The 144179-nt window shown below is 35.9% G+C and overlaps 1 long non-coding RNA gene across 1 annotated transcript; it reads left to right on the top strand.

Moving 5' to 3' along the window:
- The first annotated feature begins 23014 nt into the window (after positions 1-23014).
- Positions 23015-122100, top strand: LOC124251770 (uncharacterized). Its single transcript, XR_006891852.1, has 3 exons — positions 23015-23079; positions 73118-73190; positions 122029-122100. It is a non-coding gene; the product is annotated as an uncharacterized LOC124251770 (long non-coding RNA).
- Positions 122101-144179: the final 22079 nt, after the last annotated feature.

Genomic DNA, 144179 nt, shown 5'->3' with positions numbered 1-144179 from the left:
TGAGCATCCAGTCATGTGAGGCAAAGTTCACCTCACACAAGTGATTGAAAGTCTTAGTGTCAGCCCATACCTTTATAAATAAATGCTGAACTTCTTACTTTGATATGGCCTGTCACCTTTATAAGGCTCGTACAACCAGGTAAAGTTGACAACCACTTTAATAACTGTTTCAATGCCGCCCTACAGACAGTATTGTTAAACTTGCAGTGATGGGCCAGGCAAAAGGTAACAAACAGCACCTGCCATAGAGAAACCACGCTTTCCAGTAAGAATTCCTCAACTCCCCTGCATCTGCTTCCCTCATGTGTTTGCCAATTTCACACTGGTCCCAAAAGATGAAGTGCAGACACTCTATGCCATCCATATTCTGTAAGGATAACAGGGCCACAGGATGCTGAGTAGATGTTTTCTTCAGAAAATATTTTGCCATAATAACTTTGTTTGGTCTTACAAAAAAGAAAGCCAAATTATTGGCTCACTAATTGGAAGAAACATATTTTTATGATAAACATAATATCTTCAACAGTTTCTTGAACATTGAAAGCCCCCAACAATTACTAGTTGAAAATGGATGAACAAATGCATCTTTCCTTCTTTCCACCTTAGAGTCACATCTGCCGGAAGAAAGATTCTCATTTCCATTGATTTAAAATTAAGGAGCCAAGGGGCCGGCCCCATGGCCAAGTGGTTAAGTTCATGCGCTCTGCTTTGGCGGCCCAGGGTTTCACCAGTTTGGATCCTGGGCGTGGAAATGGCACCACTCACCAAGCCATGCTGAGGCGGCGTCCCACATGGCACAATCAAAAGCACCTACAACTAGGATATACAACTACGTACTGGGGGGCTTTGGGGAGAAGGAGAAGAAGAAAAAAAGAAGATTGGCAACAGATGTTAGCTCTGGTGCCAATCTTTAAAAAAGTAAAAGTAAAATAAAATTAAGGAATTAAGCTTAAAAGTTCCAGAAATATAAGATAAACCAATGGAAGATTTATCAGGTCACTCCTTTGTATCTTAAGTAATTACATAACCGTCTGTGAAAAATTTGTCAGCATTTTTACTCAAGTATCAGCATGAAGATTGGTATGCATGTACTTTCACTCCTAATAGAGAAGCTTTGGCAAGATAAAAGTTTCAAAGTAGACTTACATTTTCTGGATGGTGGATAACTTCAGTGACATGAAAATATTTTAAATTATTCATTCAGAAAATGAATCGCACTAGTCATGTCATCACATAAATGCGTACATAGTTGTTGCATTATAAGCAATATAGTCAGGATGTCCACCCACTGGTTATATGGGTGAATAAGCAGACCTACTCTAGCAGCGAACTTGTGTGTGTGTGTGTGTACACTAAAATGTTCTGGTTAATTAGATTTTATATAGTAAGTGATAATCTGGAAGATAGCCAGATATTGAAGAATATGTTGACTAGTAAATTGAAAACCTATACTTTATCCACTATTCTGACATTGACCTTACATTTGGTCTTAGACAAGACACCTAGACTTTCAGGACTTGACTTTCTTAATTTCCTCATCCATAAAATATAGGTAATAATATTTGCCTTCTCAACCTTTCAGGGGTGTTGTTAGGTCAGATGAGGTAATACATGTAAAAGTGTTTTTAATCACATACTAATGTTACTATATAGATTTTAAAAGATTTAACTGAAAATCTTTTTTCTTTTAAGCCATTTTGAAGAAAGTTTTTCTACAGTATGTTTACTGGCAGTGGATTAGCAAATAGAGTCCTGTCAATATAAATTTCAGTTGATGATTGGCAATTGTTATTTACCTTGTAAGCACTAGCCCCACGTGACTATCTTAGGTCTGGTTCCCTGGAGCCCTGTGATAGGGAATCACACAAGTGATTTATTGAAGGAGTGTGGAACGTGGGATCAACCATGGGGTGGCTTCAGTTGAGGTTTAGACTTAGATTGGAACATAAAGGACACCACAGAATCATGTCACTTTGAGGCAAGGGGACTGATCTTTTGTACCTCCATATCATTCAGTCATCGGCTATGGGCCATCCCCAGGGTTGAGCATAACCTCAGAGGCAATTCTCAACTGCCTCAGTGCTAGACCATGCTAAGGAGACTTTCAACTCATGAGGGAAATTCTCAAGAGTAAGATACATCTAGGAGCTATTAGCCGCCAAGCCTGGAAGCAGCTGGAGATGAGGGCACCTGACTGCTAACGGGGTTCTAGATGGACCACTAACAGCCTCCACTCCAGACCATTGTACTCCTAGATAGCACACTCAGACCACTCCTTATATTCGTAATAGCTTGTTCTTACTCTCCAGGTATACATGTTTAACTCAAACATTTAGCGTTATACTTTCTCCATTCCAGAATGCATGCTAAATCAATGTCATTCTAGAAAATGATGCTCCCTGAATGGTAAAGTGGTCAAGGTCTCTGTAGATAAAATTGTGGCAAAGAATCAAAGAAGGACTGTGTATTCTTTCAAGTTAATCTGCTTAGATCTTCTTTACTATCATGGAGAAAAACAAAATGCCCCCAAAAAGAGTGGAATAGCATGTGTCAGAGAAAATACCCATTTTCTCAGAAAAGAGGCACTGTGTGGAATAGCAGCCGTAACTGTGAATACCACTTGATTGGGCTTAAATCCCTGCCTACCATCCTCCATGCCCTGTCTATCTTCTGCTCTGCTCGTCATCAACTATTTGTATGATTTCTATTCCTGAATCTTTCAGATACTTTCGATGACAATAATTTTTGTGATGCTCTCAAAAATATGGCATAGCTTTTGCTTTACTATTTCAATAGGGAGAAGCAGCTTTAGGGACTTCCACATGACCCTTTCTTAGGTGGAATGGGATAAAGTTAATCCTTCCACCAGAACTCCCTAAACCCCTTTCCAGTTTCTACAGCACTTATCATTACTCAATATGTTTTTCTTTTGAGTCTGTTTATTGTTTGTCTCTACTCCCAAAATTCTAACTCCATGAGGGCAGAGATCATTGTTTTGCTCACTGCAGTTTTGCCAGCACGTTGAAGAGTGCTAGCCACAGAGTAGGCATTTGATAAACAGAAGTTGAATAAATTCCATACTATAAATTTTATGGAGAGACTTTTACATTCAAATATATTTAGCATGGATTAACTCTGAGGTGGGCTTCAGGCAACCAAAGAAGGAATAAATATTTTAAAGTCATCCAGCCTCTCAAGCTCTGAAACCAATACCTGAAATTTTTTAGGTACATATTTATCAATAATTTCAGCACAATCTAAATTTATATTCTTTCTTTGTTGTTCTAAAACAATGACAGTCATTTTCCATATAGGCTCTCTAGATTTTAGTAGATACAAATAAATAAAGTCTTAATTTTTGTAGCGTTGTGTAAGTCTTCTTTCCCAGGTTTTATTTTATAGTTGGTCTCTAGGACTTACTAGATCTATTCTAGGTACATGTCTGTGGTCAGTGAAGGACGATATGAATGGGCTTACAGAAGATGGGTCTCCCTTTACATAGCAAATCTCTCAGAAAGAGGATCACAGAGTCTTCAAAATGGCCCAAACAGCCTTATCAGGCAAAAGGAAGAATGCTTCATCTGACATTGAAGGTTCAAGTGTGAATGGGGCACTAAAAGCTCTGGAAATATTTAGGATATTCCAAATTCCTGTAATGTTTTCATTCCAATTCTTGAGAAGGGCATGTCATTTTACCTTCATAAATGCCTTGCGAATTTAACGGAAACTTTAGTTCTTCACATGCAAGGTCAAACTCTGCATTTGGCTTTCAGTTCTCTTAACCACATCATAGGCTTTAAGCGGTGTGTGAGTACAACGACCAAAAGCTGTCTAAATATCACTACAAGTAAATCCACTCACCCACCTTAATTTTCTTCATGCCCTTTGAGCACTATTCTCTAAAGCTTTGATTTCATTAGATACTTCATTCTTCCATAACCCTTCCGCAATGCAATGATCAGTGTCCATTCTAAAAGGTGCATGCCCATTGGACTGATTATTAAATGTTTTTAATAATACCCCATTCATTCTCATTTCATATATATATGCATAATAATGTATATCGTAATATATACACACACATTTATATATATATAAAATATGCTACACACACTTATATATGTATATATATATAACCAATTATATATATAACCAATTACTACTCCTCATTAACTCATAATGTAGATAATGGAGAATGAAAATAACAATGCATTTGAGGAGCAGTTTGTTTACAAATTCTATTTTTCTTTTTTCCTTTGGATGAATTTTACAGTGTTGACTATTTACATTGATCCAATTAGTTTTCTAATTGCTCCTCTTGACTCCACTCAGCCAAGATAAAAATCACCATTGATCTGTGAGCCTTGTGAAGGAATATGGAGATTACAACTCTTGCAAGTAGTAGTGGTCCCTGAACAACATCCTTTCAATATAGAGTTATATCCTCCTATTTTCAAATGGAGTTTCTCAAGTTAATGGACATCTGCCATCAGTGGCCACAGCTTTCTGTTGTGGGCACTAAAGGGCATCACTGATTATACACATGGCATCATGCTCTCTGATTCTGGGAGGGCCGGGACAGAAGAAACTGTACTTACCTGTCTTTTTATTTGCATTTATAATCCAAATGAATCTCTGCATCTAGCTCTCTCCAGTTTCCGTGAACAGACTGTTCCATAAGTGAAATAGGCAGCTGCCTACGTTAGTATTGCGAAGGGTGAGGGAGTGGATTTAAAACACCTTCACACCTCTCCATTTAGCCCTGAAACCTGAATTTCCTGTTAGATGACCAAGAATGTATTTGTTAAAACATTCAAAAGAAAATAAATCTCTTCCCTGATTACTCCAGCCCTTGGAAATTTTATGGAAGATGTCGTCAATAGCAATCATTTGTCACCATTTGAGTTGTATTCTTTGTAAAAATCATGATAACTGAGGGGCTGGCCTGATGGCATAATGGTTAAGTTTGCAAGCTCTGCTTTGGTGGCCCAGGGTTTGCCAGTTTGGATTCCGGGTATGGACCTATGCTTCGCTCATCAAGCCATGCTGTGGTGTCATCCCACATGCAAAGTAGAGGAAGACTGACAGAATCTTAGTTCACCCACAACCTTCCTTGAGCAAAAAGAGGAAGATTGGCAACAGATGTTGGCTCAGGGCTAATCTTCCTCACACATACACACACAAAATCATGATAACTGATATTAAGCACTACTTCATTATGGAATGTGGGCAATATGGCAATCTACTGGGAAGCAAATATCCAATGAATCAGTTACTCGAGTCCTGATACTACACTTTCCTAACTTCCTGACCCTTTCTTTATCTGACAATTATTTGCTATTTGTTCTCTACGGTCCTGCACTCTGTGGATGCAAATATTAAAAACAATGATGGGAGAACCTGGAGCAAGATGGCAGACTAGGAAGCCCCAGGCTATCCTTCCACCATGGAAGCATCAAATAAACCATGAGAGTGGCTAATGTAACTATGTAGAAGCTCTGGAAATCAGTCTGGGATCTGCTGCAGCCAAGTGAGCACTCAATCAAGAAAGGGTCACATTCAGAGTGGTGAGGAACTTTGGGCATTTTTGTTCACCCTTGCCCCACCCCTCCCCTGCAGGGCATGGGATGGGTTGAGGAAAGCAGCAGCCTAATGCAGTTCCCTTATACTTGCCTGAGAGAGCACAGGGGCCCTCATTTGCAGTGTTCTAACTTGTTTGAGGCTGCCTGATTGGTCTTTGTGTCATGTGGCTCGGAGCCAAATGGTACTTTCAGGCTGGGAGAAGACTCTTGAAGCTAAGGGCATAGTTTGTGAAAACCTCAAGGGGGCTAAAGACCTGCAGATGCCTGGGGCAAGAGATTGTTGATTGAGAAATGGAATAGAACATCTAAAATCCCAAGAAGAAGCAGAGGTGAGAATCCTAGGGAAAATAAGACATTTAAAAGCAGCAGTGTATACCTGAGAACTGGCAAAAAGCACACACACGTAGGCCCAGGGAGGACACAGGCTCAGAGAAGGCCTGAGAAAATCTTAAGCCTTCACCACCGGCTGGTGTCAAGGCTCAGAACATGCCCTGCTAATTAGGGAAAGTCTTCCCCTCTTCCCCTGCAAGGCTTTCTTGGATATGACAACAAAAGCACAGGTACAATGAGAAAAAAAACTAGATAAATTGTACTACATCAATATTAAAAACTTTTGTATATCAAAGAATACTATCAACAGAGTGAAAATCATCCCATAGAATGAGAGAAAATATTTATAAAACATATATATGATGAAGAGGTTAATATCCAGAATCTATAAATAACTCCTACTGCTCAACTACAAACAAACCCACCAGATTCAAAAATGGACAAAATACTTGAATAGACATTTCTCCAAAGAAGATATACAAATGGCCAGTAAGTACAAGAAAAGATGCACAACATCCTTAGGTAAATACAAATCAAAACCACAGTGAAATACCACTTCACACCCTTTAGGATGGCTATTATAAAAAAAATAACAGGTGTTGGCAAGGATGGGAAAAATTGGAAGTCTTTTTTTTTTTTTAAAAGATTGGCACCTGAGCTAACAAATGTGGCCAATCTTTTTTTTTCTTTTTCTCCCCAAATCCCCCCAGTACACAGCTTTATATTTTAGTTGTGGGTCTTTCCAGTTGTTGCACGTGGGTCCCTGTCAGCGTAGCCTAATCAGCGGTGCCACATCCGCGCCCAGGATCCGAACCAGCGAAACCCTGGGCCGCCAAAGCGGAGCGTGTAAACTTAACCACTCCACCTTGGGGCCGGCCTCAGAAATTGGAAGTCTTGTGTATTGATGGTGGGAATTTATTTTAGCACAGCTACTATGGAAAACAGTATAGAGGTTCCTCAAAAAATTAAAAATAGAACTGCCATATGAACCAGAAACTCCGCTTCTAGGTACATACACAAAAAGTTAAAGCAGGGATTCGAACAGATACTTGTAGACCAATGTTTATAGCAGCATTATTTGTAATAGCCCACAGTTGGAAACACTGCAGGTGTCTATCTACAGATGAATGTATAAACAATTTATGGTATATACTTACAATGGAATATTATTCAGTCTTATAAATGGAATTCTGACACATGCTACAACTTGGATGAACCTTAAGGACATTATGTTAATGAAGTAAGCCAGTCACAACAGGAAAAATAATATGCGATTCCACTTAGATGAGGTACCTAGAATGTTCAAATTCATAGAGACAGGAAGTAGAGACAAAATTTGCTGGGGGGCTGGGTTGGAGGGAGAATGAGGAGTTAATGTTTAATGGGTACAGAGCTTCAGTTTGGGAAGATGAAAAAAGTACTGGAGATGGATGATGTTGACGGTTGTACAACAATGTAAATGTACTTAATGCCATTGAACTATACACTTAAAAATGGTTAAACAGCAAATGTTATTTGTGTATTTTATCACAAAAAATGTAAAAAATATGCTGATGGTGTGAACTCTACTTGATCTTAAAGACAGGTTTACATTAACCTGTGTGGGGTTTGGGTTACAAAAGTAATGCCATAAGCAAAGGAAAAAAACACATGGAAGAAGAAAACCAACTCAGGAGGATTACAGACATGTGGGGTAAATAATGACTAATTAGATTGGATATATACGCAAGAGCCAGAAAAATGAGACTATAAATTACGCCAAGGAGATAGGATCTTAACCTGAAAACAGTAGTAGGTTACTGATGGATTTGAAGCAAAACAAGCATGATCAGATTTCCAGGTTACAGTGATCAGTTTGGAAGATTTGTAGAATAATTATTTTCCATAGGTAACACTGGAGGTATGGAGACCCTGTGGAAAGCTATTGCAGTAATCTTGACAGAGCGTGATAAGCAGGGTGTAAGGTAATGAGGGGACTAGATATTTAAGAGATAGATCCACATGATATGGAACATGATTAGATCAGATCTGGTGATAAAGGAGGAGGAGGGGAGTAGTATGATTTCTAGTGTTTACTTTGATCCAATAGAGAGAATTTTATCTTTCACTAAGATAATGAATCAAGAAGAAAAATATGTGTAAAGTACAAACTGGTTTAGATAAAGTGGATGCTTTATTTAGGTTTAACTTTGAAATTCTAAAGATTGAGGGACTTTGTGAGATATCCAGAGTGAAATGCTTAGTGGAAAGTTTAACATGTGAAATTTTGGAGGAATGCCTGTTTTAGTGATTTTTTTTTTTTTTGCCAGTTATCAGTTCACAAGGAGTGGCGGAAATAATGAGTATGTGTTTAATCACCAAAGGAGAGTGAAAAATAGGAGCACTTTCATAAAAACAGAAACCTTGAGAATACCTGCATTAAAAAAAGTCTTTCACAAATCTTCGATAATTAAAGTAGTGTAGTACTGATACATTAAAAAATTAGACCTGTGGAATAGTAGAAAAAGTCCAGAAAAAGAACCAAATAATCAATGAAAATTTAGTGTATGATAAATGTGAATCTCCCAAAAGTATAGAGGGAGATGGACTTCTGAATAAATTGTATTTGACCATCGTGTAGGTTTCTGGACAAAATAGAGCAGGATCTTATGCTCCAATTTTCTCTCAGCTTCACATCTATTCTTATATATTTTTCTCTTCAGTTCTGGGCCTCGGATTTATAAATGAGATTATCCTTTACCAGGTGCTTCCTATTAGATCATCAATGGGAGGCACTAGACAGAGACTAGTAGTCAGGAGGAGGAGAGAAGGGATTCCATTGTTTTTTTCATTACTGTTTCTGTCACTATCACCCCATCAATGGCTGTTTCTCTGGCACTTGGGGTCAGTCTCTGCTTCTTTACGCAATTTCAGAGTCAGATTCATTGAATTTTCTCTTGAGTACCAGCCACTGCTGGGCAGTGATCCTGCCATACAAGCCTGAATCCAGATGTACAGAACCTGTCCTATGAATTCTGAGGTTCTGATAACTCCACTGAGACACTGTTCTTTGTATCTTCAGGCCTAGGATTAGCAGCTAACTCTTGCAATAATTATTTGTTACCTGTGTTTCTTTTATTATTTCAGTCTTCAATGTTTATGTAACCAACTTTCTCTATTATTAGTGTTTAATTAAAAGATGCTTTATGTTTCTGGTACAGCATACAAGAAGCCTGGAAGTTACCACTCTGTCCCACCAACAAAGAAAAAGCTTAACGAACTGAAAAATCAACAACTCTTCTTAGATCCATGAGAGGAGGTCTTACAGTCATGAGGCAAACTACTGCCCTCAAAATTGTAGAGACCAGCAAGCAAATATGGAGAATCACAACTTACCTGGGCATTGCATAATGATAAAGGGATCAATTCTCCAAGAAGACATAATGATCCTTAATGTGTATTTGCCTAACAACAGAATGTCATAATACATGAGGCAAAAACTAATAGAACTGCAAGGAGGAATAGAAAAATCCATTATTATAATTGAAGACATCAACATTCCTCTATCAGAAATGGATGGATCCAGCAGGCAGAAAGTCAGTAGGACATAGTTGACCTTAGCAACACTGTCAGTCAACTGGCTGTAATGAACACCTATAGATTACTTTACCCAACAGCAGAATACACATATCTCAATCACATATGGAACACACTCAAAGATAGATCACTTTCTGGGCCATAAAACACACCTAAATAAGTTTAAAAGAATAGAAATAAAAAAAGTCTGCTCTCAGACCACGATGGAATTAAACTAAAAACCAATAATAGAAAAATAGCAGGAAAATCCCAAAATACATGATGATTAAACAGCATACTTTTAAATAACACAGGAGTCAAAGAAGAAATCTCAAGAGAAATTTAAAAATATTTGAATTGAATAAAACTGAAAACACGACTTATCAAAATTTGTGGGATGCAGCAGAAGCAGTGCTTGGAGGCAAATTTATTGAATACTTCAAATACATATATTAGACAGAAGAAACCTCTAAAATCAATAGTCTAAGTTTCCATCTTAGGAAACTTTCCACCTTTCTAGGAAACTACAAAAAGAAGAGTAAATTAAATCCAAAGTAAACAAAAGAAAAGAAATAATATGAATTAAAGCGGAAATCAATGAAATTAAAGAGAGGAATCAATAGAGAAAAATCAATGACATCAAAAGCTGGTTCTTAGAAAAAAATCAATAGAATTTATAAGCCTCTAATCAGGCTAACTAAGAAATAAAGAAAAAAGATAAAAGTACTAATATCAGAAATGAAAGAAAGAACATGACTGTAGATCCCATGGACATTAAAAGGATAATAAAGAGATACTGTGAACAATTACATGACCACAAACTTGATAACCTAGATGAAAAGGGCCAATTCCTTGAAAGACAAAGTCTGGCAAAACTTACACAAGAAGAACGAGAAAATCTTAATAAGCTTATATCTAGTAAAGAAATTACATGTATAATTATTAACTTTCAAAACCAGAAATCACCAGGCCAGATGAGTTCACTGATAAATTCTACCAAACATTCAGAAGATAGAAACAAGGAGCACTTCCTAACACATTCTATGAGACCAGCATTACCCACTACCAAAACCAGACAAAAAAATTATAAGAAAGGAAAACAACAGACCAATATCTCTAACGAACATAGATGCAAAAATCCTCAACAGAATATTAGCAAATTCAATCCAACAACGTATAAAAACAATAATACACCACAAGCAAGTGGGATTTATCCCAGCTATGCAAGGTTGGCTCAAGGTTTGCCAATCAGCACTGGAACACAACCAGTGAAGGACAGAAATGAAAGTAAGTATTTAGAAACGATTACAGCAATTTGAATACGATACCCAATCATTTGGTCATTTTCCTGGTAGTTCATTTCAGTTGCATTTCAGAAAGTTAATCATCAGCTACAAATTGGGATTAAAAAATCCCTCATCCAGGGCCCGCCCAGTAGTGCAGTGATTAAGTTTGCACATTCTGCTTCCACAGCCCGGGGTTCGCCAGTTTGGATCCCAGGTGCAGACATGGCACCACTTGGCAAGCCATGCTGTGGCAGGTGTCCCACATATAAAGTAGAGGAAGACGGTCACAGATGTTAGCTCAGGGCCAGTCTTCTCAGCAAAAAAGAGGAGGATTGGCAGCAGATGTTAGCTTAGAGCTAATATTCCTCAAAGAAAAAACAAGAAAGAAAAAAAATCCCTCATCCTTCCTCATACATAGTTTGATAAGTACTAGGTTAGACAGAATCTGTAGCCCTGGGGAAATCCAGGTGACTTAAGGTGAATGGAGTCAGATACAGAGGTGAGCAGGAGATGCCAGCATGGGATACATGATCAGGTCGAATGAAGGATAGATCTGCAGAGACTGGGGAAGTCTGAGAGGGCAACTCAGGAACCAGATGCCAGGCCGCTTCCCCCAGTGATCATGAAGTGATATTAATAGCAGACTATTGTTTTCAGTATCTTTGTATATGGACATATAAAGTAAGGATTAGTGTAGAATACCTGTCCGCCACTTCTCTGGATACGACGTAGAAAGAGCTTCCTTAGAGCATCACTGCTGACCTCTCTGTGCCTCTCCCCAGGAGAGGAGGAGTGGTTTATTTTTGAGTTTAAGGGAAGAAACAGTGCATGCCTTCTCATCTCTGTTTAGGGAACCGCTTACCCTCAAGAAACCCACCCACAGATCCTGTGGACATTAAAAGGATAAAATTGTACACAATTCCTTTTGCTGTGATTTTGCAGGTACAGTTTCTCAAAGGGGAAAGCCTGTGATTTACACTGCCCCTAGAGGAACAGATAAGTCTATCTAATTGGTGAATAAAATGCTATTAAGCCAACTCAGCCAACAAACATAAAGTCATATTCTCCAGTATCATCAGTTTAATAAATAATAAAGTTGATAATTTGTGTTTTAATTTATCAGACTCTCGTATCTATCTTTCAGTTGAGCCTATAGAAAGGTCTTTAAGCAGTTCATGGATAACAAAAGTCTGGAAGCTACTGCCTTAAACTGAGTCATAAATGTTAATGGCTCTTTTTAGGAGTTCACCTAGCTTTCTACTGATCAGAAAGATGCATCCAATTTCCATAACTTTGTGCTTTCACAAATGGTTAGCCTTATACACTATAGTTTCCCCCCAATGAATTATCTGTCAAATAGAACTAATCAAATTCTGGATTTGCAAAATTGTAACTTTGTGGGTAATAAATGGTTCTGTGTCAGCAGAAAGAAAATAGTGCTCAGAAGTAAGAAAGTTACACATGGAGAGTAATAAATTCTTGAATTCACATGCCCATTTCTTAGCAGGATGGGAACTAAAGCCACGCATTCATGGCATCGCCAAGGTATTTGCTTACTATTCGATGATAAATCTCCATTTTCTTTTCATTATTCATAGACTCAATGAGTTGTTATGCCTTTACGAATTGACAAACTTATCAAAATTTCTTAATGGAAAATTTATTTTATATCCCATCCAATTATTCACAATTCAGTTGCAGACTGTATTTCTTTTTGAAAATATAAGTAGGTTTTAAAAATATAGTTTAATCTTTTGATGCTATCCAATAGACAAAGATTTTTTTGACCTTTATATGTCATGTAATGTAACTATCTATAGAAACAATTGATTTATCAGGAAAAATAATTTGTTGGACTCAAGAAGCTGTTTCCTAAAAATCTTCCACTGTTAATGCTTTTTCCACTAAATCAACCAAAGAGGGATGTAAACTGTTTTTCTGATAGGTTGTTTTATGTTTTTATTTTATTACTGGTCAAGAGAAGATACTTTAAGATCTATAGATAATTGAGAGGCAGCCTTAAGTGGAAAGGCAAGTACCCTTAAGACCCAATTACATAGTAGAGAGAAGTTTGGTTATACTTTGCATTAGTTTCACCATGTTATTCATTCATTCAACACTCACAGAGTACTTGCTATATGAACAGCACTGAAAATACAGCATGGCCTTTGCCTTGGAAAAACATATGATAAATTATAGAAATGAGATATATAAACATACGGTTGAGATACGATGCAATAAATAGTATAGAAGAAGAGAACACTGTGAAAGCACAGAGGAGGCAGGACTTAATTTTCCATGAGTTTACATAGTAAGATGATATTTGAGTGGGATCTTGAAGTATGGATATGAATTTCCCAGAAGAATAATTGCTGTAAGTGGGTTTTCTCAGTAAGTGCATCACTTCAAAAGTCATGTTGTGTTATGGAAGCCAGAAATGTTTCCCATGCGACTTGAGATAAGGAAAGAGGGATGTTTGAAGGCGGACGTGGAAAGAAAATTCGGTGCTAGATGGCAAGATCTTATACTGGAATTCATTCAAGTGTGGAGCCAAATAAATTTTAATGCAGGAACGTAAAATGGTCATATCTTTCTTTTAAAGATAATTTTTTTTCAGCATTCAAGATGACGGAGGAAAATAGGAATGATTAAAGTGTTGGCAATTTCGATAGGAAGTTCTTACAAGTGTTCAAATGAGAGATGGCAAGATACTGACATAAATCAGGTCAGTGGACATGAAAGCAAGAAAGTAGTATTCAAAAATATGTTGATAATTGTATAAATATGAGATATTAAGGAGAAAAGTAAAGATATCAAGAGGTCTGAAAATAATCTCATGCAGAGCCTAAGAAAGCACGTAGTTTTGAGAAGACTAAAGATGTAATTTTCAGATCACATGGAGGTATGCAATTTTTGTATTCCTCATCATAAAAGAAATAAAATAACTCAAAGCCGCAATCAAGAAAGATACTTTATAGTCTTACACAAAACGTGTAAGAGGAGGCATGTGCCTATACCATGGGTATCTATTTAGCATGGAAGCAATCTGAATAATCTGTATCCCATAAACAGGAAGGGTGATAAACCTGAAGCACAGACACAACACGCAGGTAGCTGAGTGAACACAAATATAAAGAGTAGAGCTGAGATGTAATGTAAGTGGCATGAGCAGCCCTTTCTAAGCAGTAAACAAATAGAAACCAGTATCTTGCAGGATATTGTAAAGCATGCAGAAATTCCTCAGTGATATAGGTGATATGCGTTGAACCTAAAATGAATCTTGAACAATTACTAATAGACATACTTTACAGGAAACAGTGGTAAGGTCCTAAAACAAAGTCAAAATATCCTACTTCAGACTATAACTGGATTCAGGAAACATTATAGAAAAAATGTGGAAAAGAAAAGAAAAAAAAAAATTAATGGAGACACAGGCCATTCCCTGAGCTGTTCCTAGCAAAGGATTTCGACAACCCACATGAGACAGGGTCAGAAAATTGAATGACTGACAATATGCAGCATTGGTAAAAATGTGAGGAAATGGCAACTTTACACTGTCAGTGAAAGTATAAGTTGGCTCCAACTTGTTGACCATGCAGTTTGAAATTGTGTTGTAAAATTTTCAAAAGTAGCAGACATCATGGGCTGACTTGTGTTTTCTCAAAATTCGTATGTTGGAGCCCTAACTCCCAGTACCTCAGAATGTGACTCTACTTGGGGATAGGATGTTTAAAGAGGTGATTAATGTTAAATCAGATCACGTAGGTAGGCCCTAATACAATCTAACTGTGGTCTTTGTACAAAGAGGAAATTTAGACACACACAGGGACCCCAGAGATGGATGCATAGAGAGGAGAGGCCGTGTGAGGACACAGCAAGAAGGCCGGCACCTGCAAGCCATGGAGAGAGGCCTCAGGAGAAAGCAAATCTGTTGACACCTTGATCTCAGACATCTAGCCTCCAGAAGTGTGAGAAAATAAATTCCTGTTGTTTAAGACACTCAGTTGTCTGTGGTATTTTGTTTTGGCAGCCCTAGCAAACTAAAATAGCGTGCTTTTTAATACGATATTTCTAATTTTAGATATCTACCCTGTAGACATAATTAAGCATGGTCCCAAAGAGTCATGAACAAGGATAGTCACTTACAAAGTTTATCAATTAAAATTTGGAAAAAAATCTAAATATCCATTAATGAATAAAGAAGTAATTAAGCTATGTTACGTACATTGTTTCTTTGACTCTTTTAACAGTGGTAATATATTCACTTCTCATGAAATTTAAAATAGGCTTTAAAAAGAATCCCAAAGATGTTACCTACAATTATATCTAAATAACTATATTAAATGTGTATGGTTCTCATTCTATAATATAGTTTTAATAATTTTCAGCTAAAATATCAAATGAAAACACATAGCCAGATAATGTTTTATATACGTATTTTGAACACAGAAGAACTTAACTGAATAGTATACTCAAGATTCAAATTTATTCACTTAATAGTGAACAATTATTACCTAAAGATTGGGATATGGCAGTAGAAGGGTATATTTTCCTTGTAGTCCCCTCTATCCTTGTGCTTTGCTGTATTTTTCTTTCTTTTCTTTTCTTTTCAAAATGACCATATGTTCATATTTCTCACTGCTCCTGGCCCTTCTTCCATTCTTAGAATCTCCCTAACTAAATCTTACACCATCTAGCTGGACTTTTAAGGGCCCATGATATTACATTGGGCCTATGTGGATAATCCATGATAATTTTCACTTTTTAAGGGCAGCTGATTAGCAACCTTAAAGACATTTGCAACATTAATTCCTTTTTTTCATGTAATATTACATATTAACAGGCATAAAACCAGGAAGTGAAGATAAAGGGACCAAAATCCTGCATACCACAGGATCCAAGTTCTTTTTTTAGCATATTCATGTCCAGTTTTCTAGTACAGTTTTTCGAAAAGACTGTTCATCGTTGAATTGCCTTTGCATCCTGTTGAAAATTGATTATATACGTTTGGTGTATTTTTGGACTCTGTTGTGTTCCATTTGTGTATATGTACTTTTTCACTCATATCCTACTGTCGTGCTTACGGTAGCTTTATAGAAAGTCTTGAAGTAAAGTAGTGTGTGTTCTCCAACCTTGCTCTTCTAGTTTCCTTTGCTTTTCATAAATTTTAGAATCAGCTTGTCAACTTCTACCCAATAAATCCTGGTGCGATTTTTATTAGGATTGCGTTGTGTCTGCTAATCAGCTTGGGGCCAGGGGATTGATATCTTAGTAATTTGAACCTTCTAATTTACAAATATGGTATGTATCTCCATTTATTTAGGTCCTCTTTGATTTCTTTGTCAGTGTTTTATGATTTTTAGAATGTAGACTTTTTGTGCTACTAGATCCATATCTAATTATTGTGTAATTTGGGTGCTAGTGTAAATAACACTCAGTTATAGTAGTGGTCAGGGCAGGTATCTTTGCTTTGTCTCCAATATTTGGGGGATGTATTCTTTCTCCATTAACTATGATACTCTGTAAGTCTTTTTTGTACATACTCTTTATTAGATTGAGGAAATTTCCTTAAAGCCTAATCTGTTTAGAGATTTTATCAAGCATGGAAGTTGAATTTTGTCAAATGTGTTTACTGTATCTATTGAAATAATCATATTGTTTTTGTTCTTTAGTCTCTCAATATGAATTACATTAGTTCAAATATAATTCATTTTAAATGTCAAGCCAACTTTGCACTCACAAGATAAAATCCACTTTGTCATGATATATTGATTTTATGTATCACTGAATTAGGTTACGTAGTATTTAGTTGAGAATTTTCACATCTATGTTTATAGGCATATTGGCTTCTAGTTTTCTTAACTAGTCATATATTTGTCTGTTGTTGGTAACAGGGCAATGAGGACTTCAAGAAATTAGTTGAGAAGTGGATTTTCCTTTTCCAAATTTTGGAAGAGTTTGTATAGCATTGGTATTATTTCTTCCTTAAATGTTTAGTAAAATGGTGATGCTATAAGAACCTGTAGATTTCTTTGATAGAAGGTTTTTATAAATTTATTTGCTTAAATAGATATAGAACTCATGGTTATCTATTTTTATTTGTATTATTAAAAGACTGTTCGTTTCATCAAAGTTTTCAAATATATAGACACAGAATTGTTTGAAATAATCCTTCTCTTAAAAATTTCACCTTCATCTAGGTATAATTGACATATAAAAGTGTAAGATATTTAAAGTGTGCATTGTGGTGATTTGATATACGTATAAATTGTGAAAGGAATCCCCCTGTCTAGTTAATTAATGCATCCATCATCTCATGTGTTTATCTCTTTTTTTTTGATGAAAAAGTTCTACTATCCTAGCAAATTTCGACCATATAATACAGTGTTATCAACTATGTCACCATGTTTCACATTAGCTTTTCAGATCTTATTCATCTTATAGATGAAAGTTTGTACCCTTTTACTAACCTCTCCCTACCTATCCGTCCCTGCCCGCAGCACCTGGCAACCATTTTTCTGCTCTCTGTTTCTATAAGTTTGACTTTTTTTTTAGATTCCACATTGAAGCGATACCATGCAGTATTTGCCCTCTACCTGGCTTATTTTACTTAGCATAATCCCCTCATGGCCCATCCGTGTTGTCAAAAAAGGCAGGATTTTCTTCTTTCTCATGACTAAATAATATTCCATTTATATATATACCACATCTTCTTTATCCATTCATCCATTGATGGATACTTGGGTTGTCTGCATATCTTCGCTGTTGTAATACTGCCGTGAACATGAGATGCAGATAACTCTTCAGTATGCAGTTTTCATTTCCTCTGGAAATACACCCCGAAGTGGAATTGCTGAATCATTCCACTTTTTCCATAGTGGCTGAACCAATTTACATTCCCACCAACAGTGAAAAAGGATTCGCTTTTCTCTACAACCTCACCAAGACTTGTTGGTTCTGCTCTTTTTGATGATAGCCATTCTAACAGGTGTGAGATAATATCTTATTGTGGTTTTGATTTGTATTCCCGTGATGATCAGTCGTGTTGAGCCCTTTTTCATGTACCTGCTGACCATTTGTATGTATTCTTCGTAATATGTCTATTTAGTTCTGCTGCCCGTTTTTTAATAGGATTGGGGCTTTTTGCTATTGAATTGTGAGTTACTTATATATTTTGTATATTAACCTCTAATAAGATATATGATTTGTGAGTATTTTCTGCCATTCTCTAGGTTGTGTTTTCATTTTGTTGATGGTTTACTTTACTGTGCAGAAGCTTTTTAGTTTGATGTAGTTCCACTTGTTTATTTTTGCTTTTGTTGCCTTTGCTTTTGGTGTCAAATCCAAAAAATTATTGCTAAGACCAATGTCAAGGAGCTTACCTCCCATGTTTTCTTCTAGGAATTTTATGGTTTCAGATCTTACATTCAAGTCTTTAATCTATTTTGTGTTAAGTTTTTGAATGGCATAAGATAGGGGTCCAGTTTCATTTTTTGCATGTGACTGTCCAGTTTTCCCAACACCATTTGTTGAAGAGATCATCCCTTTCCGGATTGTATGTTCTTGGCTCTTTTGTCATAAGTTGATTGACAGTATGTGCATGGGTTTATTTCTGGACTCTATTCTTTTTCATTGATCTATGGGTTCGTTTTTATGTCAATACCATACTCTTTTGATTACCATAGCTTTGTAATATAGTTCAAAATCAGAAAGTGTAATGCCTCCAACTTTATTCTTTCTCAGATTTGCTTTGGCTGTTTGGGGTCTTTTGTGATTCCATACGAATGGTAGGATTATTTGTCATGTTTCTTTAAAAAATGCCCTTGGAATTTTGATAGGGATGACATTGAATCTGTAGATTGCTTTGGATAATATAGACATTTTAACAATATTAATTCTTCTAATTCGTGAGCATAGAATACATTTCCAGGGGCCAGCCTAGTGGTGCAGTGGTTAAGTTCGCAGGTTTTGCTTCTCAGTGGCCTGGGGTTCGCCGGTTTGGATCCCGGTTGCAGACATGGCACTGCTTGGCAAAAGTCATGCTGTGGTAGGCGTCCCACCTATAAAGTAGAGGAAGATGGGCATGGATGTTAGCTCAAGGCCAGTCTTCCTCAGCCAAAAAAGAGGAAGATTGGCAGTAGTTAGCTCAGGGCTAATCTTCCTGAAAAAAAAAAAAAAAAAGAATATATTTCCATTTATTTGCATCTTCTTCAATTTCTTTCATCATTCTCTTATATTTTTTGGTATACAAATATTTCACCTATGTGGTTAAATGTATTCCTAGTTATTTTATTTCTTTTGATGCAACTGTAAGTGGCACTGATTTTTTTAAATTTCTCTTTCTGATAATTCATTTTTATGTTTGTTTGTTTTGTGAGGAAGATTGTCCCTGAGTAACATCTGTAGCCAATCTTCATCTTTTTGCTTGAGGAAGAGTGGCCCTGAGCTAACATCTGTGCCAATTTTCCTCTATTTTGTATGTGGGATGCTGCTGCAGCATGACCTGATGAGTGGTGTGTGGGTCCTTGCCCGGGATCTGAACCTGTAAACCCCAGGCCGCTGAAGTGGAGCACATGAACTTAACCACTATACCACAGGGCCAGCCCCTGATAGTTCATTTTTAACTTATAAAAGTACAACTATTTTCTGTATGTTGATTTTGTATCTTGTAACTTTACTGAATTCATTCATTAGTTCTAGCAGTTTTTTTGGTGGAGTCTTTAGTGTTTTCTATATATAACATCATGTCATCTACAAACAGAAACAGTGTTACTTCTTCCTTTATGATTTGGTTGCCTTTTGTTTCTTTTTCTTGCCTAATTTCTCTCACTAGGACTTCCAGTATTATGTTGAATAAAAGTTGCAAGAGTGAGCGTCTCTGTCTTCTTCCCAATCTTGAGGAAAATCTTTGAGCTTTTCACCAGTGAGCATGATTTTAGCTGTGGGCTTGCCATATAGAACTTTTGTTTTGTTGAGGTATGTTCTCTCTATACCCAGTGCACTGAGAGTTTTTTCCATGAATCTTTATTGAATATTATCAAATGCTCTTTCTGCATCTACTAAGATGATCATATGATTCCTATCTTTCATTGTGTTAACTTGGTGTATCACATTGATTGACTTGTGGATGTTGAACCATCCTTGTACCCCTGAAATAAATCCCACTTGATTATAGTGTATGATAATCTTTTTAATGTGTTGTTAAATTTGGTTTGCTAATATTTGTTTGAAAAATGTTGTATCTATATTTATCAGGGAAATGGCCTGTAATTTTCTTTTCTTGTAGTGTCCTTCTCTGGTTTTGGTATCAGGGTAATGTTGGCCTAATAAAATGAGTTTGGAAGTGTTCCGTCCCCTCAGTAGTGGAAAGGAAACTCTGAGCTGGACTCACAACAGTATCTCTCTCAATATCAGTGATTGGTTTATGCTGTAATGCACTAACCAAATAGAGCGAATGCAACTCATTTATGGGGAATTTTTTGAATCTGTCGAGAAAAGAGATTCAATCTACGTATTTTGGGGGATAGTTTATAGACTTGATGCTGAGAGCAGTGATCTTACCTAAGCATGAATCCATCACAAAGGAAGGGAAAATAAAACATAAAGAGAGTAAAACTGAGTCTTAATGACATTTATTCATGTAAATCCAGCCGTGGATCTATCATCAGATTTGTAAGTTAAGAGAAACAAGAAATTCTCTTCATTGTTTAAGCCACTTGGAGTTGAACTTCTGTCTCTCCCTAAAGAAGAAATCCTTAATAATACATTTATTCTTTGTTGTAGCAAAATTATGGTATTGTAATTTTTTATTTGGGTATTTTTCTAAACTAGAAAAAGATTCTTTAAATCTAGGGACTGTATCTTTCTCAGATTATGTAGATATAGATATGGATATCTCTATCTATCCATCTATCTGTCTATCTATGTTAGAACCTAGCAAATATCAAATATTTGCCACACATTTCATCAATAAATGAATGAATGAAATGAATATATGATAGTTAAATAGCTAAAGTCACATAGCTTATAGCTGTGTGGGGAGCCTAACCTGGGTTATCTGATTCTCTCTCTAGTATTCTTTCCATTATGACTGATCCTAAAGATGAGAAAAGAAGTAATATTTCCAGAAATGTGTCTTGTTCCATATAACCAGAAAGTGGTCGTTTTTATCACATGTTCTTTCTCCCTATTCTCTCTACCAATGCTATGTACCTTCTTTGCAAAGCTTCACTCCATAAAAAAAAAAAAAAGAATGAAAATTCATTAGGACTTTTCAAAGTCCTAGATATATATCCACAGAAAATACAAAATTACAGAAGTTAAAGGAGACTTCTGTCCCATATATATATGTATATTTTTATATATGCTATATACACAGTATGTATGCCTATATGCTATATATGTATACACATATACACACTGTTATATACAGCATATATACACTGTTATACATACATAAATACACTGTTATCTACATATATATATATACACACTGTTCAATATTTGTATTTGGATATATATATGGATATATCCAAATATATGTACTATATATATGGTGTAAATATATATGATGTGTATATATGGTATACGGATATATATATATTGAACAGAATTTTTCTTCTTTAACTCATATAATCTTGTGTCTTTTTGTATGGACTCAGACTCTGTAGAGTAAGAAATATACTCTTAGGAAGACCTGAAAAATTTCTTCTTTTTCTCCTAGCAAACAAGTGTCCTTTGATATTACACAATGACCTATTTGCCTCATTTGAGAAATTCCCTAGATCAGTTTATTGTTGATTTTTGTATAATTAGGGTTCAAAACACAGTTTCCCCCAAGGGTCACTACCGGGCATATTGGGCGTTGCTTTTATTTGTATTACTATTTTTTTAATGTGACAAGAAGGAGACTCAAAAGGAGTAAAGACGTTTTTTGCTTCTGTAAGGGCTTTAATTCGCTCCCAATCGCAGATGGTTCTCTAATCCATTGCCCTTTGTTTTAGTGTGGGTAATTACACTGGAAACATCAAGAGAAGACAAATTTATCTTTATTATATATTTTTTCTTATCCAGACCAGCAAGAGGCAACTATATTCACCCTTAATGTGGCAATTACTAGTGATAAAACATGTACCAACCATGTGATTCGTATGTAATATATAAAATGTGTACTTGACTTTTTTCTTTCATTTGTATTTGGCAGGGAGATACTGGAAATTCTGGTCACCATAATCCATAAGTCCCGGGAGCCGCCCACCAGTCAGCTAAGCCTCTACCCAGGGGCAACGGTCCGGTCCGGGAGAGAGATGAGGGAACGCAGGGCGGACCCTCAGAAGATGGCGGTCGGCCACTCCTGATCCTACTCATGCTACTAATCTTAGCAGTATTGCTCTCACTGTTCTTTTCCTGTACATGGGGATATCTTGGGGAAAATCTCTCCACGCAGGGGAAAGAAGCTGATGTAACCTGGCCTTCTAGAGAGGGTTCAGGGGAACAGCAGCCTGAAGGGAAAAAACGTTCTGACCCCCTCCTGGAGAGGCGGGAAGGGAATTTGGACAGCCCTCAAGGAGGAAACCTTCTAATAATCAGCCTCTAAGGAGAACATTCCCTCCTTAGGTCCTTCTAGGAGGTAGATATTATCCTAGGCCTGTTAGGACAGAAGGAAAATGGTGGCCCCCACCCAGGGGCAGAGGCATGCAAAAACTACCCCTTCCTAAGGCAACTCACGATCCTGATAAAGTTGCAGAAAAATATCATAATATATTAACACAGGGAAATTGGGATTATGGTGAAGATTGGGAACCCTACAATATAGTTAATAGTAAAAGAGAAACCCCAAGCACTGTGCCTGTGTGGCTTGCGATCAGACGGAGCTGGGGGCCTGTATGTATTTTGGCCCCCTTACACTTTGCAATACTTCTGCTTTCATTATTATAGGAGTAAGATAGAGGCTTAGGGCCATTTGACTCATGGGGAACTGAGTCTAGACATTACACCCCGTTTTGTAATCAGTCTTAAACATCTAGACGCCTAGTAGACATATAAAAAAGATCAATATCTATAATTAACAAAGGTTGCTTGCTTCTCACACATACTGTACTAATATTGTAACAAGATATGCTTATGTACCCATTTTGTTTGCCAAAATTACGTACTGAGACAATTCCATGAAATCATAAGCGCGTGACCTGGACCCTATATAAGTGCTTGAATGCTTTGAATAAATCAGACTTGGAAACCTCACTTCCAGTCTCACCGTACCTTCTTTTTTCGCCGACGCCGTTCATCCCTCAGGAACCCTACCGGCTGGAGCTGGACTCTGGCACGTAAGTTTGAAGAAAAATACAGCCCTGGACTCTTCAAGAAATTTCTAGTAGTGTTCCTTTTTCTATATTTATATGAGTGATTAATGCCTTAAATTATATGCACATTAACAGTTTTTCTTCATACATATATTTGTTAGTTCTTCTTTCTCTTCCCTATGCTAAAGTAAAACTGACTGCAACTCGATAGAAAGATAATAAATATTTCATATTATGAAAAAACTATTTCCATGGATGTTTCAAGTATATTTTTTAAAGTGATGTTTTTGATGCTTGTTTAAATACAATTGGAAATAGTTAAGGCATTTATATTTCTTTGTGGAAGTATCACATTGTGTAAATACTTGATTACTTAAGGTTGCATCCTCTAGGTAAGCAGGTGGTTCCCAAACTTGGTTGTGCATCAGGATCATTAAAAGAATATTTAAAAATATATTTATGGGCCCTACTCCAGATCAACTAAATCTATATTCAGGGAGACCGAAGTCAAGAAATCAGAAACTTGCAAGCTTCAAGGTGATTCTAATGTGCAACTAAGTTTGGAAATCATTACAGTAAGTCATTTATGTTTTGTAAAATAAATTTCTCTTTTTTCTTCACCTACTGATTCTACAAACTCTCCACATTTTTCAAAATTTAACATATGCCAGCACCGCTAACAGTTGAGACAATTAGGGATGTCTTTAGTATGAGCAGACTCTTTGTAAATTAGGTGACTGTGAAATCATGCCCTGACTGTGCTCAAAGTACAGTGAAGGGATATTTTATAATAGAGGTCCACTGAGCCAACAAATATTCATGAAGTCTCTACTATGAGACAGGCTCTGTTGCAGTTTTGGAGATAGATTAGTAAAGTAAAACAGACAAAATAAAGCTTCTCCTTTAATGTAGCAGGGACAATTGGGATATGTCCTGTGCTGGATTTCCCTGGAAGCAGACCCTAAGTGAAGGTGTGAGTAAAATCATTTATTTGGGAGATAATCTCAGGAGGTGCCTGCAGGAGAATGGGGGAGTAAGTCAGGGAAGGCATGGAAGCCTAGTGTTCACGCAGGTTATCAGTGAGGGCAGCTGAGGCTCAATCCCATGGGGGAGCTCGGGAAGATAGTGTAGAATATGAATCAGTGTTATCCCACCTAAAGGTGCTGGGGTATTTATTCTCCAACTCTACCAACTCCCAGCACTGCTCGTCATGTAGGATTGAAATGAGACTGTCAGGTAAGGAGCCGCAGGTGCTGGCAGTAGGATGCTGTAGGCAGGGACAGGAATGGGGAGAGCTGAGGAAGTACGGGCAAGGCTCTGACATCATCTATTATGGTGAGATACAGACAAAAACAAAAGCCGAATATTTGGTAGTTGTATTGTGATAAGGACTATGGAGAAATAGAAAGCATGAAATGGCAATGGGGACTGTATTTGTGTGCTGAACGGTCAATTTAATAAAGGGTAGTAAGTGATACTGGAGCAAAGGTGAAGGAGGTAAGGGAATAAGTCATGCGGCTACCTGCGGTAGAGGACCCTAAGGGGCAAGGCCTTGAGGTTGGCTTGGACATTGCATTTTGATCAACATCAACACATTTTAAATGCTCTCTAGATGATTCTGACATATAGCCAAGTTTGGGAATCAGCTACTTCCTTAGAAGATGTGACTCTAGGTAATCAAATATTTATGTTGTGTGGCTGTTGCTGAGGGATTAGGAGCTGACATGAGAAAGACTAAAGGGGTTGTATCAGGGAGACCCTTAGCAATTTAACGCTTTTAAATGAGTGGAACAAAAGCCCTTGAAGGGCTCTGAACAGAGATGCTCTGATTTATGCTGAAACAGGATCACTCTGGCTGCTGTGTAGAGAAAAAGTAAAAGGAGAAATGGTCAAAAAAGGGAGCTCAATCCAGATGACTGTATAATCCAGGACGGAGAGAATAGTGACTAGGACCAGAGAAGAGGCAGGAAAGATCATAAAAAATAATCATATGCTGGGTATATTCTGAAGCTAGAGTCAATGGTATTTGCTCAGGAGTATAAAGTGTGAGAGAAAGAGAGGAGCGATGGAGGTGGGGGATGACCCTGAGGATTTGACCTGAGAAACTGGAAAGGTGGAATTGCTATTAACTGAAGTGGAAAAATCTGGTAGAAGAAAGAGCAGGTTTAGCGGCTTGAGTCGGGGGGGTTCAGATCAGAAGAATAGTTTCGGATGTGTTGATTTGACAGTCCTGTTCAAGTCCAAATAGATTCCTCAGTTGTAGATGCAAACATTAACTTTGGGGAGAGAGCTGGGCTGGGAATCATCAGCTCTGAGATGATATTTAAAGTCACAAGACCAGATGAGATCACCAAGGGTCTGTACAAACAGAGAAGAGAATACATCCAAGGTTTAAGTCTTGGGATACAGGGATGGCAGGTTGGAGAGACTGGGTGGAGCTGGCAAAGAAGACTGAGAAGGATTGCAGGAGAATGCAGTGGTTTGGAAGTCAAGAAAAAGTTTCAAGGAAGTCACAAGTGCAACTAAATCAAACGCTCCTGATAGGTTAAATGAGATTAAACTACAGAAAATTGCTATTATTGTAGTTCTAAGATGGTCAAATATTATCAGTTTCTTGTGGTTCCTTAGAAAGAAGATGAGGACAGGGGCTGGCCCGGTGGCGCAGCAGTTAAGTTCCCACGTTCTGCTTCTCCGCGGTCCTGGGGTTCGCTAGTTCAGATCCTGGGTGTGAACATGACACTACTTGGCAAAGGCCATGCTGTGGTAGGCGTCCCACCTATAAAGTAGAGGAAGATGGGCATGGGTGTTAGCTCAGGACCAGTCTTCCTCAGCAAAAAGAGGAGGATGGGCAGTAGTTAGCTCAGGGCTAATCTTCCTCAAAAAAAAAAAAAAAAGAAGAAGAAAATGGGGACAGAGAACTAACCATTATATTCAAAAATAGGGAGATTGATAAGAGCAGTTTTGCTGGAGGATTGAGAACTAAAGCCTTATTTGGATGGATTTAAGAGACAACAAGAGGAAAGGAATTGGAAAGAGTGAATAACGACAATTTTTTTTTGACCTTTGTTTAAGGGGATGCAAAAAAGCAGGCTGGGTCCTGGACTGGAAGGTGCGAGTCATAAATTTCCGAACACCAACAGTTTTCTTGAGTTTCCCTGTGTTTTCCCCTGGTAAAAGTTGATGAATGGATTTATTTATTTATTTATTTTTCCAAACACGAGATAAATTGCTTTCATAGGCTACTACAGGGGGAGCAACACCAATCAGGTGACTTGCAAGCAATGTCAGAATCTCAGTCACACAAAGATAGGCCCATTTCCCCAAAGAGTCCTGTCAACAACATTTTGAAGTATATTAACATCGAGTCCTAATGCGTTTCTGGTTTTAAATACTGTGATATAGTGCAATTCACTGGCCCTCGCAAAAATGAACGGAGAAGATTTGAAGTCATGTTGTATTTTAAAGTAGCAGGTGATTTTCCTGTTTTCAGAATTTTTACTTTCTAAAACCCAAGAGACTGATGATCAATATAATTAACCTGGATCTCAAAGTGGGGCAATAAGTGCAGTTTATGGGTGGCTGGCATTAGACCTAGCAGAGTCCTTCCTGTTGTCTTCTGCCAACTCCCCCGCATTAGTGTTCCTGCTCCTGTTCCAGTTTTTTATACCAGTTTTCTATTTCTCCATACTATTTTTTAAAAATAGAAACATATTTAGAAAAAGAAGAAAGGAAAGAGCGGGGTTTCATACTGTCTTTAAAGTTTTTATTTCAAATGAGGAAAGATTTGCTTTGAATCATTACAAGTCACAACCCAAATGAAAACAAGTCAGCCTGGTGAAAGAGGTTCTTAATGCCTCTCTTCCTCCATATTTGTAGTGTCAACAGATCAAAAGACAATTGACTTCCAAGATCAAATCTAAATATCATAAAATAATTCTTTTACTGCTTATGATTTCATCATAAATAATAACTAATAGGTGTGTGATACTTTGATTTTGCTCAGAGAGAAAAGCTTACTTATGTCAACCGATATATTTTTGCAATACAAACTAAAGTAAAAGATCTAATATTCCCTGGTCTATTTTATTGGTAAGCAAATGAATCGAATAAATTTAAATTAGAATCAAAGATTTTAGGGCTGTCGGGAACTTTAGAGATGCTTTCGTTAAATGTTCTCTCTTCGCAGATTAGAAAAACTGAGACTTGAAAATAGCAGGAGACTTGTCAAGGTCACACTATTGCCAAGAATTATGGACAAAAGTGGCTGGAGAACCCTGATTACCTGTTCATTAGCCCAGTGTCCCTTTCTTTATGAAGTGCTGCCTTTTCTCGGTGTTATGAAGGTACAAGACCAGCACACCAGCTTCTCTGGCTGGTAGCACTTACAATATATGAGGGATACAAAGTAGTCTAAGCCATTGTGAATTGAAAGTACATAGAAACCTCTCGTGAACACCCGGGAAGTAGAACGAGCGAAAAATCAATTATCCTAGTTGCTGCAGCAGAGGGAAGATAGAATGAAATTAACCTTATTTATCTATTTAAAAAGTGAAGAAAAAAACTGCAATGAGAAGCAGCATCACTGTTCAGCTAAGAGCTAGCGTTTGTTATCATTTTACAAAAACGTAATTGTTATTCGCTGCGGATGACTTTTTGCCTCATGTGACATTTCTGACATTGTAGTCAATAAATAAAAATTGTGCTGACAGAAAGCTCATATGGTAAATCATATAATTTACAAGATAGTAAAATATGTCACGATACTGCATCCCATACTTAACCAAGAGCCTCAACAACACGTGACTCTAACCACATTTTGATGCAATCATAGTCTTGTTTCATGGTAGGCTTTTCAACTGTAGCTGAGCATTCATGATTGCTCTTGTAATAAGTACCATTCTTCTCCTTCATTTCTCTCTTTGTCAAGAGAAATGGTATCTGGAAAGTGCTAAAAATATGAAGCCTCCAGGATATTGTTCTGAAACAAGAAACCAGCAGGAAATTGACCTGAAAATGCTACAGGCGACTTCCAAAGTATTCTTAAAAACATATTCCTTTATAATAACCATTACACTTTTTTTCTAAGTGCATATTCAACCTACTGAATTCTGTACACAGCAGTTGTCCTTTAGTGTAATATCATCATAAGTTACAGCACAAGTAGGCTTGCACTTTTTACGAGATGGGAAGTTTATCTTCACAGTGTGTTTAGGATCTTTGTTGAATATCACAGCTGCCATTAAAAGCCTGCCCAATGTCCATGCTGAGACATTTCTACTGAAATTCTGATTCCTCCAAAAAATCATCTAAAGATATTTTTGAGGAGAATACTTTTTGGTGTCTTTATTTCCTACTCTATGGAGCTTTTTGAAGTGATTATAACTTGTCTTTCCAACAGGCATCTTTAGCACCGCACCTAAATACAGTGGTCTCCTGTAGAGATGTTGAAACTGCTGTTTGGAGTTTGAAATTTTCTCTCACATAACTAAAGAGAAAAGTAGTATTCATCAAGCCCTTTAAAAAATGTAACACACTACCCTCATTTTATGTGATTGTGAAGTTAAATCGGTTAAGCTGTTGTGTAACCTTCCCTTTTCAAGTCTTAAATTTTATAGTCAGCTGAACTCATGAGATTGCCCTTTCTATAACATCTTCAGGTTGCCATTCTCCAGATGGAATCTTCTCTTCAGTCTTTTACACAGCACACCATAATCACGTGCTCTGCTCTTTTATATAGCTTTGCTTGGCATCTGCAATCTGGTGCCTGCTTCGCCTCTTTACAACACATAAGGGTGCATATGACTTTGAGCAATAACTCCCAAGATACTTCCACCCTAAGATACTACATAAATGAAAGGAAATATAAATGTTTCAAGAACAGGAAGGTAAATCATATATCTCCTCAGATATAAAAAAGAGGAATGTTTGATATATCCATTTTCATAGTCTTGTAAATATTTCCCCATTACAGAAATGTATATGTTCACTATGCATGGGACATATATAAAATATGAAAATTAGTGTGTTTTTTTCTAGCCCATTGTGCTTTTGAATGAAATAGTAAATAAAAAAGTGACTCTAAATAGCCTTTCTTTTCTCACTCTCCCCAAGGTATCAATCATTTTTAGAAGTACATATAATGACAGTATTTTAAAAATGAGTCTCTAGTAATTTCACGGTTTTTTAGTTAATATTATTTTTCACATTTTTAAGAGTAATATGTGCATATTATAAAACTTTTCAAAAATAAAGTGTAGACTAAAATAAACATCGTCTGTAATCTCAGATCATTTTCACTGTTAACATTTTTATGTATTACTGGAGATGTGCGTACATTTAATAAAATTGTGAGAGTATTGTACACATGGGTTTGTTTTCCATTACAATGTATCATGAGCTCTTTCGTATTTCATGAAGGAGTCTTCTATAATTTTCAGGTTATTTTCAATTTTTCACTACTATAGGTAATGTTGTGTTAAAAGTCCTCTGCTTAAAAAAAAAAAGGCCTATGCTTAAACATCTGTGTAGATCTGTTTCCTTAAGTCTACTGACAAATTATAAAGTTAAAAAACATTTGTTATCAAATCTACCAATTTTTTCATTTGAATTATACCTTCGTTTTTACCACATTGTGATAAAAATACAAAGATATGGAGAAAATATAAAATGCTTACTATCTAGAATAATATTTCCTCTTGTGGTGAGTAATGTATCTACTTCAACATCTTGTTAACTGGTTGGAACTAGGGGTATTGGGTATTCAACTCAGTATGCTGAAATAATACCAGATGGTCACCAAACCACCTTGTAATGTGAAAGGGTTCTGCTAGTGACAAAATTTGAGGTTTCTTTAACACCTAGAGGAATAGGGAGCTAATTTGGAACACAGAGTAATTGCTCTGAAGAATCAATGAGCCAATGAATCTCGTTGCCAAAAGGAGAAATAAAAGAGACCTGGAGTGCAACGAGAGAGAAGAAACTGCTATGAATAGGACTATGGACAAACCAGGTGCAACTGTGGGAGGTGGGAGAGCAGGTAAAGAAAAAAAAAAATGTGAAAATTTCAAATGTGCCCAGAAACACCCCTTTAGAAAGTGGTAGGAGCATCTCGGGAAATAGGAAATGTCTACTCCGGTGGTGGTGATCAGTAGAAGAACTTGGGCTACACGTAGAAGTCTTCCTAAGCCAGGGAAGTTTCTGAGAGGGGGAGGGGTCCTAGCTAACAGAAGAACCATACTTAAATAATTAGTTTGTGACTACAGCATCAAAGGAGAAATCCTGAGAAGAGAAAAAATATGTGAAATGATGTCATTCCCCCATACGTATGGATATATGTTGTATTTTTCCTTTGCTTTATAGAGTAGTCACTAAAAAATGTTACTATAAAGAGGTGGAAGTTATAAATCAGTGTTAATAAGTGTAAATAATCAATTGTAGCTATAAAAGGAGCAAAATAAAAATAATAACTTAAATGAAGTGATACCAAGACATCCTGAATATAATGACCTGACTGTAAGAGAAAGTGAAAAACTTATGTAGGAAATAAAAGAAAACCTCTTTGAAATTAAAATTAAATATAAAGAAGTCAAAGAAAAATAGACACTACAGAAAGTATGGTAAGGGAGATAGAGATTGCATATTAAATAAACAAAGAGAAATCGAATTATAAAAAGCAAGATAAAAAAAGACTAGAGAGAAAGTGATAGAAAGAAATAGCATTGGAGAGCCAATGTACTCAAGACTGGAGTACCCTGAGAGGACAAAAAAAGAAAGAGAGCAAGTTTTGAAAATATAGTTATTTTTAAAATCATGAGATTAAAGAAAACAAATCAAATAACTGAAAGCGAATGCTATTTTACAAGGAGAATTGATCCATGAATGACAACCTTGAGATATTTCCTGATAAAATTAACTTTAAAATTAATAATGATTCTTTTGGGTACACGCACACACTCACAAACGGATACATAATTAATACAAGAATGAAAAGTAGGCTGGCTTCAGATACCTCCACAGGAATATTCAACTAAAATTAAAAGAAGAAAACAGAATAGAGAGTAAAACACATTAAAAATACTCATATAGAAAGTGATATTAGGGAAGATAGTGGAGTAGGAAGCACCAATAACTCATCTCTCCATCTGGACACTACTGTATTGGCAGAAATTGTCTGAAGTGATGGTTTGGGAACTATGGAGTTTATGTGAATAATTGCGCCTTTCATCGGAAAGCTTAGCTGGTAAATTGCTGTTAATTTCAGTCCATTTCATCTGTTAGTGTGATGGTGGCTACTCATTCTCCACCCTTCAGCCCCAAGGCAGGCACCTGAGTGAGGTGATGGCAACCACACTCTTGGCATGACATGCTGGAGCCAGGGTGAGCAATAAGGACTTTGGGTCCTGTGTTCTGATTGTAGATTGCTGCTTCTGATTGCCAAGATGATAGCGAGCAGCCTGAGTACCATGGTTTCAAACCCCACTGGCTGAAGCAGCTTCCACAAGACTTAAAGTAACCCTAATTTTCTGGGGGGAGTGCATTAAAAATAGTCTTGTATAAAAGGGAAATTAGAAAGCCACCACACATGTCCAGGGAAAGACATAGGCTCAGGAATGACCTGCCATCTTAAACTTTAACCTGAGATTTATTTCTAGCACAAAGATATCCTATAAAAACAACAACAGCAACAACAAACAGCAAACCTTGGGGAAGGGCAAGAACACAATTTCCAGAGTTACTACATTATAAGATTCAAATGTCCAGTTTTAACAACAACAAAAAAGTCATAAGCCATTTAAAGAAACAAGAACATATGACCCATTCAAAGGAACAAAATAAAGTAATATCATAATACACACTTAAGGAAGCAGAGACATAAGACTTACTATACAAAGACTTTAAGACAACTGTCTTAAAGGTACTCAAAGAGCTAAAGAAAGAACTGAACAGAGACAGAAAAACAATGTATAAACAAAATAATAATATATAAAAATAGTAATAATGGCATAGAAATTTTACAAAGAAATCAAAAAGAAATTCTGGAGCTGAAAGTACAGTAACTGAAATTAAAAATATACTACAGAGGTTCCAGAGCAGGTTTGAGAAAGCAGACTAAAGAATCAGTGAACCCGGTGATAGGACAATTGATACTATTAAGTCTGAAGAATAGGAAGAAAAGTGAACAGAACTTAAGGTATCTGTGGGAAACCATCAATCAGACCAACATACGCACTGTGGAAATCCCAGAGACAGGAGCAGGAAGAATATTTGAAGAAATAATGGCTAAAAATTTCCCAAATTTGATGAAAGTCATAAATCTGAATCCAAGAAGCCCAAAAATCTTCAAATATGATAAACCCAAAGAGATCACACCGAGACATGCCACTATTAAACTGTAGAAAACCAAAGACAGAAAGAGAATTTTGAAAGCAGCAAGAGAAAAGAGACTCATTGAATTTAAGTGATCTTCAGGAAGATTATAAGCCAATTTCTCATCAGAAACCCTGGAGGCCAGAATGAAGTGGGATGATATATTTGAAGTGCTGAAGGAAAAAACTGTCAAAGGAGAATTCTATATTTGGCATAGCTGTCTTTTAAAAATGACACAGAAACTAAGACATTCCAAAATAAATGAAAGTTGAGAGAGTTCTTTATCACTGACCTTCCCTATAAGAAATTCTACGGGGAGTTCCTCAGATTGAAATGAAAGGAAACTAGAGAGTTACTCAAAGCCATATGAAGAAATAAATATCAAGTAAAGGTTAACACATGGGCAATTATAAAAGCTAGTACTATCATAGTTTTATTTTGTAACTCAATTTTCTACATTATTTAAAAAACAACACATAAAAATTAATATTAATCTATGTTATTGAGTACACAAGGTATAAAGCTGTAATCTTTGATATCAATAACAGACAGGAGGTGGAGCTCTATAAAGTAGAGAATATATATATATATATATATATATACACATACATATATATATATTTATTTATTATAAGGAATCAGCTCACACAACTATGGAGGCTGGGAAGCCCACAATCTGCCATGTGGGCTGGCAGACTGGAGACGGAAGAGCCAATGGTGCAGATGACATTCCAAGGCAGAGTGCTGTAGGATTCCCTCTAGCATGAGTAAGAGGATCTTTTTGTTTTATTTAAGCCTTCATTTGATTGCATGAGGTCCACCCACATTATGGAGAGTAATCTGTTCTACTGAAAATTCACTGATGTAAACGTTAATCCTATCTAAAGACAACCTCTAAGTTGACACAAAATGAACCATCATAGGAAGGTGTTATATACTAATAAAGGGAGAAAACATAAAAATTATATACATCTACATACCTAATAACAGATCCACAAAAATTGACGGAATTGAAGGGATAAATGGACCATTCTACAATAGTAGTTGGAGATTTTAATACCTCACATTTAATAATGGATAGATCAACCAGACAGAAGGTAAGTAAGGAAAGAAACAACTTGACCAACACAAAATTGACCAACACAAAAAACCAACCAGACCTAACAGACGTATATAGAATACTCCACCCAACAACGGCAGAATAGACATCATTCTCAAGTTCACATCAGAAATTCTTCAGAATAGACCATATTTAGGACACAAAACAAGTCTTAATAGATTAAAAAAATAGATATCTTACAAAATATCTTCTCCAACTACAACAGAATGAAGTTAGAAATCAGTAACAGAAGGAAAACTGGAAGATTCACAATACGTGGATATTAAACAACACACACTTAATAAATGTATCAAAGAAAAAAATCACAAGAAAAATTAAAAACACTTAGAGACAAATAAAAATACAACATAGCAAAACTTATGGGATACAACAAAAGCAGTGTTCAGAGAGAAATTTATAGCTGTAAATGTCTACATTAAAAAACAAGAAAGAAATCAATAACCTAAATTTACACCATTAGGAACTAGAAAAAGACGAGCAAAATAAACCCAAAGCTAGTAGGAGAAAAAAAATAATAAATATTAAAGCAGAGATAAACAAAGTAGAAAAACAATATAGAAAATCAATGGAAACAAAAACTGATTTGTTGTAAAGATCAGCAACATTGACAAACCTTTAGATAGACTGATAATGAAAGAAAGATAAGATGCAAATAACTACAATTAGAAATTAAACTGGTGACATTACTGCAAACCTTGCAGAGATAAAAGGATTATAAGAGAAGACTCTGAACAATTGTATGCCAACAAATTAGATAACCTAGAAGAAACAAATTCCTTGAAACATGCAAATTACATAAACTGACTCAAGAAGAAATAGAAAATTTCAGCAGACCTATAAAAACTAAAGATTTAAAGAGTGGTAAGAAATCTCCCAACAAAGAAAAGGCCTGAAGCAGATCAGTTCACTGGTGAATTCTACTCGACATTTAAAGAAGAATTACCGTCACCCTGTGTCAAACTTTTCAAAATAATTGAGCAGGGGGGAACATTTCTTACCTCATGCCATGACACTAACATTACTCTGATAGCAAAGCCAGAAAATGACATCACAAGAAAAGAAAAATATGTTCCAAAAGCCCTTATGACTATAGATGCAAACATTCTCAATGGAAATTAGCAAATTGAATAAAGCAGTATATTAGAAAGATTATTTACCATGTCCAAGCGAGATTTATCTTAGGAATACCAGAGTGGTTCGCCATAAGAAAATCAATGTAACACATCACAATAATAGAATGAGGGAAAAACACCACATGATTATCCTAATTGGTGCAGGAAAAACTTGACAAAATTTAATACACTTTTGTGATAAGAACTTTGAGACAACTAGAAATAGAAATTTTTACCTTTGCCATATAAGGTAACTGATACAGAAAAAGTTTCCAGGAGACATTAAATAAAAAAATGTCATCTCAAAGTACATTATATATTATACTACTTTTTGTGTAGGAAGAGGAGAAACACAAAATATGTATGCAGGCACTACTATTTGCTTACACTCACATAAAGAAACACTAGAAGAATATATACACAAAAAAAATACAAAAATATAAAAATGTTTACCTATAGAGAGGGAGGGGGAAATTAAGTGGAAAAAAACAGGAGATAGAGTAAGGTTTTCCACAGTGTATTATTTTATATATTTTTTGAATCCTGTGAACATATTACCTATTCAAAAATAAATTTAAATAAAAACTAAATGTTTCCCTTATCAGGGTAAATATGTGCACTTGATTTTATTTGAGGCTCTGGATATTATATCTATCTCTGCATGCCTTTGTTTTAATATCTCTGGAATTAAAAAAATTCCATAGTTGTTGAGTCTACACATGAGTCAAGCAGGCCTAAGTGTGCCTGTTATTTTGGTGCAATAGACAATACTTCCTGAATCTTCTCTAGGTGTCATATCAATTCAGAAACTCACAGATCTAAAGCAGCTAACAAACATGAAAACAACTGCTCATATACCTAACTCATTTTACAATGAATGCATGTTCAAAGGAGGCAGGTACTTTGCCTAGTGATAGGAATCAGTTCACTCCAAGAGATGTGTCTTTTGAGTGACAAGAATCTACCAACTGGAGTAAGGAAGGAAAGCCAGAGAAATCCTAGAGCAATGGCATCCAGGTGTGAAAGAGCCTCCTTAGGCTCAGAAAGCAGAGACAGTCCTTCGTGCTTAGGAAATGTGGCACGTGTCTGTGTCTTAGCATTTGCAGAACAGAAAGGGAGAGACATAGGATTGACAGACTGGAGCCTGGTTTGGGAGGTTTTTCACACCATGCAGATATTTCAGGTCAATATTGGGGAAAAAAAAGGAAAGACAAAACAAGTTACATAGAAGTTCAATGTCAGCTGAGAGGCTGTGAAAACTACGTATGCTCTGGTACCTCTGTTCACAGTATTCTCTAGGAGAAGAGCATCTTTATTCTTTTCCAGCCTTTCTTCTCTTCAACTCTACCTGCAGACAGCTTTCATGCAGTAGTAGGATGCGAAGGGGCATCAGGCCACTGGGTTTATGCAACACCACAGAAGATCTTATCTTTCACTATGCCAGGTTATATAGGGCTGAGATAAAATTGTGCCTTCTCTGTGAACTCTTTTCTGACTTCCTCATGCAGTTAATTTCCCTTCTTCTCTGGGCTCTCAGTATTTTGTACAGTTCTCTACTTTCACACACATTGCATTGAATTGCAATTTGCTTATCATTTTTTTCTTAGAATTCGACAGCTTGAGAGGACTAGGTCTTAATCACCTCTATATCTTAGTGCCTAGCACTGCCTTGGACATTTGAGAGATACTCAGCAACTTTTAGTTGAAAATGAATGAATGAATATCCTCAATTAATTGTTTCATTGGTCAAGAGTACCAGCCAGCTACTGCTCAATCAGCACATACTATGAATAGAGAAGTTTTAATTCTAATACTGTTACTCTCATTCAACACTAACATGAACAATTGATTATTTTCCTTTCAGTTAATTTCCTCCGCAACTGCTCCAGCCTTTTGTGATCCAGATATGTGCCAACTTTCTCTGCATATCGTCAATGTGCATGCATTTGGACAAAATATTGTTCTCTAGAAATGATTTCCTGAGCATGATTTCTAATACAAGACTGCTTGGTCTGTGCCTCCTGAAACAAATGGTTGATTTTTCTTTTGACTTTTCCTGTCAAAAGAAAAATCAACCTGTCAATTTTCCAGCTGAAACAAGTGTGATGAGCCCACCAAAAATTTTCCCACAGCTGAGGCAGACAACTTCAGTAGAGCAGTGGGATGAGGATGGGCATCAGGCAGCTGGATTTACGCAGCACCTCTGAAGATCAGCAAACTGACACCCAGAAAACAGGCAGCCTTGGTGTGAACAGCTGTCCCAGCCCAAGATTCATTGCTGTTTTCTCTCCTAGTCATTTCTGCCTCTAGGGTTTTTGCTTTTCAACAGCCATTACTATTTCCAGTGATTGTTTTTTCCATAGACTTTGTATAAGAGAAAAATACATTTGAGTTATAATCATTTTCTTAGAGTTGATAGCCCACATGATAATGTTGCAAGAGATGGCTAAGAGGTGAAAAAGGTCAAAACTATAGAGGGTTTTGGATGTCAGCCTGAACCATTTGCCTGTTGGGGGTAAGTAAATGTTGGGATATGATGGAAGGATTTTAAGCAGAGAATGATGACATCATCAGGTTTGTGCTTTAGAAAAATTAATCTGAAAATGTACACAGGCAGTATCAGCTGGCATAAAAATTAGAGGTAGGAACACTTGCTGGGAGACGATAAAACTAGTCCAGATGAGAGGCAATGAGAGCTTGAGCTAGGACAGCAGAAGGCAGACTAATATGTCTGATTGCGCACTGGAGCTTTCTCCCTAATACCTAGTAAACAAATCTTAAATTTAAATCCACTCCCAAGTAACAAAGCCCAGAAAACTAACAGTTCTTTCATCTTCATCTCAAAACTACTCCTTTCTCTTGGTTACCAGCATCATCTCCCTCACTCATCTTATTGTATTAGTCACTTACTCCTGTTGATTTCACTTTCTAAATACTTTCTAAGTCCACTCAGCTTTTCATCCTTATCATCACTGTCTACGGAGAAAAGGAAGAAAACACATTTATTGAGCATAGACGACCAGGTAACATATGACCCAGTTCCAACTGTGATTAAATTATTTTAGATGATCTTGGGTAAGTTACCTAAAATTGCTATGTTTTTCCCCTCACTAGTCAAGAAAATAATATTAGTATTATAAACCCAATATAAACTACTGAAATCAATATTTTGCATTTGGCTGGTGTTATGTAATGTTCAATATTGTCATAGAATCTGCATATATTTTATTTAAGTAGTTCTGAAACCTTAAACTGCATTGGAATCACTTGGAGGGCTTTTAAAACACATATTGCCAAATATCGTCCCCAGAATTTCTAGGGTGGGCCTGAGCATTTGCATTTCCAACAGTTTCCCAAGTGATATGAGGCTGCTGGTCCAGGGACCACATTTTGAGAACCATTGGCCTACTTGAGTTCTTCTTGAAAATTAAAATTGACTTAAAAGAAAGCGAATTTGATTTTATCCTGGTTCCAACACTAAGCAATAGCATAGCCATAGATACATTCTTTTAATGTGATAAGCTGTAGTTTTCTCACCTGTAAATGAAGTAATTACATCTCCAAAGCCTATATTTTTGGCTATATCCTATCACCCCTCCGGAGCATGCAAGTATCCTGTCAGTGAAATGAAGAGGTCACTATTTCTTTTTTTTTTTTTTTTTTTTAAGATTTTATTTTTTCCTTTTTCTCCCCAAAGCCCCCCGGTACATAGTTGTGTATTCTTCGTTGTGGGTTCTTCTAGTTGTGGCATGTGGGACGCTGCCTCAGCGTGGTCTGATGAGCAGTGCCATGTACGCGCCCAGGATTCGAACTAACGAAACACTGGGCCGCCTGCAGCGGAGCGCGCAAACTTAACCACTCGGCCACGGGGCCAGCCCCAAGAGGTCACTATTTCTTAAGGAAAATATAATAACTCTTAGTTTGGGCATAACAATTACTATAATAGAAACAGAGGATTTATTGAATTTTATTATCCCATTCCTAAGTATACTTCAACAATTTCTGGATCTAGAAATCTTTTTACTCAGTCCCACAGAAGCAGTGTTTTCTGGTTTTGGAATATTGGTAAATGTTCATAATAAGAAACGGTCAAGTGGAGCTTGAAATTTTAAAAAATGTTTCAGTCACGAAGTTATTCCTGTGACTGGGAGGTACGTAAGACTGGCTAGTGATAATGTCGTAGCCGGGTAAGATAGAGCAGCAGAAGCATTTCTCATCTGATTTCAATGACTCTTGGCTTGAAAACCTCAAGTTTTTTTTTGACTACTTGAATGCAGCTGAAGTGGCTGAGGCATTTTGCAATATAAAGGGAAATGTCCCACAAGTTTTGGTGCATTTAAGAATCACTTAGTCTAAGCTACTTTTGACTGAGTGCAATCAAAACCAAGAAGGAGGTCAATTTCTCTTTGCCTTTATCTAGTGAAGCGTTATATGCTTCTATTTTCTCAACTAACTGATGCAGTGACACATGAACGATCTTTAGGAAATTGCTGTTGATGTCAGAAACTCAGAAATTAAAGCGATCAGGTCATGACCTATGAAAAGATTCAGTAGATAATTCTAGGTAACGCCGTTCTTTCTTTCCCCTATATTTTTTTTTTTAAAAGATTTTATTTTTTCCTTTTTCTCCCCAAAGCCCCCCAGTACATAGTTGTATATTCTTTGTTGTGGGTCCTACTAGTTGTGGCATGTGGGACGCTGCCTCAGCATGGTTTGATGAGCAGTGCCATGTCCGTGCCCAGGATTCGAACCAACGAAACACTGGGCCGCCTGCAGCAGAGCGCACAGACTTAACCACTCGGCCACGGGGCCAGCCCCTCTTTCCCCTATATTTAATACATACACAGATGATATTACAACAAAGTCTCTCAAGTTATGCCCTGGTGAGACACTGGTTTCCTTGAGGGAAATAAGATGTTTTGCCACACCAATCCAATAATGGCCATGTTCCATATTACCAAGTAATAACTTTTTTAAAAGTTTTCATTGATACAATGTTCCCAATAATACATTTTTGTTAAATATTTGACATGTGTTACTGTTTACCTACACTAGAATCTGGCTTATAAAAGTATAAGATTTAACCCACACAAACCCACTAGAATTGACTAAAATTGAAAAAAATTATCTCAAATATATGCTAGCTCTTTAAATAGCTAGCTTAAAAGAAAACTAGATAGCTAGTTTAAATTTAATATGTGTAATAAATTTGCGTTTACTATATATTATTTGTTTAGGTCCTCTGCTACCTAAAAAGTATGGAAGGAGGGCCAGCCCAGTGGTGTAGCGGTTAAGTTTGTGCATTCTGCTTCAGCGGCCCAGGGTTTACCGGTTTGGATCCCAGGTGCAGACATGGCACCACTTGGCAAGCCATACTGTGGCAGGCGTCCCACATATAAAGTGGAGGAAGATGGGCACAGATGTTAGCTTAGGGCCAATCTTCTTCAGCAAAAAGAGAAGGATTGGTCGCACATGTTAGCTCAGGGCTAATCTTCCTCAAAAGAAAAAAAATCTGGAAACCACTATATTTTTAAAGAACAGGAAATAACAAAATAACATAAAATAATAATGATAAACAATAAAGTAATAAATCAATAATTTTATTCCCATTTGGCCACACTTCCTTGCCAATTTCTCCCTACTTGAAGAAATTCATGTGGAGAAATTTTCAAGTGGCAGCATAGAATCCAGACATTCCTGGATCCTTAAAGTAATACCATAACAAATTCATGTCTATGTTCTATCACAGCTGCTAGTTGTCCAGACACTAAACAATTGTTGGAAATTGCTCAAAATGAAGATTTAAGGAGAAAATGATATAAATATAATTAAGAAACAGAACTGGAAGTCAGGAAATATGAGTTCTAACCCGTTTGATCTCACCCAGTATTAGATATGCGCTTAAACTCTTTAAGCCTCGATCTTCTCACCTGCAAATGGGAAAAGTAATAGATGTGTGGATCACATGAATAATAAAAAGATGCTTCTTAATACTTCCTGCCTAATCTGCTCCTATCACTTTCTCTTCAATCTTTTCTCTGAATAATATCTGGATTTAACTTTGTGAAACATTAGTCAATTTCCTAACTTTCTCACTAGAAAAAGGTTTATTATATTCCCATTATATAGAAGAACATACAAAAATATCAAAATTTAATATTTGAGGCCGTCTCTCCAATTTTGACTATTCTGATTCTTATAGCTTTATCATCTCTCTTGTACTTTCATATAAAAAAGGAACCTAAACTATTTATTATTCCATGAATGTCATGCACTTAACTCACTTCTATACTTTTGGGTGGACTTTTCCCTCTATCTGGCATGTTCTTCAGCAGCTGTTGAAATCCTTCAAGATCTAGCTGATACCATCATCTTTGTTATGACTTTGCCAAGAAACTCAATTGGAGCTCACGGCTCCTTCTTCAGTGATCTATTTTACTCTTGCCAAGTATGCAAAGTAATTTATGTATATTTCTGACCTCCTACTAAGTATTTAGTTCCATTGAGATTAGAATACCTCAACAGGGCCTAAGACATTGAAAGTGCTCAATAAATGTTTGCTGACGTAAGTTAAGCAGTCAGTCAGTATGTTCATCCTTGTAAACAATGAGCGTTCTGTTATTGTTACCTATAACAGTCCAAGAAGAACATTACCTGCTGCTTGCACATCTCTGATTTATTTGTTCCAATCCACTGAACAGCATTCTTTATTTATATTACTAGTAGACTAATTATTGTACAGCAGACCTACTTTCAATACCTTAAAATAGGTACAGAACATCTTATATGAGCAGTAAGCAAAAGAGAAAAATGCAGAAAAATACCCATCTCTGAATAATGTGAGTACATATGTATGTATGCTTTTCAAATTCTCTTTTCAGAGCTATAAATATTGCTAAAAACAATAATTGTGAAAGGGCACCATCTGCTAAGCAAAGGATGGGATACTAAACATTTTTTAACAGGGATCAGATGTGGGTTTAAAATTAATTCCACTATTTACTAGCGATGTAACTTGAGCCAGTTTACTTAAACGTTCTTAGCTTTGGTTCCCTTAGTTGTAAAATGGGAATGGTCATAGCACTGACCTCATACAGTGGCTATGAAGTTTATATGCTACATACACACACACAACACACAAATTTTCAGTCTTGTGCCTGGTACGTCATACACAATCAGTAATTTTTAGCTATTATATTAATTATAGCAATGATTATTATTTTACTTTTTTCTGCATAGGATGGGGGTTGGAAATCTTAGTGAATCTTTTTTGGACTTTATTCTTGAGGCAGATAATGACTTTGCAATAGTTTAACAACTAGTTCATCTATATTACAAATTATAGTTTTGAATGAGTTATTAAAATGGTAAAGTCATTCCTGAAAATAAAACAGATTTATGAAGATCTGAACTTATGTGACAACCAATCCTGTAAAGTTCCAAGACTATATTATGTTTATTTATAATCCAAAGCAGTAACGATTACTTTTTCAACCATTCCCTGCCTTCTCTAATTTAAGTTGAAGACCGTGTATAGGTGGACATTTTATGCAGTCTTGCTCCATTCCTTGTGGTTGGAGAATGTCTCAGATACGGTCTAACCAGATATTACTTGGTGAGCCATGTCAGCCACTGTTGCACTTAAGATGAAATTCTCGGGACACAAGAATTCTGGAATTAACTTAATATATATTGTCTATTAATATACAGTTTCTAGGTATTTTTTTTAACTTTTCATGACAGCATCATGACTTTTCTGAAGAGAGGATAAATCCTCTTCCTTTCCCCAACATATTACTAAACCCACATTGAAGCTTCCAGTTGAGTCTGACCTGGCTGTGTTTTATTAGACAAAACCTATGTCTTCATGGAATTAATATTCTACTTGAGGATGGAGAAGTCAAAGTTAAAATTACCATAATAGGTACCCAGTATTATTATTATTATCTGGTGTTACCACTGGGTAAAGGAACAAAGGATCTTGAAGTTGAGTTTGACTATAATTTACCTCCCATATCATTATTATTCATGGCTTCAGAATTAGAAACTTGAAAGTGAATTGAAAACTACTGGAATTTGTGTGACTCTGTAGTATGATGGAACTGTCAAAGGTCTGGGTGCTCAGAGTGACCTGCATGATGTGGGTAAATTATGTAATCATTTTGATCCAGAGTTTCTTAGTCTGAAAATAGTGATAATTATCTCTTGGAGATACTGTAAGAATTATACAAAATAAAGTTTTTCAGGTCCCCAACACAGTGCTTGACTGTTTTCCACTTTCAGTTGCAGGGGGCCTTTTAATTCTAGATAATTGAAACTGGATGGATAATGTGACAGGCAAATTTTGAAGTCCTCTCAGTCCCCCAAGATTTCGTTTCCTGGTTAGTCAATCAAACATCAATCTAGGTACTGCTGTGAAGGGACTTTACAGATAGAAGTAAAGTGTCAAGTCAGTTGATCTTACAGAGAATTTTCTCTAGCCGTAGCAGAAGAAGTCAAAGGGAGTTGAAGCGTGAAGGGAATCTGATTGACAATCCAACATTGTCAGCTGCAATTTTCTAAAAAGACCCTTGGCAAGAAATAGCTGGTGGCCTGTAGGAGATGAGAGCAGCTTCTGGCCAATAGCCAGGAAATGAGGTCTTCAGTCCTATAACCACAAGGAACCAAATTATGCCAATAACCTGAATGAGCTCAGAACTGGATTCTTCCCCAGGTCTTCCGGAAGAGACCAGGTGGCAGTCTCCCTTAGTGGGCGATCTTGAGCAGAGAACTCAGTCGAGCCATGCATGACATGGGACCTACAGAAACTATGAGATAGCACGTGGGAGTTGCTTTAAACCTCTTCATTTGTTGCAATTTGCAATTCAGCAACAGAACACTAATACAGATAAATTTTAGGTGTCTTCACTTCATAGTCACTATGACTTCGTTAACTTTTGATAGTTTTTCTTAATATCTGTCTTTCTGCATTAAAAACAAAGGAAAAAATTTTTAATTGAAACATTTGCACCCAGGATAATTATTATTAAATCACTTGATCTGTGTCCTTGACTTTCTATAGGTCTCCAGTTGTGTAATCAGATACAGCATCCTATGGTTGTTTTATTTATGGAGAGAAAATAATGCGCTTAACGTTGTTATAAATGTGCTTAATTTTGCTGGAATATTTTGGTCCCAGCTGTACAATGAGTTACTGTCTTCAGGCAACAGTCTACCACAGTAGATAAATTTCAAATGTAATGACCTTCTCTTGGGCCTCATCCTCATTAATATTATGAGACATTTGACTTTTACCAACATGTTCCCTGGACTTTATATAACGTCAACTCTGGTCATGCTTTGAGCCTTACAGCTTTCCTTCTTCTGACTCTGTGGCCATGTCTCACCCCATAAAAATGTTTCCCAAAAATCACTGTTTCCCTAACTGCTGTCTTGCTTTGACTATATGTTTTGATTCATGGATTTTATCTATTTGTGGAATTCAGCTATCACCTTTCTACAGCACCTGGCACAGGGCCTGGCAGCAGCAGGAACTCTATACAAACTCAAAATTAGTAACTATTGACTCCCAACTTTATATTTTCAATTCTAATTCTTCTGAAGCCATTGGGGCTCATGTCCAGCTACTTATCAGACATCCATTTCTTTTCTTTTCAGGAAGATTAGCTCTGAGCTAATATCTACTGCCAACCCTCCTCTTTTTGCTGAGGAAGACTGGCCCTGAGCTAACATCCATGCCTATCTCCCTCTACTTGATATATGGGACACCTGCCACAGCATGGCTTGAGAACCAGTGCATAGGTCTGCACTCGGGATCTGAACTGACGTACCCAGGGCTGCTAAAGCGGAATGTGTGAACTTAATTGCTGCATCACTGGGCTGGCCCCTCACACATCCATTTTGATGTACACTTGTTAGGAAAAATACAAGACACCAAGTTAATAATTTTTAAGTGTAAGTATACCAAATATTGTATGGGGCATACTTATGCTAAAAAACGCTCATTGTTTACCTGAAATTCAAATTAAACTGGATATCATGTTTTATATGCTAAATTGGCAAACCTAGTTTGATGCACATTGAAATCTTGAAATCAAGATGTCCAAACCAAAGTAATATTATTCTTCTCCCCCTACTCAAAGCATCACCTGGGATGTCCTTCTTTGTTAGATTCATTTAGCCAACCAAGCCTGATTCCTCAGGATCCAACAAGTAGTATAGCTGACTAATTAACTAATAAAGCACAGACCTAAGACCCCTGACTATAACTGTTCAGATGTTCCTGGCTCCGTCACTTATTAGCAGTGCAGCATGTAGCAATCTACCAGACTTGCTAAGGGCTCTGTTTTCTCACAGGTAACATGAAGATGATAACAATAGTAAGCTATATTGAAAGGATTTAATGAGAGTTAAAATATCAAATCATGTACAGTACAGCATCTAGGAACAAGCATCTAGTAACTACTCAATTCTCTCTCTCCTCTAGGTATAGCTCACAGAGCATAATTTAGACTGATTCTGGGTAGTGGCACTAACTCAAAGATGTCTAAGGAGTGTAGGGAAGTAGTGAATATCTTGATTTTTTTTAAAGTATTAATATAAAATATATTTATTTAGTAGCCTCCTAGAAAAGAAATAAAATTATTCTTCAAAGTCACATCTATTTTTTCATCCATACATATCTGTCAATAGGATGCTGTATCTCTATCACAACATTTATTTTTTCTGCAGATGAAGAACTCCTCTTTAGTTTACTGCAAAACAGGAAGTAATGCATGATTTTAAGTCTTTTTTCCTACTATGAGCTTTGTGAAAGCTAACATATTTTCCTTTGGTGGATCTTAGCAATTTGGCTGTTAGTAATAGGTATTTGGCTAAATTTCCAAATTGTGATGAAAACCTTTAACAGGGTACTGAGCAGCAGAAAATTTATAAGAAACACAAATTTCCTAGTTTGGGGGAAAGAAGGTGTGGGTGGAAGTTTGGGCTTCCTTGTGGTTGTGCTTTTCCTGATGCTGGTCAGACATTTGGCAGTCAGATGATGAAAAAATTTACCCTTTGCCAGAATATTAAATTATATTCAATATTTCTTCTTATAGAGAGAGTCTGTGACTTGAAATGCTTATTTGGGACTGCAGTTTCCTGAATTCAGCATTTTAAAGACTTGGACTAATTTCACGCTATGATTTATTTAGATATTTCTATATACTTAAATCATTAATTAACCTTTAGTAATTGAACCTAAGAGGACTTGAGTATCTACTGTGTATGAGTCACAATGCTAGGTACTATGTGACAATGGAAATTATTCATTAAAGGAGTGCTACCATGGAATCTGTACCTTAAGGTAGATACACAGAAATGACAGGTAGGATAGACTGGAGGGAGAGCTGGAATCCTAAAAGTTAATGAGGATGCAGTGGTAATAATCCATTTGTGCTGGAACAACGTCACTGTAAAGGAGAGTATTCCAGGTAATAATCCAGGTCTGTGCTTGAGGGATGACAGCATAGAGAAGTCCCGGTAATAATCCATGGTGTGCTGGAGTGGGAAAAATGTAGAGGAGAAAGGAACTCTCTGAAAGACCTTTCAAAAGAACACTAGACACCATTGTTATTTAAAATACCTATTAAGGTTAAATATAATGATAATCATCAGCCAAGGAAAGGGAGTTGAAAGATCTGATATAATACCAAATGAACTCCTTATATGTGAATTGGGAATATGAGAACTTCTAAGTAATTTCCAAGAGGGTTATATGACAAAAGCCTTTTGACCTGGACTCTGATATGTCACTCATAATGAATCCAGCAATGTGAATCTGTAAGGAATGAATCAGACCATGAGATACCATCAGGCTAAGGGTCAATTTGTTCTTTGAAGGGGTCTATCTGTTATCATTGGGTAACAGATTGGACTCTGCAGCTCAGTCAAAGCTTGAACCCAGCTGACACCACTCACCCGCTGCCCTGTCCAGTAATTAATGCCAATCAGAGCGTTCCTGGGGTTATTGCAAAATCTGAAATTGGGGCCTGACATTTGAGTTTTAAAGAAAATGTTCCCTACTTGCCTCTTAATACACTTGTCTGTTATAAGCATTCATACCAAAAATGTATTAAGTGCTTCAGATTTTCTCATGCGTATTATCTCAAAAGCTATATATAGGATTAGACTATTAAGAGGAAAGGGTGGAGAAAGATTTTTTTTCTCTCTGTTGAGTTTTAGTGGTAGGATTTGTTTTGTTTTGTTTGTTTTGGTGTTTTAAACATTTCCTTTGATTTAGAAATCTTTGGGTAGGGATATCAAGTTCATTGGTTGGTCTGAAAGATTTACCTCAGTAAGACCAAAGCTTTGTGCTAGGGAGAAGCTGCTGACCTCCAAGCACGCAAATCAACATGGCACCCAATGAAAAATGCTGTGGGTCAAATAGCCGGGTCCAAGTCAGAGGTAACAAGTAAGCAAAGCACAAGGCTTTCCCTTAGTGATCATAATATTCACATACAATGATGACTGGAAATGTGCAGGAATCTCATCTCTATATACAATCATCAGAATTACAGGCTCTGATATTTTATATAATAGAATATCCCGATCATATGTCTATCATGATTAGATTACCTGCAACTTAAGACTGCTAACCTCATAAGCATCATGAGATACAACAAGTGTTGTAATGCCCTTCTGTACCCTTCCACTATGCCTGTGTCTCTGTACCCCGGCTTCCAATCTGTCTCCACCAAAAAAAAGAAAAGGAAAATTGTCACCAAATGTCGAGATTGTTTCTAAAGCTAGGATAGGTTGAGACAAAATATGTGGCTGCTTTGTTTTTTTATTTTATCATATTAGTAAAAGGGTTATTCTAGATAACTTTTCAGTCATCTGGCTTTTATTTAACAGTTAACTATTGCCTCACTATTTAAACACTCATCTCCCTTGACCTTTAGAGAAATATTTTGCTGATGATAATTCCTCATATTTCTTTTTCAAGCTCTTCTACTTCCATCTTTCCCTATATACACTGGGGTATTTCTCCTTAGTCTCTGATCTTTCCCCTCACATTTACTTTCTGGAATAGCTTAACCACATTTATGATTTTTTTTTCCTTTTTATCCCCAAAGCCCCCCGGTACATAGTTGTATATTCTTTGTTGTGGGTCCTTCTAGTTGTGGCATGTGGGACGCTGCCTCAGCGTAGTTTGATGGGCAGTGCCATGTCCGCGCCCAGGATTCGAACCAACGAAACACTGGGCCGCCTGCAGTGGAGCACACAAACTTGACCACTCGGCCACGGGGCCAGCCCCCCACATTTATGATTTTAATGATTGTCTATTGGTGAAAAATTGCAAATCACTATCTAGCCATGACTCCTTCTGATTTTCAGATTTATAAATCTAAATATCTGTTTGACTCTCCCCAGATGACTATACATACTTTAATCCTCATTACGTACACAATTAGAGACATTATCTTCTCTTCAACATAGTAATGCTTTACTACACATAATATCGTACTTCATGCTGTAGAATTCTCTCATTCCATGTAGCACTCTGTCTGGACACCATCTCCTCATTATATCTATCAGTCATGCTAGTTTTAGTTGTTTCTAAAATCTACTTTCCTTTGTTTTCCTATAGTCAAGGGTGTAGTTGAATCCTTCTTCACTTTTAGACCCCAAAAATGTAAAATCCTCTTACCTTGACCATCACATTTATCTTAAACAATACCTGATCAAATTGCCCACAACTGACTGATTAATTAATCAATTAATGTATCAGATACTTGTTAGCAAACTAGTATATACCAGGCACTCTTAAGAGTGTTGAGATTGTAATAGTAAAAAAGAAAAATATGGTTACCCTACCCTCATTGAATTTTTGTTATGGAGAAGTGTTGAGGAGAAATAGGTAATCTTAATTAAATAGGCAAATAAATAATAAAATTACCAGTGTTAATAAATGGTGATGCATAAAGGAAACAAATAGTATACTTAGACTGAAAGTAATAGAAGGACATAGATACTTAGTTCAGATGTCTAGGAACGCCTTTTAGAGGAAGAGACATAAATCTACACTAAAACATGAGAAAGAACTAGCCATGGGAAATGTGTGTGTGTGTGTGAGGTGGTGGTTGGTTGTGGTGCAGAACATTTCAAGCATAGGGAACAAAATATACAAAGACACTTGGTGGGAAACAGCTTGGCATGGTCAAGGAACAAAAAACTACAACAGGAACTGGGACATAATGAATAAAGGTTAATGATGATAGTCAAGATTAATAAAAGACAAAAGTCTGACCATCCAAAACCTTTTAATCTGTGGTATGGAATTTGCATGTCCCTGAATTGCAATAAAGGACTTAAATGCTTACAAGTCTGAGTAATAAAGTAAATGGTCTGTAGAATATAGTTGAAGTTCAAGCTTTCTAGTATAATATACAGGTCCTTCACAATTTAGCCTTTATTTTCCTACAAGTTTGTCTCTTGATACTTGATGTCATATAATATATGTTTTTGTAATTCCTCCACCTCTGAAATTTCTGGTTTAGACCTCTGTGGCTTTGTTTGTCCTTTTTCCCTTTGCTTGGAGTACTCTTTTCCACTTTCTTTGCTGAACTTCTTTACCACGCAGATGCCATTTCCACTTAATATCACCTGCAGGAGCTGAAGGCAAGCTTAGCAACATATTTTTTGTGCTCTCAAACGTGTGTGTGACATCATGTGAGTATTTGGAGGTCATGATTATGTATAGATATATATATATACACACATACATACATATACACATAAATTTCTCCAAGGCATTATAATAAAATCTATATGATGCAAGCAGTTATTAGAAGTAGAGAAGCCTTCTAGTTCATCTAGTGACTAAAAAAAGTAATCAGTTTTCTTGTGTGTATTTGTTTTATATGGCTACCTTAACACGTTACCACAAACTTGGTGGTTCCAAACAACACAAATTTATTACCTTCCAGTTCTGTAGGTTAGAAGACTAGCATGGCTGTCACTAGGATAAAATCAAGCTATCTGCATTGTTGTATTCCTTGTTGAGGTTCCAGAGGAAAATCTATTTCCTTCCCATTTCCAGTTTCTAGAGACTACTCACATTCCATGGCTCGCGGTCCCTTCCTCCACCTTCAAAGCCAGCACTGTTATATTTCTCTGTGATTTCCTTCAGTGGATGCATCTCTCTCCAACTGACTCTCCTCTTCTGTTTTTCTCTTCCACATTTAAAGACCCTTAGGATTACACTGACCTCATCAGGACTATCCAATATAATCTCCATATTCGAAGGTCAGAAGATGGCAACCTCAGCAACCTTAACTATATTCACGACCTTAAATTTGCACCAAAATGGGGTCTTTCAGACTTTATCCAGTAGTAAATGGTGATGCATTGACCTTTATAAACTTTCAGGGGAGAAATGCAATGGCTGGGGAAAAGTTTTAGGAAGTGTTGTCTGGCATCAAGGTTACAGGATAGATGGGAGAAGAAGAGATTACCCTGATAAAACAACTCTTCTTTTACAAGAACTGTAAATTTTAAATTTTTTAAGGTCACAAATTAGAGCTCCTAATGTCTTAAGTATTTACCTCCCCATCTTAGTGCTGTTAAAATTCTAAGACTAGATAAAGGAATTAATTACTGAAATCTACTGACTGAAATCCTACTCACTGGGTTGAATCATCTGCCATTTTTGGTAGAGCAACTTGTTTTTACAGAGGATAAATATTTCTCAATTATATTCGTATATATTCTAAATATGTGTTCACTATTTCTATGCATTTCGTATCAACCCATCTTGGCTAAAATGGGCCATACTGATTAAATGGCAATGAAGAGAATCCAGGTCATTTACTTAGGATTGTTGCAGACAACTCTCCAGTAGATACATTCTAGTTTTAATTTCCATGTTCAGTCTTGAAGATAACACTCCAGACAGTTTCCACTCAACATGAAGCACAGTGGGTCCAGATTTCCTCCTATCTCATCTTATCCCTTTATTAATGACACTTCAGTGAGATCATACAATCTTTCCACAGGAAGGTGATCCTAGTAAAAGACCTGAGGAAACATGTCATGTGAGAAGGTGTAGAAAGAAATGAAGATAATGCATCTGAAAAGAAAGACTGAAGAAGATATGATGTAGGTACTTTAAAATATCTGAAATCCTGTCATTTGGAAGAGAAAATAGCATGATCTAATGGGTGGATGTTAAAAGGAAGCAAGTTTAGGCAAAATGTGAGGAAGAAATTTCTGTGCTTCTGTGGGGACCTGAAATTGGCCACCCCAAGATATGTCTCTTTGGCATCAGGATTATTTGAGGCTGATTGTTTTTGATAAACTGGGACAGGGAAGGAGGAATGGAACTTGCCCTTTGTTAGGACACGTTTACATTTGTAAGGTAAATCTCCATCTGTAAAAGGTGCCTCCCTCTCTGCACCAGGAAGAAGAAAGGAGATGACATTCTCTCTAGAAACTCTTAATCAATACCAAAGGCAAGGACTTAAATCTGCATTTTATTGAGCTTGTCTGGTAACCTCCTGTAACTGACTTCCCTCCCCCTCCTAGCGTTGGCATTTCCTTAAGGATTAAGCATCTTTCTTTAGGCTAGGAACTGATTGCTGAGCTCACCTGTGACCACCCAGCTCCAGACAATCGGCTTGCCTCCGGCTACGCCCTCTGAGACAGCAGACCACTACCTGCTGTGTCCATCAAGCACTGTGCCAACAGGGCAATCTTGTGACTATTGTGGGAGGGACATTTCAGTCACATGTGAAACACCCTGTTTGGGGGTATATAACCACTCTGTGCACCCCACTTCTTCGGTGCCCTTTCTTCCTTCGGGAAGAAAGGCCCCGGGCCATGGTTCCTCATAAAGCTTTGTTTAATTTTCTCTTGCTATTCTGTCTCATGTGAATTTAATTCGTTCTCCAGCCAGACGAACCCCCATTTGGGAAGAGGAAATGTCTTCCTCTCCTACACTACCTAAGAGAAAAATGGACTGTCTCACTTTAAAAACAAAACAAAGTAAAATAAAACAAAATGGATTGGATGACTATCTGTTGGAAAGATGCCTTCATTGGTCCAGAGATTGGAGAAGATGACCCAGAACATTATTTTGCACTTCGATGTCTAATTAAATGTAACTTTTTCTAGCCACTAAATCTATGAAGGAAGGAAAACTTTGTTTCTCTAATTGCTAAATTCTAAGCTTTCTCAGCAAATGGACACGAAGACTGACATTATCTTGAAATTGTTAAATCAGAAGTAGTTGATTTTATATTGATGTTACATTATATTCCAGGCTAAAAGCCAGTATATTGCAAACTTGGCAAGCTTTCCTACTGGGGATCTTCAAGAAACAGAATCAGAATATCTAACAAAAGCAAGAAAGATGATGAATATACAGCATTATTTAGTATTATTCCTCAGAGAATGGAAATTGATTTCCCCGAGCTAAGGATAATGTCTGCTATCTCCTGCTGCAATATAAAACATGGTATCCACTGCAAAACCATACCCTATAGGCTACTAAACTCAAGGAAATAAGTAAAATACATTTTTTGTATAAGTGTTCATTATTCAAGGGTCTTAGTCTAATTTCATAAACATAAGAGAAAATGATGAGCTATATTTCTATGAAGCTACAAATACATGCCAATTTGACAAAAGAGAACTTGATACATTTTGCCTGAATTTTAGCCTATTTTCTAGTTTGCCTGAGTGTTTTTAACTTATTAGATGCAATACCATAAAAATAGGCACTTCATATATTGCTGACAGGACTGTAAATTGGTGCAAACTTTCCAGAGGGCAATTTGACAATATGTTTCAAAACTCTCAAGTATTTGACAACCCATAGCCACCTTTTAAGATTAATCATGAGAAAAATCATGAATATGATCAAGGATGTAGATACAAGGCTATTCATTGCAGTAAAGTGTGAAGTTTGAAAAATAGAAACAATCTACATATCTAACATTAGAGGATTATTTAATGGTTCATCCTTCCATAAAATGAGACAGAATATAACCAATACATTTATTGTAGATTAATGTTTAATGACATGGACAACTGCTTACAATAATTGCTACAAGTATGTTTCAAAGCAGAATTTACAGTTTGATCTAATTTCGATTAAAGACTAATGCAACATAATATTAATAGTGATTATCTCTGTATGCTAAAATTATCTAAATTGTCCATATTGTCTTTGCTTATTTTTAAAGATTTTCAGTGTTTAATGTGATTTAACTTAAAAATGAGAAAATATTTCTAGAGCCAAAGTAGCAAGTTAATTTTTTATCTGCTTGCTAACAATTCTTTGCTATTATACTTTAAATTTAATGAGCACATAAATAAATTCTGATAACTCATTATGTGGTTGTTGTGGTCTGTACAAATGTGAATTTGCTAAGAGACGGGTTAAACCACAACAGAGTTAGATCTCTTGTATTGAAGAAATGACCAGAAGCTATCTAAATTAAAATGGTAACATTGATTACTTCTTGAACCATTTTTTACTATCTAACTTGCAGTCCATCTGAAATTTGTATTTATTACTAAATACATATCAACATCTATATAGTAATACATGCACATATACATACAAGATGTTGACTGTCTACATATCAGGAAAAAAATGAATGTTGACAGCTAAATTTAAAATCTTCATGAAAGAAAACAAACCAGCCAACTTTGTAGAGGCTATAATAAAATTTGTTATTTTCTAGATCTTGAAAAACTATTTACTACTCATAAGGTAAGGAAATACTCTTTCAAACGGAGATATTGCTGGTTTATTCACAACATTATTCACCTTACCAAAATGGAGTCAAAGTAAAATAGCATTGAAAATACCTCTAATGTTTGAATTCATTAAATATCTTTACATGTAACTTTCCAATACAACTGCTTATTCAGGAGGCCAATAATTTGTTTCCTGAATTTATGCATTGGCAAGTCAGCATATTTGATGTTTGGTGAGAGTCACATGTGTTCACATATGACACCATTTTGTAAGATTCTTCCGTCAGGTGGATTTTCTTATACACAAATAGCTACTCTGTATTTCCTTCATAAGCGTGCAGTTGTACAACCATTGGGACTTTAGATTTCTATTACACTTCATGAAAGTGTGTTGAGTGAGATCAGTGGAATAATTCAAATATCATCTTTATTCCAAAATTCATACCTTTTAGAGGCCTTTGTGATACAGGTGAATCTGTGTGTCATTGTGGGCTGAGGAAATTTTGTTGTTATTGCCGTCAAGTCAAGCGACCCCATGGACAGCAGAGCAGAGCCCTGCCTAGTCTTTTGCGCCATCCTCTCATCTTCTGGAGCTGTATCAGACAATGCTCTGTTGCTGTTCACAGGGTTTTCATGGCTAGTGTTTTCTGAAGCAAGTGGTCAGTTCCTTCTACCTAGTCTGTCTTAGTCTGGAAGATCCTCTGAAACCTGTGCACCATGGGTGATCCTGCTGGTATTTGCAATACCTGGTGGCAGAGCTTTTAGCATCCTAGCAACATGCAATCACCACAGTGTGACAACCTACAGACAGGCAGTGTGGTTCCCTACCCTGGAAACGAACTCAGCCCTGCAGGGAAAGCACTGAGTCTCAACCACTAGACCACCAGGGCTGGCTGAGGTTTAACAGTAGACAATTCCACAGTGAAAGAAGAGCTGAAAACAATCCTATAATTTCAATTTAAAAAAAACAAAATTATACAACAGATAGAAAGGCACTTCTTTTACCATTTTCCCATGAGGATATAGTCAGGAAGAAAAATACCTTAATAACGGGAAAACACACTTGACAACATCAAGCATGTAGAATGAGAAGTTGTGTTAAAATGCATCATTTTCATGCAGCCATTTAACATCAAGTGTGTTACTGAAGTTGAATCATTAAATGTGAAAATATTATGAAAAGCACTCAGTGCAAATAGGCAGAAGTGATTTTAAAATATTTATGAACTGCTCTTCATAAAACTTGCTCAACATAGCAAATAAGGAAACCTTATGCCAAGAAGAGCCTGCATTTTAGGAAATCTTCCTATTCTTAAATTTAAAATATATACTTGGATTGCCATCGATGAGAAATTATTTGCATACCCAATATGCTACTAAGCTCTAAAAATATGCCTATTGCCATTCTCAAAAAAACATAGTATTGAACTTGATTTTTCTAATATATTATATCATTTTAAGTTGCCTGGTTGTCATAGTAGAAGATAGCTTAGAAACGGCTCTTTTCGTTTTCACAAAAGCTGAATTTGAGGTAAAGAATCTCCCCATTCATGTAGATTCGAGATGAATATCAGCATCTAAACAGAAATCTGTTTAAAATGAATGTTATAAGGAGAATTAACCTCATTTTTCCAAAAAAGATGTAATGAGTGAATCCCTGTTCTTGCCTGATAAATATCTCTTTTAAGATTTATTTTTCTCATACGTTTTCTTAACACCTGCTTTGAAACAGATAGTCTTTTAGTTAACATTTCCCAAACAGAACTCTTTACTGCCCCTCTTTCCCTCCAATTCGTCCTCATATCAGCAAATCCCACAAGCATCAACCCAGATGCTCAACCCAAACCAGGAAATGATCCCTGATTTCTCTTTTCTCCAACCCCCTCACCTCAGGAGCTGGCCTGTCAGCTCCATCTCCAAAATACGTTTTTCACTTACCCATTTCCCTCCATCTGCATCTTACTCCCCTTGTTCCTATCATTAGTATCTCCGACCTAGATTACTAGTTAATCTCTTCACCAACAGGCCTTCTAACAGGCCTCCTTTTTTCGGACACTCCATTCTACATTTCAGTAGCTAAAGTGATCTTATCTAAAATATCTGTTAGATCACATCATTGACCTAAAACTCTCTGATGTTTCTGTGCTTGATTAGAATCCAATCTAAACCCTTTACCAAAGTCTTCTCAGGTCCTGCGAGAACTAGTCTCTCCCCACAGCTTCAATATCACCGGGGACCACTTGCTTTCGGTACTTTATCAACATTGGTCATTTAGGTCTTACTCTAACACGTCAACTTACTTTGCTTCAGGGTCTTTGATCTTGCTGTTACCTTTGCCCTTCTCCCAGCCATTTTCATCGCTGCTTCCTTCTGGTGATTCAGGTCTTAGATCAAATATCACTTCCTCAGAGGCTTTCTCTTTTCCCCTTGCAATGTTTCCAACTCCCAACCCAGTTACTCCATTCAGCATCCCATTTTATTTCCGAGGTTGTATCTTTATCTGAAAATATATATATTTGTAGTTTACTCCATTGCTTACTTGTTTGAGGCTCTAATTCTTGTGTAGAACTTTAGCTTTATTTATTATTGTATCCTTTAGAACTATATTCAGACAAAATAAGTGTTCAGTAAATATATAATAGGATAAGTTTATCTAACCCTGTAGAGGCAAACATTGATATTTTAATGAGAGATGTTTGATTTCCGTCTTTTATAAAGCTTAATACCTAATTGCTAAATTAACTTTAGACATTAAAGTCATCTTATATTTATTTTTACACATTCTGAAATTTTTTCCCTTCAAAATTCTGCCTTTTTTCTGACTTGAAATCCTCAGTAGATATAGCAACATATTTTCCTTTCCATATGTTTTTCTTACTTTAATTTTCTTTATTACCCTTTTCATAGCTCACTCTTTACTGCTGCATCACTTAAACTACTCTTGTCACCTATCTACATGTCTGTTTCTGCACATACATTGCAGTGTGTGTACATGCTGGCATTTGGTGCTCAAAAATAATTTCTTTCCTAGTGCCAGCATTGTAAGCCAGGGACTTAACCTGTAGTATGTAAAAAAAAATGTTTAAAAAAATATTTATATTTTATTCTGCTTCCCCCATAGCTGATACAGAGGTAACCTGAGAATTGTGACAAGAAGAAAAGATATGATGAAGCATATGTCAACAAATCTCAATATGTGTCACAAGATTATACTGCCCCTGTGAGGCTTCACTGCCTTCCTGGAAGGTGTTTCTGACGTCAAGCCTAAGCACACTCACTGATAGCCCAGGGTTTGAACTGTTGAACTTTTCATTTTATAAATCTGAAAATCTCTTTTGTGCCAGTATCTTCAGTATATAAAATATTGCCTATTATTATATGACACAGATCAAATGAATTTCAAAGGTTGTAGAATGGTAACAAACCTTGGTAAGCATCCAATGCTTATCACAACTGAAAAGTCCAGGGAAGTAAAGTATTGGGTTAGACATAGAGTGAATTCCAGTCTTCCCAAATATGATATTGTAAAAATAATGCATATATCTGCCTCCATAAATCTCTCCTGCTTTCAGACACTTTTTTTTTTTTAACTGAGATCTCACAACCAGTTGTAACCTCAGCAGTATCCCGGACAAACTTAGCCACAGTGGGTTAAATTAATAGTGCTTCAGCATTTCTTTCACTTTCCAAAGCACTCTACTTTTTATTTAGAACACTTTGGAAAGTTTTATAACACAACTCTCTCTTCTCTCTTCCTAGAAAGGTTCTAACCATAAAACCAACTGGCTGTCTACTCAAAGGCCCTTGAAGGAGGAGTGAACGTAGAGATGCATCATTCACTCATTCATCAGACATGTATTAAAAGCTTACAGTTTTTTCCAAGCATGAGCTCAATTATGAGATTCCGACAGTGTGCCAGAGAGATATTTCACCTGCCCCTAGAAAGCAGTGGCCGATGGAGATGATAATCACTTAACCTGATGAGAGTTATGAGAGATGAAGGATAGTAACATATGAGTCCTTGTCCATTTGTTGTGGCCTTCTAACAGTCTCATTGCTAGCTGGATACTTTTCAGATCATAGACTTCCGGTGGCAATTTGTTTATATGATGAGGGTAAAAATATCAAAAATAATTTTATTGCATCTTCTAGTTTAAACATTATTTCATATATACATTCATATTTAATCTTTATGACATTATGAGGTAAATATCATCTTTTTTTGCTGATGAGAAATGCTAAGCCAAGAGATGTTAATAGATTTACCATCACTCAGCTTACAAGACAGAGCTGAGGAATCAAACCCTAGTTTTAGAGTCTTAGTCCCACCATTATGCAGCAACAGAGTGTATTTTGAGTACACAAAGTACATTGAATGCATTTTCTTTTGTCCATCAGCATTTTACCTATCTATTTATGGATCTATTTATCTATCTATCTATCCATTTCTGTGCACAAAATTTTCATGCAATGTCCATTGACTATATGGCTTTCACTTAAGGTTACACACATTTCTCTATGCATTTCCCATTGAAATGAGGAGCAATATGCAATTTTGGACTGATTTTTACTTTATCAGAGACTTCTAGTACAAGTCTGACCCTAAATCATGGCCAGATAAAAGCAAAAATAATGTATAAGAAAATATTTAACTGTTTATGCCTTATCTATGATTTAGAAGAGTAGACTTTATATATAGTTTTTAGAACTTGAAGACCGAGATATTAGTTCAGTTTTAGATATGGTCTAGATCATCATTCAAAATATAGATGAATTTACTTTTCCGTACTCCTGGATAAAAGCTAATAAACACAATTTTATTTTATTTTTTTCTTTCCCTACCACTAGAAAGAGAAATTATAAAATTCAGAAAATTTAACTTACATAACATTTTAAGATTATTCTTTTAATAGCTTAATAGTTTACAAATATATGATGATGTCTATATTATTCTCTATTTCATCCCAGTTACCTAGTACATTTCTTAGTACATAGTAGTAACTCAGATATTTGTAAACTTTTAATATTTCTATGAGATGAGAATGTGTAAAACTCAAGTCCTATTGTAAAAGCTTATAGCAAACTTATTTTAAGAATGACTGATTATGGCAAAGTTCTAGAAAAATAGAACAGTTAGAACAACCCCTTAGGATTGACTGTTACAGACTTTGAACTAAACAACATTTCAGTTTTTACTCAGAAAATGAAAGAGGAGGGGCTGGCCCCATGGCACAGGGGTTAAGTTTGCATGTTCCGCTTTGGAGGCCTGGGCTTCGCCAGTTGGATCCCGGGTGCGGACCTTCGTACCGCTGGTCAACCCATGAAGTGGCAGGCTTCCCATGTATAAAGTAGAGGAAGATGGGCATGGATGTTAACTCAGGGCTAACCTTCGTCAACAAAAAGAGGAGGATTGGCAGCAGATGTTAGCTCAGGGCTAATCTTCCTCAAAATAAAATAAAATAAAAAATAATAAAAAGGGAGGAATGCCAATCGTATAGTAATTCCTGCAATTTCTAAAGTTTGTTCCACATAAGTTTGTAAAACAAAGTACAATACCTAAATATCAACGGTCTCAGCACTGATTTCCAGTTGGATGCTAATAGAACATAATGTATAGAATATGGAAAATTGGGCTTTTAATGTTTTTCTTTAGGTTGAAAATGGCTGGAGAAATTTAGATTTCTTTTCCTCTAAATAAAGAGAGCCCACACTTCTCTCTTCCCTGGAGTCACCATAGTTACCACAATCGCCCAAAGGAAAATTTAAATATTAAACAACATTAATGTAGCAGATGTATTTTCCTTTAAAGAACAACATATAATTCTTATAGCCAAAGTAGTATTTATAAGTTACTTTCCTCCAGGAAAGGGACTTTTCAGCTCCTCTTCTCTATCGTGATTTCTGATTCTATGAATCAGAATGCTATCAAAAGAAAACAGTAAAGACTATAGATTTATGGGTTAATTATCTCCTAGATATGGGGGGAAAAAAGCTACAACCTTCATTTTCTTTGTCTAATGACTAGGAATTACAGAATCCCATGATCCCAGGCCGACTCCGGCTAATTTGCAGTTTGGGGACCTGAGAGATGACAGCTGCAGACAGCATGGAGGGAAAAGCACCTTGCAACACATTTTGTCAAGTTGCAGCCTCTGGCTTTGACCCATGGCCAGTACGCCTGGAGACATGATGAAGTGTGAAAGGTACTGGCAGGAGTTTTAGACTGAAAAAAAAAGAAAAGAAAAGAAAGTTCGGCGGTAAGGGAAAATGAGGACCAGGAGAGATTAATATTTGTGAGGTTTATAGCAGAAAAGGCAAAGCTATAGGAAGTAAAGAAATCCCTAAAGGGAATTTCTTACAATAGCAGCAGATTAGAAACAGGATGGGCCCGAACAGGAAGCTTATTTTTCCAGCTGGAGGCTTCCCTACAAACCTGAGATCGATTTGGGAATGACAGACAAATGCCAAGCAAATGAAAAATTGAGAAACAATGATAGAATTTACAGTCACTGGGAAAGTCTGGGGGAGGCGAAGAAAGAAAAAGAGAGAGAAAGGCGAGAGCGGAGGAGTAGTGAAGAGAGGAAGGGATAAAATTCAGTAGAATGCACTGGCGTTCTGAACTTTGAACATTTTGGAAACAGCAGAATAACATTCTTGCTTGTGAATGAGGATTTTCAAGTTATTTTCAAATTTTATAGCTACTGGAAATAAACTTCAAACAAATTCATATGCAAAATTCTAGATCCCACATGGGTATAGAAGAGGTGATCTGATTTAAGAAGAGGGGGCAGGCTTGGACAAGTATGCACTTGCCTTAACTCATGCTTGGAAATTGACTTCTGGGGCACTTACAGAATCTTTAAATCTTTTCAAAATATTTGAAAACAACCTGGTCTAACCTACCTCTTTATTTAGTACCTGAGGAAAGAGTTTAAGGTCTCAGGGCCCACTGAGGTGTGCTTTGAGGCCACTTGCCCTGTGAGGCTCTGTCCCTGCTTCCTGATGCCCTGGGTTCTGAACTTTCAGGATCTCTCTGCTGGAAATACAGGTTCTCAAAACTACCTCATCGCATTGTGGGTAATTGTTGCTCTCACTCCTTAATGATGAACATAGCAATAGACAGATGATCTCCACTTCCACTCTGATAAACAGAGAGGATGAGCCTCTTCTTGAAATTGACACTGTCACAGAGATAGTGAAAAGGCAGAGATGATAGAAAATGAGGCTTCCTTTGCCTGCAACTCCATCTGTTCTCATTGGTGCCTTCTGCCATAAAGGGGTTTTCCAACGCTTTTCCTCATCTTCTCCAGCTTGTGTTAACTCCTTTAATGATCATTTCCAGCACCTGCCCTGAGCCTGTTAGCTTTCAGCCATGGCAGCTTCCACTGGTATTAACTTTTTGCTTCAGATGTTCAAGTTAGCAGCTACTACTGGCTACTCTGGTAGGTTAATGGTGTCCCGCCATCCTCAGCACCTGGCAAAGAAAAATTCTTCAACCTGGAGAACCACCTCTGCAGTGTCTTTCTTAGAAGCAATTCTGTGAACTCTTTCAACCACAGCTACCCTGCTGCACAACTCTTTCAGTGTGTATTCAGATATCTATCTAGGTTCACCCAGAAACACATATTTGGGTGTACGCATATGGTTACATTTATGTTACTTTTTCCCTTTAACCTTGCCTTTGAAATTGAATTCTGAACTTCTTGGCAGAAGCATGGGGTGAGTGGCGTCTCTTCCACTTTCTAGAGATGTGATCTCAAGAAAACCATAAAATCTCATAGAATCTCATGTCGCTTATCTGGTTCAAAAGGAGATAAATCGTAATGACCTCCAGAGTTACTGGAAGCCTTAAATAAAGGCAAATGAATGTGAAAATGTTTGCAAAATTATAAACTGTTATGTGAATAGAAGGGTTTGTGTAGCCACAATCACAACAGCATCAATCTGTTTCCTCTCTCTTAACTTTCTTCCTAGTAAGGATCTCGCTGGAACAAAAAACTCATTTCTTGAGGGAGGATATTCAAGCTAAGGAATTGAGTTTAACAAGATCTAAACTTAGACAATAGGATACTTGGCAAAATCTCCCAATTCCTCTTCATCTACCTTCCACGTGCATGGAGGCAATTATTTTTAAATATTGAGTAGCAAGAATAGTCCCCCGGTATTCCAGTTTCCTATGTAAAAGGTACACAAATGCACAATTCTTGGGAACTTCAGACAACCCAATGTCTTTTTATTAGTGAATGAAATCATCAAGTAATCTGAATTTAATGTTTTCAGTGTTCAGTTTATCATTTAGATTTGTCTATTAAAAAATTTGTGTGGATTATTACATGTAATTTCACCAACAAGCTCTTATTTAATTTTGTGCTAAATGTTATTATCAAATAAAATTACAGGACACCTAGTTAAATTTGAATTTCAGATGAACAACAATTTTTTTTTTTTAGTAAAAGTATGTCTCATACAATATTTGCAATCCTGCCTGCGTTTTCTCTGTTCCATCTCTCTAGAAAGTGTCTCAGTTTTTTAGTGGCTTAAGCCAGAATCCCACCCTTCATACTTTGAATCCTTCCTCTTACACTTTATCAATCATAGAAGATGCCTGATTTTTATCTCCTAAATGTGTTTTACATTTTTCTCTCTTTTCACCCCCACTGGCATTTCTTTCTTAGGGGGCACCATTTCCTCTGACATTGAGACCAGCAACAGCATCCAAGTTAGTTTTCTATCTCCAATTTTTCCCCAAGTCACCCTACGGTGATCTAAATGCTATCTAAATGCAAAGCTAGTCATGCAAACCAGAAAGCAAGCTCCATGAGATAAAGATCTGGGCCTTTCTTTCTCTCCTCTACATCCCTAGTGACTTATACATTGATTCATTCATTCCACAAACATTTACTGAGTATCTACTATATAGCGAGAATGTTCTAAGCACTGGAAATTCCATATAGAACAAGACAGACAAGGTCTCTGCCCTCAGGGTTCTCCCATTATAGGGAGAGAAGACAGGCCAAAACAAACAAGTTAACAAATGAAGTATGAAGTAGTGATAAGTGCTTGAAAATAAATAAAACTTGCGGTGTGACAAAAAGTGGTCAATGGGCTGCTCTAGATAAGGCGATCAGAGAAAGCTCCTTCAAGGAAGTGATGTGAAGGAGAGCTGCCACTGTCCACCTTATGACTTTTCCATGGGTCATCATCGTCCTCATGTGATCCATAAGCTCATGATTTTTCTCTTCTTATCTCAGTTTTTCAAGGTTAATCTTTAGCCACTTTTGAGCATTCTGTATAATCTTGCCAATTGAATTTCAGTTCCTCTTCCACAATGGTTCTCATACTTTAGCTGGCATCAGAATTACAAGGAGGGTTTGTTAAAATGCAGATTACTGGGCTCCACCCTGAGGGTTTCTGATTCATTAGACCTGGGATGAGGATGGAAAATTTGCATATCTAAAGCACTATTCCCAGATGATACTTAGGCTGCTGGTCTAGGGACCAGCTGGGAGAACTCTCACACAGCAACCTGCAGTCTTCTTTCACACTCTTTTACTGTATCTGTGGAGCTTCACTCTCTTGCCTCCCTTTCGCCTTGCCTTTTTTGCCTTATTGGCTCTTAGCCATTTCTCAGGTCTCAATATATGTTTTATCTCCTCTAAGAGCATTTTCCAAATATAGGTTTTCCATCTCTCTTGAATGCTCCATAAAGTCATACTGTACCCTGGTCTTATCCTATTACATTATAGTTTCCTATTTCCTTGTCTGGGATATCTCCTTCACACCTCCTTGACTGTCTTTTTCACTAGTGTATCCTCATTGCCTAGCACAGTGCCTGGCATGTTTTTAATCCTTTTTACTCAAGAAATATCAGTGCTCTGATGACTACTAGTCTGTTCAAATGATTTCCTGCTTAAGCCTTGTGAATATGGAGAATAATTAGATACGATAAAGGCACCACGACATATCTAATACTTGATAGACCAGGTCTTAAAAGAATAAAGATTGTGAATGAATGAATGTTTTTTATTAAAATTGTGATTTCTGAATTAACTTTCAAGAAAATAGTTCCTCTGTCTCTTTTTCTGTCTCACCTTGAAAAAGAAGGCAAAGTCCTTTTCTTTTGTTTTTTAATGATATAAGCTACCAAGGGTCTAAAGACAGCGCTATAGCTACTCTAAGTATGGGTGGATTGAAATAAGAGATTCAAAGAATTTTTTTCCTAAACAAATTTTATAATATTTCCACTCCATTTTTTAAATTATTTTCTTCCATGTATTTTACATTCAAGGGATCCTGAAACAATAAAGGCAACTAATAAGAGGATGTTACTATTGAGCAATGGAAGAATAAGGCTCTTGAGCCATTTGAGAGATGTTTCCTTAGAGGGGAAATCATTTTATGAGAAAAAAAGTGAAATTGTACATTAGTCAGTCAAGGCCATGTTAATTAAACTGGGGAAAATAGTATTAACAATTCAATCTTGGATAGTACTTATCACAAGGAAGAATAACAACCAAGATAGATAGTGTGAAGTAAATTTATGGTGGGAAATCTTCCTGACCATCTAATTACTCATCTTCTCAATTTTCTTTTCCATAAGTGACAGCACATTCACTGTCACGGTCTGTTAATAAGAAACCAGGGGTCACAATACGTCTTTGGCTAAAACCGAGCTTGCCAGTAGGAAAGTCAAAGTGGAAGACAGGAAGAGGAAAGGTTAGATTTTAAAGAGGAAAAATTGCTTCTCGGAGATGATATGCATTTAGTGGAGAATAAATGAATTTGATCTGAGCTGGGAATTCAGAAGGTAGGATCTTTAAGGGATTGCTAAAATCCCAGTGCCTACATTTAAGAAATCTATTCTCCACCTTGGAGATTTAGAAAATAAAACTACATGTCAGTTGAGGACTGGGGATAGGGCTTTCTGGCTTCTGGAAAGTCCTGAATGAGTCACTTAGTGTCATATGAGAAATAGGTGTTATTCCTACAAAATCCATCATTCTATAAAAGCAAAGCACTGCAAAGGACCTTTAAAAGTCAACCAATGCATCCCCCTGCCTGCACACATGCCCATTTGAAAATTATTCCAGACCAGTTTTATAAGGCCTTAATAAATATTTGCTCATTCCATTAGTAATCTGGTACAGTACTTAACAGTTTTCACTGTCAGAAAAGTCTTCCTTATATATTATTTAAATCCCTTCTGTTTGAGTTTCAGACTCTTTCTTCCCTTCTTTTTTTAAGTTCAGTACTCCATAGAGATAAAGAATCACTTGCCATCATAAATTATATGTCTTCATTTTTTATGTAACTGGTAAATAGTAATTTCTCTCTAGTTGAATAATCTCAGTGATTCAATAATCTTAGTTATTCTTTAATCTTTTTGCAAGGCCCAATTTTTTCTTAACCTAGATATCAGTTTCTATTCTTCTCCTCTTACATGTATCAAAGCTTCTGTTTATTCGTTACATTTTGAGTTAACAAGGTAAAGCAGGACATGGTTTTTCATACAGAATTTGATCAGTGACTGAAATAATATAACTATCTCTCACTTTTAGCATGCAAGTAATATAATCAGTGTTGAAAAATTAGAAAAACAGATGCAAAAAAAGATCACTTCAAATCCCACTACACAGTGGTTACAATTGTAAATATTTGCTATATTTTTTCTAGACTGTTTCCTATCTAAATTATGTATGTTTTATATATTATATCATGATTGTTTTCCAATATCACTGAAATTATATCTTAGAAGTTATATTACGTGTCACAGAATTTTTCTCAAGTCAATCTAAAAAGAGTAGGAAAGCAGATATATAAACACACCAACTAGATTACAACATACAAAGTAGTATAATAAAAACGCGGTAAAATTCTACTGTGATGAAGCAGGAGTTTTTTTCTTAATAACTGTCTGAGAGAAGCAGAGAAGACTCCATGGAAGATGATGGCATGTTAGTGACCACTGGAGGGAGAAAAGAAGTTCCTTTCACAGATGATGGAAAACACTAAACACAGAAAAAAAGAATCCTGTATAGGCACTAAACGATGAGAGAATTGTGTGTTTGGTTATAGCAGCTGGTATAAAGATGCAAAAGCTTTTGAGTCAAGCTTTCAACAGGGGAAACTATTTATCCTTTCTAATCTTTTCGGCTATGCATGATGTAAATATACAGCCCAGATCTGCCACGGTGAAGCTAGGGTTAGACCGCAGAGGATGGCTTTAGTTTCTTCCTCCCATGCAGAATTGAAGGACTCTTTGTGAACATGAAGACGTTAATGGGACTATCACAGAGAACATTGAGTGATAAAACTTTTTAAAATATTTAACCTTTGTTTTTGGACTAAGTCCACAGAACAGTAAGTTATAGAAACATCACTTCAATCCCAGGCTTCTCTACTTATGTATGTAGCCTGATAAAAGTATGGAAATTCTCTGAGCCTCAAGGGCCTCCTGCCTTAAATGGGAGTAGTAATAAGACCTACTTATATAGGGACTATGAAAATTAAGATATACATGGTGATATAAGGAAGTGCAATCTATTCTCTTCAATTCCATATATGCTAGGTGTCAAAATTGTCTCCTCTTTCTCCCATCCTCACACATTGTGTCCAGGTACTTTACCCAATCACCCAAGAATTTTCAAGTGTGCTTGGTTTTCAGTAAAGCAATATTGCAGGCTGGTATGTTATAAAGCGTTTTAGTAAGTTTTGCTTCTTAAACAATGCCTGTACATTTCATTGATAAATTATCTAAATATTTTTAATTTGGATAATTTTTTAAGGCCTAATCCAACTGTGAACTCTTTTTTAACGGCTTTATTAGAATATAATTAACATGTAACACTGTGTAAGTTTAAAGTGTATGAGGTGATGATTTGCTACACCTATATATTGCAAAATGATCCCCACAATAAGGTTAGCTAACACCTCTATTCCATTATGTAACTACCATTTTTTTTGTGGTGAAAACATTTAAGATCTACTCTCTTAGTAACTTTCCAGTATTTAACATAGTATTGTTAGCTATTGTCACCATACTGTATATTAGAACTCCAGAACTTATTCATATTATAACTGGATGTTCGTACCCTTTGACCAACGTCTACCCATTTCCCCCATCCCCAGTTCCTGGCAGCCATCATTCTACTCTCTATTTCCAGCTGTGAATTCTTAAGACATGAGGAATAGATGTCAAACACTGTTAAGTAGGACAGTTTTATTTTCCTCTGTTTTCTTCTGCTGGAGTTTTCAGATGCTGTAGCTCAAGTTTTCTCCTCTCGTGCTCTCACAGGTTCTCTTCTTCTCGAAGCCTGTGTTTGACTCAAGAGAGTATTTTTGTCATTTACCTTCTGAAAGCTTGCTGGAACAAAACTTCAGAACTGAATCCCAACTGTTATTTATATGTATCTCATATGCTTTATCAAAGGATGTTTCACTGCTACCTGCATGCACATTGTCCCATGGATCTAACAAAAAAGAATAGGATTATGAATGGTGCTGAATATGTAAGACAAAAAACTATATGCTTCCCTCTAGGAAGGTCGCATTGGAAAGGTGGTGCTACCTTCTGAAAATTTCACAGCAGAGAGGTGCAAGTGGATGGCAGAGGCCAACATTCAGTGAGTGCCTACTTGGTGCCCCACTGGTCCAGGTGATTCACCTGCATCCTGACATGAAATTCTCACAACCAAGCTGCTGCAGAGTTTCTAATATAAAAATTCACAAATGTGGAGCCTGGAGAAACAGGCCTAAAGTCAGATAGCAAGATAAAGTAGGACTGGTACAGCAAGATTCACCTTTCTGGGTCCTTTCTATAAGAAATTGCCTTCGTAATAAAAGGAGAACTACAGTACAATGTAAAGAGACACTGGAAATTAAGGGGAGAGGCGGGACACTTCTCCAAATAATTCTCAGCAGCAGTTTGAATTTCTCTACCGATCCCATTGAGTAGGACCTGCTTGTCCAGGCTGGCAGCTTCCATTTACCCGGCCTGCTACTCTGGAGCTTTAACCTTCTCAGAAGACATGGTAATCTTTTTTTTATTTAAAGATTGGCACCTGAGCTAACAACTGCTGCCAATCTTTTTTTTCTGCTTTTTCTCCCCAAATCCCCCCAGAATATAGTTGTATGTTTTAGTTGTGGGTCCTTCTAGTTGTGGCATGTGGGACGCTGCCTCAGCATGGCCTGATGAGTGGTGTCATGTCCACCCCCAGGATCCGAATTGGTGAAACCCTGGGCCGCTGAAGCGGAGTGCGTGAACTTGACCACTCGACCACAGGGCTGGCTTCCTGCTAATTATTTTGAAGACTATTTTCCACAAGTATTTTCAGACATTTTATGTGCCAGGCCATTAGGCTCAGAGTCTGACAGAAAGCATATACCAGGGTAAATGCATAATGTGTCTAAAGATAATCTACTGTTCGGGTTATAGGGCTCTCTGCTGTCTGGCTCACTACTAAATTTGAAAAGTCACTTGCTAGTTTCTCACCTAAGCTGCTACTTGCAGATTTCAGCTGGACAAATTGGCATCAACTTCCCATTATTACGCTCTGAACAAAGAAATGTGGATTTTTTTAATGATTGGAATGTCTGATATTTATCCCACTGATATCCATCCCACTGACACTGCAGCAGAGCCATTCCATAGCTCCTCTGTGTCTCAAATGCATTTGTTTTAGTAAGCAAATAGTCAAAAATAAATTGCTCTTCAACACAAAACTGCCTGAGACTTGAACTCACGATGTATAAAAGCCTTTCATCGTCTTTAAATGTATCTAATGTAACCCATAAGACAGTGGGCTCTATTCATCATTTTTTCTAATTCATGTGAATTACCCCTTAAGACAACAAGGTCGTTCACACCTTAGTTACTTTTCAAAGGAGCCTATTTTTAAGTGAAAACTATATCACAGTGCCTATTACATTTTGAAATTTTCTGATATATGCCTGCAGTTTGGTATTGGACTTACAATAGCCCCTAACCTATGCATTGGAAAAGACAAGTCTGAACACACTGTTAAAAACGAGCTTTTAGGTCATCTGTTCTCTGTAAAAAACAGTTCTCTGCCTTTTGAAAATGAATACAGCTGCATTTTAAACTATCTGCTCATTCTATTTCCTCGAAAATACTAATGCTACTATTATCGAATAATAACAATAGAAACAAAAATTTTAAAAAACACTATTGAACCTGTTCTAAAATGAGTAAAATCACAGAGAAATCCTAAATGTCTTGTCTTTCAACTTTCACATTTTCCATGCCAAATGCACTGCTTTAGAGCTCCATGTATATATCCATATCCATGTCCATATAGAAGACACATACGCATGTACGTATACTCATACACAGACACATATATACCTCTCCTCCCAAACATTTACTAGCTGAGTTTGTATAACTGTAAAATTCCAGAATGAAGATCATTTTCCTTTGCTTATTTTTTTGGTATTTCTTCTTTGGAATTCCCTACAGTGCCTCCCCTAATGGCTTCTGAAAGATACTTGCTTCTTTGGGACTTATGCATTGTGATGATGTGGAACATCTCTACATGGAAAAACCATGATAGGGTTACTAACATAAAGCCATATGTAATGTTAGTAGCAGAATCGGAACACAAAATATTTTTTTTTACCGCATTATTCAGAGTTCATATTGTGGAATTTTGTGCTGCCGTATTGATGTGTATCACTTGTGTAGTTGATATGATCTCCCAAGCAGTTCACACAAATCAGCTCTTGTGTGATATATAGATTCCCCCCAACACAAACACACTTCACAACAGTATAAGGAAGTTCCCCTCCTAGTCTATGATTCCCCCGTCCATCATAATAACCTGGTCTCTAAAACAAATAACGGAGTCTATCACGATAATATGTAAAAAGAGCACATTTTTGTGTTTATTCTGAGTGCATTACCCAGTGATCTTACTTCCATCCAGTAGAGAGTGAATATTCGCTTTCTCTTCCCTTTCTTGGTATCCAACCAAATCTGGCCATCTCCAGAAGCTCATTGTCTCTCTGTAATTGTCCAGTGTTCAATCCCGAAAGTGATAAGATGATGTTTCAGGTGTATATTGCTCATGGTGGTTACTTTTATTGTTCACACTGTTTTTCCTTTTTTTCTAATTGTTAATCTGCTGGTGCATAAAATACAAGAACTGAAAGATAAATGCTTGGGAATTCCTGCGAATGCACTGGACAGAGTCTAAATGGTTTGCTGTTCCGGTGAGAGATGACATTTAGAATTCAGGACCTAAAGTGGAAAAACTGAATGTCTTTCTAGACTGAGAGACAATAGAAAGATTCTTCCATCTCTTTCCTCAGAGTCTTTTTCTTGTCTCTCACATCAAACATCCCAGGCCACAGTATCAGGAATAAAAATGGTGCTCCACAATTAATTTTGCTCTGCTGTGAGTCTGCAAACTTACCTTCAAGGCTTTACTAGTTATCAGTTTTCTATCTTTACTAACATGTAGTTGTATATTAGGGGTAAAGTGAATTATTAGGATTTTAATGAGAACAAAGCTAAATATTCTCCTTCATGTTACAGGGATGGGATAGCTTGAATAAAACCAAAATTCAAAACAAGTATGTGACACAAAAAATCTATCTTGGTTAGTCTTCGGCTTCCAGATCAGTTTTTCTTCCATGTTCTCTAGTTAGGCCGCTATATACACCTTTATGATTTCTTTTGGACTCAAATCTGAGCAATGAACTCATTTCTTACTCTATTTCTTGGACCTGGTTTTCTCTTCTCGGAAAACCACTTGACATAGTTAAATTATTAGATCATTATTTGGTAAATATGCAAGCCCAGAAACCTCGCTTTGTCACCATACTGAGAACAAACCCATCTGTCCCTAGCAGCCTCCCACTGGCTAAGCTCGTGTGGTTCATATATAAAACCACAATGCCAATCCATTAATTTTTACTAGATACATAACTAAAACCAAACCTGGATTATTTACTTCTAAAATGAAGACATTCAACAGCCAAAAATCAGCTACAAAATAATTTGATGAGTGGAGAGTGAGAACAAGAAGACTAGATGAAAGTGAAGTGGGATTGGGCAAAATTTAAACTAGTGTAGTGTAGTGCAGAGGCTCTCCATTTCAGCTACCAAAGCTCAGCCTGAGTAATTGCCCTAGACAAATTATTTTACTTCTCCAAACCATAATATGCTCTTTAGTAAATTGAGGGTGATTGTACTAACTTCATATTAAAAGATGCAGCAGTGACATACTTAGAACAATGCCTAACCTATACTAAGTATGACCCTATTATCATGCAGTCTCACAATGAGGATGGATGGGCTGGTGGGATCATCATAGTTAAAGATTTGTAACTAGACACTGATTGTTTACAGGCATGGATCCTGCCAATATTTGCCACCATGCCTCCTCTTTCATTGTGTTTCTAGAGTTGACCAACAATCTTTTTAAGTTACATACTTTTTTTCTTTAAATTTGTCTTAGACATGTTAGTCAACCTTAGCATGCCCATGAAACATTTTGTCTCTTGAAGGTCATCTTGCACATCTGCTGTGAGCTATTCAGCATTGGATTTTACAGTTTCACTCTTAATACACAACCATATTCTCCCCACTTCTTTCTCTTATGGAAAGCCTTCTTATAGCTCTAAGCATGAAACCCAGTGTTCTCACAAGTGACTAAAACACTTGGATAAAGTCATCTAGTGTGACTGAAGACTTTATAAAGGACAAGAAACTGTTCAAATAACACTACAACAGAGACTGGAGAAAACACGTTTCAGATCAGTAAGCTGACCAGAGTCAGCACCTCAATGTTGTGCAAGGACAAAACATAGAAACATTAAAAGAAACAAAATAAATCTCAATATTCTCATTCTCTTTATTTTTTTCTGTCAAAATTATTAAGCATAGGTATCTTTTCTATAAGGCTGGCCTATCTATTTTTAAGTATTGTATATTATTCTCACTTGCCATTTTGTTTCGAGTAGTAAATGCGTTACTTGTCATACCAATAAAGCACTAAGTCATAGGTCTCTTTTGAAAAGCTTTCTGAAGTTTGAAAATATGGCTGACATATTTCCTATTAGATTTAACTTACACAGGAGAAATTGGACATGGATGGCTCAAGAGAATTCAATAGGTCATACCCCAGGTGCCCCTGGGCTCAGAGTTTCAGGGTGAAACTTCTTACTGTGAGGCACAGTAAACTTCTAAAACATCCACTTGAGTGACTGCTTTCATGTCATCAAGTCTTGACTAATCAGTCCTGAAATTGTGGGAATAAGAGCCTGGTAAATGTAGACACGTTGATTAATTGTGCTCACTGAGAAAATACTTCATAATTATTCTCTCTTAAAAAAATACAGAGATGATGAATACATGTGTGTATACATACAATTTTAATTTTTAAATTTACAAATATACATGCAAAATGATCCATCATTTCAATATCTTCATTTCATGTAATGATATGAGAAGAGAGTATTCTCTTCCACTCCATTCCTCCACATCCATTACCACTATCGCATAATTCTCATTTGATACTGATTAATTCCTTGTTCCACAGGTAGGGAGTTATTATCATTCCCAGGCTTCAGATGAGGAAGATGAAATTCAGAGTGTAGATAATTAGGTCCAATCTCTCAGTGAATAGAAATAGCAAACAAATAATAACTTCAAACCCTTGTTTTCTAGCTTTGTATGTGGTGTCCTTTTGATTCATCCAATTTTGAAATAAATGTATTTGCATGAAAACATGTATTTTCATTTTAGACAGTGTCTATAAAGTAATAGTTGTGGAAGAGAGGTAAAGGAATGTATTGGGGTGGAGAGAGGATTAATCAGAAAAAATATTTAACAATTTTGAAAATTGGAGTTGAAGATGACTGAGAATATAAAGCGTTCCTAGATAACGGGCTCGTGAGCTTTGGAGGGAGTGCTAGAGGAAGAAATTAGAGAACAGACTTGTAAGAACCAGAGCTTCAGAGAAACAGAGCTCACGAGCTTGATGCCCAAAGGAATAAGAATGTAAACAAAGCAGTAGACAAACTGAAAGAGACAAGCTAAGGCTGTGAGTGGTTCCAGCGATAATACCAAGCTGCGCGTGTGTGGGCAGGCCCTTTAACTCACCAAGAAATTAAAATCAAGGTATGACTATCATTTGCATACTTTAATTGCCGCTTTGGGTTCCATATAGTCTTTGTAGCAATTACTTCTGAATATACATATAGTGAGAAATCCAAGTTCCCTCTGCCGTTTTGGGGTACAGAAATTTGTCTGAACTTGTTTTAGGTAGGGTGAAGATAGATTTTAAGTCGCTTTATTTATTTCAAACAGCATTTAAATTAAAAAGATGTTTAAATCCACTGCTTAGGGAAAATTAAATCATTTTGAATCACAGAGGTTGATGTGTAATAGAAATCACAAGGGATCTCCTGGTTGTGTCATTTATATCAAAAGAAGTGCTGAGAGAGAAATTTCAAAGGATTTCACATTAAACATTACAATGGAAAGAAAATGGCTTTCACGAAAATAAAGGGTAAAAAAGAGTAAAATTAATGTGATGTTTCCATTTGCCCTGTAGTCTTGTTGTGTCCCTATGTGTTTAGAAATCTGCTCCCTGGTCTTCATCCAACAGTTTTGAAATGAAGCTGTTGAAAACTGTGATCAGCAAGCCCCCTTTTGCTCTCACTGCTCTTTATTTTCTTTTTCCCTCTGCAGACACCATCAGTTGCATCCTTCCAGTCCTCTCCGTAAACCCATCCTCCCCAAAAGGATCTTTAAGATGCTGGAAGTGAGTATGTTCTCTTCAAAGGAGGTGGGAACAAATGAACATATTCAGGGTGTACTGTAACATCGTTGTGAAGGAAGGGAAATGTTTTCTTCCTGTCTCTGGGCTTGTCTGGGAGAAATAAAGAAAGAGTAATCAGGAGGAGTCCATTAATATATTTTCAAATATTGTTCTCAAGTGTTTTATGACAAAAGCGCAAACTGATGGAACTAAATGGCAGCATTTTTAAAAACAATCTTGGACTGTCACTTCTAAAGCACTTAATTTTCCCTATGCATAACGTGCAAAGATTCTTATGCTAAGAAGGCAACCTCTTTTATTTATTTCAACTTGTTGCCTATTAGTTTAAATGAGCTTGAAGGTAAAGTGAAAAAGATAATAATATAGTGATTTTGCTCAATTGTCATCGATTGATGCAAAACCAGTTGCTACTACATTTTAACTTTGTATTCTGTGCATATGATAAATATTTATGATACTTTGATTTGAATCTAATTTCTGTCGTGAGAGAAGCAGTGTGGATGGGTGGGAAGAGTAGGGATTATCTTTGTCATATAAGGATATGTACAGTATTCAGCAAGTTGTTTAAAGTCTCAAGTCACAGTTTCCTCATGAGATTACTTTTTAATATTGTAGTTTCAGTTACATGAGATATAACATATGGAATAATTGTCAATGTATTTGAATCCATATCTTCCTCCTAGTTGACTTCATCTTCTCAGATTTAGAATCTCCTGAAGAACAGAAAAATGTCTATAATGAAGTACAAAATTGTTAGGGATGATGATGAAGAGATGAGAACAGATCTGTGTATCTCTTCATGGATCCTCAAATTAAATAGCACACCTATTTTTCTGAGTAGATCATATATTTCCAGAGGTCCAACAGACTATAGGAGCAAAGAGTGGAAAAGTAATGAAAGCGATAGATCAGAAACTGGTAAAGAAATCTCTCCGAGGCTGAAAGGAGAGCAAAGCATCAGCCCTCGAGAAAAGGACTAAGTTCAACAGCTGAAGGATGTAGTCACTTTTGGATTCATTAACGTAATCAACAAATACTTTTTGAGAATCTACTATATGCCGGGTAGATTTCTAGGGGACGCAAGAGGAAACGAACAACAGAAAAATCCCTACCTTTGTAGAGTTTCATTCTAGTTAAGGAGAGGATGAAGAAACGATAGCGATAAGAGTTAAAGAGTTAAAAAAAAAAAAGGAAAAAAGGATGAAAATATGTGAAGCATAAGAAAGTGACAGTTAAATAAATTTCTGAAGGAAATGAGGGAGCCATACGGGAAGAGCATTTCAGACAAAGAAGCTGAAAGTGCTGGGGCCATGAAGCAGAAGTGCCTTGGATGCTGGAGGAATGGTGAGTGGGTCAGTGCGGCTACTGTGGAGTGATGCAGCAGGAGCAGTAGGAGATGAGATCTGACAGGTAACCTGGCTAGGATACCAGGTTGGGTCTACCAGTCATTGCCAGCACTTTGTCTTTTACTTGAAGTGAGGCGAAAATTCACTGGAGCATTTTGAGCAGAGGAATAGCATAACAAGATAAAGTCAAGAGAGTAGAGTAAGACAACTAATTAAAGCCAGTAACACATCCAAAATCAAGCAAAGGTGATGCAACACAGGCCAGGGAAAAAGAGATGTGGAAAACATTAATACCAAGACATGGACTGGAATACACAGAACATCAGTTCTCCCAATAAGACCACTATTCTTGGTTCATTTGTTGATTCCTTTTAATTTGATGAAAGACAGTTCTGAGTGTGCATGGTCTGCAACTGAATTATGGAGTCAGACAAGAGAGGAATGCAGAGTAATTAGCAAAAAATAAATAAATACTTTCCCATGGTTTTCACTTGTCTTCCAATCTTTTAAAGACAGTAGGTACCATTTTCAAATGTCTAATCTTTTTATCTATCTTCACTGCAGATGTGTGGACTAGAGAAAACTGTGAGTGAGTTGGGGGAAGAAACGTGGAGAGCAGTTATTTTCTCAGAACACACTGCAGTTGGTCTAGGCTGCGTTCATCCTGAAGACCTAATTGATTTTACTTCACGTTTATGAAAAATGAGGCTAGGAGATATTGGCTGTGTTTTACTAATTTTCAAAATGAAAAATTGAACCTCAGCATTTTTTGAATTCTAGGCAATAGTATTTAGCAATTAATGAGCACCAAGTGCCAGGCGTTGTTTTATTTTGTTTTTCAAATTTTATTTTATTGCAGTAAAAACACAACATGAAATCTACTCTCCTAAGGAATGTTTTAAGCGCACGTTGCTTTGACTCTACATACAATGTTGCAACGCAATGTCGTCTCACTTGTCTGTTTTTGCTTTTGTTGCCTGTGCTTTTGCTGTCATATCTAAAAAATCACTATTGAGATTAATGTTAAGGAAACTTTTCCCTATGCTTTCTTATGGTTTCAAGTGTTACATTTAAATCTTTATCGATTTCAAGCTAATTTTTGTGAGTGGTGTAAGATAAGGGTTCCAATTTCATTCTTATACATGTGGGTATCCAGTTTTCCCAGCACCATTTATTGCAAGAGACGATCCTTTCCTCATTGAGCGTTCTTGGTGCCCTTGTCAAAGATTAGTGGACAGTACATGCGTGGTTTTATTTCCAGGCCCTCTATTCTGTACTGTTGGTCTATATGTCTATCTTTATGCAGCTCTGATTACTGTAACTTTGTAATATATTTTGAAATGAAGAAGTGTGATGTCTCTAGCTTTGTTCTTTTTTCTCAGGACTGACTTGGCTCTTCGTGGTCTTTTGTGGTTCTATATGAATTGTAGAATTGTGTTTTCTATTCTGTAAAAAATGCTATTGGAATTTGATAGGGATTGCATTGAATCTGTAGTATGGGCATATTCAAAATATTAAATCTATCCATAAACATAGGATATCTTTCTATTTGTTGCTATCTTCTTTAATTCTTTCATCAATTTTTTGTGCTTTTCAGTATACAAGTCTTTCCCTTTCTTGGTTAAATTTATTCCAAAGTATTTTATTCTTTTTGATGCTAGTATAAACGGGATTGTTTTCCTATTTATTTTCAGGTAGTGTAGTGCTAGTGTATAGAAACAAAACTGATTTATTATTTGATTTTGTGTCCTGTACCTTTACTGAACTTGCTTATTAGTTCTAACAATCCATTTTGTTTTCATGGAGTCTTTCGGGTTTTCTGTATATAAGATCATTTCATCTGCAAACGGGAACAATTTTACTTCTTCCTTTCTGATTTAGATGTCTTTTATTTCTTTTCCTTGCCTAATTTTTCTGGCTAGGACTTCCAATACTCTGTTGAATAGAAGTGGCAAGATTGGCAATAGAGAGAAAAGTTCCATTTTTTTCACCATTGAGGATAACGTTGCTGTGGGTTTTTCATATATGGTCTTTCTTGTGTTGAAGTACATCTTTCAATTCTTAGTTTGCTGAGAGTTTTGTCATAAAACGATGTTGAATTTTCTCAAATACTATTTCTTCATCTATTGAGATGACTATGTGCTTTTTGTACTTTATTCTGTTAATATATTGTACCATGTTACGTGATTTTCATATATCAAACTATCCTTGCCTTTCAGGGATAAATCACACTTAGTCACAGTATATGATTCTTTTAATGTGCTGTTGGATTCAGTTTGCTAGTTTGTTGAGGATTTTTGTATATATATTCATCAATTTTTGTTTTCTTTTCTTTCAGTGTCTTTGCTTTGGTATCAGGATAATGCTGGCCTCATAAAATAAATTTGTAAATATTTATCTTCTTCAACTTTTTGGAAATGTTTGGGAAAGATTGGTGTTAATTCTTTCAATATTTGGTGGAATTCACCAGTGAAGCCATCTGGTCCTAGGCTTTTCTTTGTTGGGAAATTTTTTATTAAGGTCTCAATCTCCATACTAGTTATAAATTTATTTAGACTTTCTATTTCTTCATTATTTAGTCATGGTAGGTTGCATGTTTCTAAGAATTTATCCATTTCTTCAAGATTATCCAGTATGCTGGTGTGTAATTGTTCATCTTATGATCCTTTTTATTTCTGTGTCATCAGTTATAATGTCTCTTCTTTCACAACTGATTTTATGTATTCGAGTCTTATGTCTTTTTGCCTGGTTAATTTAGCTGATGGTCTGTCAATTTTGTTTATCTTTTCAAAAAGCCAACTCAATGTCAGTGATTGTTTTCCATTTTCTATTTCATTTGTTTGTATTCTAATCTTTGTTATTCACTTCCTTCTGCTAACTTTATGCTTAGTTTGTTCTTGTCTTGTTAGCTCCCAAGAGATGTAAGGTTAGGTTCTGTATTTGAGATCTTTTTTAACATAGGCATTTATTGCAATGAACTTCTGTCTTAGTACTGCTTTTGTTGCATCCCATAAGTTTGGTATGTTTTGCCTTTATTTCCATTTGTCACAGGGTAGTTTTTAATTTCCTTTTGATTTTTTCTTTGACCCAACAGTTGTTCAAGAGTTTGTTGTTTAATTTCCACATCTGTGTGAATTTTCCAGTTTTTCTTCTGCTATCAATTTCTAGTTTCATTCCATTGTGGTTGGAAAAGATATTTGATACGATTTTGACCTTCTTGAATTTATTAAGACTTCTTTTGTGACCTAACCTATGATCTGTCCTGGGGAAAAATCCATGTGTACTCAAGAAGAATTTATATTCTGCTGGTTGAGTGGAATGTTTCGTATATATCCTTTAGGTCCATTTTGTCTGTAGTGTTTTTCAAGTCCTCTCTTTCCCTTTTGTTTTTCTGTCTGGATGTTCTATCCATTATTGAAAATGGGTATTAAAGTACCCTACTATTACTGTATTGCTACCTATTTCTCCATTCAGTTCTGTTAATGTTTGCTCAAATATTTAGGTGCTCTGATGTTGGCTGCATATGTATCTATAATTATTATATCTTCCTGATGGGTCGACCCTTTTATTACTATATAACATCTTTCTTTATCTTTTGTGGCAGTTTTTGATTTAAAGTTTGTTTTGTCTGAGGTAAGCCTAATCACCCTGCTATCTTTTGGTTGATATTTACATTGAATGTCTTTTACCATCTCTTACCTTTCAGTCTGTGTGTTCTTAAACCTAAAATGAGTTTTTATAGATAACATATAATTGTGTCTTTTCTTTTTTAAATCCATTCAGCCACTCTGTGTCTTTTGATTGGGGATTTTAAATCATTTATATTTAAAGTATTTATTCATAGGAAAGGATTTACTATTGTCATTTTGTTAATTGCTTTCTGTTTGTCTTGTAGTTCTTTTGTCTGTCTTTTCCTCTCTTGATGTCTTCCTTTGTGTTGTGTTGATTTTTTTTATGTTAATATGGTCTGGTTCCCTTTTCTCTTTTGTGTAACTTCCATAGGTATTTTTGTGTGTGTGTGATTACCTTGGGGATAAACTATCTTATATTTATAACAGCCTATCTAAGCTGATTACAACTCAAGTTTAATCACATGAAAAAACTTTATACTTTAACTTCTCCCCCCACCCCACACTTTATATTATTGTCATAATTTTCTTCTCTTCAGATTGTGTATCTTTTAACATAGTTTTAGTTATAGTTATTTTTAAAACTTTTGTCTTGTAACTTTTATACTAGAATAAAGTGATTTAGCCACCAAGATTACAGTACTACAATGTTCTGTTTTTGTCTGTATATTTACCTTTACCAATGAATTTCAACAGCAAATAAGATGAATTCAAAGAAATCCACATGGACACATTATGATTGAATTACGAAAAGCCAAAGAGACAGGTAGAACTTTGAATGTAGCAAGAGAAAAATGAATTGTCACATACAAGGAAACCTCCATGAGACTGAGAAGAGGAAGAATGGCAACAGATTTTAGCTCAGGGCCAATCTTCCTCACGAAAAAAAAAAAAAATGAGGAGAGAAAAAGACTTTCCCAGGCAAACAAAAGCTTAGGGAGCTCATTACCACTAGACCTGCTTTATGCTAAAAGAGTTCTTCAACTTAAAATGAAAGAATTCCAGGAATTATTTGGAATGACATATATGTATTATGTCTAATTATTATAACAATAGTGAGGCATATATTCTGTCAATATGGTAGATCTGTGTTATTTTGTGGCCATGCTATATTTTAAACATCTTTCCTCTATTTTGGTTAATTATCCATGTCATAATTCATAACTTCCCAAGATAAAAGCCAAATATTTGCTTTCCCAGCCTCCTTTCCATCATACGATCTACTTCTCTCCAATTAGATGCACTCACAGGAGAGGGCAATGTAAAGCAGGGGATGCTGGGAAAGAGGCACAGCACATTTTGCTGGCAAAGAGATAGAGCACAAAATAGTGATGGGGTCCTAGTAGTAATGTCCTGAATGTGCTCATAGTCTGATGCCGCAAGCTGTGGTTTCTGCGGACAGAGGTGGTAGGATTGTGCCTGTGGAAAGGGTGGTTGAGCAGTTTTTGCCATTAAAACTGGCTTCATACCTCTGGTTCTGCATCTGTACCACTTCGAGATTTTGTGAGATGCATAGTATCTTTTGAAGACAGATGTTGGCAATGCCTGTATTTGTAAATAAAGATTTATTGGAACACAGTCACGCCTATTTATTTATACCTTCTCTATGGCTGCTTTTGCTAAAATGCCAGACTCAAGTATTTTCAACAGATACCATCTGACTCATAAGGTCTAAAATATTTACTCTTTGGCTCAAAGAGAAAAAGCTTTCTGAATTCTGCTTTAACAAATACCTTTCTGCTTTAGCTAGCTGGAGTGGGTTGCATAATGTGCAACTAAGACTCTAACTGATACAATTCATTTTAAAATTGAGAAAATCAGGCCATCATGATTTTAAATAATGTTCTCAAGTTCACATATATTTAATAAGTAGTAAAACCAGGATATAAACCTCAAAGACTCAACCCAAGAGCCCATATTTTTAACTAAATATTATATTTTTTCAGTTATATTTTACACTGGCTTTCGAGTTGATAATGTAAAGCTTTTGGACTCTAGACTTAATATTCAGTTTTCATTCAGATATACGCATTGTAGAAATTTGACAAGTTTCAGAACTATATCAGGCTAGCTGTATCTATTTAGGGCCAGGCACAGATAAATGCTTTTTTAGTCAAAATAGTTTTTCTTAATCCTAGGTTGTGACTTGATACTAATCTTGTCTAAATATTGTGCTAATTATTTTTGTGTTTTATTAATTCTGATAATTTACATAGGCTATTTTCTTCTTCGTTATTCTTAGTGACACCATTATCCTTCCAAAAGCATATTCATCTTCAAACCTCGTGGATTTGTTCGATGCCAGGTTGAACTAGAAGCTCCTGCTTTCAGAAGCAATTGATGGCTGTAACTAAATTAATTTTTTTAAGAAGCACAAACAGCATGAAACCACTAGATGATGATAATGTCCAGTGTAGTCTTTCTGTGGCTAAAAACATGAAATTATAAAATGCAAAAGTCCTGAAGTCTAGTTCCTATGAAAGGGTTTTCCCTTTCAAAATAAGAATTTGGGAAATGGACCTTAAAACATAAAAATACAACCAAAAATGGTATGAACTTTAAGTTCTGGAACAATTTCCTCACCATCTGTAGCCAATCTGCATTGCATGTAAATTCAATCAGACGTCTTACCTAGCTGTAAATTCCAGACTTTTCAGACTGATTTTCCCCTAATTAAAGGAATTTTATTTCATACTTTGTTCATTTGTTAGATCTGGTTTGATAATTTCAACAGAGTGATTAAGGAGAGAGACTGATTCCTTACACATAAAATATGTGACTTTAATCTAGGACTCTTAAGTAACCGGAAATATGGAATGAGAGTTTTTGTCGCTACAAGATGACAAAAGTCATAAAATATTTAATCCCAGTTTACTCTACTGTAATAATCTTTACAAGGAAAAAATTAATTCCTTTCCTTAATAAAATTTAGCCGACTAAAAACAATATTATACCTTCCACACATTGTCTGACTCTGAGGAATAAAAGAAAAGAAACAAAGGTGTTTTGGCTACTGATATGCATCTGCTCTGAGCAAAGAAACAAAATTAAAGCAATGTTTAGTAGTTGAACTTCTTACTTTGTCTCAATTCTGATCATCTTTTAGTTCAAGTATGGACTAATTGATGAAAGAAATATACAATTTAAAGTGTGATTTATGAATTTCTTTAATCATTTACAAGAAGAACATAGTGAACACTCTTCATATATATATATACACATATAGATATATATACATACCTCTATATATCTACATCTGTATATATACATATACATATATATAGATACATATCTCTATATATCTACATCTACAAATGCGAGATTGTTCCACAGGTTTTTGGACTCAAAAACACTCAGTAATCATATGAATATAAAAAGTCAAATAATATTCTCACTTTGGTTCAGGTTAGTGAAATGTTCAGGGGAAAAGGGGGTGTCTTCCCCGCTAGGTAGTTCACCTTCTATCAGTGGGACTTAATGTGCGTAAAGGTCAAGGCATCGCTGGGGATCACAGACTAGGGGAAATGGCTCTTTTATGTAAACAAAGCAGAGCAAAGAGTTAGCACTTCAGTTCCTTAGGATGCTCTCTTTACAAGAAACTGATGATTTATGAAAAAAAGAAAATGATTTCTTGTTTCTTGCCTGTGCTGCAAGACCATCATTCGTCTTATTAAAATGTGCATATAATAATGCAAGATGTGATTGAATGTCATCCATTTCGATCCCATTGATCACATCATGTCTGTTGGTCCCAGCTTAATTTGTCAAAGTAAGACACTGTAGCTTAAAGATGGAAGCAAATGAGCTCAGTTATCTCATCGTTCTCAAGGACAGAAACTGCTTTTTCATTTTCTAAACATGTTCTTGTTCCTTGCCATTGTTGAACTGAGTCCCCAGTTAGCAATCTGTTGGGTTTGTTATTATATCCAAAGGGCCCATGTGACACAGCCATGAAAGAACTTCAAAATGGATCACTATATAACAAAAAAAATTAGGTAGCTTTATTTTAATACAAATTTTATGGAACATTTTTAAAATACATAAATTTATGTCTCAAACCATATATAAATCTGCAACCACAAATTTGGTGTTTTGTTCTCGTCTTGTTCTCACCTTAGGAGTAAACATTATAACTTGCCTCTATATTTCCCCTCCAGCAGTAGTCCCCATTGCTAGTTATTGACACCATACAATATATGAAATTGTACTTTAGAAAAGTCTGTATTTATGAACAGAGGCCAGGGAGGGGAAATAAGAGACACTGAACATGATGACAAAGATCTTAGAAGGATAAAGGCTTGAATCCCAATTACAGGACATTCTATCCAGCACAAAAATGTTGGTTTTCTTTGTAAGGTTTCTGATAACTCTGAGTATCAGGAGGATTTTTTCCCAATTTGCCAGCAGAGACAGAAGGAAAAGGATTCTACTAGAAAGAGTGGCGGTTTGAGAACACTAAATCTGCAAGTCTTAGGAATCCTCTTAGACGTATCCTTCAGGACACAGAGCAGGGCTCTCTTGGGTTTGGATGAGAATCCTCTAATTGATAGCGAGGTCTCTGGTGTTGAGTTTGAAAGCAGGGCCAGTGACACTTTGATCTCAAAAGACTCAAAAGGGAAAGTCATGGTGCTTTCAAATGCAGTGACTGATTCCAATTAAATCTTTCGGCTTCCAAGGGAGCTTTGCGCCCGACTCTGAATAAACACTTGTGCTCAAATACATTAAATTTTGAGGGACTGGAAGACTAAGTAGACTTCTGACATTGAGCTCTCACACATTTTGAAAGGAGTCTAAGCAGAGATATACTTAGTGGAGACCTTAGAGTATTTTAATTGGTGTGAAAGGAAGCTTAGGTTAGAAGAAAGAAGTGAAAAAAAAAAACAAAACAGAATTTTCCTTTATACAATTTATTTTGGTAGTGAATCTATCTGTTTATCTGCTCTAGTAAAATAAAATTCCAGTTTTTTTGTAACATACATATATTAAATATAATTGTACATGCATTTTTGTGCACTTCTTTCATTATTTTCTTAGGAAAATATCTCTGGAAGTAAAATTGCTGGATGAAGGTTTTCATTCATTTTAAGACTTTCAAAATGGCTAACTGACCTCCAAAAAGATGGTCCCATTCTCAACAGACTTATTCATAAAAGTTGGTCCTACGTTTAACATATTCCTAGTTTTGATTTCTCTTTGTCTAAGCCCCTTGAATTAACACTGTTCATTCATTCATGCATTCATTCCCTTATTCATCCCCTTACTCACTGATAACTCCTAGTGTTTGCACCAAATTATTATCTCGAGGGGGCTCGGCGGGGATGAAGGCATGGTTCTCCGTATTTGTGAAATTGAGGTAGTTTGTGATGAGCGTGGGATGTAGACGCAGAAGACTGATTTAAAAGCTGACTTCTGTACTTCACAGTGTGTCACTTGACATTTTTGAGGATCTAGTTTATCATCTTGAAAACTGTAAAAAAGCACCTACCTAAGAAACGTAATGATATATGCAAGTGTTTCCTTTTCTTTTTTTTTAAAGATTGGCACCTGAGCTAACATCTGTTGCCAATATTCTTTTTTTCCCTTCTTCTTCTCCTCAAAGCCCCCCAGTAGATAGCTGTATATTCCAGTTGTAGGTCCTTCTGGTTGTGCTATGCGGGATGCCGCCTCAGCATGGCTTGATGCCCAGTGCCATGTCCTCACCTCGGATCTGAACCAGTGAAACTCTGGGACGCTGAAAGGAGCCCATGAACTTAATCACTCTTCCATGGGGCCAGCCCCTATGCAAGTGTTTTCTACACCAAAGCTATTTACAAATCATAGCTGGGGTTTGGCTTTACTAATGCAAGATGAAATTCTTTAAATTCGCCATCATTTATGCTTACCTGAATTGATAGCTCAAAGTCCTATTATAATAATCTGAGTAAATATTCAGCTTCAGCAGCCCCTTTATCTAATATAGGACTGAAGCTATAAAGGCATGCCTTTTTTCCTCCCTCCCTCTGTTGGAGGAGGTCGTTGAGAAGTGGTGACCACAGGGTAACCTGTGAGCTGGACCTGGGCAGTCAGAGGATCCTTACCTCCTCCCTTGTCCTTGAAATGTACTTCCTGCCCACTATTCCTGCACTAGGAGACACTTTAATGATACAGCCTTGAGAAAGTAATGTGTTGTTGAGACTATCTGCACTGGATACATGGCTGAACTCCATTAAAGCCTCTATATAAACTTTTAAGATTCTGCTGACAGGTGTAGAGATCTACTCGTCTTGAGGCTGCCCAAGACAAGCCTCATATGCAAGTTCCCTTGCTTGTTAAACCTGCCACCTACCGATCTGGGGTAGCCTGCCTCTTTCTTCAGTCTTTCCTTGCCCTCTGGTATGGGGACCAGTTTGAAATTCCACCAGGGAACTCCCAAGGTTGTGAACCAACACCCTCCCTCCCTTCTTTCTTCCTTCCTTCCCTCTCTCTCTTCCTTTTTTCTCTCCTCTCCACCCTCCATTTCTTCCTTCTTTTGTCTTTTAAGTTTTATTTATGTATTTAATTAAAAACCTTTACTTATTTAATAAATAAAACACTCACTTGTTTAAAAGAATTTCAGAAAACAGGAGAGAATATATTGTGAAATTCTTCCTCCCCTTGCAGTTCCCAGTCACTCAGATTTCCTCTTTGAAGGCATCCAATTTTCTAGCTCTTAATATATTCTTACAAAAATAATTTCTCTCATATTGTCTCTTTCTCTCCATACACTCACACACACACAAATATATCTCACTTTTTACAAAAATCTATTGGATATTCACCATTCTGCATTTTTTCATATTCACTTACAATTCACTTAAAATACATCTTCAAGGTTGTCCCGTATTGGTTTATACATTTGTTTTTACAGCTGTACAGTAGTACATTATGACTATATCATAAATTATTCAAGTAGCCTGCTATTGATGGACAGTTTGGTTGTTTCCCATTTTTTAATTTTACATCAATGTTCCATTGCCATTTCACATGTGTGATTACCACTACAGGACACATATCTATAATTGGAATTGGCAATTCAAAGAGTGAATGCATTTGTAATTTATGAGTTCTGTCAAATTTCCCTTTATAGATGTATACCAGGTTATATTCCCGTGAGAAATGCACTAGAAATACGTTTTTCCTAACACAATTGCCCTCACAATGTTTTAGCAACTATTTGATCATTACCTATGATGTAAGTTTTAAAAAAAAGCATGTTACAGTGTTTAAAATTTGGATTTCTTTCATTATAAGAAAGATTGATCATCTTTCCAATTGTTTAAGGGCCCTTTAAATTTCTTTTTCTCTCATCTGAATGTATTTCTCCTGTTTTCCTATTTCATTTTTTATGGATATTTTAATGGATATTTCCTCACATGTGGGTACACATATCTCCTTTTCCATGTAAGGAATTGCAAATGTTTCCCATGTTCGTTGTGTTTTGACTTTTTAAGTTGCCTTTAATCATGTGTTTTTTCATTATTATGAACTCAAATTACAAATGTATTATTTCATGTCACATTAAATAGACCATCCTCAGCTTGAGATCATTCAATTGCTCTATATCGTTATTTTTCTAATATATTTCCTTTTAAGTTTCAATACATGTTCCAATATGAATTTATTTTGTAGATTTTTTAAATCTATTACTCTATTTTTTATTGTTTTCAGACAGTTTCCAAGTTGTCCATTTTATTAAATAATATGGGATTTACCAAATCATCTGGTATGTTATATTTGTCACATGCTAATTCTATCATATATTTTAGCCTATCTCTAGACTTTCCATTCTGTTGCATTGATGTGTCTATCCATGTACTAACATCACCATTTTAACTATTTTAACTTTATAATAATTTTTAAATATCTATTATACATAGTTCCCCCTCATTACTGTTCTTTTTCAGAATTATTCTAGCTTTTTATTACATGTTAATACTGCCATTTGAACTGTAGAAGCAACTAATCTAATTCTCACAAAGTCCCTTTGACATTTGTTTTGGGTCAACTAAATTTATAAATTAACTGAGGTAGATTTAAAATATTTATGAAGTTGTGTCTTCCTATACAAGAAAATAGTGAAACTTTCAATGGTGCTTTGGGAGTTCCAGTAACATTAGCTACTTATTTATTTTTCATAGGTATTAGTATATTTGTTACTATTTTATTCCTAGGTTTTAATTCTTATTCCATTTTATTGTATTTAATTCTATGGGCTATTACATATGAAATTTGTTATTAGTTTATAAATTCTAACTGGTTCTGATTTGTATTGTGAAACCTATTAATTTCTGTGTCTTACTGAATTCATTTATCATTACTAACAGTTTTTCAGAGGATCCTTCTAGTTTGTGTGAAGTATACAATGATTTAATCTTAAACATGCAATGATATACTTTACCAAAGGACAAATAAATTCTTTTATATCTTTTGTTCTTATTTATGTTTCTCTTATTTTTTTTCTTGTCTAATTATATTGGCTAATAATTCCACATGCCATGTAAAAGAACTCAGTATCTTTTCTTTTTTTGGTAATAATATAAATATTTCTTGTGAACCTTCTTTTGCTTTCTTTAACTTTGGATTAACATCTATATTTTTTCATGGAAGGAAATTCGCATCTATATCTTCTTGGTCTTCTCCAACAACGGCTGTTTTATTTTATCAAATGGATTTTGATAAAATTACTTGAGTAGTTGATCATCTTAATTTGTCCTCTAACTTACTGATACAGGGAGTAATATCAATAGGTTTTCTAAGATGGAAAAATTCCACCGTTGTTAAAATAACTCATCTGGGCCCGGTGTTTTCTTTGAAGAAGTGAGTTTCTTTAATCACTCCAAGCGATGTGTATAGATTTCAGCTTTTCTGGAGGTGGTTTTGGTAAATTACCTTTTTCAAGTAAATTATCCTGTTTAAGGGTTTCTCACATTTTTCTAATGGATTGTCTCTTCATTATTGATTTGTGGGAGTTTTCATTTGTGCCAGTAACTAGTTTTTTGTTACATGTATTCCAAATCATACCTCTTACTATATGCCCTTTTTCCACTTTCTTTTTAGTTTTGTTTTTGATCAGCCAAAGTTCTTAAATTTAAGTGTAGTTCAATGTACTGCTTAGATTATGGTTAGTACTTTCTATAATATAAAGATATTTTACTATTATCCTTAAAAGCTTCATAAATTTGCTGTTAACATTTCAAACTTTAATCCTCCAAGAATTGATTTTGTATATGGTGAGAAGTAGAGGCTAAATTTTATTTTTATCCCAAATGGATATTTAATTTCCCAGCATCACTTATTGAAACCTTATTCTTTCCTATTGATCCAAAAAAGCACATCTATTGAATGTCAAACATCCACATATGTGTGAGTTAATTTCTTGGTTCTGTATTCTGATATAATGGCCTTTTTGTCTCCTTTTTGTCTATCTGTGGAAAGTAATTTCCTTCTTTTAATCACTGTAGATTTATGACAATTCTTGATATCAGATAGAGTGACTTTCTTACTTGTTTTTGTGTTTCGACATGATCCTGACCCTTTGCATTTCCATGTAAACTTATAACAGCTTGCCAATTTGCACACACACACAAAACACATGGTTACATGTATGCACAAATCCTGCTGATATTTTAATTAGAATTGCATTGAATATACAGAAAAACTTGACGAGAATTAAAATATTTTCAATATAGTCATTTAAAATATAAAACAACGTATTTATTTCTAAAAATCTCTCTTCTGTGCAAAATCACTCAATAAAAACCAAACGGCCACAAGGAAAATGGGATTAGGGGAAAACAATGAAAAACATCATCAGTGATCCATAAAAATATAGGGGAAACACAGTAGCACAATTTTGCATGTGTTAAGTGGTTAAAAAATACATACATACTACAATAAATATGTTACTTTAATCTGAAAAACGTTTGATGTTTCCTTGTGGAAGTGGGCATCAGAACTGTTTCAGATTGTGAGTTATTGTGAACTGTTGGAAGGAGAGTTATCTGAAATCAAATGGAAGTTTATAACCCTAGATGTAGATGAGTGGGGTTCATGGCCTACTTGGTAAATTGAGGTAGATGGCAGATGTTTGAGATATGTATATAATAATAATTACATATAGATACACATAATACATATAATATATTAGGAAAATCGTCTAGATTTTCTAGTTTTTCTCACTAGTCATATGAATCTGTCATCTGCCACAGGCAGATATTATATTACTTGAAAGCTAAAACCTATGTGTGTATGTGCATGTGTTTGTATGTATAGGCATATAAATTTCAATACACATACTCCTTTTGTGTGATATACTTCATAATTAGATAAATTGCAAGTTTTTTGAAAAATTTAAACTTGTCTGCCAATTATTAATATGCGATCCTTGTCTCCCCAATTTTAATTATTTTGATAACAGCACAATCTTCCCAGTTTTCCAAGTTCTCAACATCAAAGAATTTTCTCTCCTCTGGACTCACCGTCCACACCTCCGTCCAGTCTGTTAATCCAGTCCACTTTATCTTTGTTATCTGTCTCGGCCATGACACACCTGCTGCTACTGGTGCTTACCTAATTTACTCTTATTTCTTCTATTGATTACTTTAGTTGCTTTCTAATCAGTGTCTCTTGAATAATTTTCTTCCCCAAATCTCTACTACGATCCAGTGTAAGCCTTACTTTAGGAAAAATTGTCTGAGACACCACTTATGTCATTTAATCTCCATGCTAAAAATAATGTATTCCTATTTTTTAAATAAAGCATGTTTTATAATCCTTAGTCTCATTGTCAAGGTCATAAATAATTTTACCTCACTATACCTTTGCAGATTTAACACATCACAAACTTCTTTACAAAATATAGAAGTGCTTATTTGTTTACCCTTTTACTAGCTTTGACTATCCTGTTTCTGTCTAATTATAGCACCTTTCCCTATTTTTACACGTATAAATCCTACTCACCATATAAAGTTTAGTTCATATACCATCTTCTTCATACAATTTTCTCAAACCACATATAGTGGGAAGAAATCTAACAACTATTGTTTAATCTCTATGTATCAGATATTATGCCATGCACCTTCATATAAATGATTATATTTCAAAACGACAATCCAAGTTAAATATGATCTGTCTTCTTTTTTTTTTTTTGAGTCAAATGATTTCAGAGAAACTAATCTTCTTACTTAAATTTGCAAAAGCAATAAGTGGCTAGGGTTGCTTTTGAACCAAAGATACTGTAATTATAGAGTCTTCTTTTCTCCATTTCTTTGCATGCTCTCTACCTTCTGAAATTATCTCTTCCACCTTTAGATTTTATCTGTATTATGTAATGAAATTATTGTGTTTTATATACCTCATAACAATTTATATGTATTTCTTAAATTTGGTCCTTAAGAGAAAAATCTGATTTTTCTCAGTATCTCTCCATTATTTTCTCAACACGTATTAGATGTCATCATGTATGATCTCCACCAACATTCTCGCCACTACAATTATTCATCTGACTGAGTGTATCTTTGGCACGTTCAAAGTCATGCTATAATAGTGCTTAAGAGTGGTCCAGCTATGTTTAGGATAAAATATCCTTACTTTGAATATTTAAATTAAAAAAATATAAAAAATTGTTCTTTTTCAATTGATATTTTAAACTTGAAGGTTTTCTGCTTGTGGAAGAAAGCTAGTGTCTATATTTGAGATTTTCTTCTTTTAAAATAAGGAAAAGAAATATGATGTCTTTGTCTGTTTTTAAAAAACAGTACTCTCAGATGAAAAAAATCAGTAAGTTATACCTGAGGCTCTGACTGTAGCACTTGGAGTTTAAATCAGTGAGGCAGCCTGAAATGAAAATCTCAGACAGCTCTGTGACTTGTCTTGGAGCATCAGCCTGACCTCAATGTAAATTATTCCTTAGATGGTAGGGACAAATGAGAAAACTTTTAGAGAAGTTAAGAAAATACAACTTTTACCTAGGAGAAGATTGCCCCTAGGCAAACATTTAAATCTTTTGAAAGCTATCCCTGTCTACTGTTTATGAAACATGGACACAGCTATGCCCTGACCATTTTGTCTCTGCTCTTAATAGAGATTACTCTGTCAGAGGGAGGACAGATTTGTATATGTGGGTTTTAAGCGGGATCAGGTCAAATTTGAGTTCATTGTAATAGCATTGTTACATGCATTGTCTGGCAGGGAGAAAATGAGAAAAAATCCTGGAGTGTTGCTCACCTATTTACTGCAGAACTCGGTCACTTACAGGATTGGAAAATATTTGAACCTTACTGACAAACAGACTATAGTGCAGGATATAACTCTGGTTGGAAAATTACATGGTGTTCACAACTACACAATTAAAATAAATATCCAATTAGAGACAGGGCAATGAAAAATACTTTGCAAATACTTATAAGGACTTATGCAAAAATTCAAGAAAGTAGACTAACATTATTATGCACCACTAATATTCCAGACACTTAAATGTATTAAATTTTAGTTAACATTCCCACAATACTGAGACATGATTTGACCTTCCTTTACTAATGTTGTCATTGAGAGTCACAGAATTTTTAAGTTGCGCATAATAATATCATGTAGAAGACTGTTAAAATTCAAAGTGTTGGCTCTTTCCACAGTTCAAAAAGAATCTAATAATCTAAAAAAAGGTCGTGAAACTCTGAAAGGCATCGGATTTGGAATTAGGAGGCTAGGGTCCTAAACTTGGTTTTGGCATAACAGATGACTGGGCATTAACCTCATCTCACAGAAATTCCCTTTCATTATATGTATAATTAAGAAGTGGGTAGTTCATATGTTCAATGTTGTTATACATGCATTACATATTTTTATGAGAAAAATATGACTGTTTCTACTTTGTGATTGTGAGGAGTAAGGCTGAGAAAGTTCATTTGACTGGGAAAGCAGAACCAGTGAGCACTACAGTCAAGTTTCCAACTCGCATATGTTAAAGAACAAAAGCCGCATTATTTGCTTTACATTTTAGCTACTTACCAAGGGAATCAGGATTATTTCTGATTGCTTATGCAACATAAAGAATACATATTGTTTGCACGGTTTTGGTAGCAAAGTAGCTATATATTTGGCTGCAGTCTAGTGTTATTGGTGGGAAAATAAGCACCTGCTGGAGGAATTTCAGAAGCCCTAGGTAATGGCAATCACCTAGCACACATCCACTAAAATCACTGTAGATCAGCAAGAAGAACAAATACGATAACAAAAATCCCAACTTTTTCCTAGAGAAACGCAAAAAAAAAATAACCCCAAACCACATATGGAATAATATCTGAAGGAATGAACAGTGAATAAAAGAAAGGATATTCAAAGGGGGTTTGACTTAGAAGAGGGATGAGGCAAGAGATGTTTTCTGTTTTTCAGATTTTTGTTCTTAGGGCAAACCGTAGTCAGAAATGTAAGGGGCTCTAAATTCCAATGGGAAAACCACCGTTTAAGGCCCAAAGACCCCCAAAACAGAAGTTGGAATATCCACAGTGGCTAGAAAGTGAGAGGGAAGTCCCAGAAGGGAGAGGCACTCTAACTCTTATCCTAAGGTTTGGACAGATTCTACACATTTTAGGGTTGCCACAAATTATGTATGTGTGGGACAGACAAATCACAGCCTGGATAAGAATAAAAGAAATGAACTGAGATTTGAGCAGACATCCAAGTGAGAGTTTGTAATTTGAGTTTAAACAACTTGATTGCCTGCCAAAGAGGAACAAAAAATCAAACTCTGGTAGAATATAACAGAATGCAGAATCTCCATTATGTAACACTCGTAATGTGCAGAATACAATCCAAATCACTCAGCACTTGAAGAACAAAGAAAATGTGACCAGCAGGTGACTCAGATGTTGAAATTAGCAGCAAGTAGTTCAAAGCAGCTAAAATAACCATGTACAGTGTTATAAAGGAAAATGTGCTCTCAGTGTATGAAAAAAATAGGAAACTGCAACAGATAAATATAAATTATCAAAAATAACAAAATGAAACTTTTAATGGATGAGACTAACAATGTAATAAAAATGGCAGAGGAAAGAATCAATGAGCTTAAAGACAGATCAATAGAAACCATTCAATGTGAATCAGAAAGAGAGAAAAACAGAAAAAAGATTAAGAAAGAAAGAAATGTAGAGTCAGAACCTGGGCAGTAATATCCAATCAAACATCTAAGATGTGTGTAATTGGGACCCCAGAACAGGAGAAGAGACAGATGGGGTTTAAAAAAAGTAATTGAAGAAACAATGGTAGAGCATTACCTAAATTTCAGCGAAAGACATAAATTTATTGATTCAAGAAGCTCAGGAAACTGAAGTAGCATATATATTTCATTTTACCTGGTTGAGTTATTTGTCTTCATTTATCACATGTAAGGTTCTAACTGATTTTCCCAACTATCTCCCAGTTCTCAGCTTGCTACAACTTCCTTCCAATTGTGTTCCTAAGCAACAGATTTAACAGTGTTACACTTTTACTCCCCAAGATTCCTCGGCCCTCCGTTGCCCATGGAATAAAATATTTAATGTCAAGTAATCCTTTTCTTCCATCTTCTCACATGATACCTTGTTTTCATCATTTTTTTGACCACAGTTTTATCTTTTGAACTTGTACTCATAGTACACTATATTGACTAAAACAACAACTATGCTTTTTGTTGAGCCATTTTTCTTTTACTTGTTAAAGTCAGACATGATTTGCAAAATTTCAGTAGCTCTAAAACATTCAGAATTTTTTTAGGGCTATTCAATACTGATAAAAAAATAATTTACATAATACTTAAAACTCTTCTGTAGTGAGCGAAGCTAATCCTTTAGAGGGAATTTCAGTTTTAAAAGACATTGCTGTAGAAAATATCAATTGTGAATGCAGGAGTAAATCACAAAATGAGAAGAGCTAAAACACAATAAAATAGAAAATGAAAGCATTTTGTAAAGGAGACTTCAAAGTTAGTTTCTCTTCACAAATCCTAAAAGCACTTTAAGAAAAAAAGATTATGTAAATATAATGATTTGAGAAATTATATATTTATAATTATTTAATATAAATATTCTCCTGAAAGATATATGAAGAGTATTAGAGTTTACTTCCTTTAAAAATTATTTCCCTCCTCAGTGGCTTTGTTAGACTTCTGATTCATGTGCCTAGGGACTTCTACCTGATCAAGAGAAAATAGATTTCTGTTTGTGTATTCAAGTAATGTGGTTGTTATTTAGCACAGCCCTGACTATGGCCAATTAGTAAACATGAAAGAGATATTTTAAACAGGCTACATTTCTATCCAGTGGATCCTTTTGGGAAACTCCAATTTTCCCAGGAATGTGAATGTTTGTTATATGAGAGGGCAGCAAATATGCTTGTTCTTTCTGTCAAAGATAAAAGTCACTGCAGGAAAAATCCAAAAGACAGAACATGAGAAAAAGGACTAACAGTAGCCAAAATGGTACAGGGATCATCAGGTCTTGCTTACAAAAGAGGACATGCATGGCCCAGGAATGTCTGAAGTGAATGGAAGTCTTACATCATTGGTGCACAAAAGCATAGGCTGTGAGATCTAAAGAAAGACTTGAGTATTTGAGAGATAAGATATTAGGTACTTCATTCCATTCCCTTCCAAATAAAATGACTCTCCCTTCTTTTTAATTATCTCACATCAAGATGCAGCTGAATAGTATAGTGGATGAGCATGAGATTTTTAGTCAGGAAACATGGACATGAACCCACTATACAGTAATTTTGTGAATTTTGGTAAATTGCTTCTGAGCGCCAGTTTCTTGATCTATCAAATGAAGAAAATAGTAATCCCTTCCAGCTTGTGAGGCTAAGTTGTAATAATATATGTAATTTTGCCCACTGTCTGTGTGTATATACATTTTCTTTTTTGTAAATTTAAACCAAGTACCATGTCCACCCTTATTCCCCTTTTTGCCAGCTCCAGGATGCCTGCCTCTTACTAGACTTCTGAAATGCTAAGAGACAAAGGATTTCCTTTTTGCCTTGGGATATAAACATCTAAATATCAATAAATAATTTTGGTCAAAAATGCTAAAGGAAAGATTGAATGACCTTTTCATTTACCCCAGAGAAATTATGAAAACTTTGTCATATGGACAAGTGATCAAACAATAAGTAGAAAAAATGTAGGAAAAACATATTAGAGAGATGTGTCAAGCAGTAATTACTGAAAATATCATGTTACTGTTTGGACTTTGTGATTGTTGTGATATTTGTCAGTCTTTTAATTTTTAAAATTGTTTTGATTTATTTTTCTCATTGAGAAATATTTATATTTTATACTTACTATTGTATTCATAGTTTATATTAGATTCAGGCTTCAGAAGTTCTGCATCAATCTCCTTATGGGAACACAAGAGTTTCCTTAGGGAGGGAGATGGAACTCCTCTTTGGCCTAGGGAATGTTCATTATCTTCTCTGATCTTTTGTATCCTCATTGGTAAAATTGCAAAATAGTTCCTTATCTCTTTACAGGTTTCATGCCTGAATACCTGACAAAATGAATGGAAATTTTAAATCATTGAGTACATGTTAATTATAATTTGTAATGAGGTTTAGCTTCAAGTCTCTGGTTTAGTTACTTCAGAAGATTGGCAGAATGACATGGAACTAAAGGGAATGCATCGTCTTGTGTTGAAACAATGAAATGTTCTTTTATTTTAAGATGATTCTAATGGCTCACTTGTTGGGAGACAAGAATTCTGAGCTCATTTTGTAGCACTGGATTTCTAGTAATTCTTCTGCACTCTTTTGTAATCATTGACATGAACTTGAGAGACAGCATAGGAATTAGATAGTCTAAGGTCATTAAACAGAGCTGAGTGTGAGGAAGGGTATGGATTCAGTGCCTTCTAGATCATTGTTCTTGACTATTGGCAAAGAGATTTTTTATATTCAGATGAGATGTGTCATCAGAAAGAAGCTTACAAATGTACTTCCTGTGCAGAATTTGTGGCAACAAGTAACTCCTTAAGACTCAATACCATAAAATTCACCAGGAACAGGTACATGGTAAACTTAACTCAAGAGAAGAAAATAAGTGACAAATATATTCATACTCAATAAAGTATTGACAAAAACTATATTGCCTGGTATGTGAAAAATTATTTAGATAACTATTAATTAAATGTTTCAGGGGCTGGCCCCGTGGCCGAGTGGTTAAGTTAGTGAGCTGCACTGCAGGCGGCCCAGTGTTTTGTTGGTTCAAATCCTGGGCGCGGACATGGCACTGCTCATCAAACCACACTGAGGCAGCATCCCACATGCCACAACTAGAAGGACCCACAACGAAGAATATACAACTATGTACCGGGGGGCTTTGGGGTAGAAAAAGGAAAAAAAAAAAAAAGTTTCAACTCTCTGAACTACCTGTCCTCTCAGACATGCAGTGTGACTGCATTCCTGATGGAAAACTATCCCCCACGGTCTTCACAGAATCTTAGATTTGGAAAGGAAATCGAAACCCATGTGTTTACTGTACCTCAGAATTATAGTCTACTCTCTATAACTGTACTCCATTGAACACTAGTACCTGATAAGATATTGGCAGGTGTTCCTACCTTACAAACCAGGTCATGTGGTTGAATGATCAGGATTCAATTATAAATTTCTATTTACTAATATGGATGCAAAATCCCTCTGCCTTGCAACTAATAATCATTCTTTTGTCTTTTGGGATAACTTAATACTCTTTTTTACCTTTGTCTGAAAATATTTTTATTTATACTATACTGGACATTGTGGCTATCCCCTCAACGTACATTCTCTTCCATCTCATTACGTCTTCGCCGTATTCATTGGGTAAGTTGATCATAGGTGGGCCCTGATAGTTCTAAGCCATCGCTACTTTCTATTACCAATGCTGCACCCTAGTCCAGGTCACTGTCATCTTATTTCTCAGTTTTCTCCTAACTGTGCTCCCTATTTCCTCTCTGTCCTTTCTGAATCATTCTCCAGCAGTCCAGATGATCTTCAAAAACACTAATCACATTATGTTACTTCCCTGTTTCATTTATGCACAAAGTTCTACAACTGCATTACACTGCTCTTTGAGTAAAACCTAATATTTTTTTCACGGCTTCCAAAGCCCCATAGTGATACAATTTCTCTCTACTTTTCCAAATTTATTTCATAACATTCCATAACTGAATCATTACTCTCTGGCCACATTAACTTCCTTTCCTTCCTTCAGAAAACTAAGCCTTTTTCTCTATCCAAGGATTTGCATTTGTCCTTCTTTTACCTAGAAATCTCCTCCCACAGCCATCCACAAGGCTAATCCATTCTCATTTTCAGATATCAACTGAATACAGTTCTTTTAGCAGAGCCATCACACAATGGTGTCACTAAAGTGCCCAATCCAAGGTACTCTATTCCTTGTTAACCAGTTTTTTTCCTTCATGGAACATAGCATAAGAAGTAATAAGCTCACGTGTTTCCTTACTTCTTTGTTAAATATGTCACCTGATAGGACGTGAGTTTCATGAGGATGGGAGCTATTTCTTTTTTCATTAGTGCTTTGAAATAAGTATTTGAACAGTGGCTTGTATGTTGTAACTGCCCAACATATAATTATTCAATGATGAATAAATGAATTGCGCTCACATGCAACATTTTATTATTATCATCAGTTGTTAGTATTAAATAAAGAGTGTCAATTTCTACCTGATATAGAGGACAATGGTAATAGGAAAGGCTGCTTTAAATAAAGTGCCTCAAATATAAAGGAAACTATTTTCAGTAACATCATCAGAGTAAGGTTTGGCATGAGAAATAGAGACAATCACCTGCCCCATTTGGTTGCCCTGGCTACTCTAGTCTATAATAATCTCTACTTGTGGGCATCCCCAGCCTTTGGGGAGTGTACAGCTCATTTGAAATTGGCACAGACTGTCCTGTGAAATTGAGTAGAGTAATTTACATTGCTCTCTCATTTATAACTTTTTCATGTTTACAAGAAAATTTGATATGTGAATATCTTGACCTCATAAGCTATTATAACCTTTCAGAAGGTGCTGAGATATAGACAGCGCTAATCACAAATTAGTAAATCCTAGTAGAATCAATGCATATTTATGTATTTCTTTGATAAAGCAGGTGTTTAAAATTTTCTTGGGGCCTTGTCCTTACTTCTTTCTGTCATAAGTCCTCTTCAAAGAAAAAGGATTTTCATTTCTGGGTGTGTCCCAGAATCCTCATTTCTTTCTTTCTTGGTGTAGAAACCCAAAAGTAAGGACGAGGGGATAACTTAGAGTTTTTCATTTGACAAACATGTTTTGACTCACAATAGACCTTTTGCCAGATGTTGGAGATACAGCAGGGAGCAAACAGCTGAGTTTCCTACTGGGATGCCCACCACAGCCAAGAGATATAAAAGAAATAAGTAAACACATTTTCTTATGTATTTTGAAGACAAACCCGAAATGGTCCCCATTGTTGAGCTGACAGATGGGGGGAATCCAGGCTTTAATCAAATAATCCCACAGGGAATCCAAGTTGGCTTCTACAGTAAAGATTGACCTAGAAGAAAAAGGAAAAGTCCACGCAGACTGAGTTTGGGAGCAAGCCTAAGGGATCTGGGATTGAAGGTAAAAGTTTTTCCTTAGCTACTGTGTTTGCAAGCTACATTCAGAACAAGAAGTGGAGTGTGTACTTCTGAATTGTGTAGTGTGAAAATTTTAAAAGTATTATTTTATTTGGTTCTTTTTTTTCTCCATAAACTGCCATAAAGATTTGCATTTCTTCTCAAGCATCTCTGATTGCAGCAGTGATGTTCTATTGCTTATGGCACAAAGCCTTAATGGGTTACATTGAGTTAGTTCATGCTTGGGATAGTGGCTAATAGAAAATACTCAATAAATTGCTCCTTCTTCCCGATGTTTAATTTCCCTGGCTTTGGCTATGACTTAAATAACCATTATTCTTTATAGTTAAAAGCTTGCTAAGCCATGTCATAGAACATTCTTCCATTCCTCCTGGCCTCTCTCTCTCTGTTATTGGTATCTGCCCACCTACTAATCTCATTCCCTCCCTCCTTTCTTTCTAAAATTTATTAACCTCTTACAACAGATCAAGCAACATAAACTCTCAGGAACATTAAAATAATATCTGGAGTTTCTTCATAGATCTTACTTTGGAATCTTCCAAGGTCTTCACTGTTTCATTTAAACTAACAATGTCCTAGTATTCTCTCAGAGGTCTTGTTTCATTTCCAATAAATTATGTAGTTTGCTGTGGCTTCTCACAGCAAAGTCAAGTTGATAAGTCTGTAATTTCTGAAGTTATCATTTTCTCCTTCTTTTATAAAGACAAATGTAGTATTGACCTCATCTTCTCCTTGGTTTGATATTATATGGATGTGTCAATACATACTGTCTAGAAGATCTCAGGACCCTTTTCCCTCCTCACAACTGAATATTTAGGACCGAACATTAAAACATTGTGCTCTCTATATAAATGCTTCTGGATGAAGTAGGAAGACAGAAGAAAGACAATTTAATAAGCTCTGACTATTTAGTAGGCAACTACACTGAAAACTTTACATATATATATATATGGCTATTCAGGTTTTTACAGTTCCACACAAATTTTAGGATTTTTTTTCTATTTCTGTGAAGAATACTACTGGAATTTTGATAGGGATTGCATTGAATCTATGGATGACTTTGGGTAGGATGGACATTACTTTTTATTGGGTAACATTGGTTTATAACATTATATAAATTTCAGGCGTACATCATTATAGTTTGATTTCTGTGTAGATTACACCATGTTGACTATCCGAAGACTAATTACCATCCATCACCATACACCTGTGCCTTGTCACTTTTTTGCCCTCTTCCAGTGTGGTAACCACCCATCTAATCTCTCTGTGTGTTTGTTTCTTGTTATTGTTGTCATTTTTGTCTTCTACTTATGAGTAAGATCATACAGTATTTGACTTTCTGCATCTGATTTCTTTTGCTTAGCATAATACCCCCAAGGTCTATTGACTTACATATTTTTTAATTTGTCTTTAGAGCAACTCCATTTTACAGAAGATGAAATGGAGGCACATGAATATTAGGTAATATTGAATTATCAGTTAAGGATCAAATTAGTTTTGAAAAGGAAGCCTAATTCACTCTCAATCTCTGCTCCCATTTAGTAAAAATAAATGTTGCTCTGTTAATTATATTTAAATAAATATAACCCAACTTAATAGTTTGTTGTAGTCACCCCCTCATAAGTAGGTGTCAGGAACCTAGTTTATATTTTGTGTTCAGTCCTCAGGGGAAATGAAAAGGAGATATGATACATATCTTTGCCTTCTTGAGATATCCCATCTCATTCTTCTGCCTGTAAAGTGGATCCTGTTGAAATGTTTGAGTGTGTGCGTGTGTGTGTTTCATTGTAGTGACTTCAAGAAATGTGGACTCCATAAACTCTCCCAATGCTTCCTTTAAATGTTTAACAATATGTCAATAAATTCACAAGGTAGTGGCTGGATCGCTATATAAGGAGTTGGTATAACGGCATTTAAGCAACAGATTTGTCCGTATGTATGTGGTATTGAGCAAGTCATTTAAACTCTCCAAGCCTTGTTTCCATTATCTCTAAAAGGAAAATGTTTTGACTGGAAGATATTGAAGATTTCTCTAAGATTCTATTAAATTTTCTACTCTAACTTTGATCCAACAAGCTTCAATTTAGGTCACTGCTTTATATTAGTTTCTCGGTGGAAAGATAGGACAAATTATTTTCCTTTTAGAATTTCAGGCTTAGCGGGAAAATAATACATGTAATTCTGAGGCCAGGGTCCTGGACTTGGGGAGGAAATATATTAATGAACATAAGCTTAAATCAGTTTGGTCAATAAATATTTCTTTCCTTGAGTGGAAGACAGTTTTGTTAGTAGAAAGCAGTGATTGAAAGTTTTTAAGAAGGCAATAGTAATTTCTTTCAAGTGAATCTCTGCAAAATCTTCCCCCTAAAACTTGAAATTATAGCAAAAGCAATGTATTTTTCTGCATTTTCTAGATATAAAATTAGCCTTTTTATATCTCTAATGATTTTTAAAAGTATGTAACTTAGAGGATATCTAAATTGAGAGCTGAAATTCCTTGTATAAGCATTTCTCCTCGACATGAGAAAAATTTTAGTTTGTATGAAGTGAATATGTAGGACATATCTCAGTCCAAGTTCAGCTTGAACTAGCTCTTAAGTTGTTTGCTGTAACTATTATCTATTTGTTCCTTTTTTCTGTTTTTTCATGAGGAAGATTGGCCCTGAGCTAACATCCATTGCCAATCTTCCTCTTTTATTTTATTTTATTTTTGTTGGTGAGGAAGATTGGCTCTGAGCTAACATGTGTTGAGAATCTTCCTTGTTTTTTATTTTTTCTCCCCAAAGCCCCAGTACATAGTTGTAAATCCTCATTGTAGGTCATTTTAGCTCTTCTATGTGGGATCCTCCCACATCATGGCTTGATGAGTGGTTTGTAGGTCAGTACCCAGCATTCGAACTGGTAAACACTGGGTCACCAGAGCAGAGAGCATGAACTTAACCATTCAGCCGTGGGGCCAGCTTCCAACCAATTTTCCTCTTTTTGTTTGAGGAATATTGTCCCTGACCTAACATGTGTGCCAATATTCCTCCATTTTATGTGGGATGCCACCACAGCATGGCATGATGAGCAGTGCTGGGTCCTTGCCTGGGATCCGAACCTGTTAACCCTGCTGGGCTGCAGAAGTGGAGTGCGCAAACTTAACCACTACACCACTGAGCTGGCTTCTCTTTTTTTCCCTGAAATTTGGTGCCATCAGCTAACTGTAGCCAACTTTGAAGTCCTTGACTTTCTGGGATAGCAGCTTAAAATCTATATAAAAATAGCTTTGAAACTACAATTGCTTTCCATGTATGAGCATCATTTTAAAAGGGATCTGGACACAAAACAAACTTTTAAATCAACAAAGAAAAACAAGGAAAACTTAGAATATAAACATAAATAAATGAACCTAACTGTATTTCACATATATAATGTAACTACACAGAAGGAAAGAAAAACAAAGAACTATGTAGCATTTGAACACAGTATTTTAGCTAAAAAACTTCCTGCTAAACACATAACAACTGTAGAGAACTTTGTTAGCCGGTTGATTTTTCTCAATGCTTTGTGTTAAAATTTCTGAAACACTGTGTATATATTCTAGGACTGAGTAAATGAATATACTGTGGGTAAAGGAATCCGGTTTGTCACTGTTGGAGAAAGGAGTGACAAATATGAAGAGAAAAGCAAGAATAAATCTTGTGATACTGAAATGAAGTTGGAGCAATCAATATGAATTCATGATTTTTAATATAAATGATTGGATATTTCAAATATAAATATAGATTGCATATAATACCTTATATAGTACATATATGTGCATATATATATATCATTTTGTCATCAGACTTTTATCCCCCAATATTAACTTCCACTGATGTTCCTTATCTGAATTGATTATTACTATGAAGTTTGAAATATGGTGATTTTTTAATTTATTTCACATTTATTATTGGCTAATTGGTTCCATATAGATAGATCCTGTGTTCTATTTCTGTCTGCTGAAAGAGCCTAGAAACAATCCTAGTAGCAATGAGCTCACCTACTGCGCAGATCTTGTTTTCTATATATCTTTCTCCACTAAACGTAGCCAGGCCTCTTTGAAGAAGTGGATGATTCCAGGGATGAAGTAGAGAAACATGAGATGAAGCAGGAACTTCTTATTGTACAGCAAAGAAAATGACATGCTCAAAGAATGTGAGGGAATGTCAAAAGGACACAGGAGCCAGATTGAAGGGGTTTTCATTTGCTAAGACAATTTTAACACACACATAGATAATATTGCCAATGATTATAACCCAGTGAATAGAATAAGATGTCATGAATCTATACTGATATACGCAATAGAGTAATTAATAAATGAGGATAACTTTTTTAAATAGTCCAATGTCAACTAGCCACTAATAAATGTAGAAGGAATAATGGAAGTACAAAGTCACCATTTGTCAGGGGCCGGCCCAGTGATGTAGTGGTTAAGTCCACGCACTCCACTTCAGTGGACCAGGGTTTGTGGGTTTGGACCCTGGGCGTGGACCTATACATCACTCCTCAAGCCATGCTGTGTTGGCATCCCACACACAAAATAGAGGAAGATTGGCACAGATGTTAGCAATCTTCCTCACAGAAAAAAAAACCACAATTTGTCAGTGTACATGGTAATAATAAATTCAGGCAAGGATCATCAATACATATTAAATTAGGGGATACACGTTTGATGAAAAACAGCATATCTACATGATCTCAAATTGTATCCCTTGGTGATGACTCTTAGTGGAGAAATCTGGCACAAACTAACTTAACTAAGTGATCACAACTAACATGACCAATAATGGAACAAATTGCATCATGTGCCTTCTGATATGATAGACTGAGAAAAACACAACATCACTTTTCTGGTTGGCTCTTCAACCAAAAATGCATCATCTCCCAATAGCCAAAGGTGGAAGAATTTGAGCAACAAAATAAATGATGTAGCTTTGGATAATAGCCTAAAGTAAAAATAAATATTCATGAGTCCAATATTGATATAAATAAATGATTGAATAAATAAATAAATGGGACAGAATAGACAAATCTCTCTATAAGAGAACTCCAAATAATGTTTGTTAATACTCTGCCTTCAAGGAGGTAAATGTAACTTTCCACTGCTTAAATATGAGCTGTGCATAATGACTTATTTCCAAAGAGTACCATATGGAAAATGTGTGTGTGTGTGTGTGTGTGTTTATGGGAGTGCCTTTTACTGTTTTACACTTTTATACTGGAGAGAAGAGACCTGGGAAGCACCATCTCAGTCAGGTGACCAAAGTTAACATCCACAGTGATAATTCATGTTGGTAATGTGTACCCTTGATGCTATGTAATGACGGTACTTTACCTCTACACTCTTCTAAAAAGAACCCATAATGCCAGTGTAATCAGACAAATCAGATAAACTCAAATTGGAGGACTCTGCTAAATACCTGACCGTTATCTTCAAACCTATCAAGATCAAAAATATAAGACTGAGAAACTGTCCTAGTTTAGAGAAATCGAAGGAGACCTGATGACTAAATGTAATGTTTATTCTGGAAGGCATCTTGGGATGAAAAAGGGACACTGGGTAAAAACTAAGAAAATCTTAATACAGTATGGACTTCTAGTTAATAATAATGTATCCATATTGGTTTACTAGTGGTGACAAATGAATCATACTTATGTAAGCTCTTAACATGGAACACTGGGTACAGGACATATGAGAAATCTCTATCCTATTTTTGTAACTTTTGCAAATCTAAAACTACAGTAAAATAAAAATTGTTTTTTCACAAATATATGTCAGAGTCATGAAAGACAAGGAAAGGCTAAAGAACATTCTACATTACAGGAGATGTGCAATGAATGATTCTGAATTCACCTCTCCAGCAGATTTTCCCCCCCTTTTTCAATAAATGGCATTATTAGGACAATTGGAAATGTGAGTAGTTTACATAAATCAAGAGATTTCCCTGAGACTACTTTAGGATTCGAGGCTGTAAACATACAAGGCAAATCCAGGAGCAGATTCCACCTGGCAATATCTCACCCCCACTGTGATCAATGGATCAATGTAAACAAAAGACAGGTAGCTCTAATTTGCTTTGTAAATGACTATTCCTAGATAAATTCTTGATCATTTGCTTGCTAAACACTTTGCCAGTTCAGCAAGGTAGCTCAGATCCCAGAAAACAAAAATTTTTCAGCTTCATTGAATTGCTAAAGAACTTTCCAAATTTAGAGCACACTTCTCTTTATAAAGCTAACTTGTGTCCACAGGAGTTTTCTGAGAGGCAGTGGTGCAGTGAGAGGAGCCTCCACCATAAGACAGCAGGTCTCCCCTGACCTGGTTCAGCACTAGAGCTATGGAAAGGGGTGAGAAACACAATTGAACATAGGTAGTTTGACTGAAAAAAAATTTGTGTTTCTGAAAACTATTTCCACAGAAGCATGATGTGTAGACACTAGAAAACAACAGCAAACAACTTTGATGATGTTACTGGCAGGATAAAAGGGGAGAAAAAGATAAAGATTACATTCCACATGCAACATGCCTCCATATGTTGGCTAACTCAGAAATAGGCCCACTTTTAAAATCTACAGAAGAAAATTAGGCTGCATTTGAATCAGTTCGCTGAATATAATTCCTGCCTCTGCTATTGTTCTCTATCAGTATGACTCTTAGAACTAGATGTGAAAGGGCAATTGTCCTATAGGAAACTAAATTGAAAAGAATAGGTTTTCTAAGGGGATGTAGATTAAACATATTAGTTTCTTGCATCATGGGTATTCAGAAATGTTTAAAATGTTGAGCAGTACTACTTACTAAATGCATTTCTCAAAATCTAAGAGTTCTTTCATTCCATTTTTAATCTTTATAATTGCTGCTTGAAAGATTGCCCTCAGCCATGAGAAGTCTTGCTCTGATGGAATGAATGCATGTAATTATTCCAGAGCCTCATCCAGAGATATGTATAATTATTTACCTGAACAGAGAGCCCTTGAAGCTCTCAGTCACAGATGGGAACAAAAGGAAAGCCATCCTATAGGCAAGCCCCAGACGGGACTGTCCTCCGAATTCAGTGCTCTTCATTCTTCCATTGAGCAATGTACTTCTCAGCAGCTTCTCTCAGATTTCCATCATTAAGGAGATTTGGTCTTTTTAATCTAGCAATATCCTGTTTCATCAGAATACTCCCTTCTCAAAGGACTCAATCATGAAATATGGGCTATGTTTCAACAGGAAAAAAATTAATTTTTTAAAGAATGTAGGTGTTTTATATTTATAGGAAATTAAAACTCAAAGTAAGAATTGTGTGGTAAGTTGGATCAAAATTAAATAAGGTAAACCTCCACTTTGGGTGAGCTTGGGGAGTTTTTGGACGCAAACCTTTCTAGGAGGCCCATACCTAGCTCCCCTATCCCCAGGCACCAAAAACAGAACATTAATTTTATTGTAGCAGCTAGTGAAAAGAAAGCATATGTGTTTAGGATCACAGTGCTGTCTCTGCACATGAGCAAAAAAATAGTATCATGCAGAATAGAGTGAAGTGACTAAAGCCTACTGGAGGAATCTATAATAAATTTCAAAGTAAACTTTGGACAAGATAAAAAAATAAAACTAAAGACAAATGATGAATATAAAGTGGTTAGTGATGACAGCCCTGATCAAGAAGCAGTCAGCTGATTACCTCCTATCTTCAAATTGTGGTTAATAACAAGAATAGGTGAATATAGACTAGGAGGTTCAAGTTAAGTCAAAACTATTCTTTGAGCAACACTGATTGGAAATATATCAGAACTCCCTTTTGTGGCCTTGTTTATTTCCTACACTGCTCCTCAACTTACCTGATTCAGGATACTAAATGTGGTAGACAGTTGTAGATTGGCTCTTGCCACCTGTATTTCATTTCCTTTCTAACTGGAAAGATCAAAAAACAAAACATTGTTTCCCAGACTGTTTTAGGACTATGATTCTGGATTTGAATCAGATCGATCAATTAGATGCACTTAAATGAAATTTGGAAGGCAGTAGTGAGGCAGCTTGCAGTTGCTGTCTCTGCTGGCCAGCAGGGTTATAGACACAGAAATCTAGAGACAATTAAGGCATCTAGACTCAGCGTTCCAGGTTCTCCCTCTTAGCTTTATGGATTTAAAAGGCAGCCGCGGGGGACACAGTAATAGCAGCTGCAGCTTCCTGGTCTCTGCATGGTGGTTCCAGTGGAGTTCCCTTGAACATAATAGGGCAGAGATGGCCCCTGACTTCTACCCCATCAGGTTGTTCAATGATTTGGCAGACCCGTGATTCCTCATGTTAATTCCCTTCCTTCTTGTAACATGTCAGGCAGTATTAAGTCCTGACTAATTGCCAGATCGCAATATATACATTTTTCCTACAGGATTTTAGGTAGCATTCTCTTTGCATAATGAAGCTCAGTAATCCCTACAAAAGTCTCTCTATTGCTTTCACAAAGGCCTGAGTTTTAAAAAATCTTCCAATTATTGAAATTTGTAAATACCCTTTTGGGGGGCTCTTAATCGTTTATTGCTGTGGCATGTAGAGTGGGGAAAAATAGATGAACTTCTACAATTCTGTGTTAATTATACTTAATGCTGTTAGATGAACTCTCTGTTACAAAACCCTCTTTGAAGACATATGCAGTGGTAGGTTTCCAGGCTTTGTAAACAGAACTAAAGAGAAAATCATCTACTGAGTGTCAAAACAGTGTTTACAATGGCTTCAAACATTAATTGACCCATACTAAACACAGTCGTTACTAGCACATTTGATGTCTTTATGTGAAGAAGAAAAAAGTTCGCTTCCAGGACAAAAACAAATCTGAAATAAATACACTCAGGCTGTAGGAATAATAAAAGGATATGCCTCTTCCTCCCAGTTGACAAAACTCACACCAGGGATTTCAGCTACAACTTGCTATCCTGACTAGCTGTCCTTGTGCAGGGCGTGGCACGCATAGCTGTTCATGATGGCCCTGTTCAAATGTCTGCAACTCTGCCCAGGATACAGTAAGTGCTTAAAATGATTATTGAATTATTACATCTGCCTTCCAAGAATCCAGTAGATACAGTATGGCAAAAAGGGGGAAGGATGTGCCTTCATCCCTTTATCCTGAGCACATAGCCTGCGGTCCGATGCATATTTAGACAATGCTTGATATTTTCTCCCAAACCAGGCATGTTGGTTTCAAAGTGTCTCTAGAATGGCCTACCTCCTTTATAATAAACCCCGTGGGAAGAACATGTAATACTGTACCTTTTTCCAGTTTTCATTTCTTTTATGATTTCTTAGGATTCAAAAATGAGTAATAAGAACTGAAAGAAGAGTCAGAACACACTGCCTTTGAGAAGGTTAAGCACTTGGGTGCACCTTGACCTTAGGGTGCTGTAGTTAGGATTAAGCATGTGGAATTTTATTTGTTTTCCATGATATACACTCCCTTCCTGTGCACACACAGATAATATATGCATATGTCATAGCATTTACAGAATGAACAGAAAGTGACATCTTTTCTTCATGACAAGATGTATAGGCCTTCTAGAATAAATTCTGAGCCATTTGTCAGAACTATTCCACATGTTATTGTTAGATGCCATTTCACTGTCTTGATGTGATGTTCTGTTTTTCTCTGACTTCTCTGGTGATTTTCTCTTATTATTGGATTCTAGCAATTTGATTATGATACGCTCAATGTGGTTTTCTTTCTCTTTACTCTGGCTAGAATTTGATAAGCTTTCTGGACCTGCAAGTTTATAACTTTTAAATTATAAATTTAAAATTTAAGGATAAAATGGTGATTATTTCTTCAAATATGTTTCAGCTTCCTTCTTTCTTTCTGGAAATCTAACTACACGGGTGTTGCATCACTTGATACTGTATCGCTTGTAAACGAGACTCAGTTCATTTGCTAGGTTTGCTCCTCCTTCTCCTTCTTCTTCTGTTTAGAGTTTTTTGTTGCTGTTTGTTTGTATGTGTTTTGTTTTGCTGTATCTTGAAAGTCATGGGTATTTTCTTCTGTAATATCTACTCTTCTCTCAAGCCCGTTCATTGTATTTCTTTTTTACTTTTGATAATTAATTTTTCATCTCTTCAAGTTTCTTTTATTTCCTTTTTATATCTTAAATTTCCTCATTTTGTTTACATTTTACTTTAAATCCATTATTGCATTTATATAGGCTTTTTAAAGATCCTGTCTAACTTCAATAGTTTCGACATACCTGGATGCCTTTCTTTGATTTCAATTTCTTCCATTTATTTCTCATATTTTCCTCCTTTTTTCCTCTGTATAGTAAATTTTTATTGAATATTAAACATTGTTAAAGTTATATCTTTGAGAGTCTGAATTTTTCTGCATTCATTTAAAGAGTGTTGAAGTTTGTTTGGGCAGTTTGTCACGTGCAGATTAGTTTGAAAGTTTTTGTGGCTTGTCTTTAGTTTGTTAGGTCAGATCTACCATAACCTTTATTCTAGGTCAAATCTAACCCTGCTACTAAGGTCTTACCACTCTAAGGTCTATATTGGAGTTTTTGGATGTGCAAGGAGGTCTCTCCAATTTGATCAGACTCGAACAATTCCCATCCCTCTGTGAGCTCTTTGAAGTGCTCGGCTACGTCTCTCTGGTGGTTCTTTTCTCAGACTCTTGGTATCTACACAAACACAATCTAGTGTTTGGCAGACTCACGTTATCCCTTATGCAGATAACCCACACACTTTCTCTGCAGAATCCCGCCATTCCAGTACTTTGCCCTCTAAATTCCAAGAGTGTTGACCTCCCCGAACTGCGCCTCACGTCTTAGCTATTCAGCAAGATCACTGTGCTCTTGTGTTTCTCCCCCTGTAACACTCTCAGGAAAGTGAATCACAGCATAAAACAAGAGCATTTGTTTTTTCTCTTCTTCATCTTTTTTCTTCTCTCAGGAACCAAGGTCTCCTGACGACTGCTGTCCAGTGCCTGTAGCCAATTTTTCCACATATTCTGTCCAATTTTATATTTTCTTATAGCAGAATGGAAAACTAGTAGCAAGGATTCATCTTCAATATCCCATCCTTTGATAAAGCACTGTGACCTCCCCCCATGTTATGCTAATATAGTGTTGTAATATTTCAGTACTCCCTCTCACTGTGGCATTGCATTCAGTGGACATTTAGTATTTAGCATTGATTGAGCAGCTGGTTTCACTTCCATTTTCTATTATAAGCCATCTGTGCATTCAGGGAGTAGACAGCTTAGTCTCCAGGGGTTTCGATTTCAGGTAGAAATAATTGTTAGTTTGTAGGTTAACTGTAGTTTTTCTCTGATGTATTCCAAAGTAGCTGACCAAGACATACACTGAATCTCCCAGGCTTCACTTGATCTGTATTAAACTTTAATTTATAACTCTTAATAGTTTCATGCCCCTACCACTCATTTAAGAAACCTTGTCCCTTGAAGATTTACTTTCCCTCAAGTGCTCTGGGAATCTCCAAGGGGTATTTTAAGTGATTTTCAACTTGTTTCTGTTTATTGTTCTACAGCCTCACGAAATTCAGTTTTTACTTCGGTAGAGACTTCTATTGATTTGCTTCTGATAATAAAGGTATGTCTGCTGTTTTATTTCCAGGAGGAGATTGGGACTAAGTAGCCATTAACACATCATAGTTTTGGTTGCTTTGGCATGAAAGAGTGAGAGCTCTTTCCTCTGAGATGAGTTGCATTGCTTCTCTTCCAGCTCTAGTCAGTACTGCTGCCTTAGAATAGTTCAAGATAGAACTTTGTTCTTATTACTACTCCTTCCTTATTGCCAAGTGTGCTAGTAATCCAATCTAGCCACCTCCTTTTCGAGAAAGATCTTTCAGACAATCTGATGTTTGCTCAAATATAGTTTGATTTTCCCATGGCCTCTGCTGTAGTCAATCATAATTTGTGAGAAGAGTACTCTTTTGTCTCTCTGTGTTACACTTGAGTAGCAGGAGTTCTACAGCAGAATTGTTCAGTTTGAACCTGATACAAAATTTAGACAGGTGTTTCTTTCAATTTATATTATGCTGGCTTTGTTCTTCCCTTTCTATAGTACCTATATATATATACCATACTGAATAGTAGGTTTGGCTGGATTCTGAGGTCGTACACTCTGCTGTTTAGGGAACAAATATGCTCTTTCTTTTAGTGCTCTAGGCCTTGTCATCCATCTATACAATCTGATTTTTGTAGACGTTCTACTCTCCCATCCAATATGTTGGTATGTATGTGAACCTCTGTTGTTAAAAGACTTGAAACCCTCCTCTCTAACCAACCTCAAAGGATTCCTTAGTCTTCCACCTCCATCCCTGTGTATCAAAATTTTTCTAACTCTACATGTAGGTTTTATCAGTTTTTATTCCAGTCTAACAAGACACTCTATTATTCCACCTCCATGCCTGTATATTAGAATGTTTCTAACTCTACATATAGATTTTATCAGTTTTTATTCCAGTCTAACAAGACACTCTATTACATAAGTACAATAACAGCCAGTTCCCAAATGTTCAAAAATCTAAAGATGTTTTAAAACTCAAACTTAAGTTGTCTCTGGGTATTATATGGCTGTGTCCTTTAATAGGAAATAATGTGTATAAACGTAGCCTTAATGCATTGCTACATGATTGTTTGAATTCTAGTGAATGTCAAGAGTGGTTTCAGAAAGCCATATTCCACTTTGTGTCAAATTATAAAGAGGCTGTTGGGATTTTGATTCATGCATTCCTAACAATGGACACCAATGATTATACCTGGCTTTCTATCACTAATAATCAGCAACAGATTGTCCAAGATGTGCAGCTGCTGGGCTGCTGGGCTGGATTCCACCCAAGCACCACAGCTCTTTTAATCACACTCTCCAACTCAATGGTCCTTTCCCAAGCAATTACATCAGTTGTCTTCAATTCTTCTTGGCAAATCTTATATTTTCCTTTTATTGCAGGCATGATTTTTTTTCCCCTTGAGATTGACAGAAATATGTTAACTGTTTGTATTTAAGATATGAAACTTTTTTTGTAACCAATTCATTATCTCAATCCACTTCCTTTCCAATTCTATTTTGAAACATAAGTAAAACATTTCTAAGCACAGACAGGGTGACCACCTGTCAACAGATTCCAAAAATTTTAAATCCACTTACAAGAATACCTCAAATCTTAGATTTCAGGATTCTATAAAAGTAATAATTGCTTTTTCCCTGAATAAATGTAAAGGTATGTTTTCCAATTTGAAATGCTTTAAACATTGATTTCACATTGTCATGAATTCTACACATAAATTTATCAGATCAAATGTAAATAATGCAATTGTTTTAAAATTTGGAACTCTTCCTAATAGCTCTCAAATGTTTCTCTTTTATACTGAATGTTCTGAAATCTTCTTCTGTTGGGTACCCCTGAAATCCATGTTAATGTAAATGTGACCCTGTAATAGATGGCCTTTTAGGAATATACATACATTATTTAATCATAATACAAATGTGTGTGATAACAAATGTAGGATTAATATAAATGGTATGATAGACATTTTAAAGAAAATATGTGAATGATCTTAAAATGATAAGAAAAGATTACTGGGTGTCCTGTCTAGCATATTCTTCCAGGTTATCTCCACCTTTCATTGTCTTTGTGCTACATTACAACTCTGTAAGGTATAGGAAATGGTTAATACTGCAAATGATTTTCGTTTATAGAAATGCAAACTATCCCATGGAAAGCAGTTGATTATTGCCTTGTGGATATTGACCAATTTTTCATCTATTAAGTAAATTATTTTCAGTTTTCCTGATTACCTACATGTATGTCTGCCCTCTAAGTTCTCCTTTGATGCATTTGTACCACATTACGGTTTTCCCTCATTAATTAATTAATGAAAATAAAATTCTTGACAAGTATACTTTTATATTTGTATGCGAATGGTGATTTTACTTTTAAAAATTGTCCTTTGACAACTTCTAATATAATTTAAATATTTGTTTTACTAAAGTTTGTTTGGTTAGCAGTTTCTTGGTTGAATGATTTCAGGATTTTTATATCAACTTATCTGTCATTTCTGTTGTCTTTACTTTATCCAGGTTTATGCTTTGTCCTGATTTCCCTTGTAGTGCAAGATTGGCAGCTAGAACTGCCAGTAAGATATTTTCTTGCCATTTTTACTCAATTAACAAATAATACATGTGAATCAGCCATAAATATGATAGTATACAAGCTGTGGCATATCTGTTTCCTTGTCTTCAACTTTTTAAAAAATTAAATCAACAATTACCTGAGTACTCTTAAGACTGGAAAAGTTGCCATAGTAAGAAGATAGGCATGGAATTCACTCAAATCTGTGCTGACTCAGCTTTAGAAACTATTATTTAGAAACAAGTATTCACATTTACATTTAGTTTAAATTAAAATGTGAAAACACTTAAATAAGTGGTACCTGCTCTCAGGAAGCGGAGTCTAGAAGTAAAAACCGGTGATAAAGATATTCTTCTCTGGTTTAGTGTGGTAGACAAACTGAATCAGCTGATCTAATGCTGTTATCTAAAGAACAATTAACATTAGGTAAATTATAACTGTCACATCCAAAAGGTATCCAGTTAATAGTACATACTAGTGACTAACGATTCCGAATGTATTCATAATTGCCGTATATTTGAAAACAGCTATACCCTAAGTGCTCAGAATATGGTTTGTTCAGTTTAATTCACATAGTAATCATTTATTCAGCATCTACAGGTTACATGTACTGTGCTAGATAGTAAAATTAAAAAGGTTAATATTGCAGATTCTCCCCTTTGTTGAGCAAATATGTGTTGTTAGGGAAGGAAGAAGAAGAAACATAATTAAGTATATGAAACTGCTGTAGGAATTATGAGCAAAGAATTAAAGCAGCAAAGACAGAGCAACCTAAGCCTAAATGATGTATAAACATTCTACCTAGGAGGCAACTCTTGAACTGAGGCTTATGGAAGAGTCAGTTTTGCTTTGTCAGAAAAAAAAGGAACGAGCATTCCAGAAAGAGGATTCAATGTGTGCTGTCCCATGGAAGCATGAGCAAGGAAATAATGCCCAAGCATGCAGTGAAACATGGCAAGAGAAGTATTGACGAGTCCAGGTGACTGAGGGATGGAAACTAAAGTGGAAGGGGCTGAAAGTGTGAAACACGACTGGGAAATTAAACTGACATCTAATTATGAAGAATTTTGTATTCTGCTACAGTTTGCTATAGATCTTCAGGAAATCATGCACGAAGTACCATGTTTAACCTGGGTTTTATAGCGTTAACTATAGAGGGAATGGTAGACTCTAATGGAGGGGGAGAGAAAAGGCAGAGTATCCAGTTAAGAAGTCTGATAATTTTTTCCACGTAATTTTGTTGAGATCATGATGGTTTATCATATTGTGTAATTTCAGGTGTACATCATTGTTTATCAATTTCTGAATACCTTTCATCATACTCACTCCTAGTAGTCTAATTTTTGTCCATCACCATACATATGTGACCCTTTATCCCTTTTCCCTACCCCCTAGAAGTCTGATGATTTTCAATGTGCGCATTTATCCTGTCATTTACTAAGGTATCAGCTCATAATCGAATGTCATTTTGAAGAGGACATTCTGGGCACAACATTAAAATACGTAGTGTCTTTAGAAACCTTTGAGACCCCAGTAACTAAGACTTAACACTGTCATCATGACCAACTTTCTTAGCAGCTCTTTATAGACTCGTGCCTTTTAGTCATTCTGGTTTAAAGCATATGCTTTAGGAGGAGCAGTGCCAGGTCCATGCCCAGGGATCCAAACCGGCGAAACCCTGGGTCACCAAAGTAGAGCACGTGAACCTAACCACTTGGGCACAGGGCTGGCACCTACATTGCCTGTAACTTGCACTTCTAACTTATTTTTATCCAAATATATGTTTAAGTTTTCCAATAACATTATCATACTGTTCTCTTTCCACAATGATTTTATAATATTTTGTATCCTCATACAAGATTGGGTCTCCTAATAGATTCTCTATTTAATTTTTTTTATTATTAAGTAAGGCCCCAATTTTTTGACACTCTTTCTTTCAAAAGATAGAGTCTAATACCCTTCCATTAGAATATGCGTTAGTCCTCATGTCTGACTTGACTAGCAGAAAGCAGCAGTTGTAACATTCTTGGACTTCAGAGGCTAGATCATAAGGTTTCTTGCAACTTTTGCCCATGTCTCTTGGCGTATTCTCTCTCAGAACACATCTGTAGTGCTGTGAGAAACCCAAACCATATAGAAAGACCACTGATTTTCCAGTAGACAACCCCAGCTGATCATCAAGCCAATCATCAGCATCAAATGCCACCCATGTGAATGAGCCATCTTGGTTTTACGACTTAGTTGAATCTTCAGTTGACTGCAGCTCCAGTGAACATATGATTGCAGTGACATGGGAGACCCAGTCAACCCACAGAACCAAGAAAGAGAATAAATTGTTGTTTTCAGCCCTAAGTATTAAAATTATTTGTTACACAGTAATAGATAGTCCAGATATGTACTGACATACCATTTTGAAATAATATTAGCTTTATTCTGTAGATTATAGTTTTTCTATATTTTGCTATCTGAATCTCCCACACAGCTTTCTGATCTTATTTTGAAAAGTATTTTATTATAACACACTTTCTTTTCCAAGTGAACATTAGATTATGTTTATAATATTCCCTTAAAAGCCAGTTGTAATTTGAGATGTTTTTGAATCTACAGAAAATTTTGTTCAGATTACATCTTTTGAATTTCTAGATCTAGGCTCCTAGACCTGGTGAGTAATAAGCAATGGCTCCACTTGTGAATAAAAATCTTTTAGAGCAGAAATTTTTTGTTCCCATTTGCCTATCATGTTCATCAAGTTTAGATGAACCTGTCATTTCATTCAAAGGCTTCTTGAATAATTAGGACATTTAGTACTTTAAACACAAACATTAGTAAGTAAAAAGTCTGTTGATCTTGCAATGGCAGGCCCTCCAGGACCAGGTCAACTGACCCAGTATCTTATCAACAGTGATTAAGAATTGCCTTTCAGAAAATCTGTGAAGTCACGTAGTCAGGGCATGTGCAAAAGAAGAGATCGTGACTTGAAACAACCTTGGAACCGAAGATCCTCCTTCCTACAGAATCCAAGGAGCGGGACATGGCTGGAACTTGAAAATCAGACTCTTACGAGAAAAGAGAGGCCCCTCATTCAGGAAGATCTGGTGTTAAAATTCCTTCCCCTCCTCACCACAAATGTTTAGAACCCCATAATAAATATTTTGAGCCCTGTCATAAATGTTTAAGACCTTACCATAAATACTTGAAGCCCACCAATCAAAACCTGTCCTACCAGCATTTCTGAGGGCCAGCCTGTTCTCCCCAATCTCTTACATTTTGCCTCAAATCCTGACTGGGGGAGACAGATCTGAGGGCATGCATCCCCTGTCTCCCTGCAGATTGATCTCACAGAATAAAAGCTGATTTCTCCCCCAAAGGCTGATGCCATAATTAATTTGTTTGCTTATGCACACCGTGCAGAGAACCTCAATTTCGTGCGGTAACAAGCTCTCTTCCTTCCTTTCTTTCTTCTTTTTTTCCTTCTTCCTTCCCTTCCTTCCTTCCTTTCTCCCTTTCTTCCTTCTTCCCTCCTTTCTTCCTTCTTGCTTCCCTCCTTCCCTTGCTCCTTCTCTCTTTCTTTCTTTCTTTTGTATACGTTTTAGTTTCATTCAAATTGCATTGATTTCCAGGTGTTCTGGATGTCCTTTTTGGCTGTCTAAAATTTTTTGCGTAATCATCAATATTCAAATACAAAGATAATATCGGAAAGGATGATGTAGTTTCCTAAACATGTCCTATATCTTAGATATCCTAAGCACTAGCTCATTATTTCTAAAATTCTTCATCAGCATTGACCTTGAATGCATTATTTGTTCTTTTCTCTGAAAGGGATGTTTAAGAAAGAAAAAAAATCATTATTTCTCTATTCGTCTCAAAAACAATTATCTGTAAGATGGTTACATTAACTAATATGACCACTTATGAAAAATCATATACTAGAGGCTTGCTGTAACAATGGTCTCTTTTAGTAAACAGAAACCCTTGCTTCTACTACATAGAGCTCTCTGGGATACAATATCATGTTATATTTTTCATAATGGACTACTTATGATGAAATAGTAATTATTTTAAAAAATCAAATTTGAAACAATAGATAAATGAAAGTGAAAGAGAAAAGCAAGAGTCTTTCTAGGATTGTCCTTTCAATTCATTTCTCAGCCTTCTTCTCATGTCTTCCCTGCTTCTTCTAGTTAATTTGACTTCCTTTCAGTTGTTAGAAGGCACCATGCTGATTCAAACTTCCATGGGCTTTATCCATAATTCTTGCACTGCCTAGACTATTCTTCACAAATCACCACCAGCCCCATCCCCACCTACTGAGCTCTTTCTCTTCTTACAAGTTTAAATCAGTTATTATCACCTTATGACTCCTTCCCTATGTTCTCCTTGCTCTAAACAAGATTGGAAATGTCCCAATTTGTGTCTCACACATTCCCTAAAGGATTCTATTAGATCACCAGGAACTAATTTTTCCATGTTTGTTTACAAGTGTGAATCTCTCTAAGAATGTACGCTTTATAAAGATAGAAACTGTAACTTATTTGTTTTTGTGTCCGCTAGACTGACAAGTTGACTATACACAGCAGGCCATATATTTATTCATTGACTGAGTGAATGAATGAGTGAATGAACGTATAACATTATCTTGAACCCAGCTACTAATGTGGATCTAGATAAATTTCTAATATAGTTGAACACAATATTACTCATCTCTGTTTTGATGTGGAGAGAATCTTTCATCTTTCCTTACAGATCCCAGCATCGAGTTTGCAATTCCATTCTCATCCTCCACCATCACATCTATTTTCTCTTGGCTTCAAAATTACTTCTGGGTATAAGATCTCTGCCTTAAATGAAGTCATGCATATTTCCTCATTTTTTACAACTATACTTAAAAACAGTAAATAAACTATTTTGATCCTTTCTCTCTTTGCTATTTTGTACTTTTGAAAGAGAGGTCCTACTTGTTTCATTTATCTTGTAATAAACATAGACTTACATATACTTGTTTAGAATTAAATAGATACTTAGCCATGTCTACCCCTCAACCTTTCCCTCCTGCGTAACCGCCAAATCAGGGGTGTATATTTGTAAGCAGTATAATAAATAATTATATAAATGTTTATGACTGATTTTGATTTGTGAGTTGAATTGAGGCTGTCAGAAGAGAAAGGGGTTCCTTATACTGATGACATATATTTCTAATTAAAAAAAAATTGGTAGGTTGTATCCTTTAAATATTAGATTTTAGAGAAAAGCAGACTGCAGGGGAGCTTTATCCTTCATTTCTCCTCTGGCTTTTTCTGTTATTTTTTTCTTGAAGATTTCTCTAATAAAACTAGTGAGACATACCTAGCCACTGACTATTGAATTTTTTTAGATTCTTTGTGTGTGCAGTTTCAACCATTATTTTTGATTACCTCTTCTGGCATGATCACAATTTCCTGTAATATTTCTTTCCACTCCCAAGGGAAATTAATGTCTGTTCCTAGCATTTGTCCCTTATTTTCTTTGTGAAAACTGAGACAAGGAAGCAAGAAATTAATTTAATATTTTAGCAATATTTATTTCATTGGTCGATAATTTATTCTTATAATTTTTACTCTGCAGGCTTCTTCAGAGTGACCTCTGGTCCTTTATATGCTTGAGACACATTTTCTGTAATATTTTGACCTCCTGTGATATTTTTCATTCATTCCTCACTTTGGCTTTCCCTTTCATTCTGCGTTCGCGACTGTGCCCTTTGTCCCTTTCCTGCAATTGCACGTAACCAATATTTTATACTTCATATCTGAGCTGCTCATATACTTGATTACTTTTTTACAAATCATTTTTCATCCATATTGGATTTTTAAAAATTTCTGTGATATTTGCTTTTGGGTTACACGTAAACACAATCTTTTGGGAACACTGAACATTAATTTACTTTGAAACATGCTCCAATTTTTCTTCTTTTTGGTTTTATTCTACACAATAAATAAATAAATACCTCACCACTTTTTATCTCAAATACGATACTGCAGGTTATCAATGCCTTATATTTTCATTTATTGACTCCTTTATTCCCTCATTAGTCTCAAGACATTCCTTAGCATTTCTTTATTTCTTATTTTATACTTGTGTGTAGGCATCTTATTACGTGACTCTATCTTGTGTGTTAATAAAAGTTAACCCCTTAAATGTCTTTCTCCTTTAGGATTTCTCCTTCAGCTATACTAGTTACGCACGTTCACATCACGCAAAGGACATAGTGTATATGGATATGAGTCAACTGTCCCCAATTTAGTTTTTTTGTTTCAGATATTTTATACTTTTTTGCCATTTTAAATATTTCTGAAATGAAATCCTTGGACATAATTTTGTATCTCTTTATAAAATATCCTGTCCTTTCCATAACCTTTTGTAACTTGTGCCCTTTTTTTTCAATTAACTCTTTAGCTTGAAATCATTGTAGATTTTCATTTTATATCTTTCATGTATAAATAGCTTCTGCTATAATTCCCATTCTGTCAAATTTTCTGCTTGGATGTAGCTTGTTTATTCATTTAACGTACATTTATTGAGACTCTTATATATGTCATATAATGTAAGGCTAGGGACACAATAGACAAATAGGCATGGTCTCTGTCCTCAGGGGTATCATAATTCAACAAATATTTCTAAAATAATGTGCCTTTAAAATTTGAGATAAATACTGTGGCTTTAAAGAGAAGCATGTACTGTGAAAGACTCATGGAAAACATTGGTTTGAATTTTAAGGATGAAGTCAGAAAGTTTTCTCTGAGGAAATTATCTTTAAGCTGAGATTGAAAGCAACAGTAAGCATTACCTAATTGTATTAACTAGGTTCCTTTCAAAACTAGAGACTGTGGGAGATTATCTTGAGGATCAGGAGTTTTGAAAAACTAGGGAGAATCATAAAGAAAGGATGAATTAATCTCTGCTATGAGCAATTGGGGATCAGTCTTGCCAGAACCTTTTGAGGAGCGTATAAGAGACCTTCCATAATTTTCCACATCAGATATCATAGGAAGAATCATTGATACATTAGCTCCCTTTCTCCATTGGTCAAGGGTTTACTCAGATATTTGTAACTACCAGCACTTCCAGGTTGCTCCCGTGTGTTTACCAAGCCGACTCCCTCCTGTCTGTTGCCATTTCATCCTGTTTGAAAAGACCCAGGGCAGAAAGTGAGTGATTCAAGTCCCAACTTTGAGTTGAAACACTATCATCTTGAAGAGATTTTAAATCTTCATGCAGCTATTTCCTGAATCTAGGGCTGGAATGAGAGTGTGGCCCAGAGTATATGAAATGAGCCTCAAGAGATGGTGGCTCACCAGGGAAACTGATCCAGAAGCAGAATTTGCAAAATTCCAGAGATGGAAATTAATTGGGCATGTTCAAAGAAAATAAAGAAATCCAGTAACCCAGAGAAGAGTGGAGGGAGACAGAGGAGGAATCTAGGTAGTGATTAAAGTATAGCCATCTTAAATGATTTTGTATTGTTATTGAAGCACTAATAAATATTTGAAATGTGCTACACAAGGGATGTTTTTCTGAATCATGACCTGATATTTTCAGTATGCATTGTTAAATGCATCATTTTCTGTATTTTTCTCAATTCAGAATGTTTAAAGTGAGAATCAGAATGACAAGATTATTTTTTCCATAGAAAAATTATCATCTTACATTGTAGGCCATGCAAAAGAATAGCTGCCTTTGGATCAGGGAGATGTTTCTGGTTCCCAATCAGCTGTATCTGGAGAAGTCCAGGGTGTGGCAGGTGCCCATGATTAATATCTCTAACGTAGATGTTGGAGGGGATTTCAGCATCCATTTTCCCCATCAGATAATAGAGAGATGTGTTTCAAAACTTTCTTCTCCAGTCTGCTATGGATGGCAGAGAGGTGCCTGCAAGCATCAGTAAATCAATGGCATCTACGTGCTCTGTAGAGAAAGAAGGGTCTTGAGTGGTCTATTACCAAAAGTGAGGAGAAGGAAAAATCGAGGCTATGGGATTTGGGAAATAAATGATAAGCTTTATTGGTTGCTAGTAACCTTAGTTCAGAAACCTCGTTGAATCCAGATCATTGTAGATTTACACACAGCTCTAAGATATATAAGATCTTGGATCTAATGTACAGCATGGTGACTACACATACTAATACTGCGTTATATTCTTGAAATTTACTAAGAAAGTAAGTTCTTAAGTGTTCTCGCCACACACACACACATACACATATGCACACACAAACACACAAGGTAGCTATGAGGGGTGATGGATGTGTTACTTAGCTTTGTGGTAATCATTTCACAATGTATAGGTGGATCAAATCATCATGTTGTACACTTTAAATATATACAATTTTTATTTGTTAATTATACTCAGTAAAGCTGGGGGAAAAAAAAAGAAAAAATACAGAGATATTCCATGTACCCTTTACTCAGTTTCCCCTTAGTGGCAACATCCTGCAAAACTCTGATACAATAGCACAACCTGGATACCGACACTGATGTAGTAAAAATACAGAACATTGGCATCCCCACAGGCATCCCTCACGTTGCTATTTTATAGCCACACCCATTTGTCCTTTCAAAAATTTTATATAAATGGAATCATATATGTATATTCAGTCAACATCATTCTCTAGAGATTCATCCAAGTTGTTACAGGTCTTAATAGTTAGTTCCTTTTTGTTACAGAGTAGTACTCCATGGTATGGATGTACCACAATATATTTAGCTACTCACCTATTGTAGGATGTCTGGGTGGCTTCCAGGTTTTGGCCATTATGAATAAAGCTGCTATAAATATTCATGTGCAGGTTTTTGTGTAGACCTAACTTTTCACTTCTCTGAGATAAATGTCAAGGAATGCAAGGCTGCGTCATTTGGTAGCTGCATATTTTGTTCTTAAAGAAACTTCCCAAATGTTTCCAGAGTGGCTGTATCCCTTTACATGCCCACTAGCAATATAATGATCCAGTTTCTCTGCATCCTTGCCAGCATGTGGTGTTGCCACCATTTCTCAATGTAGCCGTTCTGACAGGTGTTGTAGGGATATCTCATTATAGTTTTAATCTGCATTTCCCTAAAGGCTAATAATGTTGAGTATCTTTGTATACACTTATTTATCCTCTGTATAGCTTCTTTGATTCATGTCTTCTGTTTTCTAATTGAATTTTTTGTTTTTTACTGTTGAGATGTGAGAGTTCTTTATGTATTCTAGATACTAGTCTATCAGTTATGTAGTTTGTAAATATTTTCCTCCAGTTTGTAGCTTGTCTTTTTAACTTCTTAAAAGAGCCGTTCACAGAGCAAACATTTTAAATTGTTCTCCTTTTGAATCTGGGCTGGCCTAATGAGTGGCTTGACCAGTAAAATGTCGTGGGAATGAAATTTTTTGTCTTAAGAAGCTAGACCATAAGAAGCCTTGAAAGTTCAGGCTTCTTTTTGTGTGTGTGTGAGGAAGATTGGTCCTGAGCTAACTTCTGTTTCCAATCTTCCTCTTTTTGCTTGAGGAAGATTGTTACTGAGTTAACATCTTTATCAATCTTCCTCTATTTTATGTGGGATGTTGCCACAGCATGGCTTGATGAGTGATGCTGGGCCCACACCCAGGATCGGAACCTGCAAACCTTGGGCCACCGAAGCAGAGTGCATGAATTTAACCATGACACCACTGGGTCGTCCCCTCTTGGCTTCTTTTGAATGTTACAATTACTCAGATTTGCTTTGGTTTTGGTAACTCTGATGGTTTTGAGGAGTATTGGTCAGAAAATTGGCAGAATGCGATTCAGTTGAGATTTATCTGATTTTTCTCGTAATGATACTGTGGTTGTTGTAACTTGAGGAGGAAGACCACAGAGGTAAAGTGCCATGCTTATCACACCATGTCAAGTGTACATTGTTTACTTGCTAATATTTTGTTGAGGATTTTTGAGTCTGTGTTTATAAGAGATATTGGTCTGTAGCTTTCCTGTGTGTAATGTCCTCATCTGGCTTTGATGTTAGTGCAATTCTGGCCTCATAAAATTAAGTAGGAAATGTCTCCTGTGCTTATATTTTCCAGAAAAGATTGAGGAGAATTGGCATCATATCTTACCTAAATTTGCGGTGGAATTCAACAGTGGAAACATCTGAGGCAAGTATTTTCTTTAATGGAAATTTACAAATTACTTAACATCTTTAATAAATGTAGGCCTATTCAGATTATCTATTTCTCCTTTTGTGAGTTTTGGTAGATTTTGTCCTTCTAGGAATTGCTCCATTTCATCGAAGTTATCAAATTCACAGGCATAGAGTTGTTCATAGCATTCCTTTATTACCCTTTTAATGTTCGTGGTTTCAGTAGCTGAATTGAGCTGAGCTCAAGAGAGCTGAGCTGTCAAGGGTCAGAGTAGTCAGTTAAGACAACAAACCAAAATGAAAATGAAATAAAACTCAAGCCTTTAGTCACTTACTGTGATAGTGTAAGCAGGAGGTTAAGCCGAGAAAGCACCAACTCCTCCCCATCCCCCCTTCCTATTTTCCCCTTGGTTTTGGTGCTAGTTAAGGATCAGGTGGATCAGTACACATGTGGGAATTGTCTCAATGCCAAAGGAGCTCTTAACTTAAAAGACTCCTGCAGTTTTATGGGCCAGTGCGACTGAGGACGTAAGGGAGGCTCAGAGCGGAAAAGTACTGAATACTGCGTCAGAGTGGAGGAGAATGCCTTCAAGTCCGGCACCCCCATAAAGGAGTCTCAGTAGATGCACCTGAGAAAGGCCTTAGCTGAAAGCCTTTGGAAAAATGACCTCTGAATTGAGGCACCTGAGCAAGGCAGTGTATATTGCAGAAGAGCGTAGCGGGCCAGGGTAGCCTGAGTCCCTGACTGCAACTCCGTCCTGAGACGGCAGCGTGTTGGCTGTGCCCCAGGTCAGTGTAGCGAGGACAGCTTTCTGCTCCTGAGGCCTGCTAGGTAAGCCTTTTGATTCTTAGGGTTGGGCCTGAAAGATTACAGAGAGGTTTTTGGCCAGGGTTTTGAGGCCTGGATAACCCCCTCTTTTATTTCAGATGTTAGCAAATTTATGACATCTCTCTTTTTTCTTGGTTAGACTGGGTAGAGGTTTATTAACTCATTGACGTTTTCCCCCAAAAACCCAGCTTTTGGTGTCAGTTTTCATCTGTTGCCAATCCACCTCTTTTTTTTTTTTTTTTTTGCTTGAGGAAGATTAGACCTAAGTTAACATCAGTTTTAATCTTCCTCTTGTATGTGGGATGCCTCCACAGCATGGTTGATGAGTGGAGTAGGTCTGTGCCTGGGATCCAAACCTGTGAACCCAGGCTGCCTAAGTGGACATATGGAACTTTAACCACTTGGCCCTGGGGCAAGCCCCATTGGTGTCAATTGTTTTGGGTCAATAGAATTCCTGTTTTCAATTCCAGTGATTTTTGCTCTGATGTTTATTATTTCTTTTCCTCTGCTTACTTTGGCTTTAATTTGCTCTCCTTTTTCTAGTTTTCTAAGATGGAAGATTAGATTATTGATTTTTTTTTTTAGATCTTTCTTTTCTAATATATGCACTAAATGATTAAAAATGTCCCTCTAAGCACTGCTTTCCCTGCATTTCACAAATTGTGATGGGTTGTATTTTCATTTTCATTTAGTTTCAAATCATTTGTATTTTTCTTGAAACTTCATTGACCAATGTTTTATGTACAAGTGTATTGCTTAATCTCCAGCATTTTGGGATTTCCGGCTTTCTGTTATTGACTTCTTGTTGAAAGGTGTTCAGATAATAGGAACTGAGGTACAGAGGCCTTTATTATAAAGATTTATGTTAATTTGGTTAGGAGTTGGTTTGTATTTAATGTTTGCATAATTAGTCTTCCAGAGGCCTAGACTTCCTCTAGTGTCCTGTTTTCTTCTCTCTTAGTGCCTTTGGGCTTCCCTGTGAAATCCTCTTCGGATAGCATCTGTCTTTCAGACCTGTCAGTCATAACATACTGACATGCTGAGCCCTAATGGTGTGTTGGTAAGTAGTAGAGGAGGGAAAGCGTTCTGTAATTTTATGATTATACCTCAGTCATTGGTGGGCCTGGATCCTCAGCTGTGAACTTCACAAGTGTGTGTGTGTGTGTGTGTGTGTGTGAGTTGCAGTAGGGGTGATGGAGGGGAATCAAGCTGGAGAAATGCACGTCCCCCAGGTAGAATAAGGCTCTAATAGAGTCTTCCCCTGAGAGAAGGCCTTTGTCATGAAAAACACTCAGGGCATATTTCAAAATGTTTGCCCTCCCCTTGTCAGGGCCAGGAGGAGGTCTTTCTAGGCTTTTCAGCATGAGAAACTAGTGGGTGATCTTGAGATAAAACCCCTGAAAGTGTAGGAGGACCCTAAGGTTGCAACACCTAGGAGTTTCTCATTTGCAAGTTATTCCACAGTGAGCCTCCAGAAACTCATCAGAATTACCTTTGAAGTGTTATGACCAGTGTCTGGCTTCCACACCGTCTCTTCCAGATAAGCAGATCTCAGTGAGGACTCTGTTAGCCTGTGTGTCCAGATTTGGAATGGTGGTTTACCCTGTTACTCAAGTTATCTGATGGCTCTAAGAAAATCTGTTAACTTTCAGATTGTCCAGCTTTTTCTCTTTGTAAGAATGAGATTGACAACATCCAGGGTTTTTACAAGTTGGGGTGCAACCAGAGGTCCCTGTGCTCTTCTTAACAAACGTATTATCTTCCTTTCCATTCTTATATAGCCTGGGGAAGATGAGGAGAGTAGGCACCTACCTTCTTCAGAATTATTGTATGTTCTGTGTATTCTCACAGCAGCTAAGAAGGAATTGAACCTAACTTAACTTAGTCTTCATTTTAAAGATTTCTAAATTTATAAATAATCAAGTTTACATAATGTTTAAAAACTGCTATTAACCGATATCACCCTCCCCCAAATCCTAATACCTCTATATTCACAATGAGAATCACTGTATATGCATTTTGTGTTCACAGACATCAAGATAATGGAGGCAGGAACAGAAATGACAATTTCTTTGAAATGTGCTCTGCACTGGCCTAGGATAATTTTTGTATTTATAGTTATTTAACTCTCACAACAGCCCTAGCAGGTAGTCGTTATTCCTGTACCTCACATCTGAGAGATTAGAGGTTTGGAATGAAATTACATTCCCAAATTTACGTAGCAAAAGACTTTTAGAGTAAATGATTATACCAAGCTTATTTATCCCGAGCCTAGTAAGAACATGAACAGGATTAGTTTTTTGTTTTATAATGATGTCAAGCCGTTGGCATACACCTGATCATTGATTCTGGATGAGTCACCAGGGAGAAAATGTATGCTCTGCCTTTCTTCCCTTTTTCACACTCCATATCTTCTTTACCATATTGTAGATCCTATACATGTTACATTCTAATCACCTCTTAAAATGCTTCCTGCCTTCAGTATTTCTTTTCTTCTTTGAAATGCATTGAGACAGAATATAGGCACTCTTGTGTTAAGACTATAAATTCAGCTTTCTAGGAGCTCAACAAGTCAGCACCAAATATTCATGTAATTCTCCACAGGTATGTTTAGCCACAAAAATACTGCATTTTGCACTTTGTGCAAAATCATCTGTTTCTTCTTGTGTTAGCTGTTAATCCCACAACCTAGCAAACCATAATCCTACCTTCTTTAAATCCTATCTTGGAAAAGAAACCTTGTCTAGAGAAAAAAAGAGGAAACTTAATACAGCTTAGGGTGAACCAGTAAGCCTTAACTTTGTCTGCACAAAACCTGGCCCAGCTGGAACAGAGAGACAGTCAGGGCTTTGATGCAAAACACGTGTGTGCTTTATCATGCCGCATCCAACATCCTGAGAAAACCGGGCAGTGTGGTAGGTTTTTTTTTTTGAATATGATGATTTTTCTTAAGATTCTTGAACAAAAATAGTTGGAAAAAAGCAATTAAATATGGATTGATAGAACGCTTGTTACAGAAATATCATGTTACCGACGTTCCTTAGAATCAGTCATATTCACTTGTTCATTTTATAGGGGATTTCCCTCAATAGGAAATGACCTTATCATCCCAGTAGGAAGTAACCTCCTCTTATCTCAAATTGAGAACTTAATTGGCAATCTTACGTTTAGGAGTGTGAGGTCTTGATGTCCTTTTTTTTTAAAGTGTATTTTAGAGAATCAAGAGTTCCTGAGTCGTCTGGTTTACATGAAAGTTCGGGAGCTCTCCATGATTTTCCTCATGGAAACCGCTGACTTCATCTCCATAGTTGCTCAACTTGAGGGTTAAACTTTTAAGATTTCACATTTTTAATGAAGTTCTTCAGAATAAAATAGTGTTTGATTACAATTATACCAATTTTATACTTCTCCAAGTATTAAAATCAAAAGCAAAGAACTTAAACTAAATTTGGTTTTCAAATGGATGTCTCAATTTTTTCCTGGAAAGTTAATACTCTAAGATGCTATGCAGTAGTTTAGTGGGAAATACATCAGATAAAGATCTATTTTCAGTATTTGAAATAAGAACCAAAAGACAGTTGATGTCATTAAACTTTGCATTTATTTATTTGGCTATTTATTTATAGGCTTTAGTTTCTAATTGTTGGGAAATTGTAATGTGATTTTTAGTGTGTTTATATCTTACTACCTCTTTCTCTTCCATATGCACATTTTCTTCTTTGGCTAAATATCAAAATGTTTTTGGATATTTGCAAAGTAATTTGGTCAAGGTAGAAGGCATTAAAAGTGTGGAGAAAAATTCCAGTCCAGTTTTCCCGGTATCTCAATGTTTCAGTAACCTGTTGAAAAGCAACAAATATCAATGGTTAACAAGAAGTCTCTTTGATGCTTCTTGATAATACTACAGAAGTATGCTAGACTGTATTTCCATGATCTAACGTAATTCTGCACTTTACAGAGATCCATGTACATACCTATTTGGTAAAAATGTATGATCTTAAAGAATGCAATTCACATTTTAAAATTTGACTACTAAAGTTCTTCAGACATGGTGAGTACAAAATAAATAAAACTAATTTGCAAATTTCCATGCGGCTTTTGGTAGGATTAGTGTTGTAGATGGGTAGGGAGGTGATTTTTAAGCAGGGAGCACAGAAAGAAGACAAATAGAAAGGATCTTATTTCTCGAAGGACGATTATTCCTCTGGTACTTTGGCAAAGCCGATATAATATTGCATATTTTATTTATTTATGTATATATATATAAATAGTATACAATTTGATTTAAATATACTATATATATGTAATTTGATACATAGGCATAAAAAGTAGGGTAAGGAGTTAATTTTTAGATTTTTAGGCCAAATCATTAAAATGCAATAATATAGTCATCATAAGACGATGTATAAAGGAATCATTATTCTGTGTCCATTATTCAGGAGTATATTCTATTGTTCCTCAGCTCCCAAATTCTCAATATAAGTTAATCTAAAATTTAGTTAACATGGACTTTAAGTGAAAACTTGGAAGAGGAGATTGGATTGTGACTTCAAGCAAAAATAAAAGTTATTGACACATTGTTATTCATAGTTGCCATTGTTAAACACACACGACACTTGACATATATTTAACTCATAGTAAAAGAATTTATAGGTGTGGAAATGGAGGTGAAAAGAGGAAGGAAGCAATAGAGGTTTATTTTGAACCAGGTCTGTATGCTGCCAAGGTCGTCACTCCCATCTGCATCCTGCTGTGCCTTGTAAGACCCAGACATACAATTAAACTGAAATTGATCAATCTTCAAATCTAAGCTTTTAATTTGAGAGCAGAAAAGTTGGCTTTCTGGTTTTATAACTCTGATCCCATTGTTTACACAAAATAGTAGTCATGAAAAATATGGGGTCCCCCTCCCCCTTATAACTTCAGAATGGAAAACATTGGGTTTGAAGCTCTTTTTCTATGAAGAAATAATATATTTAGTGTTATTTATTATAACCATTCATTAGGAAGGGCATCATAATTCCAAAATCTCATGGTTTTCTGATCTGCAAATATCGAAATAAAATATTTAAATGACTGTACAAAATTCCCTATAGAAATTTGTAGCAAAACGTACCTACATTTCTGGGGTCAAGTCAAGGACGTGTTTATTTTTTACTTTCAGCAGCAGGAATTTTTGCTTGTTTTAAAATTGACAGCATTCCAAAGCACTAGAGCACTATTTAATCGTAGGATTACAATTCTATCCAGCTTCTCAAGGATCATAGACTTCATGTCAGTGTACAGCCCACCTGCTCCTTAAAATTTCTCTCCGCATCACTCTCTTCCTTGTCTTCTTTCTCCTCCCTTGTATCTCTTCTTTCTCACATTTCCCCATAAACTGTTTCTTATTGGGGAAAAAAGATGAAAAACAAGTCCTGCAAGCATTGTTTTAATGTGACTTTATCACTGAGTCCAGGGCAATCTTACCATGTGACCTAACTACAGACCGACAGCTGTTCTGAATTAGATGGAACATACTTTTTTCAGTCCACTTGAGCTGGGTCAAAGTTGTAAAAAATCAATCACAGATGTTTCAAATCCTGGTCATCATAACTCTTTAGCACTTATTGTTTATACCATTTATTTGGAGAAAAGCATATGCTACTTTATATTTTAAATTATTTTTAGAAGTCCCTTTCCCTGGATTTTATAAGCTTCAATGCCAACACAGCTCAAACTTCTTGCAGACCTTGTATCTAACCCTGCACACAACATATGTTCCATATTTCTTAATTCAACACATTTCAAATTAACTAATATGTATTGAGTGTCTACTGTGATTGACTTAAATAGGAAAAAAGAATAGGTTGTTTTTTACATCAGAGAATCATAGAACCAATGTTCAAGGGGATTATAGATGTTTTGGAAGGAAAACTCTTGTACTATAATGAACGCAAAGTTGCCTAAGAATAATTCTGTAAGGAAGTGCAAAGTAGGACATAGAGGAAACTATTTACTTTATCCAGATTGATAAAAGCATTAATAAAGCATTGTCATTTGAGATGTTTCTCAGAGGGGAGACATTCTAATTGACCAACTCTGAAGGTAGTACATAGTAGATGATCAATAGATGTTGACTAGCAGGGGTGTTTTGTGAGCAGGCAAATAAAATGAAAGAGCCAAAAGATTTGAGGTTAGGGAGGACCTAAGCAGAATATCTGATTCAACTAGAACACAATGAGGATGAAGCTGACAGGTGAGAAAGGAGCCTACAATTTTAACTAGCCTGTGATCATGGAAGGTGTGATAGCAAGAAAAATGGCTTACAAAGATGTCTACACCTTCATCTCTCAGAGCCCATAAACATGGGAAAAAAGGGCTTTGCAGATCTGATTAAAAGTATGAACCTTGAGAAGGGCAGATTAACCTGGATTACCTTCCTGCGTACAATCAAATCTCATGAGTTCTAATGTGATCAGAGGGAAAAGTGATGTTCCCGGCTTTGAAGATGAGGGAAGAGAGCCTTGAGTCCAGGAGTGCAGGCAGCCTCCAAAATGCCTGGGCAAAGGCAATGAAGCAGATCTTCCTTTAGAACTTTCAGAAAGCAACACAGCCCTACTGGAACTTAACCCAGTGAGACCAGTGTTGGACTTCTGACCCACAAAACTATAAGATGATAAATTTATGATGTTTTAGGACACTAACTTCACGATAACTTGTTATAGCAGCAGTAGAGAGCTAATAAAATGTCAAGTGACATTTATGTCATAAAAAATTTATTAGATTATGGAGAGCTAAAGATTTTTGAACAAGACAGTGATGTTGATTAGTTTTATGTATATTAGGAGAATAAAATGTCTTCTGGTTTTTAGCATTTAATACAAAATATTAGATGGAGAAAAAGAAATGGAAAATATTATATACATGAACTTGTCTTGTCTTTAAATAAACATTGGAAACTCCACTGTAAGTAAGCTTTGTACGACAATACATTTACTTAATTTCTGATTGCTGAGAATAAAATTTTAAATGGACAAGGAAGGTATTCTTTTCTATTTTATTATAGTATTTCCAGATATATTTAGAATTGAATGAAGCTTAGGGTAAACACTTGTATAATCGCAACCTAGATTCTATTATAGATGTTATTATACATATTTTTTCACGCATCTATTCATGTATCCATCCTTCTACCTAGCCATCAATTCATGTTGTTTTTAATAGATTTCAAACCAAATTGCAGGCATCAATAGAATTCACCCTAAATATTTTAGCTTAATTATCGTTAGTTATGCTTCTGTATTTGTTTAGTTTTTCTTTTAATATAAATCTACATAAAATGAAATGTATCAACTATAACTGTTTAAATTTTTTCAAGTGCCTAGAACTGTGCAACTCAAACCTCTATGAGGATATAGAATATTACTATCTTCTTGAAGGTTCTTGCGTGTTCTATTGTGTGCCAAAAACAGCTTAAATGAGTTCACAAGGATTGATTAGGTACACCTTGTCCCAATTCTGTGTTTGGTGACATTGTTACTGGTTGAAACGGGCCACGGTGATAGTCTTTACACCACGGAAATAAGCAGCTACTTCAAACTAAGTCAGAGCTCCCTCCTCCTCTCCCCGGAAGAGCTGGAGGGAATCACATTTCTGATCTTTTTTTCCCATCAAAGATTAGCTTTACCTGTGCTAAAATTTCATAAAAATGAAATCGTACAATGCATATACTTGCATAGGATAACTTAAACTCAGCTAAATAATTGAGATGCATCCTTATTTCTGCATGTAGCAGTAGCCTGCTTCTTTTTACTGCTGGTTAGATTTTCAGTTTATGAACATACAAAGTTTGTCATTTTTCTATTGATGGACATTGGGCTGGTTCCAGTTTTTGACTGTTTTGAATAAAGCTTCTGTGAATGTTCTTGTGCAAATATTTTTGTAAGCCTATTTTTTTGATACTTCTGTGTAAATATCTCAGCTTGCGTCATTTTCTAGATGTATCTTCAAATATACACATATTATATGTCATATTTTATATATATAAACACAGCCAAAGTGGTTGCCCCATGTTATGTTCTCACTGAGAATGCATGGTAGTTGCCCCATATCATCTCCAAAACTGGATACTTTCACTCTTTTAACTTTAGACATTTTAGTGAGTGTGTAGTGATATCATTTTATAGTCTTAAATCTAATTTCCCTGACGACAAATGGTGTTAAATAGTTTTTCATTTGTTTTCTGGCTATTTATATATCTTCTTTTGTGAAGTTTCTGCTCAAATCATCTGTGTATTTTTTATTGTATTACTTATCTTTAGCCCTTTTGAAATATTTGCTAACAGTCCTTTGATATCTGTTTTAAGAATCCATCTAAGGGTGTAGCTTGCCTATTTAATTTTTTTAATGGTGTGAAGCTTTACTTTTTTTTTATGTGAATATCCAATTATTCTAGGACTATTTGTGGGAAAGTTTTCTCTTTCCCTATTTGCTTTGACACCTCATTTATTGAAAATGAAATGATTATAGAAGTGTATATCTATGTTAGTCCTCTCTAATTCGTTCCAGTTATCCATTTATTGGTCCTCATGCCTATATAATACTATATTAATTACTGTTTCTGCATAGTAAGTCTTGAAGTCATATAGTGTAAGCCCCCTTTTTGATTTTTTAGATTACTTTGAATATTTATGGTCCTTTGTATTCTATGTAAAATTTAGAATCAATTTGTCTATTTCTGTAAGATCGTGCTGAGATTATTTGGATTGTGTTAAATTTATAAATCAATTAGGAAATCATTTACATATTAAATAATATTGAGTTTTCTTTTTCATGTGCATGATCTCCATGTGTTTAAGTATTAAAGTTTTCTCTTAACAATAGTTTCTCATTCAATGTATTGTTCTTGCATATATTTTATTAAATTGATTCCTAGATATAATCTGAAATATTTTATCTTATATAATTTAAATTGATTTTTAAATTTTCAGTTTATTACTTTTATACGTAAGTACAATTATTGCCAATTCACTTTGTTTCCTGTGATCTTGCTGAATTCAATCATTGCTGGTGTTAGCTTTCACTGTTGGTCCCTTAGGGATTTTTAAATAGATAATGTCTTGGTCACTTATTTTCAGTTAACTTTTCTCTTCCTTCCCAACCTGCATGGCTTTTATTTTATTTTGTTGCCTTTTTACACTCGAAAAAATCTCCAGCACAATGTTGAATACAATTGGTAAAAGTGGGACATCCCTGCCTTGTTCTCAATCTTAGGTGAGATACAGTTACTATTTCAAATTAAGTATGATGTTAGGTGGAGAATGCCAATTTACAGATCAAGAAAATTCCTTTTCACTCCCAGTTTTCTGAAAAGTTTTATCATGAATGTGTTTTGAAATTTTTCAAAATTTTTATGCAAATATTAATATGATCACATATTTCTCTTTATCCTGGTAATATGGTAAATTATACTGTTTAACTTTTTAAAAATGTAAAACTAACTTTATATTCCTGAAATTAATACTACTTGACCTTGATACATTATTTTTATATATTAGGTTATTTTTGCTAATGTATTAACTTTTCTGCATCTGTGTTCATAGAGGATATTTTGATTTTTGACTATGCTGGACTTATGAGTTGGGAAGTGCTCCTTTCATGTGTATTTTCTGAACCTGTTTTAAAGAGATTGTTGTCTCTCACTTAAAAGTTTAAACCAACTATTTCTGAAGAGATCCTTATTGGAAGGTTTTTTCTTTTTCTTTTTTTTTTTTTAACAATAAAATTGTTTTTTTAATATACAGTTTTCAGATTTTATATTCCTTCTTGTGTCAGTTTAGTAAGTTCTATGTTTTATAGTTATTTGTGCTTTTCATCTTTTTTCCCAGTTTTATTGAGATATAATAGACATTGTATACATTTAAAATGTACAACATGTTGATTCGATGTACTTGTATATTACAAAATGATAACCACCAAAAAGTCAGCTAACACCTTCATCACATCATATAATTGTCATTTCATTTTTGTGGTGAGAGTATTTAAGGTTTATTCTCCTAGAAACTTTCAAGTATATAATATAGTATTATTAACTATAATCATCTTGCTGTACGTTAGATTCCCTAGAACATGTTTGTTTTATAACCCGAATTTGGTAACCTTTGACCAACATCTCCCCATTTCTCACACCCCACAACCACTGGTAACTACCATTCTACTCTGTTTCTATGAATTTGGCTTTTTTAGACTGCACATATAGCTTATATACAGTATTTCTTTTTCTCACTTATTTCACTTAATGTGGTTAAAGCTTGAGGACTTTAAAAAAGCTGTCACAAATAGCAGGATTTCCTTCTTTCAAATAGCTGAATAATATTCCTCTGTGTGTTGTGTATTCCATCGATATATACATATACACTACATCTTCTTTATCAGTTCATCTGTTGATGGACACTTAGGTTGTTTCCATATCTTGGCTGTTGTGAATAATGTTACAGTGAATGTGGGAGTGCAGATATCTCTATGAGATCCTTTTTTTTATTTCCTTTGGATATATACCCAAGAGTGGGATTGCTGGAATATAAGGTAGTTCTATTTGAATTTTCTGAGGAACCTCCACGGTGTTTTCATTGGTGGTTGAACCAATTTACATTCCCATCGATAGTGCATGCAGGTTCCATTTTTTCCACATCCTCACCAACACTTTTATGTCTACTTTTTGATAGCCATTCTAACAGATGTGAAATATCTCATTGTGGTTTTGATTTGCAATTCCCTGATAAGTGATGTCGAGCACCTTTTCATGTACCTGTTGGCCATTTCCATGTCGTCTTTGGAAAAATGTTTGTTCAGGTTCTATGCCCATTTTTAATTAGTTTTTCTTTGCCATTGAGTTGCATGAGTTCTTCATATATTTTGGATATTAATTCCTATGAGATATTTGATTTGTAAATTGCTCCAATTCTGTAGGTTGCCATTTCACTTCGTTGATTCTTTTTCTGTGCTAGTTTGTGTTAGTTAGCGCTAGTTTGTTAGTTTGAAGTCCTACTTAATGCTTGCTTGTGTTGTTGTGCTTTTGGTACCACATCAAAAACATCGTTGACAAGACCAATGTCAAAGAAACTCTTCCTTAGGTTTTCTTTTGGAGTTTTAAGGTTTCAGGTCCTATGTTTAAGTCTTTAATCCATTTCAAGTTAATTTTTGTGAGTGGTGTAAGATAGGGGTCCAAATTCTTTCTTTTGCACGTGGTTTTCCAGTTTTCCCAGCACCATTTATTGAAGAGACTATTCTTTCCCCATTGAGTATCCATGGCTCCCTTGTCAAATATTAATTGATCATGTGTGCAAGTATTTACTTCTAGGTTCTTGATTCTATCCCATTGGTCTATGCGTCTATGTTTATGCCAGTAGTATAAAGTTTTGATTAGTATAGCTTCATAATATAGTTCAATATCAGGAAGTGTGATCCTTCCAGCTTTGCTCTTTTTTCTCAAGATCACTTGTGTATTTGGAGTCTCTTTTCAGTTCGTACAAATTTTAGAACTGTTTTAATCTATTTCTGTGAAAAATACCATTGGAATTTTGATAGAGATCGCATTGAATCTATGGATGGCTTTGGCTAGTATGAACGTTTTAACAATTGTGGTTTTTCTGATCCATTAACATGGAATATCTTTCCATTTGCTTCTGTCTTCTTCAATTTCTTTCATCAATGTCTTGTAATTTTCATTGTACAGATCTTTCACACTCTTGGTTAAATTTATTCCTAATTATTTATTATATTTGATGCTATTGTGAATGGGATTTTCTTTCTTCCAATATTTTGTTGACAGCCTATAAAAATGTAGCTGAGTTTTATATGTTGATTATTGTATCCTGCTATATACTGAATTCATTGTTCATTTCTAAGTTTTTTTGGTGGAATCTTTAGGATTTCCTAACATAAGATTGTGTCATCTGCATATTAAGACAATTTTACATCTTTCTTTCAGATTTGAATGCCTTTTCTTTCTCTTTCTTGCCTGCTTGCTCTGGGTAGGACTTCCAGTCCTATACTGAATAGCAGTAGTGAGTGTGGGAAGCCTCGTCTTGTTCCTGATCTTCGAGGAAATGCTTTCAATCTTTAACCATTGAGTATGTTGGCTGAAGGCTTCTTATATTAATCTTGAGATATGTTCCTTCTATATCCAGTTTGTTGAAAATTTATTGTAAACGGATGCTGAATTTTGTCAACTGCTTATTCTGTGTCTATTGAGATGATCATATGATTTTTATACTTAATTTTGTTGATGTGGTATATCACATTGATTTTGTTTGTTTGTTTTGCATATGTTGAACCATCCTTGTATCTCAGGGGTAAATCTCACTTGACCATGGTGCATGATCCTTCTAATGTGCTATTGAATTTGGTTTGCTAGAATCTTGTTTGAGAATTTTCGCATCTGTATTCATCAGGGATATTGATCTGTAGTTTTCTTGTAGTATCCTTATCTGGCTCCCTTTCTTTTTCTTTTTTTGCCCTAATTATATGCTGGAACTTTTCCTCTAGAAACCTGGACTTTCACAAAGGCTTTCTCATCTATGGGTGATTGCCTAAGTCAGTGTTTCCAGGGGCTCTGGGACCCTGGCCAGGAGAGGCTGGAGCTGGTTCACAGGCCACTGGAGGGTCCACAGCCAGGATCAAGTTCTGTCTGCAAATTACCCAATGCAAGGATGGCCAAGATTCCTTCCAGGTGCCTTGGTGTATGGTGCTGGATTCCACAGATCCCTCAAAGGCACTTTTGTCTGCGGATGGATGCCAAATTTTTATGTGGCAGGGGGACAAAAAAGGGACATGTTATGCTACTGTGATGCTGACATCAGCTTTATGTTTTATCTTAATTGTTGAACTTATTGTCGCAAAATTATCTACAGTACTATTATCTTATCCTGTTAATATCTGGGATGATAATTCTCTTTTATCCCTAGCTTTTCATAGTCTCTTGTAATTAGTATTGTATTAATATGTATTAGCCTTGCAAACATAGACTTCCATCTACTGTTCTCATTCTTTTATTCTAGAGTTCTATTATATTGACCTACACTATCAACAAGAAAAGACAATATTTTTTGTTTTAAAGAGTTCTACGTATTTTAAAGAAATAAGGAAGAAAAAATATTTATCCAAATATTTACCATTTTTGATGCTTCTCATTTCCAGCCTGAAGAACTTCCTTCAGAATTCCCTATAGTGCTGGTCCAATGAAAGTGAACTCTCCATTACCTTTTATATGAAAAATAATCTGTTCCATTTATATCAATGGATATATTTTCTTCATATGAAATATTGGTTTGAGAATTAATCCTTTCCGTTACTTTAATGGTGTTTTCCCAATGCATTCTGGGTTTTATATATATTACATATATATAATATATATATAATTTATATTATATATATTTTTTTGCTGAGGAAGATTTGCCTTGAGCTAACAGTCATGCCAACCTTCCTCTATTTTTTCGTATGTGGGCCACCAGCACAGCATGACCACTAACAGAAGAGTGTAGGTCCACACCCAGGAACTTAATCCTGGCCACTGAAGTGGAGCACACTGAACTTAACCACTAGGCAACCCGGGCTGGCCCTGGTCTTTATATTTTTGATATTTTATTAATTGTTCCTCTATATGGACATGTCATCCTTCTACAGCCTCTTTCAAGGTTTTTCCTTTTATCTTTGTTTTTTAGTAGATTGATTATGATATGTCCAGGAGTGGCCTTATTTGCATTTACCCTGTTAGGTAGTTTTGTCTTTAGCTGAAGACTGCCCATATGACTGGTGTAGGGGTTAGTTAGAGACTCAAAATTTATACAGAGAATGATCCTCTCTAGATATTTCCTTTCTTGGATTCTCCTCTCTTTTTAGCAGCATTGGTTGCCCTGAACTTTTGCCACTGAAGTCTCATCACCAGAGTAACGTCTATTGCAGGCTGCCCTCAGGATACAAGACATAGGAATGGAGAGCTCACCCTTCCTATTCCCTTTATCTGTGTTTCAGCTCCCTTATTGATCTGCTTGCTTTAGTTCACACTTCACAGCATTTAGGTCATTGTCTACCCCAATCTCAAATTCTATAGTTGTTATCTGGTAGAGGGACAGGTCTGGAGCTCAGCCAGTACTACTAGTACTTAGTCATACTGGAAGCAGTACTCCAAAGGTATGAATTTTTAATAAATAAAGATGTTGGTTTAAGTTTGGTGAATAAAATTTAAACTATGACTCATTTTGTACTACTGCTGGGCTCACTGATCTGGAAATACAACCAATTTCTCACTCACTATGAAAGAAACGATAATATGAAGAAACTACCTAGTGATTTCCTCTGAGAGGTTTTATTTTTCATGAAGGCAGTTTGGGGGCCATTCTAGATAATAGTATCATTTTATTTTAATGGCAGAATTTTACCACTCTTTTCCTTCCAAACTCCATAATACTTACAGTGTCTCTCATTTTACAAAGAAGAAACTAAGGCCAAGAGAATGATTTGACTATAAGAATATGATAATTATGGAATGGCTTATAAAACATCCCAGTCCAACTAGGTCAAATCAGTTCAACAAATATTTACTGAGCAACTTTGCTAAGAGCAGCATATAAAAAAATGTGAAAATTTTTATGGTCTCTTTCTTTGAGAGACTGACATTTTAGTAGATGAACGGTGATAGATATATACAGAAATATTTTTAATTTACCAAGTGAGCGCTATGAGAATGATGAACACAGAATGCTATGGAAACACAGACATAGGACACCAAATCCAAAACTGTCATGAGGGGAACAAGGTGTCCGTCACTTATAGAAGATCAAAGAGCGGTCTTAAAGGATTATTTTAATTTGGTCAGCTGAAGAATTGAGGCTCTCCGTTCATCCAGGTCATGGTTCCAATGTCTGAGAGGCCTTTCCTGAACATAGTAAAATTGCATCTCCCTTTCCGATACTCACCTCTTTCTCTTGTTTTGTTTTTTTCCAAATTACTTACTGTCTTCTAACTTATATATTTTCCTCCTCACCCTCCCAACTAGTAAGTAAGTTGCATGAGCATAGAGCTTTGTGTTGTCTTATTCGTTGCTCTGTCTACAGTGTTAGAACAGTTTCTAGAATGTAGCATATTCTCAAATATTTGCTGTGTAAATGCATTTGATAACTGTTCTAAGTGATAAATAGCAGGTAACAAGACTTAAATTTTCACAGGCCACCTAATACAGCACCAGAATGCTGTACTAAGATGTTTGGAATTTCTTCTATGTGTGGTGGGGAATTATCAGAAAGAGAAAAATAACATGCTTACGTGAATCACTGTGATAAATGTGGAGATAATAGATCTAAAGAGCAAAAATGGAGTTATTACATTGATTGGCTGACAAAACCTTCGAATTCACTAGATAATTATGAAATCTACCTTCAACAGAGAATCTAGAGTTTTGTGAAAGAGTAAGGAAAATCCAAAGAACTAATCTTTGAAGATTCACTTTCTTTTTTTGGGAAAGTTTCACTCTGAGATAACATCTATTACTAATCTTCCTTTTCCTTTTTTTTTCTCCACAAAGCCCCAGTATGAAGTTGTATATTTTAGTTGTGAATCATTCTAGTTCTTTTGTGTGAGCCGCTGCCACAACATGGCTACTGACTGATGAGTGGTGTGGTTCTACACGCAGGAACTGAACCCAGGCCACTGAAGCAGACCACGCTGAACATTAACTCCTAGGCCATCAGGACTGGCTCAAGATTCACTTTTTGTGAATGATGACAATTCTTCCATTTTAGTCAAGAGACTAAGTGTTCTGAATGTTGAAATTATATAAGACTCTTCTGGAATCTGAGGCAGCAAAAAGAAAAAGGAAATGAGAGCTGTGTGGGGTTGAGATGGCAGACACTATTATATTAAAATGGTCAATATCATTCTAAGCCCACATGTGAAACAAAATGACCTATTTGGTGAAACAAACTTGTTATGTATAAAGAAAAGATATATGTGCGAAACTACAGATGAGGTTAGATAATTAAGCGAGTATCCATTTATTCACCTCTTTACTCAACAAATATTTATTGACTGTCAATTAGGTACTGTGCTCTATTCCTGGGATACAATATAAGTGAACATTTGGACACAGACTCTGCCTTTAGGAGGTTTATATTCTAGACATTACTCAAATATATTTGCAAACTATAATAAGTGTGACGATGGACTAAGAATATAACAGGAAAACAAAACCTGACATGGCTGTTCAGGAAAGAAGTCCCTCAGGAAGTTAAATTTCACCTGAATGGAGGTGGGGTTCTTGCATGTAGAAGACAAAGTATTTGCATAAGTTCTGTGTTTGGAGGAAGAAAGGAATATTTAAGGAACTGGAGGTTGGTAGGTAATTAATGACTGGAGGATGGGGAGGAAAGTAGAAACATATGGCATAAAGTGCCGTGTAAGGGCCAGACTGTATAAAGGCTTTAGAGGCCATAAAATGATTTGGGCTTTATCCTAAAATGAGTAGGGAGTGTTAACACTTCAGATGCCAAACTAAGGAGTTGAACACCATCCTTATCATCACAATGATACACTGAAGGATTAAAAGGTGTGAGTCATCTAGCTTTTGAACATAATTCTGGCCTCCCTTCATTTAACTTATATTTATTAATCACCTCTTTTTTATTTTGAGTAAGTTTAGCCCTGAGCTAACTACTGCCAATCCTCCTCTTTTTGCTAAGGAAGACTGGCCCTGAGCTAACATCCATGCCCATCTTCCTCTACTTTATACGTAGGACGCCTACCACAGCATGGCTTTTTGCCAAGTGGCACCATCTCCGCACCCGGGATCCGAACTGGTGGACCCTGGACCGCTGAGAAGTGGAACGTGTGAACTTAACTGCTATGCCATCGGGCCGGCCCCTATTAAGCATCTCTTATGTGTCAGGCACAGAGCCTGAGACTAGAGCCAGAGTAACAGACAAAGTAGATGAGGTTCTTGCCCTCTTGAAAGTCACACTTTCTTGGGAGAGATAGCTTTGAAGGGAAAAATTTGAATGCTGCTTGTCCTCATAACCTATATCACTGTTACGTATTCCAAAGGCATAGACTAAAGAAAAGCAAAAACAATTCGAGTCTTAAGTATCTCTTGAGGAAATATGATCTTGGGGTAGAGAATGAGGGTGGACAGTGAAAAACAGTGTCACACAACACCAAAGTTGCTTGGAAACCATCTTTAGAAATCACGCTGTATAATACACAGTCAAACTTAAAAAGTTTAAATTTAAGGCAAAAAGGTGTATAGAAAACCAGACTAACAAAAACTTAAGATTTACTTTTAGTGAAATTTTATGTACTACATAACATAATATGAATATATTTGCCATAATATTTTTATGTATAAAGTGAATTAAAACTACAATTATTGTGGGAGACTCTACAAGACAACAGAAGATCAGTCAGACATACTATTATGTAAAAAAAATGTATGTATACTATACACATAATATGCAATTTATATTTGTCTATATAGATATGTTAGAATCATGAATCTAGTACACAAACATAAAATGTATGAGTATAAGAAGCTTTTCTTTGATACCTTTTCTAAAGACTTTGATCATGGCTAAGCTTACACTGAAAGTTACAAGTGAAAGTATCAACTGATCTATATGATGGTTCGTTAACGCCTCCTGAAAATTTTACAAAATCTTGTTATAAAATAACTGAAGTTTCTAAAAAGTGTAAATATGTGGGCCAATAATGCAGTAAAAGTATAAATTCATAATAAATCAAAACCCTTGAAATCAACTAATAATCAGGCAAACACAATTTTTTAGAACTTAGAAATATGTTAATCAACTATTTGGTAAAGGAGGGAACAAATATAAATCTGCATAGTACTTGGAAAATAATGATACTGTCAATACTAGTTATTTTAATATATGGTAGGTGGTATAACCAGTGTTCAGTGTAAAAGTCAAAGATCCAAGTATATATATTTCTAAACAAAAACAAAAAATCAAGCAAATATAGAATACTTTCAACTGAGTACAGGGTACCACTAAATATTTTCAAGGAGCACATTTAATGAAATTTGACTTTCATTCTTGATTTAAAAACGAAATCTCAGTAAAAATAAATTTTAATACGATTATATAACATTTTTGTATACACAGTGTCTTATCCCAAAAGCTAGCCTCATGCCAAATGTGAAAACTCTAGGATTCTTACTTTAATCGGGAACTACTGTTGTGATCACTATCATTAAACATTATGAGGCATAGTTGGACAAGTGAAGCAAATAATAAATACAAAATTATAGATATATAATTCTCTAAAAGTTCTTTGGAGTATGCATGTTTTTTGTTTCCCACATGTACCCTAATTAAAATAGTAATACCCAGGTTGGGTCTCAAGAAACAGATCCTCAAAATACTATAAAATTGAGTTACTCTCATTTTGATAGGCACGTGGATGACCTTTTTGACAAGGGAAAATGGATCACAGAGAATCCTTGGCTTGTAATAGCATCAGCGTTACGCAAACTATTACCAATCTTGGCTTGAATCGTAGTGCTAGCTGAAAACGAAGCAAGGGGAGATCAAGTGGCTATGACACTTAGTCATTCTGGTGACAGCCATAATGGACATGATAATGGAGTGGACTAGCTTCTCACGCTTTCGCTGGAGAACTTATACAATGAGTATTATATGTGAAACTTTGAACTCCAAATTCAAATCACAGGTGAGGAATTAGGACATCTGTTTAAAGATTAAAGGAATTATATATCTCAAGTATCTAAAAGCAGACATGGCTAAGGATCAGGCCTGTAGCATGATTGTACAGTTGCAGAAAAATAAAGCCATTTTAACCTGAATATAAGTGTATAGCTTTGGTCCCTTTACCAAGTTACCTACAAGGCTGCTTATTTTGTGCGACTTAGAGCAAAAGACAGCTCTGTAGCAGACCCAGATTCTGATGCATGGCCTTTCATTTTTATTCTTCATGTTACTACACTCAGGCAGAGAAATGGATTAACTGTACTGGCCAAGGCAGGCGATCTTGAGTACCAACAGGAGACTGGGTAGTTGCTCTACCAGGAGAGTTAAAAGCTATGACTAAGAGTCAGGTGATTCACTGACTTTCTTCTTTGTACAGACACATGCCGCTTAATGACAGGGATACGTTCTGAGAAATGTGTTTTAGCAATTTAGTCGTTGTGTGAACATCATAGAGTATACTGAAGGGGAACAAAACTTGCCACCCCAAAATATGTGTCTGTAACATGAGGATAATTTTAAGCTGATTATTTTTGAGAAAAAAAAGACTCGAAGTTTTTCTTGTTACCTCCTCCTTAACTGCCTAAAAATAATTAGGTAAAAAAAACCATCTCAGGAGATAAGCCATCACCTTAGCATAACATGCAGTAAGTGATAGGCAGGGAGGAACCTAGAAAAACTTGTGGGTTGGGCTCCCCTCTGTGCTGGGCTCCCCTCTGTATTCTTCTGCTTCTGTGTTGCCAAACACTTGTTTCCCAAAGGTTGCTCATTTTCACCTACCTGTGAATTGCCTTCCTTCCCTTTGAAGTCCCTCACTCTCCCCAGCCCCAACATCTTTTGTGTTTAGCAGAGGATGGTATTTAAGGTGAGAGCTTCTGCCATTTTATTAAGTTATTTGGTTTTCCTGAATTTCTCTCATGTGTATATGTAATTAAACTTGTTTTTCTGCTGTTAATCTGTCTCATTTAAAATTAATTCTTAGACTAGCTAGAAGAACCTGGAAGGATAGAGAAAAATTGCTTCCTCCCCTACAGTACTTACATAAACCTAGATGGTATAGCCTACTACACACCTAGGCTATATGATATTAATCTTTTGGGACCACTGTCATATATGCAGCCCATCATTGACCAAAATGTCGTTATGCAGCTCATGACTGTACTTCCTTTTTCAGTAAAAATAGTCACTGGGAAACTACAACCCAAAAAAGACAGAATCACTAAGTACTTGGGTCCTATAGTGATAAAGGTTTAGTTCAACTCATTTAAGAAAAATTCCTGAGGTAATAGCAGAGGGTAAGGAGAACACAGAATGGGTTCTATAATCACCAATTTTGGCTCCATTATCAACTTTAGAAGTGAGGATCATAGTTGCTATGTTTTAGTGTATTTATTTTTCTCCTTTTCTTTGGTAATTTTTCTAAACACTATAATGGTGGTTAAGGTTACAGTTTAGGTTCCATGTGAGAGTATCATCTGAACTACATGGTAATGATGGGATTTCATATTTCCCTGTTTTGTTCCATAATAGCTGAAAATAGAAACTCCTTAGGAGCCAGCTACATGGCATAGTGGTTAAGTTCGCATGCTCTTCTTAGGCGGCCCAAGGTTTGTGGGTTTGCATGCTGGGTGTGAACCTACACACCACTCATCAAGCCATGCTGTGGCAGCATCCCCCATAAAAGAACTTGAAGGAATTGAAACTAGGATATACAATAATGTACTGGGGCATTGGGGAGGGAAAAATAAAGGAAATTGGCAACAGATGTTAACTCAGGGTCAATCTTCAAAAAAAAACCTCAGATGTATATCAATGTAAGACTGGTTAAATACATTTTGGCATATGCATATGATGAAAAACTAATCAGTAAATAAAAGGAACACGTCTGCTTTGTCTGTAGCAATATGGAAGGATCAGGGAGACATACTGCTAAATTGAAACAGCAAGATACATATTACATCATATAATAATGAATATGTATAATGTTACCTTGAAGAATGGGTGTTTGTTCACATATGGATACTTATGAATATACAAACATAAAGTAATCTTTTAAAGAGTGTACAATAAATGTTCTTTGGAGGAAAAAAGGGTGACTGAGGGACAGAAATTGAATGTCTTATTTTTAATTGACTTAATTATTGATTGTACATCTTTTGTAAAAGCTGTAAATTTTTAATTTTTGAACTGTATGCATGCTTTATATAGTGAAAAAATAAAAGTTAATGATAAAACTCTATTTAAAATTCTTAGTATTAATCGGTCAAAAGAGAAAAAATAAGATTTCTAAGGATGCAAAAAATGTATTAGCTAAAATTTTACATGTATTCAGTTTTGTTTTTAAACTTTAAAAAAATTAAGAGAAAGATCCTTCTTTATCGTGATAAAAATAATTTATATATGTCCCAAAAGACAGTACCTGGTATAGAATAGACATTTAATAAATATTTAAGTGAAGAATTATTTATGGTGAAATATTAGAAACATTTCCATTAAAATCAGGAAAATATA

Source organism: Equus quagga, chromosome 14 (genome assembly GCF_021613505.1).
Source record: "Equus quagga isolate Etosha38 chromosome 14, UCLA_HA_Equagga_1.0, whole genome shotgun sequence".
NCBI lineage: Eukaryota > Metazoa > Chordata > Mammalia > Perissodactyla > Equidae > Equus > Equus quagga.
Note: the sequence above shows the minus strand (reverse complement) of the source record. Positions and strands in the feature narration are given on the sequence as shown.